General features: G+C 45.7%; 3 protein-coding genes, 1 long non-coding RNA gene and 2 other non-coding genes across 28 annotated transcripts; 5 read left to right on the top strand and 1 right to left on the bottom strand.

Moving 5' to 3' along the window:
• The first annotated feature begins 39,131 nt into the window (after positions 1-39,131).
• Positions 39,132-44,526, top strand: LOC118663243 (zinc finger protein 33B-like). The gene is given in 3 exon segments (XM_036322688.1): positions 39,132-40,055; positions 40,057-40,105; positions 44,450-44,526. Coding segments are annotated over 3 exon segments (1,050 nt in total).
• Positions 44,527-50,197: 5,671 nt separating this feature from the next.
• On the top strand, positions 50,198-66,580 carry LOC118663376. 2 transcript variants are annotated; one of them, XR_004970024.1, is made up of 3 exons: positions 50,198-50,929; positions 63,604-63,701; positions 64,935-66,580. It is a non-coding gene; the product is annotated as an uncharacterized LOC118663376 (long non-coding RNA). The 2 variants fall into 2 exon arrangements; XR_004970023.1 differs by lacking the exon at positions 50,198-50,929 and adding an exon at positions 52,581-52,691.
• A 5,785-nt stretch (positions 66,581-72,365) lies between these two features.
• ELMO2 (engulfment and cell motility 2) lies at positions 72,366-108,196 on the top strand. 12 transcript variants are annotated; one of them, XM_036322341.1, is made up of 22 exons: positions 72,366-72,475; positions 82,942-83,069; positions 83,356-83,396; positions 83,852-83,924; positions 84,300-84,350; positions 87,422-87,603; positions 89,184-89,283; positions 90,579-90,730; positions 91,572-91,650; positions 92,798-92,833; positions 94,651-94,701; positions 98,957-99,079; positions 99,426-99,560; positions 100,140-100,244; positions 100,351-100,459; positions 100,817-100,953; positions 102,103-102,266; positions 102,371-102,483; positions 102,662-102,769; positions 103,515-103,597; positions 105,310-105,387; positions 106,700-108,196. In XM_036322341.1, exons 2-22 carry the CDS (start codon positions 82,992-82,994, stop codon positions 106,898-106,900), a joined length of 2,199 nt encoding a protein of 732 aa, XP_036178234.1. In that variant the 5' UTR covers positions 72,366-72,475; positions 82,942-82,991; the 3' UTR covers positions 106,901-108,196. The 12 variants fall into 12 exon arrangements, 10 of the variants coding, with proteins under 10 accessions (XP_036178234.1, XP_036178235.1, XP_036178237.1 ...); XM_036322342.1 differs by lacking the exon at positions 92,798-92,833; XM_036322344.1 differs by lacking the exon at positions 103,515-103,597 and having other exon boundaries at positions 106,700-106,837.
• Positions 104,147-104,253, bottom strand: LOC118663943. Its single transcript, XR_004970224.1, has one exon. It is a non-coding gene; the product is annotated as a U6 spliceosomal RNA (small nuclear RNA).
• Positions 106,376-106,507, top strand: LOC118663898. The gene has a single exon (XR_004970197.1). It is a non-coding gene; the product is annotated as a small nucleolar RNA SNORA51 (small nucleolar RNA).
• A 3,361-nt stretch (positions 108,197-111,557) lies between the features above and the next one.
• On the top strand, positions 111,558-124,550 carry SLC35C2 (solute carrier family 35 member C2). Of its 11 annotated transcripts, none has more exons than XR_004969997.1 (10): positions 111,558-111,644; positions 116,534-116,898; positions 117,476-117,626; positions 118,447-118,510; positions 119,208-119,324; positions 119,825-119,993; positions 120,068-120,151; positions 122,344-122,519; positions 123,570-123,699; positions 123,982-124,124. XR_004969997.1 is itself a non-coding variant. In XM_036322589.1 (10 exons), exons 2-10 carry the CDS (start codon positions 116,779-116,781, stop codon positions 124,110-124,112), a joined length of 1,098 nt encoding a protein of 365 aa, XP_036178482.1. In that variant the 5' UTR covers positions 111,558-111,644; positions 116,534-116,778; the 3' UTR covers positions 124,113-124,550. The 11 variants fall into 11 exon arrangements, 10 of the variants coding, with proteins under 10 accessions (XP_036178482.1, XP_036178484.1, XP_036178480.1 ...); XM_036322589.1 differs by having other exon boundaries at positions 119,208-119,280; positions 123,982-124,550; XM_036322591.1 differs by having other exon boundaries at positions 120,076-120,151; positions 122,344-122,405; positions 123,982-124,550.
• Positions 124,551-126,596: the final 2,046 nt, after the last annotated feature.

Below are 126,596 nucleotides of genomic sequence, written 5' to 3'. Positions count from 1 at the left end.
ACAATATGAGATAAGTCTTACCTAGGCTATTAGTATGGTTTTCCTGTCATTTAAATGTGAACAGTTTTCTTAGACAATCTTTGAATTAGTGACACAGAGGCCATTCTTGCCAAAAACAGCTATGAAAGAAAGGCAATGGGTTTCCTGTGACTTTTACACCGAGGCAAAGCTCAGGACAGTGATCAAAACCAGGGTATTAGCATTGATACTATTACCTGTCTTATTTAAATTTTTCCAGTTATCCCACTAATGTCTTTTTCAGGTCAGGGATCCAACCTAGGATCCCACATTGCATTTGGTTATGTCTGCTTAGCCTCCTGCAATATAGAACAGTCTTTAACCTTGGCACTACTGGTCACTTATTTTATGGAATTCATCCTAGCCTTTCCTTTTCCTTATTTGTAACTGCTCTAATAGGGAGAACCTGGCTCTTATCATCTACATTATATTTACTTATTTGCCCATGAGGTAGTTTAAGAATCACTGATCCAGCTCTAGCTGGTTTAGCTCAGTGGATAGAGCACCGGCCTGCAGACCAAAGGGTCCCAGGTTTGATTCTGGTCAAGGCCCTGTATCTTGGTTGCAGGCTCCTCCCTGGCCTGGACCCTGGTCAGGGCTCATGCAATGTGTTTCTCTCACATCGAGGTTTCTCTGTCTTTTCCTCTCTCTTCGACTCTCCCTAAAAATCAATGGAAAAATATCCTCTGGCGAGGATTAACAAAACAAACAAGAAATCGCTGATCCACACCCCATGTGAAAACAAATTCCTTAACTAGAGTATCTTTGTGTGCAGTTCTCATCTTTAGACTTACAGAATGTAGTCAAATACTCTTTTCCAAAAATATTTTAGTTCTTATACATCGCCTTCACTGCAGTTATGTTATTTAATTTTAGTACACAGCAGGTCCTTGAATAACATTTTGTTCAACATGGTTTCATTATAATATTGATGAGATGCTATAGGAACTTCTTTTAAAAATATATTTTTATTGATTTCAAAGAGGAAAGGAGAGGGTGAGAGAGAAACATCAATGATGAGAGAATCATTGATCGGCTGCCTCATGCACGCCCCCTACTGAGGGTCGAGCCTTCAACCCAGGCATGTGCCCTTGACTAGAATCAAACCTGGGACCCTTCAGTCCACAGGCTGATGCTCTATCCACTGAGCCAAACCAGCTAAGGCATAGGAACTTAATTCTTATTTATATGAATTAGCCTATAGTGACATTGGTTTTGTTATGGGTTGTTTCACCTAAATCACAGAACCTATCAATGGCAACTGTACTTATGCTCATTTGTTACTGTTTATATACTATCTGGGGTTTCCCTTCCACATCCTGGTTGATTTTAATTATTTTGGGGGTATGTGACATTACCTTAATTCTAAGAATCAGGACTGCAAAGAAAGATACACATAGAGAAGGGTCATTTCCTCCTCATCCCTTCTACCCCATTTCTATTCCTCCATTCTTTCCATCTATTCCCACCCATCCCTAAAGGTAATCTTTATTGGTTTCTGGTTTATCCGTTCTGTAATTCTTTTTGTAGATATGTGCAATTACATCTATATTTTCTTTTATCCCCTTCTTTCTTACATAAAAGGTAGCACATTATTATAGAGAGTCCTTTGCACTTTGCTTTTCCCACTTATCAGTGTAGCCTGGAAATCTCTCCATATCAGCTCATAGAGATCCCTCATTATTTATACCTTCAGATATTGTTTTTGATCACTACTCTCTCTTCTCTGTCCTCTGAGCGCCAGAACCAAATATCCAACTGCCCACTGGGCCTCGCTAATTGTATACTCCCCAGTCACCCCAAGCACAGCATCCTGAACAGCAATGCATTTGCTTCCTCTGCTCAAGTCTTTCCCCCCTTAATTTCGGCATGACATTAGCACCTGCCTACCCAGCTGATCTTGCAATATAGACTGGACATTACATCTGTCACTACACAACCTATTAGTGGTCAGCTCTTCCTGCTCCTCCTCATGTAGGATTGATCTCCTCCTTCCCACTCCCACTGGAACTACCCCTGATCATGTCTCACAGTGGTATCCTAGTTTTCTTCCCCTCTAATTTGACCTTTAAGCCATTTCCCATTTTTCTAGAGTAGGAGACAACAAACATTTACCTTAAGGACCAGAAAATAACTTCTTTTGGCTTTGTTCGTCACAGGATCTCTGTCAAATCTACTCAACACAGCTATGATAGCATAAGCAGCCATAGATAATGTGTGAACAAATGGGCCTTGCTGCAGTTGTCTGTCAGTGGGTTGGACTTGGCAAACCCTTATGCTCTAGCATTGCTTCTAAAATACAGATTTGATCACAAGACTCCAGTCCTTGCTAACATAGATCTCTTCATGGATTTACATTATTCACAACAGTGGTCTCCAAAGTGGATGATAGGGAACACCCCAAGGATCCACTGGGCTTCTTGTTCACATTGGTATTTTGGCTAAAAGAATCAGAAAAGAAGCTATATTGATATTAACATATATATCTTAAAACAACTCAGATATATTATAATTTCCAGATAAAAGTATGTTAGTTGTATGTGCACACATTTTACTGATGTTGTACCTCCAAAATATGTGGACTTTAATTCCAGAAAAAGTCCCTCTTTTCTCTGCCCTCTGTCCAGCTCCTAATCATCCATTCATACTGAGATGTTTATAGTCTCTGAACTTCCCATATTTTATGCCTGCATATATGTCTTAGTGATCATATCCCTATAAAACACACTATGTTTCATTAATAAAATTACTATCCCCTCCAAGAAGCCTGATAATACAAAATAGAGCATGCTTTCTCCTTTTGTGATCACCCTTTATCTTTTACACATGTCCGTCTTTGTTCTTTACTGAAGATGTGTTTTCTATTTATTCCACCCTCTCAGAATGTACACTCCTTGAGGGTTATATATTATGTGAGTTAGTAACTGAGGAATTAGAATAGCTTTAGCTACATCTAAGAATGGTGCGAACTCTTCAGGGAGGCCGGGTGTCTCAGAATTATATCCATTTAGACAAGGCAGCTGAAACCACCTGATCACCCGCCAACCGATGCTCTCGTGTCTACCCTCTTAACTCTTTATACTGTAGTTCCTTGAACCACAATCATCTTTTTGTTCTGTCATCATTCACTGGCAAAATTTCTTCTTTTCTCATAGTTTTAATTCCTCATTCCAAAGAGATGGCTTTTCTTTTTCTTACTTAAGCTTACTAGTAGATTTGGGTTGCATCCTCCCCCTACAAAAGTTTACAACTTTAGAGAGCTACCTCCATTAAAAATATTTTATTCATCTAGTAAAAATAGATTATGAACAGACAGCAAAATGAACTTTTCGGTGAGAAGGTCTTGAATAGCCTAAATTTTGTATAATGGCTATCCTTTGATCCCATTGTATGTAATTGGAGACTTATGGCTTAGAACTAGTGGTAGTTCCTAGGAAACGTGGTATATTAGGGATATTTTATTGGGATGTAGTTTTCTATTGAGTCTGCTGGTGGCAACTTTGGAATTCTAGACTGTTCAGAACAATCTATTGTAGCCTGACCTATTAAGCTTCTTTCTTTCCTCTTTTCCTCATAATATAGACTTTAGTATGAGCAGTTTGGACCCGATAGGTGCCATGGTGGAAAGTCTTAATACATTTGAAATACACAAAATAGTTTCCTTTAAACTTTACCTTAATCTAGTATTTTAAGGACCAAAATTAGGAGTTCGTCTCATGCACAATTTTTTTCTTTGTATCCCAATAACCATTCAGTTTCCATGGTTGTATTGGTTACATATTTTTGTACTCATTTTAAAACTTATTTCAGTTACGTTTTAACTTACATAATTTGAAATCTATAATGTGCCTGTTATTTACAAAGAGTGAGCCACATATACACCTTTCCAGTTGAGCAGCCCTGAGCAGTGTTGCTCAATGATTAGAGCATTGACTTGTGCACCCCAGGGTTGAGGGTTCAATCCCCAGCCGCAGTTGGGGTGCATGTGGGAGGCAACATCCAATGTTTCTCTCTCTCCGCCCCTTCTTCCCTCCTTTCCACACTCTCTAGAAAAATCAATGGGGAAAAAAATGTCCTTGGTGAGGATTAACAAAGAAAAAAAAAGATGAAAGCAGACAAGGAGGGACCATGCCTGGGGGTTACACAACAGTTTAGCTCTGTGGCAGACACTGTAATATCTGAGGAAGCAGAAGATTCAGGAATGACCCCCGAAGAAGAAACTGAACGTCAGTTTCCTATCACTTGCTATGGACGGAGGCCAGTCCTAAAGAAACTGGTAAGACTGTGCCCATCCTTCTTGACTGAACAGGGCTAAGTGGCCACCAGTGATTATGGGAACAGATGCAGGAAACTGTAATTAGATTTCTGACACGGGGCCAGAAATATATTCAACATTACACACCAGTGTTATCATATACCGGGAAACTCAGTATTTATTAAAACATACAGGAAGTCGACTTATTGCAAATAAAACAACACTACAAGTAATAGAGTCTCCACGTCCTGAATCGAAGTCCTAGAATTGCAGTTTCTCCATCTCCTCTTCGTTCTCTAGCTACATCTAAGAATGGCGCGAACTCTTCAGGGAGGCTGGGTGTCTCAGGAGTATATCCATTTGGACAAGGCAGCAGAAACCATCTTATCACCTGCCCACCGATGACCTTTGGATTTCTCGTGTCTACCGTCTTACCCCTTTATACTTCAGTTCTTTGAACCACGATTATCTTTTTGTTTGTCATTCACTGGCAAAGTTTCTTCTTCTGTCATAATTTTAATTCCTGATTCTAAAGAGATGGCTTTTCTTTTCCTGACTTAAGCTTAGATGGGGGTTGTATCCTCCCCCTACAAAAGTTAACAGCTTTAGAGAGCTACCTCCATTAAAAGTATGATTGTATTCATCCAGTAAAAATAGATTATGAACAAACGGCAGAATTAACTTGTTATTGTCACTATATCCTCCAGCTGCCCCTTGACTCACTTCTCACAATAGGAACTGCCTTAACCAATTTCAAGTCGGGGTTGAATATTCGCTCAAAGAGCCAAGTCAATGCAATGTAGAAAGTACATTTCTGATCACATATCCCTGTCTCTTCAACATATATGTATTTACATTTCTAAAATATTTCATACAGGATGAAAAATTGGGTTTTGATCTCTTAGGTTTAAATTTCAAATTCCTGGTAACAGGCGATTTTTTAAATGCTTTTTTGTGTCTTCTATGTTTAAAGTTTCTTTTTATCATGAATTTTCTGATGTCGAGCAAGTTTTGAGTTTATGCTAAAAGCTTTTCCACATTGATTACATACACAGGGTTTCTCTCCAGTATGGATTTTCATGTGTCTATTAAGATTTGAAAGGTCATTAAAACCCTTTTGACATTCACTACATGGATAGGGTTTCTTTTTAGTATGAGATTTTTTATGTTGCTTAAGCTGTGAGCTATAGCGATAGTCCTTTTCACATTCATCACATTTGAAGGGCTTCTCTTCAGAATGAAGTTTTCGATGTTTAATGAGGTTTGAATGGTGTCCAAAGGTTTTTTCACAAACATTGCATTGGTAGGGTCTTTCTCCAGTATGAGTTCTTTGGTGTCGAGTTAGATCCGAGAAACGGACGAAGGTCTTTTTACAATTACTGCATATGTAAAGTTTCTCTCCAGTATGGAGTTGTTGATGGCGATTAAGATCTGAGAGCTGGTGAAAGGTTTTTTTACATTCATTACACGGAAAGGACTTCTCTCCGGTATGAATTCTTTTATGTAAATTAAGATTTGAGATGGTTTTAAAGGACTTCTCACAACTATCACATTTGTAGGGTCTCTCTTCAGTATGAACTCTTAGATGTATGATGAATTTTGAGTATGGATTGAAGTCCTTTTTGCAGTAATTACATGTATAGTATTTCTTTTTAATATGAATTTTTTGGTGTTGACTTCTTTCTGAGAAACTGGGAAAGGTCTTTTCACAAGATTTACAGGCAAAGACGTTCTTTTGAGTATGCATTTTTTTATGCCGAGTCAAGTTGGGTTTCTTGCCACCATGAAACTTTTGATGTGTATTAAAGGATGCGAGAAACCTAAAGGCCTTCTGGCATACATCACATTTGTATGGCTTCAGTTCAGTGTGCATGTTCTGATGTTGAATAAACTTTGAAGCTCTGTTAAAGGTTTTGCCACATTGTTTACATTCAAAGTGTTGATCTAGAATATACATTCTTTGCAGTGTTGTAAATGATGCTTGGTGCCTAAAGACATTTTCACCGTATCTGCGGGCTTTCACTACCTTGTGAATCCTCTGATGTCCAATAAGTTGAGAGACGTGGCTGAAAGCTATGCTGCAGTCATCACATTCATAACGCTGGACAGAAGTACAAGGTTTTTGATCCTCAACATGGTGAGAGCTTTGTCTGAAGGTCTTCACAGATTCTTTAAGGGCATGATAATTCACCATTGCCGGCTGACATGCTATTAGGAAAACAGTGAGAAAACTAAAATTAAACCTGGAAAGCATAACAAACATCAAGATAATTAGTAAGCGGGGTGAAGGGAGGAAAGAGTTCAGTGACAGGGGACTTTAGAGGGGTAGGAGTGTGTGGGGTGAGGAATGAGAGACGTTCTCCAAATAGTGTACAAGAATAATTAAATGATCAACATGTAGCCACTGAAATTTTTCTTTGAATTTGAAATACTTATATTTGTGACTGTAAAAAATGACTTGTTGAAATTTTAATTACCAAAACAAAAAAGCGTAAAGAATTTAAAATTAATCACATGAAAGTCCCAGTATCAGTTAAAATCTCATTTTCATTAAGGTCTTTTAAAATATCTCTGTATAGATATGACAGTTTGTGAAGGTGATTATGTTTTAACTATTTTCCTTTAAATGGCAAAATTGGGGAAATTTATATTGGTAAATATAAATCTGGTGTAGCAATTTAACTGATATTTGATATTTTAGTGGATGACAGGCTCATTATTGATCAGGCCACTCATCTGTTTGGATATTTGAATATTTGTTTTTGTTATTGCTGAGAACACTCAGAATAACCTTTATATACATCTTTGTTAATTTGTTGAAATACACTCTAGTCATAGATTGTTAAAATACAGTGAAGTCCCAGTATGTGTGTGTGTGTGTGTGTGTGTGTGTGTGTGTGTACACACACACACATATACTGGGTAAGCACACACAGGTAAGTTCTTATATTGCATGAGCATATCATTATTTTTTGGTATCTTGATAACCCCAGACTCTATCAAACTTATGACTCCCATAGTTTTACCAAAAGATAACTTCTAGCATTAATTTTGGTAATAAGTAAATCTAAATCAAAATTGGTTAATCACAACTGGGCAACTGGAATCTCTGAAACAGGATAAAGGGAGAAGGTAAGATCAGAAAAAATATTTAAGGAAATAACAGCGCAAATTTTCTCAACCACAATGAAAACTATTAACTCACAGATTCAGAAGCCCAACAACAGAATACACATTCTTCTCCAGTGCACAAAGAACATTTCCCAGGATGGACCACATTTTCGCCATAAAACAACAAACTTAAAAGGATTCAAGTCACAGAGTATGTTTTCAGACCACAATAGTATTAAATTAAAACTTAGAAAAATCCCTGGAAAATCCCCAAATACTTTCAAACCAAATAAACTTAACCAATCAGATCAAACAAAAAATGAAGAGAGAAATTAGGAAGTTATTTGAACTGGATGCAAACCCAATACGTAAGAATTTGTGGAATGTACATGGTAAAATTCAGAGCACTAAAGGCCTATACTATATAATAAAAACCTAATATGCTAAGTGTCCCATCGTCCAGTTGGCTGTTCAACCAATCAAAGCATAATATGCTAATGATATGCTAAGGCTGCTCAAGTGCTCTCTATGACATGCACTGACACCAGGGGGCAGACAGTCAACCAGTTGACCAGTCACTATCACCTGCACTGACCACCAGGGGGAAGATGCTCTGACCAGTAGGTGAGCTTGCTGCTGGAGTCTGGCCGATCATGACTGAGTAAGATGGGCCGGACATGCTCTGGAGCCCTTCCACGATCCCTCCCCGGCTGGCCAACCTCTCATGTTCCTCCCTGGCCCTGATCATGCACTGGTAGTGTCCCTCAGCCTGGCCTGTGCCCTCTAGCAATCCGGGGCCCCTCATCCAGGAATGTCGGAGCCAGTTTCAGCCCGATCCCGCAGGCCAGGCCGAGGGACCCCACCGGTCCATGAATTCGTGCACTGGGCCTCTAGTATATTATAAAGAAGAAAGGTCTCAAATCAATGACCTCAGCTTTTACCTCAAGATTTAAAGAGAGAAATTAAATCAAAGTAAGCAAAATAAAGGAAATAAAAATCAAAGCAGAAATCAATGAAATAGAAAACAAATCAATACAGGAAAAAATGCAATTAAACAAAAAGCTGGTTCTTTACAAAGATCCATAAAATTGATAAGCCTTGCCAGACTGATCAAGAAAAAAGAGAAGACACAAATGACCAATGTTAGGAATGAAATAGGTTATGTAACTACAGATTCATAGCCATTAAAAGAGTAAGGGAATATTATGAACACATTTAGACAACTGATTTTTTTACATAGGTGCAAAGGCAATGGGAATGTTTTGTGAAACAATTTATAATATGTCCTGTGACCCAGAGAAATTATTACACAGATTCTCAAGGGAACATTTGAGAATTTGGTCAGAAAGAGTTGTGAAGATTTAGACATTGTTGGGGAGAAAGATTCCAAAGTTAAATGCGGTGGACACATAGAATACAATGTTGTACTAAAAAGTAAGACTATATATATATATATATATATATATATATATATATGATCTCAGAACTAGAGATAAATGGAAAGAAATGAGATTTTTACAGTATACCATTTAAATTAAAATGCATTTGTATATGTAAAACAGTATATTTGATCATTGATCATTTGATTATTGACATGTGCATATTTAACAACATAGAAAAGATATTACACTGGCTGTCATAGGGCAGGGAGAAGAATGAGATCATGGGATCCAGATTAAGGGAATATAAAATAATGATGGAGTCTTAAATAGAACAGTGATAATTGGCTAGCAGCTGAACAATATGATTGACTGAGTTCTCTGTACCCATTTCCAGCCCTCTCACCATCACATTGCCAGCCATAAACAGTCTAATTTGTTTTATTTGAATAGATGTATATTTATGTATGAAACACAAAACAGGGCAGAAAGCAAACAGATTTGTTTTCTGAAACCACAAGGCAGTGGAGAGAGTAGGAAAATATAGTAAATATAAAAGTGATCACAACTTGATAGAAAATATGCAGAAGTTCACAAAGAATGAAAGGCTAAGGAAAAGAGACAAACACACTAATGGAATAAAAGTTCAGAAGATGACTCATCTGTATAGACTAGTGGCCCAGTGCACAGATTCGTGCACATTGAAAGGAAATTAATTAGAAGAAATATTTTAATATCTCTATTTGCCCTTTCTCTATAATAGAAGTGTCAACCAAATTCACAATCAACAATGACAGATTGAAGCACACACATGCGATGGTGCCAGTGAGAGCTTTATATGTATCGTGCATGCGCAGTCAACTTGGCCTTTTATATATAGAGAATAGACTTGCTTAATTAGACCTGCTTTCTGATTTAGCTAAACTCTTTCTAGCCCAAACTTCTCTTTCAGGTGATTGTCAGCAACACAGCAATAAATATCAACACAAAGCATATTATTATTATAGATCATATAGGGAGAACAAAGGGTAAAATATTTAACTGCAGTAGTGTTTGACTATATTCTGCGCAGTGAGAAAACCTGAAGTCATTTTCAAGGTCCACCATTTCTTACTTCTTTTCAGTTGGGTCAAGTTTCTAAGCTTTCTAAATCTCCATTTTCTGGCTAATGAAAACAAAATAGGATTCTACTGAGTCTCCTATCTACCTACTCCAGGACTTCTGTGAGAATCAAATGAGATGAGTCATGGGAAAATGCTTCACAAATATTTGGTTAAACTATAAAATATTTGTACCTGGCTATAAAGCAAGTCGTGTTCCTGGGCTGAAGAAACTGCAAGGAGGCTAGTTGCTAGGTAATGGAAGCTGGGTGTTGCTACATGACGTCATTACCCAGCACCCACAGCGACCCTTTCCGGACTGGGCTGGGCTGTGGCCATATTTTGTGTCATGGGGTCTTGACAGTGTTGGCTGTGATTTGGTGGGGTGTCGTTCCGGGGTGGTGGTGGGGCCTGTGTCCCACTTGGGGGAAGCCAAGTGTTGCTTTGTGGGCACCAGGTCCGTGATGCCATTTCTCTGTAAATGGCAAGTGCACATCGGGGCAGCTCCTGCATTGAGCGTCTGCCCCCTGGTGGTCAGTGCATATCATAGCTACCAGTCAGACGTGGGAGGGACACTTAGCATATTAGCCTTTTATAGAGAGAGATGAATTAGCCAGGTGGGAGAGGAGTTTGGGCTAGCTTAAGTTTTTAAATAGTAAGCCCAGCTGTGATGGTTTAGTGGTTGAGTGTCAATCTATGAACCAGAATGTCTCAATTCGATTCCCAGTCAGGGTGCATGCTCAGGTTGTGGGCTCGATCCCTAGTGTGGGGCATGCAGGAGGCATCCAATAAATGATTCTCTCTCATTATTGATGTTGCTATCTTTCTCTCCCTCTCCCTTCCTCTCTGAAGTCAATAAAAATATTAAAAAAAAAAATAAAAGAATAAGAAGGCTCAGGTTTACTTGGAATTCTTGTGAACAATTCTGATAAAACCTTTGAATTTCTTTCTGGATTCCAGGACTACTTCCCAACATGCCTACAGCATTTTATTCTACTCTTCAGATCTAATAATGACCCAAACTAAAAATCGTCTTTTCATCCCTTGACTTTCAGGAGTCTGTTAATAAGCTGTCTTCTTAATTGTGCACTGAAACATAAGTTTCTATGAAATCCCTAGATGATCATTGCAATTCTACTTTCTGTTAATGATGGGCATATCATCTTTCTCTAATTAGATAGTAAATTTTATTGCTTTTCTGGTTGGTTGGTTGATTTGTTGTTAAAATTCACAGGATTCGAGGATATTTTTCCCATTAGATTATTTAGAGTGAATAGAAGGGAAGGGGAGAGACACACAGAGAGAAACATCAGTGTGAGAGAGACACATTACTTGGTTGCCTCCAGCATGCACCCTGACCCAGGTCGGGGATTGAGCCTGCAACCGGGGTACCTGCTCTTGACCGGAATCAAACCCACAACCCTTCAGTCAGCGGGCCCACACTCTAACCGCTGAGCAACTGGCTAGGGCCTGGTTTGTTATTTTATCTCTAACATACCTATTATCTAATCTAGATTTTTAAAATCCCTCTCTATAACTCTTTTGGAAAGAAAAAAGCAAGGTATTTCATGACACTTTTCTAGCTAACCCACTCATCCACTCTAATCTCTGATAAATTATTTGACCAGCTATTCATATTTCTGTCCCTTCATGTGGTAATATAAATTTTAAAATTTTACCAGCACAATATTTAGTGTCCTGAGATGGGAGGTATAACAAAAGGGGCACAGGGAAGAGTGGTGAATACGGGGTAAAAATAAGATTTTTCTGGAGGCCTATGGGGAGGGCTCCTCTCCTGTTACCTTGGGGGTCCAGGTTGCTCTGACCAGCTGGGGTGTGAGCTGTGATGGATTCCACCTGCTTATTGTTTGTCAATTACCTGGGCATGGAGGACCTGTCACCTCTTTCTCCAACATCCTGGGCAGTTCCCCTTGCTTCAAAGAGGATATCACTTCTGCCTTGTAAGACCAGTGTCCTAAGAAAAACAAGCGACTTTGAGCATGCTGCGTTATTACAGAACTTAGACCCACACTTTCGGCGATGATGAATCTCACCTCAAAATCTCCCAGGAACTTCTAAAGCACTGTTTTTGTTTAAAATGGAAAAAAAAAAAATAAAAGATCATCTACATTCTAACAGTTCCCCGCCTGTTTCGTAGGCACACAATGGCCTTAAAAGTACAGCTGTGAAGGGGGTTGTGATGGTTTGGGAGGCAGCGGAGAATAAAAAACTTGAGTCCTCGCAAGATGGAAACGCCCTTTCCTAATATCACACAGCCCCAATACTTTTCCCAGAAATGTTGAGTTGAAGTGCAGTCAGGCATTTTCAGGGGCTTTGCAGGTAATTCACACAGAAGGAAAAACATCATGGGTAGTTCCAAACTAACAAGGGAAGCTCTCCTTACCCAGCGACACGAGGTAATCACAGTTATCCAGCATCACATCCGTATACAGTTTTCTCTCTTCGGGGCTCAGACCAGCCCACTGGTCCGGAGAAAAGACCACAGCCACATCTCCAAGGTTCGCCGACTCCTGAAATAGCATTTTATACTTTATATGTGTACATGCTTCCACGTGGCCCTGAGATATCTTTCAACTTGGGCATAATTGGGAGGGAAACATCATGTTAGAAAGTGTGGTCAGAAACTATAATGGAAAGTGGAAACTGTAAAAACTATACTTTCTCCTTAGAGTTTGGGAAGGCAACATTGCCTATCCTCTTTTTATTTTTTAAGCCATAGCTAAAGAAACATACATTTGTTGTACGTGCTTGGCTGAGGAGCCAATGGGTGAAGCTGCGTCTGTGGGATGAACCTGGAAGTTGGGATCCCACCCAGGTGAACCCAGGAGGGCGCGCCCCCTGCCTGGCTGCTGGGCTGGGACCTCAGCTGTTCCTGCCTTCAGGCGGGAAATGAAGCATCACCCTTCTCGAGTCCCACGCCTGCCAGACTTCAGGGTGGAGCTGACACCCTTGGCCCTCAGGCTGTCAGACTTGGACTAGAACTACACCCCCCTCTCTCCTGGGCCTCTGGCTTGTTGCCTGCAGACCTGGGAGTTCTCAGCCCCCGTCATTATGTGAGTCAATTCCTTATAACAAATCGTGTGTGCGTCCTGTTGGTGTGCCGTTTCTCTGGAGAACCCCAATTAATACCACTTGTTAGCTTCCCTACAGTGTAGATTGATAAGGGTGATACAGGCTGAGGCATCAGGAGATGCCTTTAAAAACAAAGTACATTTGAGCTGCACATTAAACGCAAGGACAGCCACTTCTGGTTCCAGCGATAATGGAGTGGTTGCTCCGAGTTACCCGCTCCCTGTGAAGAACTTAAGAAGCTAGGTAAGCATACAAATCACCATCTCTATGCCCTGGAAAGCAATCTGTGCGGGGCTGTGACCCTTGATGTAATAAAAGCGCCCATGAGCCTGGAATTGTCTTTGATGGCATCTCTAGAGGCAGTGCAGGGACATGGAACCCCTGCAGAGAGCAGGATCTTCCCGGACGGAGGGGGAGGATATGAGGGTTTGGAGTTTCCTCCAGCACAGCTGCGGCTTGGCGAGCAGGGTGCTACCAAAGAGCCCTAACCACCTGTGTGAGCTGACACAGACTGCCTGCAGAGAGCCACACGTGGGGGGACAGCTGTTGGGCTACTGAGTCAAACAGAAGCTTTTGGAGGTCACACAGTGCTAGTAAGAAAGCAGGATTGAGGCCAGAGGGGAGAAGGGGGAGGCCGGGCAGTTTTAGTTGAGGCCACACATTGAGTTCTATACTCAGTGCAGAAGTCCTTTGAAAAGGCAGGCAGAGCCGGGCCGGTGTGGCTCAGTGGTAGAGCGTTGAACCATGAACCAGGAGGTCATAGTTTGATTCCCAGTCAGGGCACATACCCGGGTTTTCAGCTCGATCCCCAGTAGGGAACATGCAGGAGGCAGCTGATCGGTGCTTCTCTCTCATGATTGTTGTTTCTATCTTCCCCCACCCCGCCCCCTTCCTCTGTCTGAAATAATATATACTATATATAAAGGAAGGCAGAGTTAAATTTATCCACTCAGACTTGAAAACACTGAATGACTAGTGACGTCTCTCTTCCAGAAGAAATAACAGTCTTTGATAAACCTGTATCGGTCTGTATGGATTCATAACAGCCCCCGAAAAGGGTACATTGAAATCCTAACCCCCAGTACGTCAGAATGTGACACTACTTGAATTTTTATTTTTTTTTACAAAAGTAACCAAGTTAAAAGGAGCTTATTAGGGCGAGTCCTACGCCTCCAGGACTTCTAAAGGGGAGATTTGGACACAGAGGCAGACATGCACAGAGGCACAGCTATGTGAAGAGACACGGGAGGAAGGCCAGGTGAAGATGAAGCAGAGATGGGGCAACGCGTCCTCCAGCCAAGGAGTGGCAACGGGTGCCAGCAAACCCCAGGAGCTGGGATAGAGGCCTGGATCACATTCTCCCACAGCCCCAAAGAGGAAACCATTTTCAGGCCCTCCAAATCGGTATTTTAGGAGGAAAATCATAAGCAAGCAACTCACCTGCGATATCACCCTTAGAAATGAAAGAGCCATGTTCTCCTCCTGCTGCTGCTTCTGTTCTCAGAGGAAAGCAGAGTTCCGAGAAGTCTCACCTTAAAATTGAGGGCAGAGGTGGGTGAGGTCCATCGCCCCAACCTCCCACCCCACCCCACATCACTACCACCTCAAGCACACACAGGAGTGCCAGCCGCCGCTGAGCCTTGGCCCCAGGCTCCCCTTTCCTCCTGAGCCCCACCAGGAGCCCACAGGGATGCTGCTGCAGCTGGGATTTCAGTTACACGGGGCCTCTCCCCACAGGCCGAAGTTCGTGACTCGACTTCCCAGATCTGCCCTGAAAAACGTTCCCTCCGCTACCCAGTGGGACAGAGCACGGACTCACCCTCTCATCCAGGTCAGCCCAACGTGGCCAACAAGCCGGCAAGCAGCTGAGCCTGCTTATGTTGGAGCCCAGATCATCAGAGGCAGGACCTTCTCATTTCCTCATCAAGGCCAGCCACTGCCTGCAGCTCTAGCCCAGTGGTTCTCAACCTTGGCTGCACATTAGAATCACCTGGGAATCTTGTTAAAATCCTGATTTCTGGGCCTCATCCTCCGGAAATTCTGTTTCTTTGTTACTAATGTTGTGGCCCCACCCCATAACAAAGAAACAGAATTTCCGGGGGATGAGGCCCAGAAATCAGGATTTTAACAAGATTCCCAGGTGATTCTAATGTGCAGCCAAGGTTGAGAACCACTGGACTAGGGATGCAGGATTGTCTGGTCAAGGATTCGAGTGCTCTTTATTCACGCCTACTGTTCGCCCCATCGTGAGGTCATATGACACACACCCCAGAGGGGCTTGTGTACTTATTGCACACTTGAATCTTGGAAATGAGGGTTCTCACGTGGTGCCCTTCACCCACAAGAGGCAGCTGCAAGGAGGAGGTGAGGCAGTTTGGCGCTTGGGGCAGGGAGATGGTGTGAAATAGCACCTCTACTTTCCATGCCCATCGGTGACAGGGGGAATCCAGCATGTGCCGATTGCCCTAGGTGGGTTGGGAATGACAGAAGTGTGGGGTAGGTGAAATAATGACTCCCCCAAAGAGGTCCGTGTCCTAATTACCAGAACCTGTGAATCTGTTACTTCCCATGACCAAAGGGCCTTTGCAGGTTTGAGGTAAGGATCCCGAGATGGGGGATTAGCCTGAATTGTCCAGGTGGGCCTGATGGAGTCAAAGGGGCCCTTCTAAGAGGGAGGCAAGGACTTCCCGTGACAAAAGGGGGCCAAAAGCGAAGGAGTGGACGCTGGAGATGGCCAGGACACAGGTTCTCCGAGGAACCTCCGGAAGGCACACAGCCCTGCCACTGATTTGTAGCCCCATAAAACCCATTTCAGAATTCTTCCCTCCAGAACTGTACGGTTGTGAACTTGTGTTGTTTAAGTCACTCAGTTTGTGGGGATGTGTTACAGAGGCAAAGGGGAACCGACCCAGAGGCTGAGAACGGCCTGGGTGAGGATGAGGTGGGCACAGAGCATGGATGCCCCGACCAGAGGCCACGATGAAGGAGGGCTGTCAGGTCCCGATGCTCATTTGTGCCCCAAGGCCAGGGGGACCGAACGCTGTAGCAGGACGGAAGCCCCAGCCCACGCAGGGTGGGACGCCCCGGGCAGTGGCCAGCCAGGCCCAGGGGACAGCACCCAGGCCTGAGTCATCTTTCCTTGTTCTTTCATTTCTTGTTCAGCCCTCATGAAGGGAACACTTAATTCTGAGGCAAAATAGGAGGAAAGGGAGAGGGCTTTTGAGAGGAGAGAACGTGCCGGAGAGCTCATGGTTGAAATTTGGAATCTGGGAATTTAATTTCTCAACCAACTGACAACTTTAGGAGTCTGTTTGAAACAAGCACTTACTGAATCGGATGGAGTTCCCCTGGAAGTGATCGGATTGCATTTTATTACAGTAGGAAAATGAGAGCTCATGTCGGAAGTGTATGGGAAATAAAGCCACGTTCCTCACATCTACGTTTATCAGTATGAGACTTTTACATATTCCAGTAGAAAACAAGAGGGAAAGTCTTTCTCCAACGGCAGAGTTAAAAATAAAGCCGTTAAGATGGAGATGAGGTTGAAAATGGGGGGTCGAAGGTCAAATTGTGTGGGGCTGCCTGAGTTTACCATCTGAATTTCTGTGAAAGCGAAAGCTTCGCAGGTGAAAGCAGTGTGTGAAACCTGGTAAAGGTTGCAACAGTTTTTAAAGGGAATGGAAAGGGGAACTGGAGAGAATGAAATAAAGGAACTGCTCAGATAAAGTTTGAAGTCTGTGATTCTTACAAATATCCAAGCCATAGATGGCAGGGTAGGGACTAGGGCAGAGGCAGCAAGAATGGAGGTGAGCAAGCAAATATTGTAAACTCTGACGTAAGAAGTTACAGTGAGAGATCAATGTTACTTTTAGATGAAATGTTGGAACATACAGGTTAGGTGACATGGTGTAGGTCCCCAATTCTTAGTAATGAAACTAGAATCTGAAATCCATACTCCTAAAATCTCAGGCCAACTTTTCCCACTAGGGCAATTTTATTGGATAATAGCTTAATAGCACCTCAAAAAGGTGGCCATGGATTTCTAGTATGAAGGATTTAATGACAAAAAATTGAAAGAAAACTAGACATTTGTATAATACTGTAATATTCAGATATGCCAAGATAAATATGTAAAATCATTCATGACTATAACTTTTATTGCTTTGAAAACACTGTGCTATTAGATGTAAGTTATTTATAATGGGATATATTAAAAATTGGAAAAATTAAACATAAAATGATTTTACCTGGAGTTCTTTGATCAAGATGTCTTTGAACAACCAAAAATTCATAATGGATGCCTTTTTTGTTTCTTTACTTCTTAAACAGTTAAATGCAAAACTTAATTCACAGGCTGAGATTGACTCACAGTTAGTGAAAGGCCTGAGTAAACATGGCAATATGTAGGGACAGAAGAAGATTAGTTTTGGCTTTTTAAAAATGAGGGACCAATTACTCTACCAAGTCTAATGATGACTTATTTGCAATACCAGCTTTTCAGAACAAGTTCCTTTAGTCTTATATTCAGGAGTTGGTTTTTGTCTCCTTTCCTGTCGTTTGAATTCTAACAGCCCTATGTTGCAATAAGTCAACATCATCATTTTTCTCTAAGTATATCTAAGGAGATTAATGATAATTCTATGAGACCAGATGTCACAGATGTTACCGCCATGCAGACAAAAAAGTAGAAGCATTCTGTCACCCTGAACATTTTCATTTATATTGCTGATGTCAATACCCATCACCAATCACTCTGTAAGTTTCAGTTTCAAAATTAAGAAGCAAATTAGTCACCTTTTTTTTGTCTCTGCATACAGGAATTTTCTTCAATTGTTTAAATCCCAGAGAGATAGAGTTCACATTACTTATTTATGTCTAATTGTATTGGGTGTACAATTTTCCTCACAAAATCTTTTTGTCATTTAACATGTTGCCTTTATTTGTTTTAAAAAGTTTATTCGTGATCTAACTTATTATTTATTTCAATAAATAAGTAATCTAAATAAAATTAAGTGTTTTAATTTCATTATTCTTCTTAGCCTGCTTTCAATATAGGGAATATGATAAAAGCAATGCCTTGGCTTATTTCAAATCCTAGACTGAATATTCTCAGTCATTTTTCTGGTGGATAGTTCCAAGAATCACGGACATACACAAAGTAAAGTAGACTATACACCTGTAGTCATATAATGCTGTTTCCTTGACAAGTATGTTCTTAAATTGTACATGCTCATTTTATTTTTAAATTTTCATATAGTATGAAATTTGATGAAGGATGGTTGACTATTATAATCACTATGGGAAGATATTTAGCTATGGACAGGAACTCTCTGGATGAATTCTCTGGTGTAAAGAAGATGTGATGCCTGGAGACCTATTCATTATTAACATAGCTTTAGAAATTCTATTTCTTTGGGTTTTCTGATGTCAAACAAAGTCTGACCTTCTTTTAAAAGTTTTTTTTACACTGATTACAAGAGTTTTACTTGTGAGTAGGTCCTTTTATGACAGCTAAGATTAGATGCATTTCTGAAGGTTTTTGTCACACTAGCTACATCCATATGGCTTTTCTCCAGTATGAGTTCTTTCATGCTGGATAAAAATCAGTTACTGCTAAAATCATGTCCACACATACGACACTGAAAAACTTTCTCTCCAGTGTTAATTTTTAAGGCTATTTCAGGACTTCTTCTTGGCTAAAGTCTTTTCCACATAAGTCATATTTGAAGGATTTCTCTTCAATATGAGTTCTCTGGTGTTTACTAAATTGTGAGTATAACCTAAAGCATTTTTCACCAAATTTGTATACTGTTGGTTCAGTATAAGTTTTCCAGTGTTCAATAAGCTTTGAAATGTTGTCAAAGGTATTGTTTTCCTGGAGTATTAATTCTGCTGTGTCATTTCAGGATTGCCTGTTGGCTAAAGGCATTTCCACATTCATCACACTGAACATGTTTCTCTCTAGTGTGAATTCTTTGCTGTCTAGTAAGGAATGAGTACAATCTAAGGCCTTGTCACATGCATCACACGTGTGTAGTTATGGTCCTGTGTGCTTTTTCTGCTGTTGCATAAACTTTGAAGCTCTGGTCAAAGTATTTCCACAATCATTACATCCAAAGAGTTACTCTAATGCCTGAGTGTTTTGGAGAGTAGTGAACAGTGAAGGATGCCTCGAAGCTTTTGCATACACATCATATTTGTATGTTCTCTTCTGTATGAATTTTCTTATGTCAAGTAATGTGTGAGATGTGACTGAATGCCATTCTACAGCCATCACATGGCTTTGCATTACAGTGTAAAGTCTTTGCTGTACATTCAAGTGTGAGCTCTGTCTAAAGGCACTAATGGATTCATTAAGGTCAGGAGGAAAAAATCCACATGGTTGGCATATTAATGGGGAGACAATAAGATAAAATTAGACTGTGACACCACACTATAAATCACAATGAATTATTATATATGTGTGTGAGTGTGTGAACAATACAAGGATACATGGCTATAGGTTGGGGAGGTGGCAGCATGTCATTGAGAAGTGGCAGTGTATGGTGGGAAAGAGTGCAGCTATGCATTTTAAAGGTATCATTTAAAAGTAACATCAATGTTTTTATAAATAATAAGAAGGCACTGACATAATTCTTTCTTTGAACTAAAAATAATCTTTTCTGTAAGAATTACCTATTAAAAATTTTACACTTAAAACAATGTTATGCTTAATAAACAAAGTGTTAATTGGGATTTTACTTTAATTTTGCTTTTAACCACAGATTTTAATGAGTTACTATGAGGTTAAATATCAATATAGTACATTGACATTAATACTACTTAAAAACTAATAATTAGAGTGCCATACCAGACTTACCCATTGATTTATTACATAGAATTTCAATTGTGTCCATTTGTTGATTTAAAGAATGATTCACTAACTTCTGTATAGATTTTTATGAATTTAAAGTCTTAGAATTTGGCTTTTTCAAAGAGAAATCACAATTACATATTTGCCACATTTTAAAGCACAAAACTCAAGTAAGTTCTTATTGATTTGTATTCTAAACTCTCATATGTGCATGGTATATCATTACTATCATAATTTCTACAACCATAGGTTCTACATTCTACCTATATTTTATATTTTTGTTAATCTGATACTAAGTTTTATCATTTATATTTTTATTTGGATTTATTCAGTGGCTAAAAAAAATATGTTTGGTTTGTGTTTTATGAGATAAAACAAAGTAAATTACAAAAAAAAATTAAGAAGTAAATGTAAGACTCTCCACCACCAATAAAAAAATGTAATTAGCATAGTATCCTGTTACTAGGCCTGCATCCTAACCATGGATAATGTTACTCTAGTCTCAAATGGATGGATGAGATATTGCTAACATAAAACACAATCAGGAAGTAACTTTAAAAATAAAGTAGAACTACCAAGTATGAATACAGTAGGTGGCATAAATAGAAGTATAATACAGGCAATGACAAGTAGTAAAATGGGGAGTCTCTGAATAATTTAGAAAACTCCAGATTGGATTTAAAAGAATATTAAGTTTAAGAGAAATGTAAAATAAAAGTACTGCTCTTTACTAACTATAAGCCTAAGAATAAAAGAAAAAATTTAAATTCAAGGAAGAAAATTTTCTAGAATGCCTGAATACTTCCCAGAAATAATAGGTAAGTCTTGGCCAAAAGACTTTTTCTTTCAGCATTCTGAAAGTATAATTCTATTACTTCTGTACTCCATTGTTTTTGAATAATCAGCTGCAAATTATATTGTTCTTATATGTGATAGGCCATTTTTCTCTTTTGCTGATTTCAATATTTTCTCTGTCTTTGGCTTTCAAAATTTTGATCATGTCTATAGGTGTGGAATTCTCTATATTTTTTTTCCATGTGCAATTTGTTCCAGCCAATCTACTGTTGAGCCCTTCAGGGGAAATATTCACTTCAGTTAAGGTACTTTTCAACTTCAGTATTTTTAGTTTTTGTAACTTCTACCTCTATTGATATTCTAGAAATGCAGAATCTTAGGCCCCACCCACATTAGCTGAATAAAAATCTGCATTTTAACAAGGTTCCCAGGTAATTCTGTGCACTTTGCCTAGTAATCCAATCACTGTTAGTATTGCTATCACACGCCTCTTTGTTTAAGTAGCTCAGCTTTTTTTTTTTTTTTAAATATATTTTATTGATTTTTTACAGAGAGGAAAGGAGAGAGATAGAGAGTTAGAAACATCGATGAGAGAGAAACATCGATCAGCTGCCTCCTGCACATCTACTACTGGGGATGTGCCTGCCACCCAGGTACATGCCCTTGACCGGAATCGAACCCGGGACCCTTCAGTCTGCAGGCCGACGCTCTATCCACTGAGCCAAACCAGTTTCGGCAAGTATCTCAGCTTTGATAAGCTATGAAGTTAGGGCTTAAATACTTATTTTAATAAATAACTTAAAGGAAGTCTCATAGATGTGACGTGAAAGTCATATAGCTAGTGGATAAAATTACTGAGATTCAAACAGATATTTTACTCCAAATTTTATCTGTTTAATATATGCTTATGCCTAAAATAATGAAAACATGTCTGCATCATTTTATCCTTAGTATAGCTGTAACCCCATGCCAAATCATTGTGGAGAAAATATTGAATTAATCTTTCTTCTCTAGCCCCGCTCTGTGCTCAGTAGCTTTTTAGAATTTGTAGCTCAGACTAAGGTTTAGTTTGTGGACCAAGTTAGAGGTTCTAGATCAAGTTTATCTGACCCCCCAGGCCCAGGTCCAAGATTCACTGGAACACGAGTTCAAGAGAAGGAAGGAGATCGCTCTTTGTACCTTGCAGAGCACCCTCCTAACCTGAGACCTTTGAGGGCAGAGTAAAAGAATCCCTAGAAGAATTAGGTCCTAGATAGCTGGGCCTGAAAAGCAGTTATTGATTCTCCTGCTTATAGTGAACTAAGCTAGGATAATATCACCACATCCATGGGCCATCAAATACTATGTGACAGTAGAAGCTGTAGGCAAACCTTGGGAGGGGAGAGGTAAGCCAGGGCAAAGGGGGACAGGTTCTATAGGGAAATATACTTTACTACAGGCCTGGTGCACAAAATTCGTACACTCAGGAGAGTCCCTCAGCCTAGCCTGCACCCTCTCGCAGTCCGGTAGCCCTCGGCGGATGTCCAACTGTCAGTATAGGCCTGCTCCCCACTAAGCCAGCAGTCGGACATCCTTAGCGCTGCCGTGGAGGTGGGGGAGGCTCCCACCACTGCCCCCCCACTGCCACTGTACTCACCAGCCATGAGCTCGTACATTGAGTGTCTGCCCCCTGGTGGTCAGTGCACATCACAGTGCCGGTCATTCCACCATTCGGTCAATTTGCATATTAGCCTTTTATTATATAGGATTGTAGGATGTTTGAAAATTTGGTCTTGGAATAATAGCTCACTAACTTCACCAACTCCTCCCTAAATACACGCCAACTCTATTTTCTTTTTCCCAGATTCTAGGCTGGTCCCATACCATAAATATTACCAGACCTGACTGATATTTTCCCCTTAATTATGGCCAATAGGAAGAAAAAGGTTTCCTCTTAGCTACAGAAGAACTGAAAGGTAGCACTGGAGTGAACTTTGCAAGTTGCCTAAATCTTACTCCTTGCTTAAAATAACAATAAAATTAGGGGAGAATGAGTACATGACTTGTCTAGGACCACATATATTGTTAGTGTCTACACGTGTGTTTTTTTATTTCAAAAATTGTAAGGAACCACATAACTTACAGCAGTAACGCACACTAAATGTGAACTGTGTGTTATTGAGGTTTGACTGTATCACCTTAGCAAATGAGCTAAAATGTACACATTTAGTAGTCAAGCCCAGGATCATTAGTGTTCTTGATTAAGCACACTGTTACTAATGCTTTAGAATATTTTTTGAATGATTTTGTAACTTTGACAGGTATTTTAACATTCCCTGTTATTAACATTTAATATATTTTAATTACTATACTAGTCTCATCAAAACATTCATTAAATAGTAGGACTTTTTAAGGGGGTCTTACGAATTCACGAAGACGAATTATGTTGAAATGGAAATTAGATGTTATAATATACTACAAAGACACATAAACAAACACCATAATGCACTGTGCAGTTAATTTAGTGAAGAACTCAAAACAACATCAGAGCTAATGCTGAGAACATTAAAAAGGCAGTATTAGAGCAGATATATCCCACAATAGATGTAAATTTATGCTCTCTGAGAACATACCTTTCCTCTTATATGTCTATTCCTATGTGGATATTAGAATTGAATGATGCAGGTTTTGAATTCTTGCTGGTCTTTATAAAAAAAATCTTTGCATAGACTGCTCTACTGTTAATGTATGAGAATAAAATATTTTTTAAATTTGTTTTGGTTCAATTTTGTTCTTGCATTTGGTTTTTATATTTGTTTTTATACCCTTAGGACACATGTATGGTTTTTACCTGCAAAAAATAAGTAAATGCCTTATATTCTTGTGTAAAGAGTATTTTATTTGAAAATATATTTTAAACTCTCCACCATATTAATTAATATATCTCTGCATTATAATTTTTAATGGTTACCTGATGCCCCATCTTACAGATTCCTACAAGCTATTCTTTTTTTCTTTACATTTATATTTTTGACAGTGTGTTGCTGTTAACATAAGTTATAAGAAATGTACTTATACATGTATCTTTGGACAATTATTTTCTTAGGTCATATTTCTAATAACAGAATTGCTACATTGCAGTGCATGCTCCTTTTAAGTCTTGGTAGAATGGCCTCTAAATTGTTTTATAAATTATTTTCCAAATAGAAATTTATGAGACTGAATTCTTCCCAAACTTATGCTCACCCTGGATATCATTTTTCTTTATAATCTTTGCCAATGGTAAAGCCAAAAAACATTTGCATTTTTTATTCGTAGTTTATGAGTTGCTTTCATATATTTATTCCTCATTTGCATTTTTTCTTTTATTACTTTCCCCTTTGTATCCATAGATCATTTTTATGGTAGTGTGATCTTCTTATAAATGTGTAAGAGATAATTAAATGAAGTCAATAAACCATTTCTTTCACATACTTAACAAATATATTTTCCAAGTGATTTTCACTTGATTTTTTCCCCGCTGGAAGTAAGGTTTTAAATTTTTCTAGAGTAAAATCTGGTAGTCATTTCTTTTATGATTCGACAGCTTGCTATCCCTACCCAGAGACTAAATAAAAAAATTATTTTATGTTTTCTCTAGGTTCTTGGTGGTTTAGATGTTAAATCAAGAATCCACATGAAATTTGTGATAGCGTGTATGACTGAGAGGCGTGCTCGTCCCCTCTCCACCCATTGCCTAGTTTCCTAACATGGTTTCCTGCTCACCTCATTCTCCCCTCCCCCCACTTGGAAATTCCCCGGTCATCATACTCTAAATTCTTATGAACTCTTGGGTTTGTGTCTGTACTTCTAAGGAGCTAGAGGCAGTCTTTTGAATTTTATATTAATATTATACATATTCATGTATTATAGAAAATACTGATTTTTTTTTTTAGACCTGGCTATTATTCTGTGGTTTGTTGTTGCTGTTGTTCTCCTTCTTCTCCTTCCAGATGAAATTTAGATGTGTTCTGTTAAATAAAGTAAAATAAAACAAAAAATAAAGAAGTCACATCACTCAGCTTACTAAAGTTTTGATCAGATTTTGTTGAAGAATGTTGTGTCTTGCTATTTAGGAAAATAGTACATGTCTCCATTCACATCACTTCTTTTATGTAAGTTCTGCCCAATTTTTGTTAATCTAGCCCTAAACTCTGAATGCTACTGTGAATGGAACTTATTTCTTATTACTATCATTGGCATAAGAGGAACAGTTGATTAAGTGACATCATGAGAATGAAACTGATCTGGTGTGATTTACTGAAAACATAACGGCCCTTATATTATGCCAAGAAATGTGTAACCTGAATTTAGTTGGAGGAAAAGAAAGAGAGAGAGAGAGAGAGAGAGAGAGAGAGAGAGAGCAAAAGTAGCAAAATATTAACAACTGTGAATCTAAATAAACAGTTTATTCCAGTGTTTTATTCAAAATGAATCATCCTGTAACTTTTCTCTACATTTGAAAATTTTCAAAATGAAAAGGTAAAAGGGGTAAGAAAATGATTAACCACATGTTTAAGGTAAAGATTAAAGCAATACATTGAACTTTTAGGATCCCAGTTTAATAAAAGTATCACCTAACGTAGTCATTCCTGGGAGAGGAACTTGTGTTTGCCTTTGATCTGATCTTCCTTTGAGTTTTGTGTACATGGCCTTTTACCTAGTTTTAGAGTATCACTTTTGAAATCCAGTTTGGAGATGTTGCTTGCATTCCTTGGGGAAAACTTGCTGGTAGTGGGTATTAATCTTTCACTATATGGCAGGCCTGTATTTTTTAGTAATTTAGTTAAATATTTATGTTTTCATACGTGCAGCTGACATACATCTGTCTTTCTCAAGGCAGCTTTGAATCTAAAGTGACACTGGTTGTAGGTGGAGCCAGTTTCAGATCCTGAAGGTTTAGGGGGAGCCAGGGCTCCCAGGAAAAGTAGAGATGATTTTGGACAACCATCACCCAATTCACCAAATAAGGCGGGACTTCTAAATACTGTCCCTAAGGAGAGGGGCTCGGAGACTTATGGTAACGGAGTCCTGAATTGGATGGATTCCTGGGAGGAGGCGCAGAGAACTGGTCCTCGCAGCTCCCTCTGCGCATGTGCAGTTCTTCCTCATTGTTCGCCAGCTCCCTAGTTTCCAGCTTCGCGCGCGGGCAGATCACCAGATAACGACGGAGCCTCCCGGCGTACGCGTCGCTCACTGCCCGGGTCCTGCACGGAGGATGTGCACTGCAGGTGAGAACCTCGTTTGGAGGGTTGCTTGGCCAGGTCTGTGCGCACGCCTGGTGGAAGCCGAAACCTGCGCGAGTGGCGTGCAGACTGACACGCTCCAGCTCTAGTTCCCGGGTCTGCTCTGCCTTTGCCCCTAGAGGAAGCCAAGTGACAGAGCAGCTTGGCTGCGACCCTGCGGGTTCCAGGAAGGGGATATGGACATGGGTGTCCTGGTCAGAATAAAGTGCGCTGAGAAAAGGCATCCACGTGTTCAAGGGCTGTTTCCAGGAGCTCCTCGAATTTGCATGTGCCCCGGCAGCCATTGATTAGGGAGTGAAATCCACCACACCGGAGATGCTGCTCATCCTGGTACAGGTAGCTGTGCCTGCCGGCTAAGGGCAGGTGGTGGGTCTGCGGTCTCGCCGGCTGACTGAGGAGTTCGAGTTGGAACTACAGGTGGTGCAGATTCTAGCCTTGCCACCGAGTCTCCATGGGCAAAATGCTGAGCCTCTAAGATTCAGTCTCTCCATCAGCAGAATGAAGTCATTCCTAAAACCTGTCTCCAGGTTGATCTGAGGAGCGAGCAAGGGAGCACCTGTCAAGCACTCAGCGCAGGTCCTGACAGTCACGAAGCACCTGGGAAATGTTACTGCCCTTTTCACTGTTCTTTCCATGAAGTGTATTATTTGTTCTCAAAGACCCCCTGTAAAATCGGGGTTAGTCACCCCGTTTTAACCAAGCAGTAAGCCAAGCCTGGAGGTGACGTTTCATGGCCAGTAATGGAAGGAGCTGGGGTGGGATCCTCAAAGGGCTTGATTTCCGCGTCCCAGGCAGGGTTTGCCGGCAGCATGTCCTTCACAGCGCTCAGCCGAGTGGAACTTCCCTGGAGCCGCAAGGAAGGACCTGGAGTGTGTGAGGACTGAGTCTTCCCTACAGGCTCTTGAGGATTCTTGGTGTCTGCACAGAACCCTCGGGTTACTGCACAATTGAGCCTTCTAGACTCTTCCTTCATTGTCTGTCTGCCCTGTGCCCTCAGCAGTTTACAGACCCCTCAGTCACACTTTCTGGCAGTGGTTCCCAGCATGCATCAGAATCACCTGGAGGCCTTGTTAAAACCCAACAGCGGCCTGGTCCCACCCCCAGAGTTTCTGGGTCAGTAAGTCTAGGGAGGGACCCAAGAATTTGCATGTCTACCAAGTTCCCAGGTGCTGCTGCTGGTGCTGCTGGTCTGGGACCACACCGTGAGAGCTGTTATAGCGGGTGGTGAACTCCAAGAGACAGTGGGCCAGGGCTGAAGATTCCAGTTCATTGAATTTACCCCTTCCGGCCAGGTCCAAATTTCGCTGATCACTCAGCTCTTGGGAGGAAAGAGGGTGGGAACAGGAGCAGGACTCCCACCAGGGGGATCCCCACCCTCCCCAGATGGGCACCAGGGCAGAGATCCGAGGAACAAGCAGGGTCTGTATTCGCTTGCTCAGAAGCAGTTCCCCATCCTTCTGCCCTGAGGTTGTCAAGGCGCAGAGAACTGGTCCTGTGGTTTGTTGTTGTTGTCTGTCAGTGAAAGCAAGGGCCAAATTTCCAAAGAGAGAGGTCAGCGGGGCTGAGGATGGGGGCAACAGGCAGGCTTCATGGGAAGGGAAACCCTGTGGACAGGATGATGAGGACATGGTCTGGGAGGGAGGCCAGGGAGACACTATCTCTACTCCTCCCAGAAAACCCTCCTGCATCAATTTTCTCATCCCTCTCCCGGGACCCTGCCCAGCCCTTAAACCATGCACATCGCCACATCTGGAATTTAGGGCTATGCCACCCACCTGCCATGCCTGCCTTCATAGCAGCACAGGAAGGGTTTTCAAGGGTTCTATAATCCTGCCTCATTTTAAAAGTGAACAATATGGGGCCTGAGGGAGTCATTGGCATAGGGTTAAGTCTAAGGTTTCTGGAGCCAGACTGCCAGGGTTCAGAGCCTGGCTCTACCATATTACTTTAATGTTCTCCCCCTCAATTTCCTCTGTAAAGTTGGAGTAAGAAGAGTATCTGCATCTCGCTTTATTTTAAGGAATAAATGGGGTAACATCTATAAAGTACTTAGAACAATGCTGTTACATGGTGAGCAATATGCAATTATTGTCAGTATCATTAATGTTCTTACACCTGCATTATTATCTCCATTTACATTGTTCATTAGTGGCAGAACTAAAAGGAGCACCAAGGTCCCCTGCCTGAAATCCCAAGCCACGGTTTTGAATTAACGTCAAAATGCCCCCCTGAATTCAGCATTCAGTGGGGCATTCACCATTCAGTCTCAGTTAAATCAAAGCAAGTTTCTTAATAAAAAGTCCTTTGGAGATACTGCAAACCAAGGAGAACAAATCTCCTTTCCAAAAAAAAAAAAAAAGGTTTTCTTGAAGCACACCCATTCCTGTTGTCAGAGGTTCCGATGAATTCTTTAACCACAAGGAGTTAAAAACATATGTATAAAAGTACATGAGCAGATTTCTATCAGGTTTTTATTGTTGTGTCATCTTCTACATTTTTTAATGGAAATATTTAAAACATACAAAATAAAACTATATAATGACTCCCATATACTTGTCATAGCTTCAGCAATTTTCAAAATATGGGCCATTTTATTTCATCTATCTGTACTCCCCCAACAGACAAACACACATGCACACACACACACACTCCCCACCTTCCTCTACTGGATTATTTTAAAGTAAATCCCAAATATCAAAATAATTCAGAATGCCACATGTTTCATAATGGACCAAAGGGGTGACATGTTGTCCTTCCTATGCTACGATTTGTGTAACCAGGTCTTTCTTAGTTGGACTTTGCCTTGTTGTATATTTGTCGGCTATTGAATCGAGGGAGGTTATACCTTGTAAGATACCAATAAGAAACAATATGTACTCTCCCCAGCGGGAGGCCTGCCTCTCTGAGCTCCTCCTGGTTAGCCCAGGGTTGCCAGAGGCCCCTCGACATACCTGCCCTGCCTGAGGGTCAGGGACATTCCCCCGCTGTGCTCTGTGGCACTCATCCGTGTGGATTTCTGGACAGCGCCATGAGGACTTCAAGGTAGACCATAGTTCCCATGATACCTTTTCTCCTTCCCTTTCTCCAGCTCTGCCTTCCCGGTTCTCCACACTCTTCCAGGGGCAGAAGAAAATGAACACATCCGAGGTGAGTTGTTTACTTATTACCAATTTTTTTCCTGTGAAATCTAAGCGTTCCTTTGCATTTTCAGTAAACACATTTTCTTATCAACTGTTTTTCTTCATTTTTATCATGTCCTGCATTATTATTTTCCTTTCCTTTCTTAATCTTCAAGTAGTTGCCAAGGTCTACATTTTCTTTTTATTCTACTATTGATTACCTTTGATGTGTTTAACACAGATGTAAACATATGTGTCTCTCCACATCAGGAATGGTTTTTATAGTACCATCCAAATAGGATAGACTCCTCCCTTATCTCAAGCTTTGTGGAAATAATCTAATGCTTTTCTTTTCTTCTCTCTTTTTTAAATATAATAAATATTATTTGGGAGTTTTTAGTTAACAGTCGCATCACACCTTTTTACTACTTGGATAATAATTATTTAAACTTTAGCATCCATTTTCTGATTATTTTTGCAGTCCCAAGGTTGGAGGCAAAGTGACAAAATAATAATAATTGGTCAGTTCAGTTATAGTCTTACCTACAATTTAGGGCTGCTTATTATGTTCTAGTCACTGTTAATTTTCTTACCTGGATTAGCTCAGATAATGCTGATGTTATGAGACAGGTACTTTTTTTTTTTACTTTCGTTTCATCTATTTTGTTTAGGTGGGTACTTTAATATGCCTCTTTTGGGAGGATATAAGTAACAGGTTTAAGTAACTTTTTAAGAGGTTGGCTGGAGTCGTTCTAAGGATACATCGTTAGACATTTGGCCAGAAAGACATTTGAGGCCACATTCACTGCAAGCTTCCCACGCACTGTTGGCTGTAAGTTATCATCTGCTTATGGTTCAACTTGCTCAAGAGCTTGGGAGATATCTTAGGTGTAGGGTTGCCAGAGAAGACACAGGGTATATAAAACAAAGTATATCCTGCATGGGACACGCATATACTAAAAACTTACTTGTTTCTTATCTGAAGTTCAAATTTAACTGGCAACCCTACTTCTATGGAAGGGTTTCAGGCACCTGTGCTGACCAATGGAGCTGGCGGTCCTAGCTCAACCAGGGCCCTCACCTTCCCTGTCTTCTATGGCGGATTGCAGTACCCCACCCCAGAGGGCCTGTCGTTGAACCGACGAGGCCACTGTAGCATCACCGTCAATCCCTGTAGCAGCTCCTCTTCCAAAGTTTCAGGAATTCTCAGGCGTGGTTCCCACAGCTTTGTCAAAAACTATAAAACTTTGCCCACATACCCTTTATAAATAGCTTTTAAAAAATGTTTCCTGTTCAGTTAGCCCCATGCCCCCTTCCTTTTCACACCTGAAAGCCACCCACGGTCAGTCCTTTCTGATCTACCGGAACCAGTTCTTCAGCCCTTCTCTCTTCCACCATCATTCCTGGAAGCCAGGTCTTCTTCCTCAGCTTCTGCTGAGTTTTGATAGAGACCCCTGGAGGGTTGCACAGAATGACTGTGTGGTTACATGCCTTCTGAGGCTAGGTATCTGAAAGTGCCTTTATTCTGCCCCGTTACATGAATGGTTGATTGCTTACAGGATTTGGGTTTGAAATCCTTTTCCTTCAGAGCATTAGGAGAAAAGATCATCTCCATGGTCTCCGGGCATTTGGAAAGACCTGCGGCAGTTTATTCTCGTGTGTGTGTGTGTGTGTGTGTGTGTGTGTGTGTGTGTGTAGGTAACCTGTTTTGTTTTTCTTTCTTGCAAGTTTGTCTTTACCCTCGGGTTTCAGATGTTTCACCAGGCAGTGCCTGGTTATTTGTTCTTTTTTCAGGCTGCCTGCTCGGTAATTGGATGGTCCTGTTAGGATGAAGACTCATGCGTTCCGGGATGTTTTCCGTTACTTCTCAGATGGTTTCTCCTTCCCTCCAGCTCTTTGTTCTTGTCGCCCAGAAATCCCATTAGACTGTCAGTGCCTCTCCCAACCGGCGTCTGTGATTTCTTACTTTTCTTTCATCATATTCGTTTTTCTGTGTTTTTTGTTCTATGTGTTGAGAGATTTGCTCATTTTTGTCACCTGTATGATTTGGTTTTCCAGCCTTCTCTCGAGAGTTTTGTTTTTCTGTTTTCATAAGTCAGCAATAAAATATTTAGGGTCTGTGGACTTCGTTTTTCACACTTCACTTTTCTCATTTCATAGAAGATTCTTTCATCAATTTGGGAACTTCTATTGGAATTCTTAAAAGTTATTCTCGCCGAAACCGGTTTGGCTCAGTGGATAGAGCGTCGGCCTGCGGACTGAAAGGTCCCAGGTTCGATTCCGGTCAAGGGCATGTACCTGGGTTGCGGGCACATCCCCAGTGGGAGATGTGCAGGAGGCAGCTGATCGATGTTTCTCTCTCATCGATGTTTCTAACTCTCTCTATCTCTCTCCCTTTCTCTCTGTAAAAAAATCAATAAAATATATTTTAAAAAAAAAAAAAAGTTATTCTCTTTGATAGGGGAATTAAACTTGTTTTCATAGTCTTCAGTCTGTTCTCGGTATTTACCTTTCAGGCTGCTGATTTTTATTGACAGGAGATTTGTTTAACAGTCTTCAAGTCTGTTCTTGAGGCTTCTTTTTCAGATGGTTGTTTTTCCTCCTACATTGAGCCCTTTTTTGTCTTCTGTGTGAAAAGAAAGGTAAAACCCTCATTATATCAATTTGGTAGCTGATGTGTGTTACTTGGCAACCAGAGGCCTGTTTCCTTGGCAAGCTTTTCACTGGAATGAAAGGATGATTCGGGGTCTCCCACATGAATAGTTGGGACATGTGTACAGACAGGCTTCTCTTTAGTCTGTACAGAGGGGGACAAAGCTCGAGGGGACTCCGTTTCCCCTGCCAAATGGGGCAGTGCCTTACCTGAGCCTATTAGTCTGTTTCCTAGAGTTGCCTTAAAAGAAAAACTGTGACCATATGTGACCGTATCAGGGTGCTAAGCACAGTACTCTGATTGTCTCTTGGGTTGCAAAGTTCATGCAAACACATGGAGGCAGTTCCCTGCCTTTTATAGAGACCTGGCCTTCTGAATGTTGACCTGCAGCTATCCCCTGAGCAGGGAAGGAACCACCTGAGGAGGGGGCGGTCCTTCTGTTACTCCTGCTCCCTCTTCTGCGGCCCCACCCACGTCCACTAAAGTTTCCTGAGCTGGGAGGTCTCACCAGGCTTTGCGCAAACCTGAGACTTTGCCACACTCTGTATTAAGGGGTGAGCACAGTGCTGCCACTATCTCCCTCCTCCTCTACATCTTCCAGAAGCCAGTCAGCGTTTCTCACTTGCTGCCATCCTCTTTCCCAACACGCTTCTGTTCTGGTACACATATTAGTGTTTTTATATCTCTCCTTGCTGTAGTTTCAGAGACAGAGGAGATGTGTGTGTGTGTGTGTGTGTGTGTGTGTGTGTGTGTGTGTGTGTGTCCAGCCCATTGCATCGAGTTAGGAGAGCACTTATTCTTGAAATTGTCACCACCAGACTGCATTGATTTGACGGCTGCTTTTGGGGCACCACGGTGGACCAGACCAGGACTGTTCTAGATGCCCTAGATACAGCTGCTAACTCCTGGTTCCTGTTCCTTCGTCGTCACCAGGCCCGCTGGCCTTGCCCTGCTGCTCCCAGGCCCTGTCCCCTTGGTCTCCACGCTCTTTGTGAGCAAGGTCCCTGTTTGGATGGCGTCTGCTACCACTGAGATGTTCCTGGTTTCTAAAAATACATCCTAACCCTACACCTCTCTCCTGAGCCCCAGCTGTCACCTCAACATCTCCACGCGTGGGTGCCACGGACGCCTTCAGTATAACATGTCCAAGAGTCAGCTCTCTCTCCTCCTGCCCAATCTGCTCCCTCTCCTATTTTGCCAATCTCAGTACCTGGCATCAGCATTGACCCAGCTGCTCTGGCACTTACCTGGGACTACTGCTCCTCCCCCCCCCCCCCTCATTCCATAAACAATTACTGACTAATTCCATTTAGAATCAGCTCCCACTTCTGAGTCCTTTTGCTGCTACGTTAAAGGAGGCGGTCATCTCCTTTCATAGTCTATTACCTTCCTCTCTGACTTCTCTTGGAAACAGGCTTTCTTAACCTTCAACACTATCAATGTTTTGGGACAGATAATTATTTTTTAAAAAAACAATAACATGTTTTTATGGATTTTTAGAGAGAGAGAGGAAAGGAGAGGGATAAAGAGATAGAAACATTAATGAGAGAGAAACATCACCCATCAGCTGCCTCCTGTACACCCTGCAACCTGGGCATGTGCCCTGACCAGGGATTGAACCAGTGACCTCTTGGTTACTGGGTCGATGCTCAACCACTGAACCACACCAGCCAGACCAGATAAGTCCTTGCTGTAGAGGCTGGCCTATGCATTGTAGGATATTTAGTAGTATCTCTGGACTCTACCCACCATATACCAATAGCACCCTTTCCTCAGTTGTGACAACCAGACATGTCTCCAGACATTGCCAAATCCCCCATGAGTGGCAAAATTATGTCTGATTGAGAACCGCAGCTTCGAAACACCTTGCACTCGGCTTCTAGAACACTACTTTCAATTTATAATTCTGATGTGTTACTTGTTTACATGGCCCCATCGTCCTCAGAAGCAATCTCTAAAACCGGCATGTTGGCCCCAGAGAACTGCACAATCAGGTCTTATGCGGCCTGTAAATAAAGTTCGAGAATGCACTTTTATGTTTCTTTTGTATCTAAAAAGCTCAGGAAAGGTAAGCTTTACTTTTGATGTATGGCTGGAGAGTCATAGACATCTAGTATAATTTATAAGAAATACCCAGTAACTTTTTAAAAAAATATATTTTTGATTGATTTCAGAGAGGAAGGGAGAGGGAGAGTGAGCGATGGAAACATCAATGATGAGAGAGAATCATTGACTGGCTGCCTTCTGCATGCCCCCCACTAGGGATCGAGCCTGCAAACCTGGAGAAAGACCCAGTAACTCTTACTGATGGGGTGACCAAGTATTTGGAGGCCACTGCTCTATATAGGAAAGTCCAAAATTTCTCCATGTCTGACCACTAAATACCTCCTACCATTCTATGTCTCATCAAAGCCTCCCACCTTATTCTATCACGCTGTACTACTTGCAATTCCCTTAACCGAATGTGCATTTTTAGTGTGTCTATATCTTTGCTTATACTGTTGTCTCTTATTCACACAAAACTCACTGTGGGCGTGCAACCACATCTTTATCTCCTCAATGCAGCATAACCTGAGAAAACACGCAAAGAAATATAACCCTCTCTCCCCTTTGTGACCTCACTTTGTCCACACAGGTTTTCATGGCTCCCATAATTCACTATTGCACATGTCTATTTCTGTAGAAATTCGCCTCATCAGTCTGTAAATGCCTTAAGACCAGGACCAGTGTCTTATTCTCCTTGGTGTCCTCCAAAACCAGAACAGTTCTAGGCAGGCAGAGGAACCCAGATTGCTTTATGAATTAATAAACAAGCATGGCAGCAGAGTATTTCTGTTATGATTTCTGTCTTTCCCACAAGTACATAGACATCCCTTGTAATATTGCCTGGTAAACTTTTAACAGTGAGCACAGTAGGATTCGTTCCCAGATGTCTTTCTCATGCCCTCTGATCTTGAGCACTTCAGACTGAGCAGCATTGGGCTATTACAGGGGTCAGTGTCGTTCGAGAATATATCTGTGGCCTTCACCCGGGATGAGTGGCAGCTGCTGGACTCTGCTCAGAGGCACCTGTACAGGGACGTGATGCTGGAGAACTACAGGCACCTGTTGTCCCTGGGTAAGCACAGCCCCAGGCAACTCCCAACAGCATGCACTTCCATTCTTAGGAACCACATCAATGTAGAATATTATGAGTTTTCGGCTTGAGAATTCGGATTAAAAGATCCTTTTAAGGAACATGAAAGAATACTGTGTTCTCACCTCCCCAGGGAAAGAGCCTTTTTCGACGAGGGCTCCATCATTGTTCAGCTTCTAAAGCTTCTCCCGTCTGATTCCTCAAAGGGCCTGAACCCTAAGAAACGTTGCCAAGTCCCCTGTCATTTCCCATAACAGGGCACTGTGTCACCAAACCTGAGCTGATATTCAAGTTGGAGCAAGGAGAAGAACCATGGGTAGTAAAGGGAGAGTTCCCGAGTCAGAGCCATCCAGGTGAGTTAATGAAGTCAGGTCAAGGCAACTGGTAGAAACTGAATCCTAAGAGTCCAGGTCAAGGGTTGGTATCTTTGAAATATGTTTCAGAAATCTCTTATAGAGGCTCCACTTTTAGACATGACTAAAGACAAATAAGTACCATACCTTAGCTATGAAACCTCCAATTTCACTTTCATATACAATTTTTAAATTTTCTGTTTGACATGTATAGAGAGAGATTTGCTTGGTTTTTGTGGTATCCATTTGCTGCCTCCCTCATCTTAGACCAGGGGTGGGCAAACTTTTTGACTCGAGGGCCACAATGGGTTCTTAAACTGGACCGGAGGGCCGGAACAAAAGCATTGATGGAGTGTTTGTGTGAACTAATATAAATTCAAAGTAAACATCATTACATAAAAGGGTACGGTCTTTCGGTCTTTTTTTTCAATAGTTTTATTCATTTCAAACGGGCTGGATCCGGCCAGCGGGCAGTAGTTTGCCCACGGCTGTCTTAGACCTTTATTTCTCTGTTTTCCTCTCTGTTCAACAAATGGCCATTGTTCACCTTCCCACCAGTGCTACACACTCTATAGCAGGGGTCCTCAAACTACCGCCCGCGGGCCACATGCAAATACAAATATTGTATTTGTTCCCGTTTTGTTTTTTTACTTCAAAATAAGATATGTGCAGTGTGCATAGGAATTTGTTCATAGTTTTTTTTAAAACTATAGTCCTGCCCTCCAACGGTCTGAGGGACAGTGAACTGGCCCCCTGTTTAAAAAGTTTGAGGACCCCTGTTCTATAGAGATGCATTTATTGATACATTCTTTTATTCAACAAATATTTAGTTATTTAATGCCTGCTGTGCACCAGTCACGTTCCAAGAACAGGGATACAAAAGCAAAGTCTCTAGTCCAATCAGTAGACCTGGTGAGCAGAGAAATATGCAGTATGCCTGGTGGTAATTAGCACCCTGAAAGTTAAAGTCAGGTGAAGGGGATAGAGATTGGCAGGGAAGTCAGGAATGGCCTCTTTTAGGAGGAAGAAAAGTGGAGTGGAGGGGGAAAAAAATAAAAATAAAAAATAAAAGTGGAGTGGAGGGAGACATGGGTTACCTGAGAGATTTCCAGATGGAGGGAGCAGCCGGTGCCAAGCCTCTGAGACAGGAGTGCACTTGGCGTAATCAGGGAACAGCAAGGAAGTCAGAGAGGGTTTATTGAGGAGAAATTAGCAAGTGATGGCAGAGAGTTACCTGGGGGCAAAACTTTACAGGCCTGGTAAAGACTGAATTCTACTGTGAGGGAGACAATGGGTAAGAGAAGAAGTCAAGAACTATGCCCTTAAGCACTACATTTGCAAGTCAGGAAGACTAGGGATTCTAGCAAGAGAGACTGAGAGGGAGCACCCACTCTATAGGGGGAGAGTCAGGAGAGAGGGGTGTTCAGAAGCCACATAAATAGTGTTTTTTGAAGGAAGGAGTGGATTCCAATATACAGATGCAAGTGTAAAGTCAGCCTTGTCTCTTCTTTTCCTGAAAATTACCCAGAGGCCACAAGGAGAAAAGTCAACTCTATATTTGTTGTAGGTGAGAGGCAGCTGAAATCTCAAACATAATAATAACAAATTTTAAAGGTGGAAAACTGCCAAAAGCAATGGAAATCAGGAAGTAGATCATGGAAGTAGAAGTGCTTAGGAAATAATGTGAGAGCATATTGTACAGATAGTATTTACTTGTAATATTTATCACAAATGGAATTTAAAAGAGAGGATATATATATGTAAAACATACTTTATTGATTTTTTACAGAGAGGAAGGGAGAGGGATAGAGAGTTAGAAACATCAATCAGCTGCCTTCTGCACACCCCCTACTGAGGACCTGCCCACAGCCAAGGTACATGCCCTTGTTGGGAATTGAACCTGGGACCCTTCAGTCCGCAGGCCAACACTCAATCCACTGAGCCAAACTGGTTAGGGCAGAGGATATATATTTTTTAAACAACGGAAAGTAGCATTGCCCTGAAGGATGCCTGGATTCCGAGAAGAGCTAAGGATGGAATGTGTGCTAACTCAGTGAAGAACATGAAAGTGGGTTTGTGTTTGGAAATGCGCAATATATGGGATTAAATATCCTGATTTTGTAGAAGCTAACAATATTGTAGACTTGTGGGATGACCATTTGAACATGATTGTGAATTTAGGCATATGAAACTAGTATCAACTCTTAAGTATAAACATTCAACATCAAATTTTCCTCTATGTGCTACAGAAAAGTCATAAGCTTTTAAGCACACAGTTGATGTTATTGAATAAAATGAGAATAGCAGAGGATAACAATAATTACCCAAAGCCAAAAATTTTTAAGATGAAAATTAGTATTGGTCCTAGGATCAAATTGAATAGCTAGGTACTTGAGCTCCCACAGACAAGGAGAAATCAGAGAGGAAGAAAACATGACATAAACGTGGAAATAAATATTAGTATTGTGACTGCAGACTGAAAGTGGAAAAAGTAGAGTGTCGATCAGGACAGATTATATTGATTAACTCTGATAGATCAAATGATAGCACCAGCAATCAAAACACAGAGGGGAGTTGGATCCTGTTGTAAGCATGGCTTGTCCTCTCATATATTTTAACATTCTCTTTGGACATTGTTTTTCCATATCACAGCTATATGGAGAGATGGAGCCAGAACTATAGGACTGACCAGAGGAAATGAGTGATTTTATAAATATATGTGTGAGTTGGTATACAGAATGGGAAAGAAGAGAAAGCGATTAGAAGCATGTAGACTGTAAGAAGGATCCTGCTGCATTAGTTAAAGCATAAGGAGAGGAAGATAAGGTTCTAGTCTTTAATCTGCCCCCAAACTTAATCTTTGCTCTGATACGTCCCTTGGTCACCCTTTAGTCTTCCTTGCCTCCCTACTCAGTGTCCCTTATATTTGCCCCATTCTTTGACTAACCTCCATCCTTGGATCAATTATTTTCCTGACATCCTTTGTTCTCAGTTCACCATTCCTTCTGCTTTATTTCAAACTCTCTACCTGTTTTAATGTTACATTGTAACAAGCCAAATCTACTTGATTAATTTTCAGCTTTCTCTCTCTTTTTCTACTATGGTATATGTTTTTGTCTTTGTTTTCATGTTACCAAACAAAAGAGTTAAATATTTGCTTAAGAGTTCTTTTGTCCCAGAAGACTATGTCTAAAACCTAAAAATCAACTCAATATAGGGCACTTGTATACAACCCCATTGCTTTAAGAATATGTTAAGATTTATAATGTATGTTAATTTTTAATATTTATAGAAGTCCAGAAAGTCAATAACATGAAAGAGAGAAGCCAAGAAAATGAAGATATATATCCAAAGCAAGTTTTATTCAGCAACAACAAAACAATGACTAAGGAGAGAAGTAAAACCTTAGGAGAAGAATTTAATATGGCCACAAACCCAGTGTCTTCAAGAAAAATATCTCATAAATGTGACTCATTTGGAACAAACTTGAAAAGTGTTTCAGAATTAATTCTTAGTAATAGAATCCATGCAATAAAAAAGCCCAATGATTTCAATGGATGTGTATTCCTTGACACTATGCATGAGAAAACTCATACAATGAGCAAGCCCTGTGACAATGATCAAAAGAATTCCCACAGTCATAATGATTACTTTAGTCAACATCAGAAGAATTCAGCTTCAGAGCAACTTCTTACATACAATAATTGTGGGAAAGCCTTTCACAGAAAAACAGCCTTTGTTACATATAAGGGAGTTCCCACAGGAGAGAACCCCTCTGAAGGTAAAAAACATAGAACAACCTTCAAGCAAAAGTTAAAGTTCAGTGCTTATCTGAGAACCCCGAGGGAAAGGAAGCCACACGAATCCAGTAAAAATGGGAAATCTTCATGGGTAAAGTCGAAACGTGCACATCAGAGAACTCACATAGGGGAGAAACATGCCGAATGTAATAAATTGGAGAAATCCTGTAGCAAGAAGTCAAACCTTACTCAACATCAGAGAATGCACACAGGAGGAAAACCTGATGAGTATAATGAAAGTGAGGAGGCCTTGCAGAAGTCATGCCATGCTCAAGATGAGATAACTCACAGAGGAGAGAAAATCTATGACTGTAATAAATGTGGGAAATCCTTCCATGAAAAGTCATGCCTTACTCAACATCAGAAAATTCATACAACAGAAAAACACAGTGAATGTAATGAAAGTGAGAAAGCCATAAAGAAGTCATGCCTCACTCAAAACCAGAGAATTAACACAGGAGAGAAAAGCTTTGAAGATAACAAGTGTGAGAAATTCTGCAAGAAGTTGAAACTTGGTCAACATCAGAGAACACACTTGAGGAAAATAACCAATAAATGTAATGAAAGTGGGAGGGCTTTAAGTTATAAGTCAGACCTCACTCAAAATCAGAGTGTTCACAAAGGAAAGAAAACCTATGACTGTAATAATTGTGGAAAAGTCTTCCATAAAAAAACAGACCTTACTCAACATCAGAGAACACACATAGGGAAAAAACCCTATGAATGTAATGAATGTGGAAAGTCCTTCTTTGTGAAGTCCAACCTCACTGAACATCAGAGAACTCACACAGGAGAAAAACCATATGAATGTAATGAATGTGGAAAATCCTTCTGCCAGAAGTCAGCCCTCACAGTGCACCAGAGAACTCACACAGGAGAGAAACCGTATCGATGTAATGAATGTGGGAAAACCTTTTGTGTGAAATCAAACCTTACTCAACATCAAAGGACCCACACAGGAGAGAAGCCCTATAAATGTGATGAATGCTGGAGGTCTTTCTGTGTGAAGTCCAACCTTGTTGTACATCAGAGAACTCATACAGGAGAGAAACCCTACAAATGTCCAGAATGTGGGAAAACTTTCTATGAAAAGTCAGCACTCACAAAACATCAGAGAATTCACACAGGGGAAAAACCCTATGAATGTAATGAATGTAGCAAAACCTTCAGCCAGAGGTCAGCCCTCACCAAACATCAAAGAAGAACACACAAGAAGAAAACTCCTGTCAACACTCTCCATGGGAGGGAGCCTGCATGTACAAGTCAAACTTATTGAACATCAGCAAGTTGCAGGACAGAAATGCTAAGATGTCAGTACATAGGGAAGTCTTTATCAATAGGTTACAGCTAATTGAAATGAGAGGATTAATATAGGAGTGTAACCCTTTGTATACTTGGAGTGCATGAAAGCTTTCAACAAGTACTCAAAGATGTTGAGGAGAAATGTGTCATTTTAAGGAATATGAATTAAAATGTTATTGTAGACATATTGTTTAACTAGAGATCATATTTCAGATGTAACACCAAACTTGTTACAGAAAAGATAACAGAAAATATTCAGTTTTAAATGGAATGTGAAATGTGGAGCTTTTGTATCCAATTTTTAACTGACTAGAAGCCCAGTGCACAAATTCATGCACAGGTGGGGTCCTGCTGGCCCAGCCCAATTGGGGTGTTGGGAGCCGATTGGGGGCCAGGCCAGCTGGGGAGTGCTGATCAGGGCCCAGATCAGGCTGGTTGGCTGCCACAGTGCATGTCATAGCCACTGGTCATTCCAGTCATTCTGATCGTTCTGCTATTCCAGTTGCTGGGCTTATATATTATATAGATATGTGAATTCAACTTGTACATATTTTTTGTGGTAACTTATTACTTTTTATTTTTATTTATGTTTACTTTGATTTTGTTTCTCTTTCACTTTCATCACTTTTTATATTTTGGTCAAGGTTCATATTATTTCTAAAAATACTAGGGAACAAAGAAAAATAATACAATCAAGAAGATCAAGAAGGCTAGGCCCAAATGATGAGTGGTGGAGATACTTGAAAAAGGTTTTGAATGCAGAAAAATAAATGAAAGGAAAAAAATCTTAACTATGATCCTTACACCAAAACATCACTTTTGCTAACATTCTAATGCAACCATTTCAAGCCTGTTTCTTGAAAATTAGTTTATAAAAAGTAATTTATATGTATATACATATATACAAAGATAATAAAAGCAATACTTATATATTCATGACCCATTATAAAGTTTACTCTCTCTAAATGTAAGCCCCTTCTTTTTCTTTTCCTTATTTTATTTTTTAATATATATTTATTGATTTCAGAGAGAGAGAGAGAGAGAGAGAGAGAGAGAGAGAGAGAGAGAGAAACATCAATGATGAGAGAGAATCGTGGATTGGCTGCCTCCTGCAAGTCCTCCATCGGGGATCCAGCCCACAACCCGGATATGTGCCCTTGACCAGAATCAAGCCCAGACCCTCAGTCCACAGGCTAACACTCTATCCACTGAGCCAAACCGGCCAGGGCAGCCCCTTCTTTTTCCACAGATGTAATTGCTATCCTAGATTTTCTGTTAACCGTCCACTTATTTTTCTTTGTAGTTTTACTTCTTATATGTGTATCCCTGCTGAATTCTGTTTTTGAACCTTATATAACTTGGTATCTATATTTTTCCATTTTTTATTCAACATTGTTTTCAGATACAACATTCTTGATGTGTTTAACTGAGATAAATTCATTTTTATTGGTGTATATTTCTCCCCAGTGTATCACCATACCAACATTTATTTATCTAGCCTATCATGAATAGATTTGTTGCTTTCTGGTTGTTTTTTTTTAATTTTATAAAAATTATGCAATATTGCAATGAAAATGTTTGTGACGCATGTGGTTGCAGATGTACACGTTTCTCTGGGACAGTGTTTTTCTGCAATGGAGCTCCTGGCCTTCCAGATGAGCCTCTTCTTCCTATCCTTTCGCTGACACATTGCAGGGTGTTTAGCACCTGTGGCCCTTCCACCCACAAATGCCTGAAGCACCCTCAGTCATAGTGTCAACCAAACCACCCAAATATTTCCAAACACCTTTTAGGATGCCCAGATGAAAACTATTGTTTTAAGGTACTAATATGTACCTAGAAGTGGAATTGTTGGGGCATGTGACTGCTGGATTTTCACTTAAGATGTGCAGGGTTTCTAATTAGATAGGGGAAGACTTTTTTAGGTATATTGGGCTATGTCTAGGTACATAGTACAGGAGTGTGCTATATAGTGTACCTATACGTATTGAAATCCACACTGTCTCTGAATCTCAACAATATAGTCTACAGGGTGTGGCAAAGTATATTTACAGTTATGAATACATGAAACACAGAGTTTATTCTTGTATTATTATTTATTATTGTATTCTCCATACTAACAAATCTCAACCTACTTTTGCCTCGCCCTGGTAACCAATATCTGTCTCTGATGGCACCCACGGCCCCTGGAATCTCAAGCCTAGCTTCTGGTAAACTCTAACCAGGGCCACTAAACACAAAAACAGGCTGGAGAGTCCATGAGCCATCCGGAAGCTGCAGGAATGCAGCTTGGCCTCAAACTCCAGAAAAACACCAAGAAGTCTCAGGACTAGAAGGCAGGAGTCAATTTTAATTCAAAATTTATTTCCTGAGGTCATAAAGGGCATTTCATTGGGCTGAAAACTCTGAAGAATTGAAAGTTGATTAATGTAGACATCTAGGTTCTAGATAATGTGATATATTGGAAAAGGATGAAATAATGAAGGGAAGCAGTTCTTGGATTTAGTCCCAGCACTTACACCGGATACTTTTTGATCTTGCAGGACTTACTTCATTTTTCTGAGCATCGATATTCTTACTTTTATTTATTAAATTTTTTTATTTTTAAAATAAGGATGGCAATGCTAACCTTGCAGTAAATTTTAGGGTTCATTGAGATGTTTAATTAAAAGAACCTAACAAAATGCCTTCTGTAGCAGCAGTTGTTATAATTGTTGCTATTATTGTAATGGCTCCTAATAGGACTTTGTTATACTGCAAGCAATGAAGCAGGGTGTATATGCCAGATCATGTTTACTCTTTAATAGGCCTATGAGGTAAGTTCTCTTTCCATGCCGATTTTAAAGATGAGGAAAACGAGGCATTTAGATGTTCCTTGAGATTACTACAGTGATAAGGAAGCCAACTAGCAGACCCTGTCATTGAGCCCAGGTCTCTCTAGCTCCAACATTCGTTCTGCAGAGGTCCTTTTAAAACTACTTTTCTTTATGTTTCACTACTGCTTTCTTTTTATTTATTTTTTCCCCATCATATCTTTTTCCATTCTTTTACTTTTAACCTGCCTATATAATTTTATTTAAAATGAGTTTCTTTTTGACAATATACAGTGGAATCATATTTTTAAATACCTTTGTCAATCTATCTTTTTATTTAGACCATTTATATTTAATGTAATCACTGCCATGTTAGATTTTAAGTCTGCCATTCTATTTTCTGTTTGATATAATTTTTAATTTCTGTTTTCTTTATTCTGCTTTCTTGAGGATTAGTTGAACATTTTTAGAATTCCACTTTTACTTATTTATAGTGTTTTTAATGTATCTTTTTGTATTCCTTTTTAAGTGTTGTATTTTCAAAACTTACCACGCTCTACTAATTTAAAACTCCCAAAGAGGAAATCTCCAGGCCCAGCTTTCACTGTAGAATTCTAACAAGTGTGCAAAGGAAAAATAACACCAATTCTATATACTTTCTTCCAGAAAACCAAGAAGGCAAACAAAAACACTTATCAATTCATTTATAAAGCTAGTATTCACTGACACCAAAACCAAAAACATTTTAAAATACAGTATAAAAAAAGAAAAATACAGACCAATATTCTTCATGAAAATAGACATACAAATCCTTAACAAATTATTAGCAAATAGAATTATTTATTAATTATATGAAAAGGCATGCATATATAAAGTGAATTATATACCATAGAGTTCATTGCAAAAATACAAGGCTGGTTCAATACTTGAAATAAATCAATGTAATCACCATATTAACAAACTAAAGAATAAATTATCTTTGGTGGCTATCACATGATGATATCAACCAATGAAGAAAAATCAAATTGACCAAGGTATTTGAAAGTCATGACAAAAACTCTCAGAAAAATAGGAATAGAGGGGAACTTGATAAACAACATTAAAAAAAAAACCTACAGCTGCCCTAACCGGTTTGGCTCAGTGGATAGAGTGTCAGCCTGCAGACTGAAAGGTCCCAGGTTCAATTCCGGTCAAGGGCATGTACCTTGGTTGCTGGCACATCCCCAATAGGGGGTGTGCAGGAGGCAGCTGATCAATGTTTCTCTCTCATTGATGTTTCTAACTCACTATCCCTCTCCCTTCCTCTCTGTAAAAAAAAAATCAATAAAATATTTATTGATTTTTTAATCAGTTTTCCATTCTCCCCCTCTCCCTCCTCTTCCCCCAACGCCCCCCCCCCCCGAAGAGATCAATGTAGAGATCTATAATTTCAAGATTCTGAAGTTCATAGTCGAAGGGAAAAGGGTTAATGACAGCAAGTAGCATTACAATGTAAATTTCTAACACAGAATTAGGGTAAGTAAATTGATACATCTTATTAAAATATCTAGAGACAATTAGAGCTACTGAATTTATGCAAACCCTAGGATAAACCTTAAAAGACTTGAGCAATTTATTAATAAATGTTTTTAAATTGGCATATAAAATTGTGTCTGTTAAGCCATGGATGTTGGTTGGTACCTATATATGTTTGCCTCAACAAGGGAATGAAATTTGTAACTACACAGCTTGTCTTAAAAGTATTAAGGATAAAAATGAAACTTTCTTCTAACTCTCCACTATAAATTCTGTTAAAAATGCCTCAATAAGCTAATTCTTGTGGGGTTTTTTTTTCTCTCTGAAAAGGGGGTAATGCTATATTGCCCTCCCAACTTTCAAGGCTTAGTTTAAAAAATAGAACAGTCTTATAGGGGATCTGAGGACCGTGAACAGCACGTGAAATCAACCAACAACTTATATTTTCCTTGCCTTTTGGTACCCACCCACTGGCCTTTCACTTCAGTTTTACTTCAGACACCCAAAGGTAGTTTAAATATAAAAAGTATTGTAATACACATGTATGTATAGGCTTGCAGCTTTTTAGCCCTCACAGTACTTCCATGGATAGATGCCATGAGACAAATGAAACAGAGGCACATAGCACTTAGCTCAGTGGTTCAGCTGGCAGGCAGGGAGTGGGGCTCCGGAGCACACACCCAGCGCTCACCATGCTGGCGTCCTCAGCATGAGTCCGTGAGTCCTCAGAGCCAACCATTTGGAGTGTCATCCATAGTCTTCACTGAGTTAAAACTCGCTCTTTAAGAAAATTTTATTTGGGAAGAGTTCTTTAGAATAGCATTATTGTTTTGTGCACATTCAATAACTACGCACTCATATTGGCATTATACTAGTTTCCTAGAGCTGCGGTAAGAGACTTGGTGGCCTTGAAACAACAGAAATGCCTTCTGTCACAGTTCTGGAGGCCAGAGGTCCAAAGTCACGGTGTCAGCAGGGCCATGTGCCCCCTGAAGGAGAGACTAGAGAGAGAGAGGAGAATTCTTTACCTCTTCCAGCTTCGGGGGGCTTCCGGTGTTGCTTGGCTTGTATTTGCATCCCTCTGATCTCTGCCTTGGCTTCACATGGCCTTCTCCCTGAGTCTCCCCTCTTCTCAACCTTTCTCTCTTTATAAGGATTTGAGTCACTGGATTTAGAGCCCACCCCAAATCCAGGACAACTTCATCTTGAGACCCTTAACTTGATTGCATCTACAAAGATTCTATTTTCCTACCTATCAGATTCACAAATACAGGAAGGTTGGTATCAAGTGCCTAAAACTGCATGTATTAGTGATGGCCCCTATCGGAGAGTACTTAGTATTTTTGTTAGTACTGCTAATTTACATTAGTATGTAATAGTCATTTGACTATGATGTAGCATGTCATATTTCTCTTGTAGCTAGATTTAATACAATTCATTTGTTTTGCAGCATGTAATAGAACTTCTGATAGTCAATATGATGCCTTAATTACAAGTAATTTGGTCCCTATGTATGAAGCATTCCAAAGTAAGTATATGTTTAGATTATTAATTTAAAAATACCGAAGTGACACTTTAACGTTACAAACTAAACACATCTTTTATTGAAATTTGTTCCTGATACTGAGTCATCTCATTTTAATGTTTTAAATATAGGAACAAGAGGCTCTCTGACATAATTTCTTTTTAACTTACTTCACCTTTAGGTGACTTGTTAGAATTTTGATAAGTTTTTTTAAAAAATATTTTTATTGATTTCAAAGAGGAAGGGAGAGGGAGAGAGAGATAGAAACATCAATGATGAGAGAGAACCATTGATTGGCTGCCTCCTGCACTCCCCGCACTGGGGATCCAGCCTGCAACCCTGGCATGTGCCCTTGATCAGAATCAAACCTGGGACCCTTCAGTCCACAGGCCAATGCTCTATCCACTGAGCCAAACCAGTCCGGGCTCTTTAGAAGGAAGATAAAACAACCTCAAAAATTTTCAAGTGAGGAGTTATTTTAAAGCAAATAGATGAACCTGTGATGGCTCCCTGGCTGGTGATTCGCAAAGTTAGGGATGATTTGGGGGCTTTTAAGTCCGGTGCCATGTCACACTTTGAGGTTTGATTTTTGTGGAGGTCACAGAAGGTAGATCTTTTCAAGAAGGGACATTTTATAAAGGGTGTGTGACAGTGGAGGCTCCCAAGCAGGCAGCCATGGACGGCTCAAGGCAAGAAACTGAGGCAAGCCCTAGCTGGTTTGGCTCCGTGGATAGAGCGTCAGTCGTCGGACTTAAGGGTCCCAGATTCAATTACGGTCAAGGGCATATACCTTGGTTGCAGGCTCCTCCCGGTCTGGGCCCTGACTTTAAACGCCAGCTTTGCCATTTATCACTGTGTGGTTTTGACTCCGTTATTAAACCTTGCTGAGCCTCACACCCAAGCCTAGTGCTCCTCCATGGCTTATTACAGATGCTGGAGAAATCAATGAACGGGCTATTTAACTTACTGAGGCAGTTTCCCAAAATGGCCAGCAGAGGGCTGTAGTTGCACATGAAAGGCTTCACCATTTCTCTGCTCTGAAAGGCGCCCGCCTTCCAAACCACCTTCTCATTTCAGCCACCCATCTTCATTAACCCATATTAATGCATAGTGCTGGGGGGACGTTTTTCACAGTTATGTGTGTTACTACGTTTCCAAAGAGTCAGATCAGGTTATTTTAATTAATTATAATACCACTACTTCCTTGCCTGCTTCAATTTTTGTGTTGTTTTTTTTCTTATGCAATAGGCATGCATTCTCAATAGGGGCAATATTGAACCTAAGGTGGTGAAAATTAGTACTTGCTCCCCCACCTCTACCCCCCCCAAAAAAAATTCTTAGATATTACAGTGGTTTGTGGCCCTCAAAACGCCACAGTACATAAACAGGTATATGGTATATCTATGGTATCAAATGTTTATGCCGAGGACACAATTAGTCAAAAATATCTTAAAAGTATCCTTGCAGGTGGGGTTTGCTATAACTTAAACTTGAACTCAAGTGTTCCATTCTAATCATCCCCACAAGTTTCCCCGTGTGTCTGCCTTACTCCCTCCTGCCCATTTCCCGCCCCTGCATCCCCCCAAGCAACCACGGATCTGCTCTGTGTCACTAAAGATTCGTTTGCTTTTTTAAGAAACTGTTATATAAATGGAATCAAACACTATGTACTCTCTGACTTCTTTCACTCAGTGCAATTATTGTGAGATTCATCCATGTTGTTGGATGTATTAACAGTCCATTCCTTTTATTGCTGAATAGTATTCCATTGTAAGGATATACCACGATTTGTTCATCCATTCACTTGTTAATGGCTATTTGGGTTGTATTCAGTTTGAGGCTATCATGAATAAAGCTGCTATGTGTACTCATGTACAAGTCTTTGAATGGATATATGCTTCCATTTCTCTTGAGTTAATACCTAGGAGTGAAATTACTGGGTTGTATGTTGCTCTTTATAAGGGGCTGGTTAGAGTCCCATTCCCCAGGCTATCGGGCCCCTTCCCCATGCCACTGGGAGAGGCCACCTTGATTCAGGAGTCTTTCCAGGGGAGACTTCTTAAGTGATGCAGATATCCACACCCACCCTTTGGAGAGTTGGCAGCCACTTCCAACTGTGCCAAGATGAGTTATGCCACCTCTCTCCAGAGAAGAGAACACACACACACACACACACACACACACACACACACACACACACAATTTCTGGCATGGCAGAGTGCACCTGGTATGGTACCAAAGTGTGGACAACTCAGGAAAGTACCACGAAGAATATGAAAACCGTCCACAATCCGCCATACTGACCACCGAGAGGTGAGGAAGGCTAAGTCTGGGGTGTTTCTTCTGGTCGTTTCCCATGCATATCACACACAGAAGTGTGTGGTGTGTCTCTTCCACACGAGTACACGTTTTCACAACCTAACTTTCCTGGCCAGGTGGTTGGCCACTCCTCAAGAGTCACAATCTCTTACTCAGCTTCCAGATCTGAGCCAGTTTTAGGATTCCAGACACACTGAATGAAGGGGAGGCTGGCAGCCCAGCCAGTGTGGCTCAGTGCTTGAGTGTTGACCTATGAACCAGGAGGTCACGGTTCAATTCCTGGTCAGGGCACATGCCCGGATTGTGGGCTTGACCCCCGGTAGGGGACATGCAGGAGGCAGCCTAATCAATGATTCTCTCCCATCATTGATGTTTCTGTCTCTCTGTTTCCCCCTTTCGCTCTGAAATCAATAAAACATATTTAAAGAAGAAGAAAGAGAAGAAGGAAAAGAAAAAGAAGCAGCAGTGGCAGCTGTCCTCCTAGACAGTGGTCGGCAAACCGCGGCTCACGAGCCACATGTGGCTCTTTGGTCCCTTGAGTGTGGCTCTTCCACAAAATACCATGTGCGGGCGCACACGTACAGTGCGATTGAAACTTCGTGGCCCATGCGCAGAAGTTGGTATTTTGTGGAAGAGCCACACTCAAGGGGCCAAAGAGCTGCATGTGGCTCGCGAGCCGCGGTTTGCCGACCACTGCCCTAGAACTCTGAAAGCCCGTGACAGATAACCATATCTGGGGATAGGAAAATACGCAAACATCTTAAGAGCTATTGGCACAGGATCCAAGTTGGCCACAGAGAAGGAAGCACTGTGCTGGGCAGACCTCTTTGGATTCTGGGGGCAGCATGTCCAAACCTGGGAGTACCACACAGGCCTGAGTGCTGGGTGGAATGAAGGCTTCCATCATAGAGAGAGGCCCGGGGCAGGAGAGAGCCCGCAGCAGGTCTAGGCTGCAATGCACTAGCCCCCAAGCTTGGCCCATCTGACCTAGCAGGTCCTATGGGTTAGAGGTAAGATGCTGAGTGAGCCGAAACCGGTTTGGCTCAGTGGATGGACCGTCGGCCTGCGGACTGAGGGGTCCCGGGTTCGATTCCGGTCAAGGGCATGTGCCTGGGTTGCGGGCACATCCCCAGTGGGAGATGTGCAGGAGGTGGCTGGTCGATGTTTCTCTCTCATCGATGTTTCTAGCTCTCTGTCTCTCTCCCTTCCTCTCTGTGGGGAATCGATAAAATATATTAAAAAAAAAAAAAGATGCTGAGTGGAGTTTTGGTCGCGTCTTGTGGGGAAACCACAACTCAGATCCCTCGCTTCCGGAGCCAGGCCACATCATCTGCAGCGGACGCCCACGCCTTTCTGTAAGATGCTATGCTGCTTGCCGGGGCAGGGATGGGCCCCGGACCATGGGAGAGATATGACTGTGCAGCCAGAACTATCCACAGGAGCTGGATTCTGTCAAATCGGTCAACTCATAAGATCGGTGGACGCGGCAGCATGCCTGGAGGGTGTCCCCAGCACATCCAGGACTGAGCAGAGGAGGACCAGGTGGCAGGAGGGAGCTGCCTGAGCAAGCAACCAGACCCCATTTCACCCACCTGTTGCCTCTCCCTCCGGCGAGGGAGTGCGCCGGTGTGACCGAGTTACCTTACCGAGCTGGGGCTGCGGGCCAGCTCCCTGTGTCTCCCTACCTGTGGGGACAAGACAGATCCCTCCCCGATGCTGCCGCTGCCACACCCACCTCGGGGTGCAGCACCTGCTCCCAGCCCAGCCCAGTGCCTCCGGCCTGCGGACGGTGCGCTCATCAGCTGGGGGAGAAATGGTGTGTTCGTTTCAGTTGCATTCCTGTTGTTGGGAACGACGAAGAGCCACTGGACTGTGTGTTCCTGGAAGAATGATCCGGACCTCTAGGACCTCTCGTCCAACATCCAGCCGAACACCCAGCACCGGCGTTGGGAGGCGCCTGGTGAGACCGCACCGCGCACCGCCTCCCCTCCCCTCCCCGTCGCCTCGGCGGCTCCCTCTGGCTGAGGAGGAAGCGCACAGCCCGGGAGACCCACCGAGGCCGGCTTCCTGCTCCTGTTTGGTGTCTGGTGCGGTGGCCCCGGGGGCTTGGCCGACGCCAGCGAGAGCGAGTCAGGCCTAGCCAGGGCGCTCCTAGGGCGCCATCTCCGCACCCGGGCCCCTCCCCGCCTGGCCGGCGTCCCTCTCCTCTGAGCGGGTCCCGTGGGCGGCCTGCCAGGCCGTGAAGACCCCGGAGCCTTCGTGTGGCCCCAACCTCAGCCCCTGTGCGCACAACCACCTTTGTCGCAGCCACAGGCCCCTGGTCTCCTGGGGTGACCTCGCCCAGGGCGCAGGCTGCCTCCGCTGGCGGAAGCCGGTTGCTGAGGGTTGGAATTGCACAGACTAATCACACCCCGCCGGGGAGCCTTTGCGGGCCGGTGACTGGGATGAGATGAGGGTCCCTCATGACCAGTGCACAGAGCAGGACGAAGCCTCCGCTTGGTAAATGGATGTGTTGCCGATTTGATGGTAAGTGGACATGCGCGTCCATCACGGCCTGGGACCAGGGAGGGCTCAGATCCCGGAGGAATGAGCTGAGGTCACACCACCAAGTAAGCTACCGCGACCAGCACAGGCGCCAAGGGTGAGGGGAATCCAGAAAGGACAGTGGAGAGGGGAGCTTTTCTGAGCGGCTGCCCCAGCTCAGTACCACCTGCCTACCTACCTACCTACCTACCTCTTGCTGCAAAGGAAAAATGAATTCCTTGTGTGTAAACCACTGTGACTCAGGTTTCAGACGCATGCAATTCTTACTAATACAGTATTCCTGACAATAGCACTTGCCCAGGTTTTGTTCTTTAATCTTATTTAGCAGACTTTGGGTTTTAATGGGACAATTCAGCTCATTTGAGATTAGTATAAAATGGATATACTTTATTTTATTCCTTCCACTTTAATCCAGGTTTACTATTTACTTTTCTTTGTTATCGCTCTCTTCTTTTTTCTTGTTTTTAATTTGCTGGCTTGACAACATAGCCACTTATTATCTTTTCTCCTTTCTTTCCGATGTTGGTATTCTATAGAATAGCAGTTACTTTTCCTTTTTAAGGAAGGCACATTGGTATTTTCCTTTGCTGGCTCACTGGGGTGCACGTTCAGAATAAAATACATAATCACGCGTATATGATCTTCCATTATATAAAAATGCCACCTATTTCTCCACAGTAAGATGGCCCATTTACCATACGTTTACATCTCTGTGTTCCCAACCCCCAAAGAAATGGAAATGCTTTTATTCTCCATCTCTCCAAATACCAGATTGAGACCCTTTAGTACTTAGAGTCTCATATTAATAGTCTTTCCCTCAGGATTTTTTCCCCCCTCAGAAGTCAGTAGGTATTATTACATCATTATTTGCTTCCAGTGGCAGATGAAAAATCATTGTTTGCTCCCAGAATTTCAGATAAGAAGTCCAATACTAGCCTCATTGTCTGTCTTTGTAAGTTACCTACCCTCCCTCGCTGAAAGCTGGAAAGCTTTCTCTTTAGACGCTGAGCTCAGTCCTTTCCCCAGGACATGCCTAAAGGGGAGTATCATATTTCATCACTTCTGTTTGGGATTCAGGGAACTCTTCAAATCTTCAGGTCAAGTCTTTATTGGAAAATTTTCCTCCACTATTTTGTTTAGTTATTGCTTGTCTTCCATGTCCTTCATTTCATGAATTTCCAACGTTCCAATAATAATAATGATAATAATAATAATTCCAACACTGAATAACTTAAATATACAAGTATTTGGTCACCTGCATCATTCCTTGAACCTCTTTTATTTCACCTCCCAGAATTCCCATCTCTGTGGATTTCTGATTTGTGCGTTTTATTTTTCCATTTGGTGTTCCAGGTCAGGCTCCAACAGTGACCCTCCTGTCCCTTGAGAATTTTAGTCTGAAGTCTGAACATGAGATTTCCCCTCAATCCAGAACGGGGTGTGTGTGTGTGTGTGTGTGTGTGTGTGTGTGTGTGTGTGTTAGTGAGCGTGAGTGTGTGCACACTGCACCTACAACTCCTTAGGTGTTGTTTTCATCGTCGGTTGCTATTGAGGGTGTCCTCGCTCTCCTCCAGGAGGTTGTACTCGCTGCTCTCTGAGACGTGCCCGTTCTTTCTCCTCTCACTCTGAGGTCCCCGTTGGCATCTTCCTCTGCGGGCTCACTGGGGATCGGTGGCAGAATCAGTTCCCCGAGTAATGGACAGCACAGCAGTCTTTGCGCTCTGGGTCTGCGGCGCCCCAGCTGGTAAGTTGTTGGTCCCAGAAGGACTCCCTCTGCACTCTTTCCCCTCAACTGGCATTTTCTCAGGGAAGAAAGGCTTGGACAGATTTGTTTACTGAGCGCCACAGCTTTCTGAGCGCCTGAGCAGTGAGCCCCAAGAACAGCATGTGGGCAGGTGCGGCTTCTCCCTCAGGAGCTCCTTAGATTTTCCTAAGTCCAGTATTCCCAGATCTGACCACCGCTCCTGGGCCTGGGCCTCTGGTCCCTGAGCACTCTCGGACCTGGAGGGGGAACGTTGCTCTGCCAACTCCCTCCTTCTGGACCTGGGAGATGCACTAGGCCTTGCTTTTGCCCTAAACCTCAGAGCTGCTTGCTCAACAAAGGCTCAGGAGCTGGTTTTAAATGGAAGGATGTACTCAACCATCTCCCCAGAATTCTTAGAGGAAATTTTGCTATATTCCAAAAGGCAAAACATACCACAAGCCATTTCACAGACCACAATGCAAGAGAACTGGAATTCATCAACCTGAAAAGCCAAATAATCAAACCAAAAACCTCACCTCCAACAAAACTCCTATAGACACAAATATACAAAATCTACTCTTTTAACTATCTCCTCTCGGGCCAAAGAGAAAATCCAAATTATAAATTATTTCTAATGACTAGCAATGAGAACACAAAATATAAAAATCTATGAGATGAGACCAGAGGAGAATTCAAAGGGAGGCATGCAGATTTAAATAACTGTCTTAGAAAAACAAACAAAAAGATTTAAAATAATGACATGCTCCCAGGTAAAGATAGCAGATTGGACATTCAAGTTTAATTTTGCTCACACTGAGACACCTATTAAAAATAGAATACAGGGATTTTATTTCCACCTTTGTATTTTGTAACATTTTAAATCCCCAAATAAGGCAGAAGAATTTTACAATCAACATTTCTATATAAACCATCTAGATTCATCTGTTGTTATGATTCTCTTTATCTCCATATCCCTTTGTACGTGGTACATATTTTTTTCTGAATCATTTAAAAATAAGTTACCAATATTATGACGCTTCACTCTTAAGCATGCATCTCGTTATCATAAACACAATCTCCTATTGTCAGAGTTGGCTTCCTTAGAAGAAACACTCTGAAACAAAGATGCGTGTGTGAAGGACCCTGGGGATCCACATCTATGAAAGGGAAGGAAGGCTTGGGCAGAGGGAGGAAGTGGGCTGAGATACAGAGTCAATAAGAGCATCAGCCCGATCTTTGAGAGGCTCTGAAGCTATGATGGCACTGCAGAGTTGTGCCAAGTTGGCATGAGGGGGGCTGGGCCTTTACAGTCCCAAGTGACCTGGTAATTGGACATGGGCTGCCCTGGGAAAGGCCTCGACCTTAGGTGAGGCAAGTCTTTTCAGCCTAGGCACACCCTGAAGACTGCTGACAACTGAGGACTATTTGCTGGCAGTGACTCCAACAACCATGGGAAGAAGCCCTCACTCTTGATGGTCGATGTGGGCAAGGGCATCCAGTATCAGCTACAGACCACCCCTCTGCCGTTCAGTGCCACCTCCTCCATTTCAGTTCTAGGAGATACTCCTCAGAATTCCAATGGGCACCCTCCCTGAAGGAAACTTGTAAGAGGAAGGCTGCCACCCCAATGCATCTGGTCTCAGGGCCACAATGATACGCTTGCTCTCTCCATGTGTTTGGGATTCAAAAATTGGCTTTGACCAGGGAGCAAACAGAAAAGCAGGAGGAGCACTACTCACATCAGACAAGTTGGACTTCAAGATAAAAATTCCAAAGTGAATAAAGAAGGCATTATTACTACACAGTTTATGAAGAGCGTGTAATGAGCATAAAACCTTCAGCCCCAAGCCACCTAGCAGGCAAATACAGAAAGTAAAGATTATTAGAAATAAAAAGAGAAGCTCATGAAAACACAGCTTTAGTAAGAGCTTCAATATATCTCTTTTAAAAATAGTTGCTCTGATAGGGAAAAATCGATACATCAAAGAATTAAAAATATAATCTACAAACTCAAACAAATAAATATTTATTCAAATACAGAGTATACATTTTATACATATTCAAGCATTTACCAAAATTTATCATCTGCTTGGTCATAAGGAAACTCTTGGAAAATTCAATAAATTATATATTTCATAAGCTATCTTCTGTGCTCGTCATTTGATAAAGAAGTAAATAATTTAAAAGGTTGCCAAAATGTGCCAATTACTTGGAAACTCAGTATAGGAAACACACTATTTGGTAACTCCTGGATCAAAGGAGAGCAAAAGTGAAATTCCAAATTATCTAGCAAACATTGAGATTTTTTTAAAAATTAAATCTTATTGTTCAGATTATTACATTGGTTCCTCTTTTCCCCCCCATAATTCCCCTCCGCCCTCACTCCCCACCCACTGTCCTCATCCATAGGTGCACGATTATTGTCCAGTCTCTTCCCGAACCCCCCACACCCCTCCCCCCCCAAGAATAGTCAGTCCATTCCCTTTCTATGTCCCTGATTCTATTATAATCACCAGTTCATTCTGTTCATCAGATTATTTATTCACTTGATTCTTAGATTCACTTGTTGATAGATGTGTATTTGTTGTTCATAATTTGTATCTTTACCTTTTTCTTCCTCTTCTTAAAGGATACCTTTCAGCATTTCATATAATCCTGGTTTGGTGGTGATGACTCCTTTAGCTTTTTCTTATCTGTGAAGCTCTTTATCTGACCTTCAGTTCTGAATGAGAGCTTTGCTGGATAAAGTAATCTTGGTTGTAGGTTCTTGCTATTGATCACTTTGAATATTTCTTGCCACTCCCTTCTGGCCTGCAAAGTTTCTGTTGAGAAATCAGCTGACAGTCGTATGGGTATTCCCTTGTAGGTAACTGACTTTCTTTCTCTTGCTGCTTTTAGGATTCTCTCTTTGTCTTTTGCTCTTGGCATTTTAATTATGATGTGTCTTGGTGTGGTCCTCTTTGGATTCCTTTTGTTTGGGGTTCTGTGCGCTTCCTGGACTTGTAAGTCTATTTCTTTCACCAGGTAGGGGAAGTTTTCTGTCATTATTTCTTCAAATAGGTTTTCAATATCTTGCTCTCTCTCTTCTTCTGGCACCCCTATAATTCTGATGTTGGTACACTTGAAGCTGTCCCAGAGGCTCCTTACACTATCTTCGTATTTTTGGATTCTTTTTTCATTTTGCTTTTCCGGTTGGGTGTTTTTTGCTTCTTCATATTTCAAATCTTTGACTTGATTCTTGCAATCCTCTGGTCTGCTGTTGGGAGTCTGTATAATATTCTTTATTTCAGTCAGTGTATGCTTAATTTCTAGTTGGTCCTTTATCACAACATCGAGGGTCTCACTAGATTTCTTGAGGGTCTCATTAAGTTTATCAGTGGCTTCTAGACAGTTCTTGAGAGAACTTAAAGGTGTGATTTTGAACTCTATATCCAGTAGTTTGCTTTGCTCCATTTCTGTCATTTGTGTCCTGTTTCTTTGTCTCAGCATTTTTTATGCTTCCCTGTGTTGGTAGAGTGGCTTTGTGTGCTAGGTGTCCTATAGGGCCCAGTGGCTCAGCCTCCCCAATTACCTGAGGTAGACATTCTTGGTACACCCCCTTGTGGGCTTTGTGCACAGTCTTGTTGTAGTTAAGCCTTGATTGTTGTAGGTAACACTGGGAGGATTTGACCTCCAGGCCAATTGGCTATGAGAATCAGCTGTGTCTATGGTGGGAGAACTTCAGTGCTGAAGACACCCTTATGGGGCAAGACTTGCTTCAGTGGGGCTTTGGTGCTCACTGAGTCTGCCCCCTGTGTGTGTCCCTTATGGATCTGAGGAGTTGTAATTGGATGGTCCCACTCTAACCACTGGGTACACTGGCTCTTGGATCTAAGGAGGTGCTAATCTAGCCTCTGCCTGAGGCTACCCAGCAGAAGCCAGCTGTAAAGCAATGCAAGTTACCCTGGGGCCTTGGGGCAGCTGCAGTTTGTTAAGTAATTTCCAGATTACAAAGGGCCGGGCCTTTCATATGCAAAAGCCTCTGTGCACGGTTTGGGCAGGGCGGGTCCCAGGGGATCAACAGGGCGGGCGGAGCGAGCAGTGTGGCTGCTCTCAGTCCTGCCTTCAGAGGTCCTGGCAATCGCTGTGATTGCCTCTGAGAGAAAGCTGCCCTCGAGTTCCGACCGATGCCAGACAGTCCCGTTTCTCCCATAAGAGTCTGGGTCCCCAGAGACTTGCCCAGAACTGGAGCTCAGAGCTTGAGACTCCCTCCCGATTGAAAAAGACAATCGTGTCCTCAGCCGCCAGCCCTCTCCGCATGCACCTCCGCACCTTTGTATTTTACTTGTGCACTGCGCCTCCTCTGGGTCTTGGTATGCTTTTCTCTTTCCTTCTAGTTGTAGAATTTCCACTCAGCCAGCCTTCTGGTGGTTCTGGATGATGTCCATTCTGTCTTTTAGTTGTATTTTTGAAGTGGTTGTGTGAGGCAGCAATCTCCGGTGTTTACCTATGCCGCCATCTTGGTTTCTCCAAGAGACTTTTTGAAAAAATGTATGGGGGGGTGCAAAAAGCTATACTCAAAGGAAATTTTATAGCCTTAAGTAACTGCCAATAATGCAAAGAACCGAATACTTGTGCCTGAGTCAGTTTGAGCACTGCTCTGAATTTGTAGCCACACCCTACAGCCCACTCTTCTTCCCACCTCTGTTACTCCTTATGCACTCTGTCTTCACACATATTGCCATAGAAGTTGATTCTAATGATTAAGCAGAAAACAAGTTTATTTCTCTTGCTGCTTTTAAGATTCTCTCTTTATCTTTTGCTCTTGGCATTTTAATTATGATGTGTCTTGGTGTGGTCCTCTTTGGATTCCTTTTGTTTGGGGTTCTCCGCGCTTCTTGGACCTGTAAGTCCATTTCTTTCACCAGGTGGGGGAAGTTTTCTGTCATTATTTCTTCAAATAGGTTTTCAATATCTTGCTCTCTCTCATCTTCTGGCACCCCTATAATTCTGATGTTGGTATGCTTGAAGCTGTCCCAGAGGCTCCTTACACTATCCTCGCATTTTTGGATTCTTTTTTCATTTTGCTTTTCCGGTTGGGTGTTTTTTGCTTCCTCGCTTTTGAAATCTTTGCCTTGATTCTTGCGCTCCTCTGGTCTGCTGTCGGGAGTCTGTATAATATTCGTTATTTCAGTCCGTGTATGCTTAATTTCTAGTTGGTTCCCCAATATAAGATCGAGGGTCTCATTAGTTTTCTTGTAGATCTCATTAAGTTTATCGGTGGCTTCTAAACAGTTCTTGAGAGACCTTAAAAGTGTGGTTCTGAACTCTATATCTTCCATTGACAATTTTGTCCTGTTTCTTTGTCTCCGCATTTTGTTATGCTTCCTTGGTGCACCCCCTAGTGGTCTTTGTGCGCAGTCTTATAGTTAAACCTTGATTGTTGTAGCTAATACCAGGGAGGGTTTGACCTCCAGGCCAAGTGGCTATGAGAATCAGCTGTGTCTGCAGTGAGAGAACTTCTGTCCTCTAGGGAGGTGCTAATCTAGCCTTTGCCTGAGGCTATCCGGCAAATGCCTCTGTGCAGGGCTTGGGCGGGGCGGGTCGCACAGGATCAACAGGGTGGGCCGGAGAGAGCAGTTATGGCGGCTCTCAGTCCTGTCCCCAGGGGCTCTGCCTCTCTGAGTCCCAGCAACCGCTGCAAACCTCGGAGAGAAAGCTGCACTCGCTCTGACCGAAGCCAGACAGTCCCGCTTCTCCCGTTTGAGTCTGGGTTCCTAAAGACTCGCCCGGATCTGGAGCTCAGAGTCTGCGACTCCCTCCCGATTGAAAACGTCAACCGCGCCCTCCGCCGCCAGCCCGCTCCGCGCACTCCGCACCTCAGAATTTGACTTCAGCACTGCGCCTCCTCTGAGTGTCCGTATGCATTTCTCTTTCCTCCTAGTTGTAGGACTTCCACTCAGCCAGCGTTCCTGTGGTTCTGGGTGATGTCCGTTCCGTTTTTTAGTTTCACTTTTGAAGTAGTTGTTCAAGGCAGCAAACTCCGGCGTTCACCTATGCCGCCATCTTGGTTCTCCTCTACCATACTTCTCGAAAACAAGTTTATTAAAGAGATATTGAGTAGCTCACAAAATTGCTGTGAGGGCTAAACAGCCAGACTCGAGGTTCATCAGTGCCCTAACCAGTGGTCGGCAAACTGCGGCTCGTGAGCCACATGCGGCTCTTTGGCCCCTTGAGTGTGTCTCTTCCACAAAATACTGACTTCTGTGCATGGGCCACAAAATTTCAATCGCACTGTACATGCACACCCACACCGGGTATTATGTGGAAGAGCCACACTCAAGGGGCCAAAGAGCCACATGTGGCTCGCGAGCCGTGGTTTGCAGACCACTGCCCTAAACCATACCCAGTGCTGCCTGATGAAGGAGCTGCCCACTGCTGTCACCATCCCCCCAATGCCAGGACCTTGACCTTGAAACCACTGCTGGGACTGCCACCATCAAAGCTCATTGCCTGAGCCACCTGGGCCTATGGAAATGGAAACTCCATGCAGGACTCGATTCCCCATGTAGTTTCCTTCCCATTCATTCTACGAAGGTCAAATCCACAATCTTAATAGTGAGGGAAGCTGGGAATTCGTGTTCTGATTAATTTCTCCAAACACAAAAGAGCTACTCAAAAGAAGATGGGAAGTGATGAATAAGACAGAAGTCTATTTCAAGCAATAAAATAGATATACCCCTCGTGAGGCAGATAAAAGATAAGTGCAAGAGAACAAAATGTGTAGGAAATAGTTCTGGCATAACTGATTACCTGGAATAGTGCCGTTCGATAGAAACATAATGCAAGCTGTGTACATAATTAACATTTTCCTGGTAGCTACATTAAAAAGGAGTAAAGAAAGAAATATGTGAATTTCATTTTAATGTTTTATTTAATCCAGTATATTCAAAACATTCTGATTTTACATGTAATCAATATGAAAGGTATTAATAAGACATTTTACTTTTTTTTTGTCTTGGAAATCGGTGTATGTTTTAAACTTACAGCCCATTTCAATTCAGAGCAGTCACATTTCAAGTGCCCACTAGCCACATATGGCTAGAGCAAGGGTTGGCAAACTTTTTGACTCGAGGGCCACAATGGGTTCTTAAACTGGACCAGAGGGCCGGAACAAAAGCATGGATGGAGTGTTTGTGTGAACTAATATAAATTCAAAGTAAACATCATTACATAAAAGGGTACGGTCTTTTTTTTCAATAGTTTTATTCATTTCAAACGGGCCGGATTCGGCCCGCGGGCCGTAGTTTGCCCACGGCTGGGCTAGAGGCTACCACATTGGAGAGTGTAGAGAGAGAAGAAATAAAATCGGACCCGGTTTCATGTCATTTACACAAAAATAAATTCCAGCTGAATCAAAGACTTAAATCTAAAAAATAAAGCCACGAAGATCTTAGAAGTAAACATACCACACTACTTCTACCGAGCACTCAATGAGATCTTTCTGTCCATCTACAACACAGATGGCAGGTACAGGGTTAACATCTGTATATACAAAGAGCCTTTGCAAATTCATATCAGAATCAGAATAGTCAGAAGCTATCACTAGACTATTTTTTTAAAAATCCAAACGCAGAATAAACCTAAAAAGATGTTCAGCTTCCCTAGGAGCCCAGGAAATACAAATTAAAAAACAATGAAATATCACTTCATTCACATCAGACTAGCAATTTGGGAGCATGGTAACACCTGCCAGAGGCAGGGCAGGGACTGTCTTCCTCACATCACAGTAGTTAGGACCTTGTTGGAGAGCAATCTGGCAACATTTATCAAAATAAAGCAACTCCATGTATTCTTTGAGCCAGCAATCCGTCGCCCGAGAATCCAGCCCATAGAAATAAAAGCACTGCAATGTATGTAGATCATAGCAACAGTGATCACGGTGGCAATAAGACCCTAAAACCCAAGTGCTATGCCCACAGGTAGAATGATTGAATAAATTGTGGCACATTTATATCAGGGCGTGTTGTAACACCATTCACAAAGAATGTCTTAAAAAGCTATGTACTGACTTGGAGGAGCTCCCATCTTCCATCTCTGCGAGATGCAAAGAAATGGCGCATCCGGCGTGGCTCAGTGGTTGAGCGTCAACCTATGAACCAGAAGGTCACGGTTCGATTCCCGGTCAGGGCACATGCCCCGGTTGTGGGCTTGATCCCCAGGGTGGGGCATGCAAGCAGCAGCCAATCAATGATTCTTTGTCATCATTGATGTTTCTATCCCTCTCCTTTCCTCTCTGAAATAAATTAAAAGGTGTTTTTAAAAAGATGCAAAGAAATGTACAAACTGTGATTCCATTGTTGTAAGAGACAGGGAGAGAAATCGACTTCGGTATGTATATATGTACATCTTATTTCATGAGCATAAAGGAAGATAAGAAGGATATAGTCACTCTGCAGGCAAGATTTCCTGGGGGGGAGGAGGAGAAGCAGGTGGTACAGATAGAAAAATGGGAAGGGGAGGAAAGAAAAATATGAGACCAAGAGAAAAGCAAAAAGGGGGAAAGGTTAAAAGAAATAGCTATTATTTCAAGTAAGGATGATTTTGCAAAGTTATCATGTGTGTTTGAAAAGGGCAAACATATTGCTCCATGTTAATCTATTCAATAAAGCTTGTTAATCATGCTATTCAAATCCTCCCAGTTCCTTACTGGATTTTCTTGACTCCTAGTTCTGTAGATTCCTATATATTAAAGGTTCCCACAAAGCTGTGGATTGGTTGTTTTCTCCTGAAATTCTATCAGTTTTCCCATCACAGATCTCAATCCTACATTACTAGGCACAGACAAGCATAAAGGCTAAATTTATTGGTAGGTTGAATATCTTATCAATATATATTTTTGTCTTTTCAAATAATACTGATTATTTTTGCCTTGAAATCCATTTTGCCTATTGCTACGATTGCTTAACCACTTGCTCCCCCTTTGCTGGCATTTGCCTGGTGTATCTTTTTCTATTTCAATATTTTGTCAGTCTTTATTACTCTGTTTTTGCTGTCTCATAAAACAGCATACACTTTGACAATTTTACTAAATGCAAGTCTCTATTTTTTAACAGTGAATTTAACATATTCACATGTATTATTATTATTATTGCCATATTCACACATTTCTTCCCATTTACCATGCATTTTTCTACTAGATATGCTGTTTTTGTGTTTCTTTTTCATCCCTCCTTTTTGAAGAGTTGATAGCATTTTATTTGTTCCCAATTAATTTGTCTTCTAATGACATGAAATATATATATTCTTTCTCTTCCTATTATATGTATATTTTTGAAACACATAGTTAAGCATATTCTCAATCAATCTAGAGTTAAATAATATCTATATTTTCCTACTAAATAGAATGGAGACTTTAGCATGCTATTACTTCTCTCTCCTTCCTCCTTTCCAAACTGCAAGCCTCTCCATCCCATTTGATCATCTCAATTTTAGTCATTATAAGAAAAGATATTTATTTTAGACTTATAAATAAACTTTGCTGGTTTCCTTACTTACCTCTACTTCTTATGCCCCACGTTTTCTTCCTGGATTCATTTGTTCTTCTACACCAGTGGGTTCTCAACCAGAGGCTATACCACACCCCTTTCTAATGTGGGGTGTTTTATGCTGTCACACTGAACAAGGAAGGATGCTGCTGGCATTTACTGGATTGCATCAGTCTTACACAATAAAGAACTGTCCACCCAAAATGCCACCAGTACCCTGTTGGGAAATGCTATTCTACATGGACTGTGAGTTTAAATGTTTGAAGTCCACTTGTGTCTTAAAATGTCTTTAAGATGCTCTCACATTTGCTTGGTAGCTTGGCTGGGTAAAGAATCCTAAATTCACAAGTATTTCACCAGAGAACTTTGAAGATAGCGTTCTGTCGCCTTGCTTACAAAGTTGTAAATGAGAAGAAAGATTGAGGTCAATCTTATTCTCATTCCATCCTTGACCACCTCTTTTTCCACTCTGGAAGCTTTCAGGATTTCTTTTTTATTCTTCGTGTCCTGAAATTTCATCACCATGTACTTAGATGTAGGTTGTTTTACATCCTTTCTGTCACTTACAGGAATTACTTCCTAGGTCCTCTCACTATAAGAGCTTTGGATTATATTGAATTGTAATAGCAGTCAGCTATCAGACCCAGCAGGGGTTACCTGAGCCTCCTGTGAGACCAACTCTCTGCCTCTAATAGAAGGAGAAGAAAAATGACTAAGTTCCAAATAAATTTCTTGAATTACTGCCTCTCCTTCCTCTGTTTTCTTCTCTCAGTCTGTAACTCACATTAAGGGACAGTGGAACTTTTGTATCTGTCCTTCACGTCTCAACACTTTGTTCAGACTTTCCATTTATTTGTTCTTTTTGCACTGAATTCTGGGAGAATTCCTTAGTTTGTTCTTCTAGCTCACTGATTAACTGTTCAGTCCATTTTGCTATCTGACCCATCTATTGAGATTTTTTATTTTAAAAATAATTATTTTTCTTTTAAAAAGAATCAAACTTGGCAGTTTATAAAACCTGTAGGTGCTTTAAAAAATTTGATGCAATAGACTCTTTCATTTGTCCATGATATGAATGATGCCTGTTCTATGGTCTGGTTCTATTTGCTCTCTTAACTCAGGTTCATCATCTGTTAAACAGGAATAATAATACCTACCGCTCAGTGTCCTGTGATGATTGGAGTTAACATAACATGATACCTGGCACACAGTGCCCTGAAATACCTATTTAATGAAAAGACAAAGCAAAATCAAATATATAGAATGCCTGGCACACACATAGTCAGCGCTCACTAACTGGAATCATATTGCTATTATTATCATTATCCTCATTATCATTATTCACTGAGACAATGGCATTCAAGGATTTGACATTCTTGTTTCAGTATGAGATCACCACCAGCCTTCCCACCCCCAGATCCATGACATGGACTGCTTTGTGACTTAGCAGAGACACGAATTTGAACTACAAGTTCCTCGGCTGGTGAGTAGGAGTGTGAATGTGCCCAGCATCTGTCTCCAAAAGTGGCTGTATGATTCTGTTTAATCCATGAAGCCCTCACCACCCACCCTGAAAGGCAGACGTCATTACCCACTTTCATAGGAGGATAAACGTGAAGAAATGACAAGCTCTAGTCACAAGGCTGTGGGCTAGGCAGTCAGACAGATGGAGTTTTCTGACTCAAGAAATGAATTCTCTGAGCCTCGGTTTCTCCTTCTGTATAATGGGCCTTATAGTTGCCCTTTTTTGTCAATTCCTTTGAAGTGCTACCTATCACTCTTCTCTCAATGCCAGTACAAATGCACTGTGGCCTTTTCCAAGGGTTAGAGCCATTCAGGGTGAACTCTCACCACATTTCACTACTTTCTCGTCCCTTCTTTCACCAAAGGCACCAGGCTTTGCTGGGAAATCAGCTCATTGTGTGTGCCTCCACCCCCACTACCAGATAGGGAGCGACTTGAGTGAAACACAGGAGGCGACAATAAGATGACTTCCCAAAAATCTTAGATGTAGGCTGCCCTCTGATAATTAAATGATAAAACAAAATGGGATGGAAGCAGAGATTTAGAATGTCACCCGTGTGGTTATTAAGCTGTGGTCTCTCCGCTCCAAACCCACCTTGCCATCCCCTGCTTTGTGATGCTGGAGCTGGGCTTCCGAGAACGGCTGTGTGGCTTTCCAGCAGCTCCCTCCCCGTCTCTGCTAATGTGGGTCCTCGTGGGCAGCTGCAAGCCTGGAGGAGGAAACGGACTTGCTCCTTCCTGTTCCCGTGGGGGTCCTATGAGCATCACCCCAGCATCACTTATTCCCCGTGGCAGGTGAACCCAGCTCCGTTCTCCCCACACGTGCAGAGAGCCTCCTCATGCCCCTGCAGACACCAGCACAGGCTGAGCCGCAGCCCCGCCTCGGCTGAGCCCCTCACAGGTCCTCCTCTGAGCTCAGAGCCCCCGCACTAGCTGGCCAGTGACCCCCTCGGAGGCTGAGTTTCAGGAACCTCAGGACTGTCTCTAAGTTTTAAGAATTCCAATGTCTTTCCTTTGTTCCTTCGGACTCAGAGACGGTGGGTATGATGCTTCCTGCAGTCACTAAATCTGTGAAACCAGAGTCCTTTTAATCCTTTTTAGATCCCTACTTAACAACGTGATCCTAATTGACAATTCTTTTTATTGATTTCTCTCTTTCAAATACCTGGTGTCGTTTCTATCTCCTGGCCAGACCCTACTCAACACATCCCCTTAAAGGAGTAGACCATCCCCCAGGACAAGAAGAGACTGTCCACCTGAATGCAGGCATAAAACCTCCAAAGGAGAAGGTGTCCTTCAAAAGGGGTTAGTGGGCCATTGAAGCCTAGATCCATGAGAGTCAGCAGCACAAACCCAGCAGGACATCCTCAGCAGTGACAGAGGGCAAACACCATCATCTCTAGCCCTGATCACAGCCACCAAGAGAGATTTTTTTTTCAGAATTTAAATCAAATCGTGTTATTGCCCTGCTTACAACTCTATTGGATTCCCAGTGCACAGAGAACAAAAGTGAAACTCTTCACAGCAGAGCTGACAAGAGGCCTTGCATTAGCTGGCTTCTTCCTCACTTCCTCTTCCCTTCGCTTTTATGACCCAACCACCCCGTTCAAGCCAGGATCTCTCTTACCTCCAGATCTCCCCACATTGTTGGAACACCCTACCCTTCATCTGCAAAACTCCTATTCATCTGTCAAGTCTCCACATCATCATCACCTCCTCAGAGAGGACCTCCATGATCATGCAATCCTTCTGCTTTAGCTGCCAGAATGTAGAGAAGCGAACCTAGTCATTTTCCCATATCACAGTGTGTAATGACATATCTGATTTGTTTGGTTTTTGTTTGCTGTCTCTCTCCCCTGTGGGGCTGTGAATGCTCTGAGGACAGGAACTACATTTGTATTGCTCACCACTGTATAACCAGTGGCTGGCTTACACTGAGCACTCAGCAAATGTTTATGAAAAGAACAGATAAACTTTTGGGGGTCAGGCGGTCTTCTACAATAAACAGGAGCTTCTCCAGATGGTCTCCTCCCCCAGCCAGACCTCCAAGCCTTCTGGCAAGAGTGGGCCTTCACTTCTTCCATGATGGCTGCCTCAGCTTCTCAACAGATAGGCAGGTGCTCTGGCCAAACCAGTTCAATAAAACTCATGTAGGTGCCTATAGGAGCAAAGAAACCCCCAGCTGCCACCCAGGCTCTGATCTCTTGGGCCAGGCTTACAGTGAGAGGGATGTAGGCAAGGGATGGTGAGACAGAGGGGCCCTGCGTTAGCAAGGTTCCCTCCTCCTGCTCCCTCCCCTCTCCCCCTCTGGCCCCCAGACACATAAGCACACGAACACTCAGAGGCTCAAGTAACCCCTGCTGGGTCTGATAGCTGACTGCTCACCATGGTCTCCAGTCCCTGCCCCCTACTTCCATCTCTCTCCAGGCCTCTACTCGCACAAACATATGATAAGCCCCAGTTCCTGGAAGAACGATCTTCGTAAATTAAGTTATCATGAGTTATGTGAACCCCCCAACCTGCAAGAGCCCATGCTAGACTGGCTGTCTGCCTCCTGCCCTTTGCTTCTCACTTAAAGAGCCAAGTCACCATGAATTTTCTTAATGATACTTTATGCGCCTGTGTTAGTCATTTTTCTTCTCTTTCTAGCAGAGGCAGGGAGTTGTCTTAAGGGAAACAGCACAATGTTACAGAAAAGACCCAGGCCTTGAAATTAGACAGAACTGGATTTGAATATTGGCTTTGCCACCCCACCAAATAGACCTGGGGAAGTGTCTCAACCTTTCTGTGCCTGTTTCCTCATCCTATATAATAAAAGCCTAAGATGCAAATTGACCAAACGGCAGAACGACCGGTCACTATGATGCTCACTGACCACCAGGGGGCAGATGCTCAACCCAGGAGCTGCCCCAGCCTGCAGGCCCCAGGCCAGCCAAGGTGGGTGCCGCAAAGGGAGGCGACTGGTGGCGGCAGTGGGGGGAGGTGGGGAGGAGGCGCGTGGGGCTGGTGAGCAGGCAGTGCCAGGCCAGCCAAGGCAGGTGCCAGTGAGGGACCCCCCAATTGTCCTGCCGGTCACCACACAGATCAGCCCTGATCACCGGCCAGGCCTAGAGAACCTACCTGTGTGTGAATTTCATGCACCGGGTCTCTAGTTTGTATAATAAAGGCAATAAGACTATGTACCAAATAGGAACATGAGGATCAAATGAGATAAATCATGTAAAGACTTTAGCACAAAGTATCATATAGCCAGCCTTCATAAGTGTTTTAAAACAAGAACAATGTGAAGAATGAACTACCCAGGTATATGGTTTTTCAGTGAGTAGAATAAAGAAAAGGACACATACTTTGGAGTCAGCCTCCTTATACTTTGGGTACCAGCCAGGCTGTGTGACCTTAGCAAGCATCTTTGCATTTCTAAACCTCAATCTTCCTCATGCTCTATAGGAAGTTGACAGTTTTAAATGAGTTGATATATTTAACAGTCCCCAGCACGACTCATTAGATACTGGTTCCTTTTCTTTCAGCACATAAACACAGGTTTTGACATTTATGAGCAACCATATCAGAAATCCTTCTTGTAATTTGCTTATTCAATGATGCAATAAATAGGATACTGATCACATATTATGTACTAGATATGCTCTACAACTACATGCTGGGATACAGTTAGGAACAAGACAGTCACCATTCCTGCTGCTGCCGAGTTTACAACAAATGTGGAAGTCAGAAAACAGAACACTAATATGACATCAAGTGCTGTGAAGAAGACTAGAGCCAGCTCAGGGAACCGAGTGGGGTTAGAGGGGCTGGACTAGAGAAAATAAAGTACTCAGGGGAGACTTCTCTGAGGAGGTATTAGAGCGTGACCTACACAAAGTGAAGACGTAAGCCATGGAGTGATCAGGGGAAGAGCATCCCAGGAGAGGGAATAGCAAGTGCAAAGTCACAGAGGTAGGCAGAAACTCTGTTTGAGGAATTAGAAATTAGACCCAGAAGATTCCAGCAGAGTGAGCTAGGGAGAGAACATGAATAGATTAAGACAAAGTAGTCAAGTGCCAGCTGAGCTAAGGTCTTGCAGACCATGGTGAAGGTTTCGTCTTTCTGAGCCCCCGTTATTCTACAGACGGGCCATATTACAGCCGAGGTGGTGCTGATGGGAATGACAGAAGCACTGAGGTGATAGGAGCAAAGGGGTAACTGCAAGAGCAAAACCTCTGAGTGGGTGAGATGGAGTCCAGGGGACCCCTGCAGAGTTGCCCTTACAGAGGATCAGAGAAGGCACATTTATGGTAACAGGAGAGAAGGCGGAGCACTCGGGTACGGGATGCAGGTAGATCGGTGGAGTTGGCAATGAGAAGAGGAGATGGTTTTCTCCTTATTGTTTTTTGTTTTGTATTGTTTTTGTCAAAGAGATAAGAGAAGGTCATTAACTAAGAGTGAAGAGTCGAAGGCAGAAGAGAGGAGACGATGTGAGACAGGCTCTGGGTGAGTGGAAAGTAAACTGACCATGGGAATGGGTACTGTAGGATTATCGCAGGGTGGGAGGGCCCACTGGAGCCAGAAAGGTTCTCTGTTTTTCTCTGGCCCTAGTCCACGGCTGTGCACATGTGTGGAACAGGCAGTGAGTAGGGGCTACGCACTGTTGCGACTTTCCAGGTGAGTAGATGGAGAGAGAAGAGGGCATGGGGTTCAGGGTGAACACATTGAGTGACTATAGTGAAGACCAGGGCTCTAAGCTGGGGAAGGAGGGAAGTGAGGCCACAAAGGGAATGATGAGCTATACAAATGTGGAAGGTCAGTGGCTTAGAGAACTGGGAGGGGCGTTTCAATACACTCCAGTTCCAGATGTGATTTTAGAGGAACTCAAAATACTACAGATAATTCACTCACACAGTAAGTACTTATTGAAGACCTGTTATAATTTTTAAAAACGGCTACAATTTATTGAGCACTTATTATGTGCCAGACATTGTGCTAAGTATACCTTTACTGGAACAAGTCCAATTGGTTGAGCTCAGATAACATGTCCTCCCCTTAGCTAAAGAGGGTGGGCACTTTGATTGACAGCTCTATCAAGGCTGCACACAACGGAAGAATTCCAGATCCCTCTACTTCCACTCCCAGCTTCTACCCCTGAACAGCTGAGGCCAGGTGCCCTGTTTTCAGGCTGGGCTCAAGTAGGAGAATTACCTCAATCTGATTGACAGGCACTTTGATTTACAGCTCTATCAAGGCTGCACACAAGGGAAGATACCTTTACTGTATCTCATTTAATTTTTACTATGCATTAAAGTTGGTACTGTTATCATGCCCATTGTACAGATGAGGAGACTGAGGTTCAGAGAAATGTAGTAACTTCCACAAGAATGCACAGCTGGTAAGTAGCAGAGAGCTCTGTATGGTTACAAGGCCAAAGGATCTTAACTACTGTTTTCTATTATGTGCCAGACACTGTGCTGGGTTCATGTAATCATGACATTCAGATTGAGGTAATTCTCCTACTTGAGCCCAGCCTGAAAACAGGGCACCTGGCCTCAGCTGTTCAGGGGTAAAGCTGGGAGTGGAGGTGGAGGGATCTGGAATTCTTCCCTTGTGTGCAGCCTTGATAGAGCTGTCAATCAAAGTGCCCACCCTCTTTAGCTAAGGGGAGGACATGTTATCTGAGCTCAACCAATTGGACTTGTTCCAGAGACTTCGACATTGATCAAAGAAAGATCAATAAAGGGGAGAAAAAGATGGAACTGATCCATGTTGGCCATCTAAGCACCCAAAGTGTCTCCAGTCTCTGTTCTTTTCTAAGCCTAGTTCTCAGCTCATGCCGCCTCTGTGACTTCGCCACTGGCCTGCCAATGAACTCCTCTCCTGCTGCGGTCAGCCAGCATTGGTTCCTGACTTGCAATGAAAGACTCTGCACTGGCATATCAGAAAAAAAGACAAAGTATTGTAAAGCTAAAGTGAATCATTCATTCCTTGGATAAAACATGCACTGAGCAGGGTCAGAACTGAGGTAAGGCAAGTGAGGCACCATGAGCACAAAACTTAGGGGGCGTTCACTCTCAGGGTTGTGTAAGGCAGGGCTGGCCTAACAAGCAGGTGTTTCTCGCCCCCCCCCCCCCCCCGGCCAAAAAAAAGGTTAGTGACTTAAAGAACAGATTATTTCTCTTTCACAGAAGAGTATGAAGTACTTCATGCGATCGTTCTGGGCCACTGGCACCTTCTATGATGTGGCTCTGCCACCCCCCAGCACATCCTCATCATAAGGTTAAGGCTGGGCCCAGCCAGGGAGAAGGCGAAAGAGCAGGGAGGAGGCAGGGCCTCTGACTAAAGGCCTTGCCTGAGTTTCACACATCGTGTCCACTGGCAAGGACTTAGTTACTCACTGCAAGGAAGGCTAGGAATTGAAATTAGCTGGACAGCCATGTGACTGTAAAAGGCATTGGGAAGGGGTTTCAGTGGACAGCTGGCAGGTGCCACTGCAGTCACTATGCACAGGGAACCTATTTTCCAGCAGCTTCTATTCTCAGTAACATCAAAGGCTGCTGGGTAGAAGCACCATGGTGGCTCAGGGAGGGAGAGGTGTTCATGGGCTGGTGTAACAGGGGAGAATGGACCTGAGGAGGAGTAACCCCTGGGGTTGATAACGGTAAAATGAATGCAGCCTGCCGAAACCAGTTTGGTTCAGTGGATAGAGCTTCGGCCTGCGGACTGAGGGGTCCCGGCTTCGATTCCGGTCAAAGGCATGTGCCTTGGTTGCAGGCATATCCCCAGTGGGGGATGTGCAGGAGGCGGCGGATCGATGTTTCTCTCTCATCAATGTTTCTAACTCTCTATCTCTCTCCCTTCCTCTCTGTAAAAAAAAATAAAATAAAATAAATGAATGCAGCCAGTCTCCTTCCATGGGACAGGCAGGAAATCTGCTACCAGTGGTTCTCAACCTTCCGAATGCCGTGACCCTTTAATACAGTTCCTCATGTTGTGGTGACCCCCAACCATAAAATGATTTTTGTTGCTACTTCATAACTGTAATTTTGCTACTGTTATGAATCATAATGTAAATATCTGATATACAGGATATATTTTCATTGTTCGCGACCCACAGGTTGAGAACCGCTGTACCAAGGGGGAGCTCTCATGTCCCTCTCACAACACACTGTGGGAGACAGAGGATGCGGGGTGAGGGGAGCTGGATCTGACTTCCGGTTCCTGCATTAACCTCAGGCCAGTCTTTAATGTTGACACACCTTAGATTGCTCCTTTTGAAATGATAAGGCTGATAACAGCATCATTAACAATAATAATACATCAATAATAATGAATGGTAGTATGAATGATAACAATGTGGATGTGAGGATCCCACAAAGCAATAGTCTATGAAAGGCTTTGGTATCCAGCAAAGTGTAGACCAGGGGTGGGCAAACTACTGCCATAGGCCACCACCGATTTTGTAAATAAAGTTGCAATAGAACGCAGACACAATCACTTGCTCATATGTTGTCAGTGGCTGCGTTCACGCTAAAACGCAAAATTGAGTGGCCGTGATGGTGATCGCGTGGCCAAAAGCATTTCCTATCTGGACCTCTGTGGAAAGTTTGCTGATGACCTCTGCAAGGACTGCAGCCTCAAACTTCCTTGAGCATCATTTTATTCGCCAGTAAACCAGGACTAATAAGAATCACCGTCATTTCTGAGATGTTTTGAGGATCAAATGAAACAACATATGTAAAACTGCTTTGCCGGCTGGTAAGTGCCATGTAAACGGCAGTCGTTATTTAGTCCCCTTGCTGAGTATCAATCCGTTTCATTATTTAGTCTCCACTGAGCATCTGTAAAACGAACAACTAAATACCTGCCTCCCGGAGTGGTTGTACGGACCCGTGAAATAAAATGGTGAAAGCGTAAACTTTGGAATCAAACAGGCACAAGCTGGTGTCTTACTCTGCCCGTTACCATCTGTGTGATCTGGTTCCCTCGGAAGACCCGTGTCCTGGTCTGTAACCAGGGGCCCAGCATTGCTCCTCCCTCGGAGGTGCTGCGAGTGTAAAGGGAGATGGCAGGAGCGAGGCCTTGGCGCCCTGCCGGCCTTGTTCCCATCGCAGTGGCGGTGACAAATGCCACCGCCCACGGGTCTCTATCAACAGCACCGCTGAGCTGCACCCTCTGCCTCGGCTCAGCGCCCACGGTCAGCCCTGGGTGCCGGTATAATTAGCTCCGTCTCGGTGGCGAGCGTGCTCACAGCCTCTGACACCGCTGTCACCTCCCGCTCGGTTATCCCCACTCCGGGCACGGGTCTGAGTGCCACAGAGGACAAGCTGGCACTCGAAGCCTCTGACTCCTCACAAGGAATCGAAGCCTCTTCCTTCACTCCCGGGGTGTGCCAAAAGACGAGTTTGAAGGGAAAAAAATGGTGCCTCTTGCATTTGCTGAGAAATCCGTTCCTCCAGATCCCATAACCCACGGAGGGGGAAAAGGCAGCCTGTTTCTTTAAGAGGCCTCAGCTAGCCGGGCGGAGACCCCTGGCGTTTCCCGCGACAGCTGGGCCCGCCCTTTCTTGAGTGACAGGCCAACAAACGAATTGAAGGAAGAGAGTTCAGCGTGACGGCGAAAGGGAGCAATAGAAGCCCGGGTCGGCCTGCGCGGGGCGGGGCCCTGGGAAGGCGGGGCGGGCGTAGGCCGGAGGAGCGGCGGCAGCGGGACCCCAGTGCGGGGAGCGGGGCCTAGGTCCGCGCCCAGGTGAGTGCGGGGCGCGCCGGGGGCCGGGTCGTGGCGGGCTGCGGAGAAGGGCCTGGCTCTAAGGACGCGGCGAGGAGAAGCGCGTTCCGGCTGGGAAGGGGCCGGGGGCTGCTGCCCTGGGGGCTGAGGGGCTGGAGCGGGCGGGCCTGGGCTGCACCGGGCGGGCTCGCAGCTCCTAAGGGGTCGTGGCCCAGCCGGTCCGCTCGGCTCGCGGGGATGCCGAGTCCCTGACTAGGAGGGGGTGTCGGGTGGGAAGAGGGCGGGCCAGGCGGTGAGGAGCGGGGGCTGGGTCGGAGGGAGGCGGGGGAAGGAGGGTGGAGCCGGGGGCGCGACGGGAGCTGGGGGGCGAGGAGATGGGAGAGGGACGGGATGGGAGAGGGTCAGTAGGAGAGTGTCCAGGGCTGGGTGGCACGTGTTCGTACCCGGGAGCCCTTGACATCGCCGCCCCGCTGCACACTCAGACACTGGTCACCACCCCGCCCGCCGACCGGCTCGGTAGCCGCGTTCCATTCACTTCCCATCGCCCCGCGCCCTCGCGGCTCAGGCCTCTCTCGCCTCTGGCCTGTCCCGCTGTCCCACTGACCCGCCCACATGCCGTCGGCCCTCGCCCCTCTCCCGTGGGCCTCGCACCGTCGCCAGAGGCATCTTTTCAAAATGCAGATCAGACCCGGACACTGGGCTTCTGAAAGCTGGCGGGCTTCCCGGCTCCCGAAGGGTCAGCCCCGGCCCTCAGCCCCAATCCCGGAGATCTGGCCCTCCGGCCTCTCCTTCCTCCCAGGCTGCGAATCCCTCAGGCTCAACACTCTCCTCCCCCCGGACGCCCTCAGCCCCCAGGGTCTTGATGCTTGGATTTCCTGCTCCCTGGGCCTCTCTTCCCGCCTGACCTAGTCCAGTCTTCATCCTTCAAAGCGCCATTCAAGTATCGCTTCCCCTCGGCATCCGCGGCCCGACGCCCCCACCCAGTGAATTCCCCACTTTCGTCACCCCGTGCACTTCTCCTTCCCGCACTTGCACAGCTGCAGAGGCACTGATTTAGGAAAGCACTCCTGTCTCTCTAGCCCGCCAGCTACAAGGTTCACCAGGAAGAATGCAGTGCCTGCTTTTGCTCCTTGTGCCTCCAGCATCGTGCACAGGGCTGGGCACTGGATATATTTATTTTAAAAGTGAATGGAGGACTTGGCTTTGGCAGGAGGAAGGGTGTGGTCCCTTATGTCCTACCAGTGGGGGCAGGAAACCAACACGGGGATATTCTTTGTGTGCCGGGCTCTGTGCTGCAGCAGTGCGGTCCAAGAGAAATACCATGCAGTACGTATAATTTAAAAATGTTCAGTCGCCGCATTGAGAAGAAACAGGTGAAATGAATTCTTGTAATGTAATATATTAATCTCTTAATATATTCCAAAATATTATTTGGACATGTAATCGATATAAAAACATTATGAATTAGATAGTTCACGTTTTTGTGTGTATACCGAGTCTTTGAGATCTGGTGTGTGTTTTGCACTCACAGCCCATCTCAGTTCTTGGTGACCGTATTTCAAGTGCTCAGTAGCCACATGTGCTAGGGGGCTGCTGTGTTGGGCTGGGCGGTGCTAGGAGCTTTATATACCTGTGACATTGTGTCCCTTTTTGAGTCTAGAGGCGGATAAAATGCCACAGGTATATAAAGTATTATCTGCACTTGACTAGCAAAAATGATGAAGCTCCTAAAAGTTACTTTGCCTGCCGGCAGTCATCCTAGAATGATGAGAATGAGGACTCCCATCTGTTAATATGTCAATACCCTATGCTGCCTCTAGGAGGTGCCAAGGAGGTTTGAGGGCACAGGAAGTGGGGACTAAACTTATTGGAAACAGTAGTATTTCGGGTATATTGGGTATTCTAACTTGTTCCATGCAGAGATAATGTGTCTGAATGCATATTTGATGCAGTTGAAGGAAAAATCTGGCAAGTCCTTCTTTCACCCAGTCACCAGACCTGCACCCACTCAGCCTGCACCCACTCAGCCTGGGCCCAGGATCTGGACAGAACAATGTGCACCCCTGCAGCATCTCAAAGGTGCTGGGAGTGCTAGGCTTGAGTTAACAGTCAGGCTGTTCAGTTTCATAATTGCTCGCCGAGTGAGGTCCTCACCACGGTGAGGCCGGCACTGTTCTAGGCCATTTAGGATGACCAAGAGTATAAGTCACAGCCTTCATCTTTAGGATGCTTATCGTGTAGTTGCAAAAACAGTGATCACAGAATGATTAGATGATGTGCAAGACACCGTGGTGATGAAGAACCAGGATCAGTGATGTGCAGAGACTGCAAAGTGGCTCTTTCTAAGCGAAACAGTGCAATGCGCATGAAAGTGTTTAATTTGAACTTCTTTATGCAGGGCAGGTACTTTGCAGTTTGCCACCATCCCTACATAGATGCCACTTGACTTATTTACTTACTTAGCTGGCTGCTTAAGGTATCTAGGGGTTTGGATGTTTTTTGGGGTGTGTCTTTTGTTAATCCTCACCCCCCAAGGATATTTTTTTCTAGAGAGAGTGGAAGGGATGGGGAGAGACACAGAGAGAAACATCGATGTGAGAGAGACGCATCGATTGGTTGCCTCCCACATGGGCCCGACCAGGGCCGGGGATAGAGCCTGTAACTAAGGTATGTGCCCTTGACCAGAATCAAACCTGGGACCCTGCCGTCTGCAAGCTGACGCTCTAACCACTGAGCAACTGGCTAGGGCATGCTTAAGGCATATGAATTTGTAACCCCATTAGACATGCTGGTTTTAGAAGAGAGCTACTGGAAGGGATTTGTTGAGCACCTATTATGTCCCATTGTATTGGACACAGCTCTGGAACTGGCTGTAAAACTCCCCAAGATTATTCTGCTAGAAGAAAATGATAATAATAATAATAATAGAACAACACAACCAGCAGTGCTTTGCCTTTTATATTGATTTTCCTCCTTTTCACATATGTTCCCTCATTTTATCATCATTATACTTCAGCCTAGCAAGTAGGGCCCTTTTATGCTGGTGAAACATGGCTACAGTGTTTTTGCAACTTCTTCAAGTTCATAGTTGGAATTCTGCTTACTCTGTGTCAGGTATTATGCTTAAATGGTTTACATATATTATCCCATTTATGTTTCCAACAACTTTATAGAGTAGGATTGATGCTAATCCCCATTTTATAGCTAAGGAAATTTTATAAGTAACGAAATCCACTCCAGAACACATGCTCCTGATAAGCTACACTGTCTCACTAGAAGGTCAAGGTTGGAAGAGACCTCAAAAACATCTTGTCCAACCCCCTCAGTAGATCAGGACCTGAAGTCTAGAGAGGCTTGTGCTTGTAGGCAGTGAGGTCTCCTGTGCTCCAGGGGGGAAGACTAGCCCAAAAATGAGGGCCCACGCCTTCTTTTGTTCCTAACTGGTGGTGTGGCCTTGCCAACTTCTTCGGACCTCTGTTCCCTTATTTGTAAAATGGGAGGGCTTGGCCTGATTTTACAAAAACAATGCTGTGCTGTTATGGTTGATATTGAAGGAGTCAGGCCCACAGCCCAGATTTCAGGCCTAACCCAGGACTCTTAGCTCCCCACACTCCTTCCCTTACACAGCTCTGCCTCCCAGTTGCAACCATGGTGGTCTGTTGAAGGAAAACTGTCTCTTAAAGTTCATCTGTATTTTCCATCTCAGTTTCTGTTCCTTTGATTGCCAAAGACTGAAGCAAGTGGTCTGTAAACACTGACCCCTTCTAAATCCGTTTTCTCTGTTATAGTAAGGGGTTCACAAGTTCTAGGCAATGAATAATCCTCTGTCATTAGTGTTTATATTCTATTTTAAAGGCAGTTAGGTGAGAGCCATCCTGAAGGGTATTTTTGGTGTGGAATTCTGTGGGCACAACTGTGTACTGGGCATTGTGCTATGAATTTTGGGGAATAGGCACAGGCTTGATCCTCACATTGCTGTGGCTTTTGACCCAGGCCAACCATTAGAATCACCTGGGAGAGTAGTTCCATGACTGTGGGGTGGGCATTGATGCACAACTAGAGTTGAGAACCACTGGTCTAGAGCTGCTTCTCAGACTTTGAGGTATACATGAACCCCCTGGATGGACCTTTTTGAAGGCAGATTCTGACTCAGTGGGTGATTTGTATTCCTGCAGCTCCCAGGCAAGGCCAGTGCTGCCAGTGTGCAGATCACACTTAGAGTAGCAAGAGCAGACACTGCTCATAGGGAAGTCACAGTCATTGGGATTGTGAAGATATGTCTAAAAGACGAGGAGAGCAGATGAGGGCACGGGGTGCAGGACTAGGAAATCCACTTGAGAGAGTGATTGTCTGAGCTGGGCCTTGAAGGATGAGTAGGAGTTTATCAGCTGAGCATGGTGAAGGCAACAAAAGTCCAGACTTAGGAAATCCACTTGAGAGAGTGATTGTCTGAGCTGGGCCTTGAAGGATGAGTAGGAGTTTATCAGCTGAGCATGGTGAAGGCAACAAAAGTCCAGACTTGGAGGATGTTCGAAGGAACAAAGTGACCTGATGTGAGGGATGTAGCATCTACAAGGGAGTCTGAAAGCCACAGGAACTGGAGTAAGGGCATGCTCTGTTCAGGAGTGTCAGCTCCCGTATGTGTGTCCAGGAACATGGCAGGAGGTTTCTAAGCAGGATAAGAGGAGACCTAGGTGATCCTTAGGGTGGGTGTTAAGCGGAAGAAGCCCAGTGACCCTGTTTCCACACCCTTCCTCACCACACTTGGGCTCTATCTAACTTAGTGGTTTTTAACCACATGTTTGAATAAGTCTTGTGTCCAACAAATTTCAACAAAAAGGAGAAATCTCAGCTGCCTTTGGTATGATGGTCCTTCGCAGCGTTTCTAGCAGTAAATGTCAGAACATGAATCTCTGCCCCCCCCCCCCCCCCCGAATTCCCCTCTTCTCTACCTCAGAGCCTCCACGTCACTTGGTGGTCAGCACTAAGGGAAGTTGAGTCACTTCTCAGATGAGAAGATCTCAGGGAGCAGCCTCTATTGAGATTGTGTTCTTGATTAGAATGATGGTGTGACCTCTAGTTGCCTTGCTGGTGTGGCTATTCTGCTGCAGGAAACATAAACCAAACTTAACCCCTGCCTCCCCCACTGAGTTGAAAGCAGAACAGAACAAAGAGCAATAGGCAATCTTACCCTAAAAAGAAAGGGGGGCGGGAGAAGGAGGGAGCTGGAAACCTCTGGCATTCTTCATTCTGAATTCCTCACTAATCGGAAAGGATCATCTTTCACTTCCTTTCTTAAGATGGGCTGTCCACCCCCTGTCAGAATCCAGCTCCACAAAAGAGTCACTGCATAGGTGATTGATGGGAAAGCTCCAAGGTACTGATTTGATCAGCACACCTTCCAGAAGCCACTGAGAGAGAGAATGCTTCATTGGAGACACCGATGCTGCTATTTTTCTCTTGTTGCCCCAGCGTTGCCTTTGAAAACCTGGGCTTTCAATCCTTATAGAATTATCTTCCTCAAATCAGTGTGTACCTCGCTCCTGTTCTTGGGCATTTTGAGTTTTCCATGTCATCTTTATAGCCTTAATGGTTCCAAGGGGATGGGAGGGCAAGGGATGGAGAGCTATGTAATCAATCGGAAGGGGCATTTTCCTTCTCTGCCCTCTGGGCCTGGATGTAGAGCTGTAGCTCCCTTATCCTGACTGTTAGTGAGCTCTATAGAATTGCTGAGTGGCGGAGGAAGGCTATTTATAAACCCGAGAATTTTGCAATGTTACTGAATTGCTTCCACCTAATTTCCACTTCCTTTCTAAAATGAAAATGAAAAGAGTAAGCAAACAAGTGCTGGATGAGCTCCCCACAAGGAGATCCTTTATCCTGGGAAAATGGTCTGGAGAATGTTATTACTTCCATTCTCCTATTTCCCGATGTTTCTATAGGGAGAAAAGCAGAGGGATAGTTCCCCCTTCCTTTTAACTAGAGTCAGGGTACTAAATCTGGTTTTCAAGTGAAATCCACTCTACTGTTAGATACAAAAAAAAACAACTTCAAATAATGGAAATACTGTGTAGTTGGGAGACATGACAGACACATCAGGCAACTAAGACAATTCATGCCAGTCCCTTTCCATTTAGAACCAGCCAGTGCATAGGTGTTGAAGTCAGGGCTGGTGAATGTAAGCAGACATGGCTGCTCACTGAACCACAACTGTATGCCTGGTGAGACCACAGGGGTGTACCTGCCCTGGAGGAGGAGCTAGTGAAAAGAGAGGTGTTTTTGCTAAGGAACCGTAAGGAAAGCTAAGAATGGTACAAAGAGGAAGTGACATTTGAGCTGGGCTTTGAAGCTTGAATAGGAGTTCATTTGACAGTCAAGGAAGGAAGAGAATGTGAAAAGGTACAGAAGAAATGAAGGAACATGACCTACCTCCTAAAAATAGCACGTAGACCAGGGAGATCTGGCTGGATTGTGCAGGACTGAATAGTTTAGATGGTGGAGTACCATTATCTGTTAAAATAGCGAGTTGTTGTTTTGTGGGTCTCTTAGCGTCAGTGTATTCTAGCTTTAAGTACAGCAAACTAGAATTCTCCCCTGAGCACTTGCTATGGGCCAGTCACAGTGTTCCTGTGTTCACATGGCTTTCAGACAACACCAGTCTGCCTGGGATCAAATTCTGGCCGCACCACTTCCTTGCTGTGACACTGAGAATGGAACTTAATTTTTCTGTGCCTCCCATTTTTTTTTATCGGTAAATAAGGGTAATAATGTACCACACAGGGTTGCTGTGTGGATTAAATGAGTTATTAATATTTGCAAAGCCCTTAGAACAGTACCATAGCACTATGTAATTGTTAGCTAATATCATCATCAAAGGAATTCTTATATAGAGGGAAGAGAATGAATTTTGAAGTCCTAAGACCTAGCCTTGTGACCCAGTTCTGTGGTGGAGGCGTATGGAAGACAAGTTTCTCAACTCGTCCGAACTTCAATTGCCTCACCTATAAAATGGGGGTGATTTCAGGGTTTTTGTGAGCATCAGCTATAAAAATGCTGTAGAGTGAGCGATTAACTATAAAGAGGCATCTACACATAACTGTTAAGTACAGATGATTGCTATAAAGTCACCATATAACTGCTCTGTTTTAAACAAACCAGACTTCTTCTCTAAGTGGTTTCTACTCTTCATTAGTTCAGCCAGTGTTAATTAAGGGCCTTCTTGATGCATCATCTTATGCGTGTTATGCTGTGGTCTGTTCATACCTCCATATTAGAGTTGCTTCAAAGCTTGCGTCAATCTTAGTCTTAGGCTCTATAGCTGCAATGAACAGAAATGCAGGCTAGTTTAATTTCAAGTGTTATTGGCATGATACAAGGGAATTTCCGGTACCGCAAGCGTAGGGGGTGTAGCCATGGAATCTCAAAAGTCCTCAGGCAGTGGCCTCTTCCATCTCTTTTGGGGACTTTGTGGCTTCTGGTTTCTGGCTTCCAATCACCTGCAAATTTCTGGATTCTTTCTGCAGAGCAGCTCCCTCTGCAGGGCTCTTGGGGTTTGCTTCTCTGTACCTTTGGCTTACGAATGGCCTGGGCTTGCCATGATACCTCTTCTAAAGCTGACTGTGACCTTTCTGTTCCAGGGCCATTGCCACCCAACTCCCTTTTAGCCTGTGTCTGTAAGTTCAAGAGGAAGAATTGGACTAGTCCAGCTAAAGTTGAGTGTTCACCGTGGTGCCATCAGCTATGGCATAATTGGGAAGAGGTCATTCAACACACTGGGCTGCCTGGGTTTTGTGGGAAAGGGCAGAGTTGCTGAGAATGGGGGTTTATAGTATCTCTGGAGTAGTCTTGGTGGTTGCAAATCTCCAAGCTTTAAAATGGATATAAATTCTTGGAACAGTTGGAAATCACTCAGGGCTAACTTTAACAAGGAAAGGGACAGTCGATCTAGGAAATGCCATATGGGGTCAAAGTCAAGTGGAACTATAAATTAATGAGCTTTAGCTTGTTTATCTCTAACAATAGTACCTAGAAAAGAGTTCCCCAAAACACTATTTGTTTCTTAGCAGCACCATCGAAATAAGGGTGTAGCTTCTTTCGGTAAGGACTTTGAAATGGGCAATCTGCATTCAAAGTTTTAAGTTCTACTTTAGAATCATGGACTTTTAGACTTAGAAGGCATCTTACACATGCTTTAGATTAACACTCACATCTCACAGTAGAAAACAAACTGAGACTTGGGTAAATGAGACATGTGCATATCACCCAGACGCTTAGTGATGGAACTGGGACTAGGCCCTGAGTCCTTGGCTCTAAATCCAGTTGCTACTTCATCAGGGAAAGTCACCCCAGCAAGCTGCTCTTCCTGTTGTACCTATGCTGTCTACTTATTTTCAAAACAAGGAAAAATGAACTAAATAACAAATGTTCTAAGAAGGCATACTGTTCAGTTCCATGTATATAAAGTACAAAAACAGGCAAAGTGATAGAAGTCAGAAAGAAGTTGTCTCTCAGAAGGCTGGGAGGTAGGGGATTGACTGGAATGATGGAGGGAATTTTCTGGGGTAATGAAAATGTTCAAAGTCTTGTTTTAGATTAGAGAGATGTGGGTATTTCCATTATATATATAATATACTTACATTATAGAAACATATACATAATAGAAATACATATAATAGAACTATATATAGAAGCTCTGTGCATTTTATTGTATGTAAATGACATCTCAATTTTCTCAAATGATCTCACAACTGACAGTCACACCCCTAATTAGGGCAGATTTACCGATAAGGGTAGGATGCCTGTCCTAGCACCCAGATATTTGTGGTACCGCCCCTGCTTTGCTATGTCACTGGAGCAGAGCATTTCAACCACGAGTTAATCTCATGGGGCCAGTTTCTATTCAGAGGTTTGCTGTGTGTCTAGGCACATAAAAATTACACGTGAAAAATTCTGCTCGGAGCTGCCAAAGTTGTAGAAGCTTTAGGGGCCATGAGGCCAGCCTCCTTAAGTCCCTTTAGGCTTGATTTAGTTGCAGTGAACAGAAATTCAGGCTAGCTTGGGGTGGGGGGAGGGAGTACTGGCTAAAGTTAGCTCCAGCTTCTGTCCCCTTGACTACTTATTAGCTGGGAGAACTCGGGCAACTTAACCCGAGCTTCATTTTGTCATCTTCACAGGGAGGTAATAATTCTACTCTGCCTACTTCATACGGCTGCTGGGAGGACTCAACAACTAAGTGAAAGCACCTTGAAACCATCTCTTTTACATTGTCATGTTCTGGAAATGCTTGTATTTGTGACCATTCACTTCTGAAGCGCCCATCCTAGTCAGGAAATGGTCATGAAAACTTCCCTCCTGTGAGGCCTCTGCTTTGAAGGGGACGGGATTCTTAACCCTTTCGCTCACAAGGTTGGGAGAACTGAGCTTTGTGTTTGGGCTGGAAAATGGACAGCATACAGGAACTACAGCTCAGCAGCAGCTCTGCGGCACGTTCCAGGGGAGGCAGGGGGTCTCCATCAATGCAGAGTGAATTACGGGTGAGGGGCTAAACCTGGGGGGCAGGAGGAAGGTCTTTTTCATTAAGAGAAAGGCCTCTCCTGAACTTGTAGGCGAGGAGTGTAAATACACACGAAACTATCCATTAGTCTAGCGACTTCCCTCTGTCAGACCTTGGAGAGAGAATGCTTTAGCTGCTGCTTGGAATACCACTAAGCTAGCAGAGTTGCCTAGGATATCAGTCACATGGGCGCATCTTCCAGACTTGTTCAAAATGATTTATTTTCCTTTGTTTTGGAGAGAAGTGGGGGAAGGGGTCAGAGGTACTTCAAAACCTTGTCCTTCTCTAGAGGGCTCTGTGTGAGGGTATCCTCAGCTCCCTACACTGGGAGCATTTCCTGTCTTCTTTCTCTTCCCCATATTCTGAACTCTGCATCATCCCACACAGAGGAGGCTCCACATTGTGTCCTTTGAGGGGGAAGGAGTGGCAGCAATAACTAGGGAGGAGGCAAGAGAGCATGTGCCAGGCCCTGCTGACGCTGGGATTTTCCTGGATTGACTGCACAACACAAGTGGGCTGGCTCCTTCAGCTGACTGCCCAAGCAAGAGAAGGCGGCGTCTGTTCTTACCCATCTCAGAGCATATGCTTCTCCCTCTTAAGGTCCCAAGACAGGAATTTGCAGTAAATGTGTTCTTCTGCCACAGAGCACTCCTTACCCTTAAACTGAAGTGCCACGTTGGCAGATCTTTCTACTGGCTGATCTGCAGTTGATAGACAGGATTGTCCTGTTTCTACTTGCTGATTTAATCCAAAGAGACAAAAAGCCCAAGGAGAGATTGTGGTGTGATCTAGAAAAATTCAAACTAAGTAGTTCCATGTGTAGTAGTTCGGCCGTTGGACAATGTCTGTCTTCTAGTTTTCCAAAATATCTTACAAGAGTGAAAAGTGAAAGCAAACTCTGACTTTTTCCTTCTTTCTGATTCTTTCTCCCCAGGCAGCCGTATCTGTGTGTGCATCTTAGAGAAGTAGGGCCCATTGGGAACAATGCCACCACCATCAGATATTGTCAAAGTGGCCATTGAATGGCCAGGTGCTAATGCCCAGCTCCTTGAAATCGACCAGGTAAGCTCCTGAAATGACAAACAGTGATGCGAACAGAGGGATCTGGGAAGAGGATGTCTTAGGGATGAGGACCACTGGTATCAGGAGTAAGAACCAGCCAGAGAGAAGCTGAGGCCTGTCCCCCCCTACGGAAGCTTGGTCCCCATGGCTTGGGAGAGGCTGCCTCTCAATCCAAGCTATCAAGGGAGAAGCCCATGCTCAGACCCCAGGTTAATCCTGCTTGGCAGCCCCTGGTCAGAACCATGGCACGAGGAGATGTGGTTGAAGGACTCTCTCTTTCTTTCAGAAACGGCCCCTGGCATCCATCATCAAGGAAGTTTGTGATGGGTAAGTTGAAACTCCCTTGTTTTGGATGATGGCAAGCTAGAGACTAAAGGAGCACTACCAGCTCTTGACAGGACTTCTGCTGAAGGGTCTCCAGTTAGTCAGATCCCCAGTATGGGCTTTTGTGCATCGTTGCCTTACGCAGGAAGTATAGCTAATGAGGATGACCCTTAGACCTCTTATCAATCTTTAGTTTTTCCTTTACGTCCAGGAATGCCCTGCCTGAGGTCTACGATGAATTGTATGTACCTCCTTTTGTGCTGTCAATCTTACAAGGTTATTTGTAACCTTGAGGAGGTTATTTTTCAACATCTCAACCTAAAGCTTTAATTTTTGTCCCAGTCCTTTAAACATGCCACCTGCTCCCTTGAGCAACTCTGCTGAAATTATTTATTTGCAGCTTCTAGATAGGTCCAGAGGCATAGCCAAACGAGCTGTACTATTTTTCTCTTACACAGGTGGTCATTGCCAAACCCGGAGTATTACACCCTGCGTTATGCAGACGGGCCCCAGCTCTACATCACTGAACAGGTCAGTACTGGGAGAAGCAAATCAATATAGGCCTTGCCTTGCAGTGTGCCACCCAAGGAGACCATGCCGTTCACCTTACTCACATCAGGGTAGCTTCCACTCACTGGGGAGAGCTACTTCCTGGCTGGAACAAGGTGCGCCAGCCCTTTTTCTCCACTACTGGCTGGAACACCATGGTTTCACTTCCTGAGAGCCCAGGGCTTGAAGAGGACCTTAGAAGTTCTGTGTCAAGAAATAAGCAGCAGGAGAAGAGGGCCAGACTGAAGAGTCTCTATTCCAACTCCTTTAGAAAAGACAGAAAGTTCTTACTGACTCAACAGCTTGTACAATTTTAATATTTTATTTTAGTTACTCTTTTTTCTCTTTGCTCCCCAGACTCGCAGTGACATTAAGAATGGGACAATCTTACAGCTGGCCATCTCCCCGGTAGGTACTCTGCTTTCCTTAGGAATTAATTTATTTAACAAACATATATGAGCATCTATTCTGGGCCAGACTCTGTTCTAGAAATTAAGACTGTGGAGATTAACAAATCAGTCTTTGCCCTCACAGTCTGCTTGAGATTAAACCAATAAATACAATATATGGCCTTTCTCAAGGGTCTTGATGGAAAGTTGTTTAGGGAGTTGTAAGAACTCAGAAAAGGGACCACCTGACTCAACCTGAGGCTTCCCAGAGAAGGGAACACATAGCCCAAATGTCGAAGAATGTGCAAGAATAGCTGAAGAAAGAAGAAAATGAAGTGTCCCAAGCAGAGAGATGTACTTTGTCTGGGGAAGGCGGGATGCAGGATGGCTAGGGTCTGTGGGCATCAGTGAGAAGCCAGATACTGAAGTCCCTGATGGTCTGCTTATGGGTTTGGATTCTGTCTAGAAGGGAAGGTGGGAACACTGAAAGAGCAGGAAGTTATATTACATTTAGATTTATATTTTAGAAAGATCACTTTAGTGATAGGGTGGAAGATGGGCCAAGAAAAGGAAGATAGGCGGCAGGCAGAATCTCTAAGAAACTAATGAGGAATGTTAACAGCCCCTGAAGGCAAATGGCAATGGACACGAAAGGATGGTCATAAAAATATTTAGAGGCAAACTGGATGAACATGGTAACATACTGGATGTGGAAGGACAGGGAGCCTTCAGGATGACCCTTGTTTTCTGCAAGAGCAGCCTTTAAGGGTAACTAAGGGAGCAACCAGAGGGCAGGAAAAAACCAGGAGCATGAAATGGCTCAGGAGCCGAGGGCAGCAGAGTGTCAGGACAGAGGGAGGTGTCCACAAGAAGCAGAGGGATAAAGTCAACAGAGCAGAAAGGCTGGCTGTTGGCCTGTTACGTCAGTCAGTCACTGGTGAGCTTCCTGCACACTGTTTTGGTGGTGACATCCAGATTGTCATGGGTTGATAAAAAGAAGTGAAAAAGTGAGAACCTCCAGTTTACCACATTATCAAGAAGCTTGGTTATAAAAGGAAATAGGTAGAGACAGTAGTAACTCAGAAATGTAGAGTGCAAAAGATGTGCTCTTTAGAAAGGTAAAACATTCAAGTGTTTAAAAAATCAAATTTTCACAAAGATACAATGAAAGGTCTCCCCCCTACTACCCTCCCACATCTACCCAGTTCCCCACTTCCTCCAACCCTTCAGAGTTGTTAACTAATGTTGCACCTTTTTATGTGTCCTTGAAAATCTTAAGATGGACAAGAGGAAGCTGACAGTGCAGAAAAGAGGGGGCAATGAATGGAACAGGACCCTCCTGGGTCAGAACAGGAGGAATCCAAAGCCCAGGTGGAGGGATGTGCCGTGGCTGCTCGGCCCAGGAGGAGGACAGTATATTTGTGGAAGGGCCACCAGAAAATTGAGGGCACCTGTTTTCTTGACAAAGAGAGAGACTTGTTTGCGAGGAAGGGAGGCTCAAAGTAATAACTGCCAACATTTCTTGAACACCCATATTTTGCTAAATACTTTGCATAGGTTATATCCTTTAATCCTGACAAACACCCAATGAGATGGGCACTCTTAACAGCCTCATTTGGCAGACAAAGAAACTAAGCTTAGAGAGGTTAACTTGCCACTTGTCACAATGCTACAGGTCTGTTAGACTCTAGGCCAGTATTCTTACCATCCCATTCTTCTGCTTCCCTCTCTTTTCCTGAACTCAGCTTAAGGACTTCGTTAATCCCCCCTCAGCTCTGCTAATTTAATATGACAGTCTTGGAGTTAATCACTTTTATAGACTCACGAAGCATCCTACAGACCTCTCTCACGGAGCAGTTGACTTTCCCAGGAGCACACCTCTCTGGAGCAGGAGGCAGCCGCCCAGACAACTGTCTCAAGAGGGAAATTAACATTTGGAGTTGGAAGTTTCTAAGTGTGATGTAGACCAGTGCTTTTCAAATTGTTCTCTCCTGTGACCTTTTCTCCTGGGGGACGTTTTCCCTGCTGTGGAGATCTTGAAGGATTTCTGTATCATTGAGAGCAGTGTGCTGTTAAAGGGCCATCTATAATAGTCAAAGAGGAGAGGCAGAAGGGAGGGAGATGAACAGGCCTGACTCTTTGGCCGGCAAGAAGACTGGGCTTCAGTCACTTGCTTAGCAACTATAAAAAACAGTAAAGACTACAGAAGCATTATTGCTCTTGAGATTCTTCCATTCCAACTGAGAACATTAAATGAACACACCAGAAATAGAGAAAGATGAAACGGTAAATTGTGAGGCATTGACTATAAAGTTAATAAGTTCAGCAAAAGGAAAGATCAGTGAACACGAGAGCAGGGATTGTAGCTGTAGCTTGCAGAGTGGAGACAAGCATTCTGCCAGGAAAAGTTCCCACGCTGGGAGGCTTTGTCACCAGTCTTCATCTTCAAAAAGCTATTTTGAAATTAGTTACTTCCCGCTCCTTGATATTCTTAAAGTTTCCCCAGGACTATCACTTTGAGGAACAATGATGTGGACTTGAAGAGAAAGTTTTAAAAAAATTGTGAGGCTTCCCCCATTTTCAGATTGAAAGGGATCTTCAGGGTCATCAGATTAAATTCTCCACCCAGGCATCCCTTCTATAGCATCTTTGATAGATGGTTGTCCAGATTCTCCTTGATTGCGTCTAGTGACTAAGAGCTTATTACTTCAAGAGACAACCACTTCCATTGTCTAATGGCTTTAATTAATAGAAAACTGCCCTATGTGGAACCAGTATCTGTTTCTCTATGACTTGCTAGAGTTAGTGGGCTGTCATCTACCAGATATCTCTTGTATTCCCTGGGTGGGAATTCCTTTAATCCATAGACCAGAGTGGCGCACAAAGGATACAGATACTACAGAATTGGTCTGGGCATATTGGTAATTCCCCGATTTATCCAGTGAACATTTATTTAACAGCTTCTAAGCAGTGAAAAAAAACTAGTTCTGCCTCAGGCGTGAATGTTCACAGAAGGGCCTCAGAGCTATCCACAGAGCAGTCACCTGCCATAAGGAACAGATGGCAAATATCTTGTTCCTGCTCTCACAGTCCCGGGCCGCACGCCAGCTGATGGAGAGGACCCAGTCATCCAGCATGGAGACCCGGCTTGATGCCATGAAGGAGCTGGCCAAGCTCTCTGCCGACGTGACCTTCGCCACCGAGTTCATCAACATGGATGGCATTGTTGTGCTGACGCGGCTCGTGGAAAGTGGAACCAAGCTCTTGTCCCAGTGAGTATTATTGAGGTCTTGTCTGGGGCTTTCGGAGGTCTGTTCCTCTCCACAGGGCATCCTATTCTCATTTCCATTGAGTCAAATGAGGTTTTTGAAAACTGCATAAAGAGCAGTGTGCCAAGCACAAGAGTCCACACAGAGGGATATAATTCACTATCGTGGTACTAAATCTTATAGTCTGCTTGGGCTCTCACAAAACGGTACTGTGCCAAGTGAGTAGTAAAAATAGGGGTTGCTGAACTCAGGAAGAGGGAGGTCAGCTCAAGACAGACCTGTACCTTTATGGAAAACGATTTGTCTGATGAAGGTTAGTATGCAAACTATCCACTATGGACTAGAACAGGTGTCTGTCTATTCTTAACCACCCCCTGCCTCCCTCCCTGTCCAGTCACCTCCCCTCTCCACACACACACACACACACACACACACACACACACACACACACACCTTTCTCTGTGTTTATCATAGGTTACCCCCTACCTGTGTGCCATCTCCCTGCCACCCATTTTCACAGGGCGGAGAAGGTCCAGAACTTTGATATACACCATGAACATCTTTATGCTACTCCAGCGCCAAGATGAATGTGGTGGGAAACTGTCTTGTCGTGATCCACAGTGAATAACATGTTTAGTTTGCCTTCTGAGCCTGTGGAGCCTAAGCTGGCAGAGAGGGAGTCAGAAATCTTTCAGCCGGCAGATCAGCTATTGAAATTTTCAGCCAAACCAAGCAACTAATCATGGGTATTTGTTTAAGTCTTAGAAAATCCTAAAGCTTTCGCTGTCATCAGCATTGACCCCTCAAGAGTGCTGCAGTCTCCCAGGAGTAGAGGATTAGAAGGGCCTTGGTTTCTTCCTCTCTAAAAGGGGGATAATGCCCCAGTATTGTCATGAGGAGCATTGTAAATGAGAATGGATCTGAGCAGGCTTTGTCCATGGGAGTATAGTTTGTTAATTGCAAAGCACTCTACAGAAGTATAAAGGATTTAATGTATAAACAGGAGAGACAAAGGGAAGAAAACATTTTCACCCTTATTTTCCATCAGCACAATGCTAAGGGCTTTGCATTTATTGTCATCTTGCCCCCACCACAATCCAGTGAGATTGACATGATTTTACAGAGGAAGAAATTAAAGTTAGAAAATATAGAATTTGCACAGTTAGCAAACAGCTGAACAGGAATTGAACCCATGTCCAAAGTTGGTACTCTCTGCTCCTCCAGGCCTAAAGGTGAACATGGTACATAAGCTTCCTTAGGTACTCCCACAGGTATTGGGGTTTGACAAAGGTCTGCTCTGGTTTTGTTCTTGGGAAATGGATAAGTGATTCTGTTTCCCTGAGATAGGGTGACATGGAGAAGGAAAGCCTAATCCCCAACAGCCTTTATGTTTTCAGTGATGGATACCTGGACAGATCTGCTCCATGTCTGTGTAGGTGTGCATGCGGGCGCTGACTCAGAGTTGCATCGACTGATTGCTCATGTAGTGCCTACACTGAAATCCTTCCATTGTGGCTGCCTTCACACCTGTTCCTGGTTTTGAACCTTTGTATTGTTGTGTGTGTGTTTTGCACATGTCTCAGCTACAGTGAGATGCTGGCATTCACCCTGACTGCCTTCTTAGAGCTCATGGATCACGGCATTGTCTCCTGGGACATGGTTTCCATCACCTTCATTAAGCAGGTGAGGCCTCCAGCATTCTGTCTTTCTCTCCTTCCTCAGTCACCCATTGTTCTCCAGGCTAAGGTGGGCATGCAGTCAATACAGCATTCTGGTATGGGTCGGCTTTCTATCCCTGAGGCCAGACTTTCATCCTGGAGCTCTGCTCTTCCTGTGGTCCTGCAAGACTTACCCTGCTGTACTCTCAAGACCTGCATGGAGATGAACTGGGCTCTCTGAGTGAATCTGCCCAAAGTGGCCCTGGATTATTAGTGAGACTTGGGAGAACACCAGCATCAGCCAGTGCCATCCTTGAGTCTTCTGACCTGCTTCCTGACTTTCCCTTCTCTTTGATAAAAAGTGTTCATTTCATTTGCCTTATATTTATAAGTCTGCCTTCTGTTTACAAATCTGCCAGGTAGCCTGTTTGGACTGTCAGATTGACCTCAGTCGGTAGGAGTGGAGACTTCTAGTTTTGCCCTCCTTTCTTTTACAAGAAGGGACAGCATCAACTCGGAAAACTGAACTAAAACCAGTGAATAATATGTCCTGACCTGCCATTGTCTTGGGACTATGGGAACCTCCCAGTGCTAAAGCTATTTTGGCAAAAGTGACCTGGCCATGTGTTAAGGATATTATAATAGGGATTGAGGAGGATTAGATGACAAGACTTTGAGATCCTGTCTACCTCTCTAAGTCTCTCTGTTCTATGTGTGTATAGGGACACAGTGCATGTCAGGAGAAGTGTACCTGGAAATAAAATAATATCCTAGTATAGGGGTGGGCAAACTTTTTGACTCGAGGGCCACAATGGGTTCTTAAACTGGACCGGAGGGCCGGAACAAAAGCATGGATGGAGTGTTTGTGTGAACTAATATAAAATTCAAAGTAAACATCATTAAAGGGTACGGTCTTTTTTTTTTTTTTTGGTTTTATTCATTTCAAACAGGCCGGATCCGGCCCACGGGCCGTAGTTTGCCCACGGCTGTCCTAGTATCAGTAAGATCCTCTGCTTTCTATAGTCAGCTTTTTCACACTCGAGTCCTTATTTTGAAAATGAAGTATTAAGCCCTTAGATTTTGAGGACACACAGTTGACTGGATTACTGTAATTTGAAATTGAGTTTTCCATGCCTAGAGAATCCCTGGCATTGGCCCTGGTAGCCATAAAGAGATAGCACTCTCCAGCTCGGGACACCTGCCCCAATGTGGTCAACACACCTGAGAGGAGAGAGCCTGTGGGCTAGCAGCAGAAGCCTAAGCCGTCCGGCTCCCATGGGCCCTGAGCTTCCTCTCTGATTTGTCCCTCTCTGCCTTTAGATTGCAGGGTACGTGAGCCAGCCCATGGTGGACGTGTCCATCCTTCAGCGGTCCCTGGCCATCCTGGAGAGCATGGTCCTGAATAGCCAGAGTTTGTACCAGAAGATAGCAGAGGAAATCACTGTGGGACAGCTCATCTCTCACCTCCAGGTGTGAGTAAGAGACTCTGCCTGCCTCCCTGCCCTGTCGCTTCTCTTCTCCCCTCTCCGTCTGCGTAAATCTTCCCGTCCTCTCCTGCTTTGCTTGGATTCCAAGCTGCTGGTCTGCTTGTTCATCCATTCATCGCCTCTTCTACATGACTGCCAGGTTCCTTCCATAACTCAGACCTGATCATGTCATCTCCTGTGTAAAACCCTCTGTAACTCTCTTGCCCCTTCGGATGAAGTGGATTTCCCCAATCTCCCTGTACCACTGTGGTACCAAACAAAATGAGATGCTTTCTTCTCTATGGGCCGAACAATCTGTTTGTACCTATGGCAATTATATTTACATAAAATACTCTAATTTTTATTATCTGTCTCCCATTTTATACATTTTTTAAATATATTTTTATTGATTTCAGAGAGGAAGGGAGAGGGAGAGAGAGAAACATCAGTAATGAGAGAGAATCATTGATTAGCTGCCTCCTGCACGCCCCCTACTGGGGACCGAGCCCGCAACCCCAGGCATATGTCCTTAACTGGAATCAGTCCTGGGACCCTTTGGTCTGTAGGCCAACACTCTATCCACTAAGCCAAACCAACTAGAGCTCTGTCTCCCATTTTAAACTGAGCTATCTGGGAACAGGGACCAATCATTTTTGTATCCTCTGCTTGGATTTAAGCAAGAGCCCAATTAGCATTTGTTGAACAAATACTTTTAAAAATGCTTTTGAGGCTTAGCCCCCTGTTATTATTTGATTACAATCTGTGAGTGATTTCATGAACCATGTCTAAGTGTCATCTTGCTGGTCATTCTTCTAATCTCCTCTGCCTTCTTTCTTCATTGACACAGCTCCAACCAGGAAATTCAGACCTACGCCATTGCCCTGATTAATGCACTTTTTCTGAAGGCTCCTGAGGACAAGCGACAGGTCTGTGGCTGCCTTTCCAAGCTTTTCATCTGGGCTTTTCCAAGAGAAGAATTCTCACCCACTCACCCTTTGCAGACAGCAGAAACCCAGCCATTTTCCCAAGAGTCCTTCCTCCTGTCCCTCTGTGATCAGAGCCCATTGAGTGGCTTTGCTAAGGAAGACCCAGGGGAGAACGAGCTGGGAAACCAGCTGGGGTCTTAGGTCAGAGCAGGGGCCTGCAAACTTGTTCCTCTAAAGGGCCAGAGGGTAAATACGTTTGCTTTGTGGGCTATATTGTCCGTGTGGCAACTATCCACCCTTTCTGTTGTAGCCAAAAGCCAGCCATTTCAGACAGTAGGTGAACGAATGATGTGGCTGTCTCGCAATAAGACCTTATTTACACAAATAGTTGACAAGCCTAATTTGGCTTTGGTTTGCCAGCCCCTAGGTTAGAGAATCAAGAAGGGAGAGGAGATTGAAACAAATGAGAGCCTTACTTAAGGAAGCAAGAGTGGAGGCACTTAGCACGAAGTCTCGTGTGTAAGCTCTGATCCAGGTTCTAAACTTCCTTCTTCTCCTATGAATTATCTGTGTGACATTGTGCAAACAGCTCTACCTCTCTGAACCCCAGTTTCCTCACCTGTAACATGGGAGCTACCACATCTGCCCCGTTTACTTCATAAGGATGTCATGAGGCAAACCAGACCCCCGATTTACAAGTGAGGAGACCAGGAATTGGATGGGCAGGGGAACAAGCTCTGACCTAAGCGTCCAGGGCCTGCCACTGGCCGGACACATGCTTTAACCTCTTTGGGTCTCAGTTTCTCTTTCTGTCAAATGAAAGGGCCAGATTAAAAGACCCCTAGGGGCCCTTCCAACACACTTTCTAGATTTCTCTGGTAAAAGCCCAAGTGGTGCACAAAAGAAAGACTTTTTAGTTGTCTGTCAGTACCCTGGGCTCAGGAGGTTGAAATTCATGTGGGATCAGGTGTAACAAGCCCTTGGTGGATGCCAGTGGGAGACCAGGAGCATCTGTGTTTCTGTCTGTCCTGTCTTTCTTGGATGGCTTTGCTCTGTTAAGCTCTTCCTTCCTGGTCCTGTTCTGATTGTAAACTGAAAGCTCATTCTTCCATCTGCTTCTCTCTGTGCTTTTGCTTTCTGCCGGCAGGACAAGCACCTTAATCCTCTAGACCTGCCTGCCACTGTAAGTAGCACCGCTCTGTGGAAAGGGCCCCGCTCTCATCCAAGTGGGGAGGTCACAGCTGGGCAAGAATCTCACCTCTGATCTAAGATGTTCAGGGAGCTCCAGAACCAGGAAAGGTTGTGTGCTGTAAACCTCATTTGTCAGGACACTTGAGGACTTCCTGCAGAGTAGAGCCACATGCAGGATTAAGGCGATGCTTGTCCCAGGGAATGTGGCCCAGTCTTTCCTTTGTAACTCGCCTTTACGTGGGTCTGTGGTTCAGCCAGCGAAGTTCAGATTCAGAAATAGCCTGTGGCTTTCATCTAGATGATACCATGGCGCATCACCTCCCAACTTGATATAGCAAAGTGTAAAGGTCAATCCATGTTTACCTAGACCGTGGGCATTTGAAAAGGTTTGGACAGTTGACAAGAGGGGATTTAGATGCTCATTTTTCCTAAGAGGGAGCTTAGGGAGGTCAGCTCTACAAGGATCTGGAAGAGGATGAGTGCTTCCCCCCACAGAGAAGCTTTTAGTCTAAGGTCTTAATGTTCTAGCAGTAGACCACTGCCTGTTTCCCACTGTTAGTTGTCCACAGAGAGATCTAATCTCAAGCTGACCTCCTATAGCTATCAAGAAGTTTCAAGGCCGCCTTCCTCCTCCTCCAGGTGGTGTGTATGCTCAGGGCAAGCATAGTAAAACTTAATGTTCCTGGCAGCACCAGCCACTTGGAATATGGCCAGAAATCCAGGCGTGAGAGAAAGCCCTTTGGGCTCTGAGGACACTGCTCCATGGGAGAAGTGTGACAGCTCCCTCAGGCCGATGGACTTAGAATTCTCTGTAAAATTAAACTAAGGCAGCAGTTTAGAAAGTGAAGTCATACCAGTTAACATTATAAGAAGTGATGGCTGACATTGGAAGGCAGAGACAAAAGAATTCTAAAAAGCTGTCAGAGAAATGAAAAGCATGGTAATCCGAGACCATTTTGTTTAGGAGAAAATAGCTTCACATCTCAATAGCTCCTTGAGGGTATTAGTGTCACAACCCAGAAAAATAAATGATGGTCTTTATAAAGCCAAGTCCTCGGCAATGATTAAATTATAATCATTGCAGTCTCTTCTGACATAGACATGTATTTTTTAAAGATTTGCATAAGAATGGTCAAAGTAATGGTTCTGAGAGGACCCTTAAAGCTTCGCTCCCTGGAAGATTCACTTTAGGAGGATACTAAATACATAAAGTGTTCCTGTTAAATCAGAAAGTAACCCTATTATGAAAATTACCCCAAAGCACTCAACACGTTCTCTCCACCAGTCGGAAGTGAATGGGAACTACTCACTGTTTCAGGGGGTCCCCACCCAGCTCCCTCTGCTGGTGAGCCACAGGAGCAGCGCGGGGCCAAAGCCCTTTCCTGGGTTTGGAGTCCCTTCCAGCCTAGGCAGTGGGTGCCTGCCTGGAACAGTGAACAGTGCCTGTGGCTTGGGGACCATCATGCTGCTCTGTGCTCCGTTTCCGTCGTCCATCGCCCAACGTCCTTGTAATACCATGTCTTGTCCTGAGGTGTCTTCGTCCCTCTTTGGAGATGGTGTGGTGGATTGTGCCATTGGGACCAGAAACCCTATTTGTTCATTTGCACTCACAAAGGAAAAATGTGAGGGAATTTGTTAGAGTATAAGATACAGGCGATGGTTCGTGGATTTTTTTCTATTTGCCCACTTTTCATTTGAAAGGAAAAAAATTGTGAAAGAAAAAGCCCCAGAGCTGTGACATCACCTTCCTCTATGGTTGTCACAGCTGTGTCCTGCCACCGTGCCTCATGCCCCTTATTTTCTCACTAGGACATGGCCAATGCATTTGCACAGAAGCACCTTCGATCCATAATCCTAAATGTAAGTTTCCGAAACAAGCTGTATTTTGTTACTGTTGTTTTGTTACTATTAATAACAATTATTACCATTATTATAGTTGTATTATTGTTGAAATTACCATTGAGTGGGTTGGGCACTCAGAGAGAACTTACCAATAGGAACTAAACACTCAAGGTGAAAAGCTTTTTTGTAATCCTCTATAGGCAGAGTTGTCTCTAGGAGGCTGCTGGCCCACCAGGGATTGATTGCAAAGCCTCACAGGAGACACTGAGGCCAGCTGTACTGTTTGTTGTCTGGCAGATCCAAACTTGTTTATCTAGAGGGAATGTGTTAAAATGAGCACAAAAAAGGAAGGTAACTCGTTGAGTTAACACGGGTCATAAACCTGAGTGTGTGGGGCACCAGCAGGGATGAATAAGACAGTGTGTTTGCTCTCGAAGAACTTCCAGTCCAGTAGGAAAGATGAGTGGTCATGGCACCTGTGGTCAGGTTCCGTAGAGATGCGTGTCTGGGAGACTTCAGAGGAGGGCAGTCAGTCCTGTGTTGGAGGAGAGGTGTCAGGTAGCCTCTAGAGGACTGTCTTCAGGGGAGGCTGAGGGCAAGCAAGCAGACCAGAGAGAAAAGGAGTGGGGGGTGGGGGCTCGGAGCCAGACGGAGTGTGTGATGGGTAGAGGGTGAAGCAAGGAGCAGATCTGTGGTGAGACTGCAGATAGCAAAGACCACATCAAGTAGGGTCTTAGTCTTTTTCCTAAGGGCAGTTGAGGGGATTTAACCAGGATCATGAAGTAACCAGACTAGCATTTTAGAAAGATCATGCTCCAAAATCTCTGTGTTTCCCAAGGGGTGTGTTAGCAAGGAAAGTAGAGTAGGAGGTGGTGGGGAGGGGGAGGCATCTGGAAAGAGGTCTAATTCCTTGTTACCAGGGTGGTGAAGTGGGGTGGGAGGGAACCGAGGTGGGAAATGGGGACAGTGGGAGCGGGAAAGAACCAAGGATCTAAATTAAAAGACGGCCATTTTATCAGTTGTCAAAAACAAGGGAGAACTGGGAGAGCACAGTGAAGAAATTCGGAGTCAAGTGTGAAAGACTTACTAATTCTGAACATGAACTTGGGAATCACCAGCACCCACTCTGCCATTAGCCAAATCTTTGATCTTGAGTAATTCACTTAACTTCTGTGGGCTTCGATGTGCTCCTCTGGATGTGAGAACAAAATGAGCTAATATATATACAGTGCTTAGCAGGGTGCCTGGCATGTGGTAAGTGCTGTGCTTACATTGGCAGTTTCTTTGTGAACAAGATAGAACAGCTGAAAGAATTCAAGAAGTAAGCTCCGAGTACTTGTGAAGTCCAGTGATCAGCTGATCTAAACACGAGGAGCCTGTCAGACTTCACTGTGCAGAACTAGCTCTTGCCTACTGGCCATTCCCTGGTCACAGCCCAAGGGCAGCCCACAGGAGGGACCTGAGCGAATGCTCAAGCACTCTGCCTGCAAGTGATGGAGAGCACAGTGCCCACGCCTTCTCGTCCACGCTCCTCTTCGCGTGTGGGAGCAACGATGCCCTTGTGAGGGAAACTTAATGAATTTTGAGACTTTTTATTTACTTGGATGAGGTTATGACAAGCTAAGATTCCACTACAGAAGACAGTTCAGTGTCAGGGACTTGGCTAGTCTGCTAGGAAATGGTATGCATGCTCACTTAAGTCCAGGAGGTTAACTGAGTCCAGCCAAAGAACATAGGCCTGGAAGTATCTGACAGCAAATAGGATGTAGGTAAAACTCACCCAACTGGAGCTGTACTTCTTTAAGCCATTGATGGCTAGAGTATTACCTTCCCACAATGATGTGTCTGAGTTTGAGAAAGGGGGTTAAATGAATGAAAACCAACATCACATTAACTTTAACCTCTCTTTAAAGTGGTTTATGAGTTCTGGAGAGGTGAGGCGGAAGGAGTAGGGATAGACAGGTGGTGAGAAATTGGAGTGGTAGAGTGGGGGAATATAGAGAAAGGAAGAGGCTCAGAGTGAGGGGCAAAGAAGAGGTGTCAGTGGGACAGTAGAGCAGTGACAGAGAAAGAGCCTGGGCAAAGAGTCTGGGGGGAGAGAGGGAAGGGAAGCTTACGGGGAGAGCAGAGAATGAAAAAGTAAGCTTGGGGAGATGGAGACAGACAGAGACTGCGCTGAAAGGAGAGACAGAGAGGGAGCACATGGGACAGAGGGAGGGATGAGGGCGTTAGCACACCCTCTAGCAAGAGAGCGGGGCAGCTTTGTCCAGTAGAAATTTCTGCAGCTGTGGAAGTGCTGTCCCAAATGGTAGCCACTAGCCACACGTGGCTGTTGAGCTCTTTAAATGTATCCAGTCTGACTGGGGAACTTAATTTGTCATTTTTTAAAATTTAATTGAAATTGAAATGTGGCTTGTGGTTACTGTTTGGGCTGTACAGAGCTAGAGAGAGAAAGAGACAGGAAGGGAAAGCACTCTGGCATCTCACGGTGGGGAGATGAGGCCTAGCAGTGCCATCCTATGAAAATATAGGGACTACTTATTTTATTTGATACTAGAAGCCCAATGCACAAAATTGGTGCAAGGGGCTCGGCCCTCGCAGCCCTGGCTTCGTCCGTCTGGAAGGTCGTCTGGACAGTCATTCTGCTGTTGCACCATTTGGTCGATTTGCATATTATGCTTTTCTTATTATACATGTTCTAGCAGCAATGTTGAAAAAGGAATAGAGGAAATTAATTTCAGTAACATTTCATTTAACCCAGTCTATCTAAAACACTGTGATTCCAACATATAATCAATAGGAAAATCATTAATGAGATACTGTACATTTTGTTTTTACATACAAAGGTTCTGAGGTCTGGTGTGCCTTCATTGACAGCATGTCTCAGTCTGGACTAGCCACATTGCCAATGTTCAACAGCCACATATGGCTAGAGGCTACCAGAGTCGACTTCACGGGTCTAATAAGTTTGCTCTCCAGCCGAGCAGGCCCCAGAGAGCTGATCTGAAGTTAGAGGGAGCTCGAAAAAGATACTGATGTAGAGTTAGAAGCTCTGTAGAACTGTCTGATAGAACTTTCTGTGATAATGGAAATGTTCCATTTCTGCCCTACCATCTGGTGGCAGCCACTAGCCACATGTGCCTGGTGAGCTGAAAATGTGTCTAGTGCTACTAAGGACCTGAATTTTCAACTTAAATTCATTGTAAGTGACTTAAATGCAAGTAGCCCCATATGGCCAGGGGCTGTCCCATTGGACAGCACAGGCCCCTAGAGACACAACTAGACTGAGTAAGAGAACACAAAGGATCCAGGGAAACTGGGCAAGAGTCTCATTTGGCCGAGAAAAGAGCAAGAGTGACAGGATTCAAGATGGTCGTGAGATAAAGTGGGGAAGCGAGAAATACAGGAAGCAAGCAGGAAAGAGCAGGCTCTTGTGGGAGTGAGAACAGGACAGCTTGAGACAGGAACATAACCAGCATTGCTCAGCCCGGAGCGTATGGGGAAAGACAGAGCGAGCATGAGAATAGGAGAGGGGTAGGCATCAGAGGAACAGAGGGAGGAGGTGATGAGCTGAGGGGGGACCAGGGCCATGGAAAGAGAGCAGGGAGAACAAGTTAGAGGAGGGAGAGGGACATGGTGGGAACACAACACAGGGAGGAGAGAGAAAAGAAGGACAGTTGTAGGAGACGAAGGAGGGAGGGGCGAGTGAGGAGGGTTGGACAGGAGCATTAGATGCCCCCCTTTTATATAGGTGTCTCCATGTCATTTAAAGAAAAGGATCTTTTCTAAAGCCTCTCTTTACCAAAACATTTTATTTTTCTAAGAGAAAACAAAGAACCATACTGTCCAATTCCACAAGCAAGTCTTTCTCTGTGCCCACTAGCTATCGTCTTGGATTGTCTTGGATCTCTTTAGACCTGCAGTTCAATTTGGTAGCCACTAGCCACAGGTGGCTGTTGAACACTTGAAATGTGTCTAGTCCAAATTAAAACTAGTAATTACTTACCTGATTGAAATAAGGTCCAGCCGCTGAGCTCCCATATCATAGTCTTAGTGGGGTAAGAGAAGAGGATGGTGCCCTCTGGCCTGCAGTGAATCCTCTCTGCCTGAATCAAGCCTATTCATGCTCCATCCCCTTCGAGAACACGAAGTCCTTGTGTGTGGGAGGAAAGCCCTGTTCCTTGCCCAGTCTACTTTTTCACCAGCATGGATGTGACTCTTTAGTAAAAGAAAATCAGTTCAGCCCCTTGCTCCCTGCCTGTGCTTTTTCCAGCATGTGATCCGAGGGAACCGCCCAATCAAAACTGAGATGGCCCATCAACTGTATGTCCTACAAGTCCTGACCTTTAACCTTCTGGAAGAAAGGATGATGACCAAGATGGACCCCAATGACCAGGTAGGCGCTAAGTGGGGCAGAGCTTCACTGGCTTAAGCTGTGTGCTGTTGGATGTACTGCACTCCACCCTCAGGCTGTGTACTGAGCACCTGCTGTGTGCCAGGGACCTTGCTTAGATGTGTCTGCACAAACGGTTTGGTCTGCTCTGAGAAATCCAGCTGTGTGCTTCCCATGTCCTCTTCCTGCTGGTGACCCTCTGCGCCAAGCCCACCTCTGTTCTGCTAAGGAAGAGGTGATGCCTCTTCAGAGATCCATCGGGGCCAGAGTTCTGCCCAAGCCCCACCCACTCTTTTCCTTGCTTCCCTTGGTTAGCTGATTCACCTGCTGGCTGTCTGTTTCACCTCAGGCTCAAAGAGACATTATATTCGAACTGAGGAGGATTGCATTTGATGCAGAGTCTGACCCGAGCAATGTCCCCGGGAGTGGGACTGAAAAACGCAAAGCCATGTATACCAAGGACTACAAAATGCTGGGATTTACTGTAAGTTTCCCAAAGCACAGACCTGCGCAGGCCTTCTGCTCTGACAGGAAGTCAGAGGGCCCACCCAAGTGAGTCCTGGGCACCCCTTCATAACAGTGGCCCTGGAGTAGATGACACTGAGAAGCTGGAGGGCCTTGATGCTCAGTTTGCTTATGCAATGGCAGAGTCACAAGTTTATGTGCAACATTTGGCCCTGTGAAAAAAGCCATCTGTAAGCAGGTCCGGGAGGTCAGCCATATGGATGGAGAGGAGGCCTCTCACCACAGCAGTGAGGTTCTTTGAAAAGTAGGCGTGGGTATTTTGTGATAGGATACAGCTTGAGGATGGAGTTAATTCAATTAAGTATTTATTATGTACCTACTCAGTGCCCAGCAGTGTGCTGTATGCTGGGGTTACAAGGTGAGTCAGCCCAGTGGTCAAGGGCTCACAGTCTCATAGTAGCGACGGGCACGGAAAGAGTACAATAGATGTAGGTCTGCAGCGCTAGCAGCATTCAGATGAGGGGCAAGGGCTTCCCCTCAGGTGACACTGCACACAGAAAGACCGCCAAGTCGAAAATCAGGTTTCTTCTTCCTGCAGAACCATATCAACCCAGCAATGGACTTTACGCAGACTCCTCCTGGAATGCTGGCCTTGGACAACATGCTGTACTTGGCTAAAGTCCATCAGGACACCTACATCCGGGTAAAGGCTGGGGCCAGCTTTCTCAGCCCTGGTACCATATCTCTGGCCTCCCCCCTCTCCCTCCCTAGTCCTCTCCTCTCTCACCTCCTTTTCCTCTCCTCCCCAGATTGTCCTGGAGAACAGCAGCCGCGAAGACAAACATGAATGCCCCTTCGGCCGCAGTGCAATTGAGCTTACCAAAATGCTCTGTGAAATCCTCCAGGTTGGGGAACTACGTAAGTCTGTACAGCAGCCCTGTAATTGGGAGCTGAGTGAGCTGTGATCAGCTTATCCTTGTTAATGGGAGTCTTGGGTATTGCTTTGTTCAAGCTGGCAGTTTGAACATGTTCAAAAGCTATGCCACCATCCACTCCCAGGTGCAAGGACTGGCTGAGTCTGTCACAGGGCAGAGGTGGACCAAGAGCAAGTGCCCTGGAGAAAAAGGCTCAGGAATTGGGAACGGCCCCTCCTACACTCATCACTAGCCCTGGTCCTCGTCATGGTTTTGTTCTTCAGGACTTTGGTGCAGAGGATCCAAAGTTTCTGGACATGAGCACCCAGCTCATCCCTTTCCTGCCTCTTTTCTCCCATAGCAAACGAAGGACGCAATGACTATCACCCGATGTTCTTTACCCACGACCGAGCCTTTGAAGAGCTCTTTGGAATCTGCATCCAGCTGCTGAACAAGACCTGGAAGGAGATGAGGGCAACAGCTGAGGACTTCAACAAGGTCAGTGTCACAGAGCTCTGAGGTCCAATGGGCTGAGACCATCACCTGACAGCCTGTGACAGCTGGCCAGAGCCGGGGAAATGCCTGAACTGGAAAACCAGCCTGATGTGCAGCAATACGTCACAAGACTGAGGCATTGTCCCCTCTGGTTGTGCTTCCTCTGTCACCTTGAGCAGATGTCTTCCCCTTGGTGCCCTGGGCCCCTCATTTGCCCCTGGAGCCAGACTCACCCCTCCTGTCTTCCTTAGGGGCCAGGAGGATAAGCACAGTAATAGCTGTGGTTGCTGAGCACTTACTGTGTGCAGGCACTGTTGCTGTTTTGTGCACTGGAAGCATCAGGGAGAGGTTGGAGTGGATTGGCATGATATGCAAGTCATGGATACCTACTCAGAAGTCATTCCTCCATGCTTTCTGAGTACCCATCTCGGTGAAGCACACAGGGCCCTCAAAAGCTGGTACTCTAGACTTGAGTGTTTTGAAGCTGATCATCTCATTGTAAAAAGTTTGGGAAGAACTTTTAAGCATATTCAGTATAAGGAAGAAAAAGTTTGCTAGAATTTCACCACAGTGATGACCATTTTTTATGTGTTTCCCTGTAGTCCTTTTTTCCTGTAGATTTTTCCTTCATTGATGGAGAGCTGACCGGATGTGCAGTGTGATATTCTGTTTTTCCTTTAACTGTTGTTTTAGGGGAAGTAACACATTTTTTTGAACATATCACAGTGTGCCAGGCACTGTGCCTCCATATAGCATCTCATAATCCTTCAGGCAGCACGTATCAGAAGATGTGTCTTTCTCTCTCCCTTTAAACTGTAGGGGGAGAGTGCTAAGTGACTTATTCAAGGAACAGGTGAAGGGACAGAGTCAAGATCTAAATCCATTCCTCTCTGACTCCAAAAACCTATGCTTATTCCACACCGTTGACTAATTGAAATGTATGAGAAATAAGGCATTTGTCACCATCAGTCATTTGTCCTAATAACCACCCGAGGAGGTGTTCCTTAGCATGTCGGTGCTCTGTTCCCCAGCACACATCTGTAGTCCTGCTGTGCTCAAGACCCGGGCACAGGCCAAGCCTTGGTGCCCAGAGGCAGCCTGTCTGTGTGGCAGAGCAGGGGCGAGCGGGCTGCCTTCTTCCTTCCCTCTTAGGTTATGCAGGTCGTCCGAGAGCAGATCACTCGTGCTCTGCCCTCCAAACCCAACTCTTTGGATCAGTTCAAGAGCAAACTGCGCAGCCTGAGCTACTCTGAGATTCTGAGGCTGCGCCAGTCCGAAAGGATGAGCCAGGATGACTTCCAGTCCCCGCCGATTGTGTAAGTACCATCCCGTAGGGGGCAAGGTGGGGGAACCCAGCCCCACTCTGTCTTCCTTCCAAAGCTTCACTGTGACCTCCTTCCCCGGTACATGGCCACCTCAGGGAGCTGAGGGAGAAGATCCAGCCCGAGATCCTGGAGCTGATCAAGCAGCAGCGTCTGAACCGGCTCTGTGAGGGCAGCAGCTTCCGGAAGATTGGGAATCGCCGAAGGCAAGGTGACAGGGGCCTGGGGCACATGCGGTCCTACTGCCCAGAGCCACTCCACGGGGAGGGAGCCTGCCTTGGTGGGCCCTGCAGGGAGCAGGCAGGGAACACAGCATCCTCTGCCTGTGTGTGCCCAGGCCTTTCCCAGAACTGTCCTTGCTCACCTGTTTGGCTTCCCTTGTGTTCCAGAACGTTTCTGGTACTGCCGCTTGGCACTGAACCACAAGGTCCTGCACTATGGTGACTTGGACGACAACCCTCAAGGGGAGGTGACATTTGAATCCCTGCAGGAGAAAAGTAGGTTCATTTCTCTATTGCTGTGACTTGGTAGCTGGACTCGATGTCAGGAGAGTTCTAGTCCTGGCTGTTTCAAGCTGATTGTCTGGTCTTGGGCCAGATGTCTCTCTGGACCCATTTCCTCATCTGTCAGAGGTCATCTCTATTTGCCTCCCTCACAGGGCTATTTGGAGAATTCGGTGAGATCACAGAGGGGTATGGGCTTTGCAGATTGTAAAGGGTGATACAAAACAGAGTTGAAAGGTGGTGGTTAAGAGCAGACTGCTTGGATTCAAATCCTGGCTTTGCCACTAATTCTAATTAATTCTGATTAATTCTAATTAATTTCGAGTTCATTCTCCTCTCTGCCTTTTTTCTTCTGTCAGAATAATAACCATATCTCCCTCATAAGAGGATTGAATGCCTAGTCTATGTAAAGCACTCAGAACCAGTAGCAGGTGAAACTGTTAGCTGCCGCCACTGCTGTTTGCTGTGGTGTTGTTGTCACTGTCATTACTGTGACGTGAAAGTGAGGTGTCAGAGGCCCGTGCCTTGGGGAAACGATCCAAAAGCCCAGTCAGATTTGACACAGCCCTGCAGGCCATGGTTCATGGCCAGTGACCCCAGAGGGGGAACAATACAAAGCCACACACCCTGAGCTGATACAGCTCTTTGAGTCTGGGGGCTGAGGCTTCCCTTCGAGCACCCGAGCAAGGACCAACTTGCACCATGAAGCTCCCAGAAACTAATTCCCTTCATTGATCAGTTCCTGTTGCAGACATCAAGGCCATTGTCACTGGGAAAGATTGTCCCCACATGAAAGAGAAAAGCGCTCTGAAACAGAACAAGGTGAGTGCAGAGGCAGTCCTGAGTCTGAGCTGCTGTCACAGGGATTCCTGGGTACAGGCGGTGGTGGCCGTCTTTTAGGTGCATGCTCTCGCTCGCATCCTGTCTCTCTCTAATGCCTGAATGTTTTATTAAGAATAATTTTGAAGATACAGAAAAATAGGTAGCACCCCCGTATATGCATCATCCAGCCTCAACAGCCATGGCAAAGTACGTGTCTACCTTCCTCCCTTTGTTACTTTGGAGAAAACCCTGAGTGCTACATCATTCCATCTGTCAGTATGTAGAATGTGTCTCCAGATTATGAGGACTCCTTTAACATAATCACAACAGCATCATCACATCTAAAAAGAAATGAAAATTGTTATTTAATGTCAACTATTCCATTGATGTTTGAACTTCCACAATTGTTTTTTAAACAGCATAATTTCTCTGTATAAATATGCAAATGCGATACGTATAGACATACAAACACTCAGCCCCGTTTTGTTTGTTAAGTCAGCATCCAAAGAGAGGCTACCCTTTGTGATTAGTCTTTTAAGTTTGTTTTTTTAAAATGTGGAACACTTCATGAATTTGCATGTCATCCTTGCACAGGGGCCATGCTAATCTTCTCTGTATCGTTCCAGTTTTAGTATATGTGCTGCCAAAGCGAGCACCTTTTAAATTTCTTAATTCATAAGTTCCCCCTCCATCTTTTCCACCTTTATTTCTCTTTGCAGTTTATTAGTTGAAGGAACCAAGTTGCTTGTTTGGTAGTTTCCCAGAGTCTGAAATTTGCTGATTGTCTCCCCACAGTGCAGTTTAACTTGCTCCTCTGTCCCAGATCTGTACACTGAGGGAGAGCTCGAGAGGCTTGATCCAGTTCAGGTGTGACCTTTTTTTTTTTTTTTTTTAATAAGACTACTTCCTAAAGGTCTCATGTTCTATCAGAGACACATACCATGTGGCTGTCTCTCTTTTTGTGGTGTCAGTTCCCCGAATGCTCAATGCCTCGTTCCGCTAGTAAATTGAGGCTTGATAGCTAGTGATATTCTAATGCAGCCCGTCCTTTTCATTTATTAGCTGAACTACTTCTCTAAAGAGAAACTTGCTGTCACCTACTGTTGGTTTCCCAGTGGTACAGTTTATGTAAGAAAGGAGGGTAAATGCTTGATTCTTTCCTAGTGTGTACCTAGAGTTAGTTCCCTGATATCATCCAACAGTGACCAATTATGTGTATGTGTCTTGTTTTATTTTCCAGTATGATTATGAACTCAGGGTTTAAGCAAATTCTATTTTTTTCAACCCATTATAGTTATGTTGTTGATGCTCACATTTCCCTATCTTTGGTCACAATTTGTTTTCATTGTTGTGGTTTTAAACTGTTAACACCTTTCAGTTTAATTACCAAGATACATATTTGAGGTAATACACAATCATGGACTCTGACATTCTGAAGCTTCTGAGTATTGAGTAATAACTTCTCTCCAATCTTAAAAGTATCACCACATCATAGGCGTGACTTGGGTGGGGAGGGGTGAGTTCAGGTTGATCAGTCACCACTGGGCCCCATCTCCAGCCACTTGTGTGCACGTGCCCTGGGGCTGGATGGCATCACATATGAATCAGCATATTTGGTGATGGTGCCAACTCACCAGGACTTTGGCCAAGATCTTGGTGTGCAGGGCCCAGGCCAGTCGATTGCTCCACTAACGGAAACCTTTCTCCTTCAGGAGGTGTTGGAATTGGCGTTCTCCATCCTCTATGACCCCGATGAGACCTTAAACTTCATTGCACCTAATAAGTATGAGGTGAGCGGTGTGACGCTGCCTTGCACAGCCCAGCCCTCTCTGCGATTCTTCAGCCAGAGGGCAGAAACGGGCACAACGGGAACGTCCTGTCCCCCTAAAGCAGGAGGCCATAGCCTGTCATGGAGGCTGTTTGACACAGGGTCTGCCACCCAGGGTCCTTTTCCCCAGAGCCGGGCCCTCCAGGTCACTCTTCAGCAGTAGCTGTAGGTTGTCATTAGCAAGACAGGGCCAACTAGGGCTAACTTATTTGCTGGGACTAGGAAAAGTTTCCTCTTTTCAGTTTCTGTGGCCACCTACCTAGGGAACCTAACAGATGCCCCTCCGCAGGGCTCCTGGCCATATGTAGTAGATCTGGCCTGGGCTTTGAAGCCAGATGGCCCTGGTCCTGCTGACACTGGCTCGCAGTTTCAATTGCAGCCCTGGAAGATACCAGATGTTACCCGAGTCACTGCGGTTGAGACCACACGTGTCTGGGGAGCTCTGAGCCATCAGAGGAAACTGGAGGCGGGGCTTCTGGAAGAGGAGACCGTTAGGAGGGGCCTGAGCTGCCAGCAGAGCTTTATTGGGAGGAAGTGAAGAACTAGCAGGTGGGGAGGGAGACGGAGCAAAGGCACAGAGAAAGATGGAGCAGGAGGCCAGGGAGGGCTGAGAGGTCCCTGTCATTCCCTCTCATCATGAGGCCTTCCAATTCAGTTTCTCTAGTACTTAATTTTGACATTTATTGACTGGGTGGGGTTTTTGTTGTTGTTTTTGTTTACTTTTTTAAAAACAAAAGTGAGTCCCACAGTGGTTCTTTTTGTGTCCTGTTCTTTTCACCTAATTTGTATTCTCCCCTCCCCATTACTAATTTCAGGGGCAATTTCAGGTAGTTGATGCCTCAGTTCTCAGGTCTGGTTTTGCTGTGTTCTTTAATTGTATTTTTTAAAATCATATTTTATATTATCTTAGGGAGTTTAAATGTCAATCTCCCATAAAAGCCAAAAGGTCAGGCCTCCTGGTACTTACCACAGGCTGTGTTCTTACACTGACTGTACAGAAATAGGAGGCAGAGTAAACCCACCCCATATACACCTCAGCTCAGGCTCCTTGCCTGGTCTGTATTGTGAATGGGGAGACATTGAGAAAAACAACAACACAAAACCCAAAAGGTCTTTTAAGAAAGTGAGCAATTTACCTTTGCTATTATCCCAAGCCAGTTTTGCCTACACTGAGTAGTTCCAAAAGAGACCAGAGTGAATCCTAGGAAAAGGACCTTGGCAGGACCTCCTGCTGTCCATGGCCCCTGCTGATGTTCTGCAACTTGCTCCCCCAGTACTGCATCTGGATTGACGGCCTCAGTGCCCTTCTGGGGAAGGACATGTCCAGCGAGCTGACCAAGAGTGACCTGGACACCCTGCTGAGCATGGAGATGAAGCTGCGGCTCCTGGACCTGGAGAACGTCCAGATCCCGGAAGCGCCCCCACCGGTGCCCAAGGAGCCCAGCAGCTATGACTTTGTGTATCACTATGGCTGAGCCTGAGCCAGAGGCGACGGCACCCAGGAAGGCATTTGGGACCCAGGAGAAACACTCACAGTCTGGTGCCTTGTCTTTTACTTGTACAGAATCCGTAGGGACCATGGTGGCCAGTAAATGCCAACCATTCCTTCAGGCCACCTCTGACCACCCAGAGCTTCCTCTTGGTCCCCATCCACTATGAGTCATGAAGGCAGGTGCTCTGCCCTCCCTGGCTTCAGGCCATGAGGAATGAACAGCAAATGCCCTTGCTCTTCAGGCCAAGAGACTGCTTTTTGAGCTGGATTTAACAACAGCCACTCACCTTTTCTTCCTGAGCCTGCTCCCCAGTGGTCAGCTGGCTCCCATGTGGGCAAGAGCTGGCCCAGGAAAGGCTGCCTGCAGAGGACAGGGCTGGGCATGTTGAGAGCCTTGCAGAGACTGCCTTTGGGTGACCCCGTGCCTGTGTCTCAGATCTAAGTAGAGGCCTTGCCCTTGCTTTTGTCATCTTTGTGAGGGCTCACTCCGGCCTCAAACAGCGCCAACATGTGGCTGCTGCTGAGGTTCGGCACTAACATCTCGTCTCGGGATCCACCAGGTCTCTCTTGCCCACGCAGTTGTCTGGGCAGATGGAAATGTCTCCCTACAAGCTCACAATCTCCCATCCTGGCAAGTCAGAGACATGAAGGCTGAGTCCCACCCTCTTAGTCTCCAGACTCTGCAGGGAGAGCCAGGGTGAGCCTGGGCCTAGCCTGTGGTGAGGTCACTAGAGTCACCTCCCCTCCCCTCACTTACATGTTTCCCTTCCTCCGGGAGAGACCTCCCACCTAACCTGCAGTGCAGCCTCCAGGTGGCTTTCCTTTGGCCTTCCAGACCTTGGGAAGTTTGGCTTCCCTTCCTTCCCATCCCAGTGCTGTGGTTCCTGCCATTGGCCATGATTTCAGGGAGCTGGCTGGAGGCCACAGCTGTGCCAATGGCCTTTCCTGGTGCTGTCGCACTTGTAGACCACATGCACAGCCTCTCTCCTTGGACATATGTGAACACAGTGGCATTCAGTTTTGGTAGCTGGCATGGTAGGTACTACCCAATGAAGAGTGTACTATATATTTTCTTTACTATAGGCCATACTTATACAGACATGTATATATATTTATATAAGATCTACCTATCCTAGGATGGAATGTTTGAGGGATTATAAAATTGGAAGCAAAAAAAAAAAAGTAACACTTCCAGTTGTGAGCCAAGATTGTAACGTGAGAGCAGCCAGGAGCTTCCTGTCAGTAACATGTTTTCAATAAATACTCTTTCATGTACAAACTGATTCCTACTTCCTACTAACAGCTCTTTCTCTGTTACTGGCTTCCTGCCCAAGGGAACTTTCACCTTGACAAGCCTTCATTTCATTGTGTCTGGGAGACTTGAGAGAGCGCCAACCGGAGTCCTCAGCCACCTTCCAAGGGCCCCTTTCTCCTCTTCAACCACCCTGCCTCTCCCCCACACACACCTGCTGGGTAAAGATGCTCACAGATTGTCACATCAGGACAAAGTGTTTTCTGCTCGGGCCTGCTGAGTGCATCAGGGAAAGACACTGTACACCCCCATGAACACATCCTCCCTCTTCTTCCTGCCAGGGACACAGCCAGGGAACAGTTTGAGTGCTTGTACCTTACAAAGAACACACCTTCTTCACCCCGTGTGTCGCCATGCTTAGTGCCCAGCCTTCCAGGTGACGTTGTAGGCTGTTGCTCCAAGCCTCAGCCTTGGTAGTAGGGAGGCCTGAATGAGGGCCGTGGTGAAAATACTTCTGTCTTGCCTCTGAGAGAGAAGGGGGCAAGGACAAGCTCTTTCAAACTGCATAGAAAGTGCATGCAGTACAGGCCTTGAGGACTGAATAGACAGACCTTGGGAGCGATGGGTGCCATTGTAAGTGATTAAGCGCAGAACGAACTCATGCCTGTGAAATGCCAGCTGCTGGTGGTGAGGGCAGCAGTGGTTTGCATGATAAACCGCTGACACTCTGGCCTTGAACCTTCTGTTCAGAGCAGCCAGGGAACCCAGCTGAGTCACTTGTAAGGATCCATGTTTGCAGCCAGTCTTAGAGCCAAAGCCCAGGAGGGGATTGGAGTCAGAGGGGGACACAAAGCCCCAAAGTGGGCCTCAGTCTTCAACCCTACCCTGCTCCGTCCTAATGGATCTCCCTGTCTGCTCTGATGGCTCTGCCCCTTTCAGTCCATCCTGCGAGATGAGTAAGATCTACACTCCGCCGCTGGCATTTTGGGACCACTGCGTCCTGTGCCTTGGCTACTTTTCCCACCACAGTTTTGGTCCTTATCTTTCTCCTCCTCTCCTGTTTCCCGTCTCCCTTTACTCAACCTATTGAACTGGAGATCATTCTTATAAAGTTTCAGGCACACAGAAAATGGTTCACAAACGTTTATTATTTACTATCTTCCATGGACCTTCTAAATCCTAAAGCAGTGGTTCTCAACCTGTGGGTCGCGACCCCTTTGGGGGTCAAACGACCCTTTAACAGGGGTCGCCTAAGACCATCGGAAAACACATATGTAATTACATATTGTTTTTTTTTGTTTGTTTGTTTTTGTTTTTGTTTTTTTTTTTTTATTGCTTAAAGTATTACAAAGGGTATTACATATGTGTCCATTTTATCCCCCCGCCCTAGACAATCCCCTAGCCTCCCCTATCCCCCAATGTCTTATGTCCACTGGTTATGCTTCTATGCATGCATACAAGTCCTTTAGTTGATCTCTTACCCCCCTACCTCCTGCCCCGCAACCCTCCCCGGCCTTCCTGCTGCAGTTTGACAATCTGTTTGAGGCAGCTCTGCCTCTGTATCTATTATTGTTCAAAAGTTTATAATGGTCTCTATTATCCATGAATGAGTGAGATCATGTGGTATTTTTCCTTCATTGACTGGCTTATTTCACTTAGCATAATGCTCTCCAGTTCCATCCATGACGTTGCAAATGGTAAGAGTTCCTTCCTTTTTAGAGCAGCATAGTATTCCATCGTGTAGATGTACCACAGTTTTCTAATCCATTCATCTACTGATGGGCACTTAGGCTGTTTCCAGATCTTAGCTATGGTGAATTGTGCTGCTATGAACATAGGGGTGCATATATCCTTTCTGATTGGTGTTTCTGGTTTCTTGGGATATATTCCTAGAAGTGGGATCACAGGGTCAAATGGGAGTTCCATTTTCAGTTTTTTAAGGAAACTCCATACTGTCTTCCATAGTGGCTGCACCAGTCTGCATTCCCACCAGCAGTGCACAAGTGTTCCTTTTTCTCCACATCCTCTCCAGCACTTGTCGTTTGTTGATTTGTTGATGATAGCCAGTCTGACAGGTGTGAGATGGTACCTGATTGTTGTTTTGATTTGCATCTCTCGGATGATTAGTGACTTTGAGCATGTTTTCATATGTCTCTTGGCTTTCTGAATGTCCTCTTTTGAAAGGTGTCTATTTAGGTCCTTTGCCCATTTTTTGATTGGATTGTTTATCTTCCTTTTGTTAAGTTGTATGAGTTCCCTATAAATTTTGGAGATTAGGCCCTTATCGGATATGACATTGGCAAATATGTTTTCCCACACAGTGGGTTTTCTCGTTGTTTTGTTGATGGTTTCTTTTGCTGTGCAGAAGCTTTTTATTTTGATGTAGTCCCATTTGTTCATTTTCTCTTTAGTTTCAAGTGCCCTAGGAGCTGTATCAGTGAAGAAATTGCTTCGGCATATGTCTGAGATTTTGTTGCCTTTGGATTCTTCTAGAATTTTTATAGTTTCCTGTCGTACATTTAAGTCCTTTATCCATTTTGAGTTTATTTTTGTGTATGGTGTAAGTTGGTGGTCTAGTTTCATTTTCTTGCATATATCTGTCCAATTTTCCCAGCACCATTTATTGAAGAGACTATCTTGGCTCCATTGTATGTTCTTGCCTCCTTTGTCAAATATTAGTTGAGCATATTGGTTCGGGCTGATTTCTGGGCTCTCTATTCTATTCCATTGATCTATATGCCTATTCTTGTGCCAGTACCAGGCAGTTTTGAGAACAGTGGCTTTGTAATACATCTTGATATCTGGTATTGAGATCCCACCTACTTTGGTCTTTTTCAGGATTGCTTAAACGACCCTTTAACAGGGGTCGCCTAAGACCATCGGAAAACACATATGTAATTACATATTGTTTTTGTGATTAATCACTATGCTTTAATTATGTTTAATTTGTAACAATGAAATTGGGGGTCACCACAACATGAGGAACTGTATTAAAGGGTCGCGGCATTAGGAAGGTTGAGAACCACTGTAAAATGTAGTGCTCTGACGCAGCACTCCCCAGCTGGCTTGTGCAACCAGAAGAAAAAGCCCGTGAGGGTGATCTCTGCAGTTCCTTCCATGATTGCCCAGCACGGGCTTGGAACAAGGTTAACAACTGGTTCAATAGAAGTAAATACGTGACACTTTTCTGGGTGCCCCGACTCTGCAGCCAGCAGGTACGGAGGCTCCAGAGCGAGGCCCCGGTGATCACAGCACGAGGGGGTGCCGGGCGCCGGGCTGCGGAAGGAGTGGCGGGGAGGACACGCCACGCGGGGTCACGGCGGACTGGGAGAGAGAACCCAGCTCCCAGGCCCGCCCCGCCCCCGCGGCAGGCGCCCCGCCCCCCAGTGGCTTCGGCGGAAATGCTCCTGCGACCACGCAACGCCGGCCTCGCACTTCCGGCAGGAGGATCGCGGCCGGGAGCGCCCGGGCCGAGGTGAGTGGGCGCGCCGCCGGCCTCCGCGCGCTCCCGGGGGCGGGAGGGGGAGCCGGTCCGGCCGGGCTCTGCGGGGCGCGCCTGGGAGCCTGCCCCGCGCGGAGGGGACCGAGCCTCGCGCGCCCTCGCGGGCCGCCCTTCGCGCGCGCTGTCCTGGGCATTTCCCGGGCCCCGCGAAGCTGGCCTGGAGCCCGCGCGGCTCTGCCCGGGCCGAGGCTGCACCCGCTGGGGTGGGAGTGAGGGCCCGCGGAAAGCTCGTGGGCAAACCGGGAAGCGTCAGGTGGTGGGCGGTGCTGTGCGGACGCGGAGGGCCTGGAGGAGAGCTCAGCGCGCAGGGGGGTGTGGAACAGTGTTTCTGGCAGAGGGAACAGCAGGCGCAAAGGACGCAGCTGCCGTGCGTGACCCACCGCCGGGGCCAGCGTGCTGGGCGCCGAGGTGGCGGTGGGAGTGAGGTTGCAGCCGTCTTCCGAGGCCAGATGGTGGGAGGCGTTTTCGGGGACCTTCTGTGGAGTTGGGGTTCGCCCGAGGGCTGCTGAGCTGCTTTCTGTGCCCAAGCCCTCTCTCCAGGCGGCGGGCTGGGGGGGCGGGGGGGGGGCTGGGGGGGCGGAGGTGCGGGGACTGGAGACGTTGCAGTCAGCAGTGAAAGGTAATTGTGGTTAGACTCGATGGTGGAGTAGAGAAGCACAGAAGGTGGAGAAGTGTATTGGAGACGGAACTGACAGGACAGGGTTGGGGAAAGGGTAGCTTCTGCCGTGGATTTGGGGGGTTAGGCGTGAGGAATCAGCTGTGCTATGCTGGCATTTACTAGTGATGTTGGGGGCATGACTCAAGGACTCGGCTGGGGGCACCGTGAGTGTTAGGTGTCTTGAGTGGAGCCCAAGTTAGATGGACTGGCCTGGAGCCAGTAGGAAAGGGTGGGGCTCATGTAGGGAACTTAGAAATGGTTGGCATGTGGCTCAATGGGATGACATTACGCAAGATGCGAACAAGATAGAAAACAGAAGCCAGGTTCCAGCGGCAGGCTCCCGTTTGTAGAGGTTGGGTTGACCAAGAAGGAGTCCAGAGAAGCAGAGGAAACTCTGCCGAGTGTGGTGTGATATCCAAGAGGCTGTCCCGGGAGGAGGATATGGTCAGTCGTGTAAGATGCTGGTGAGACTAGAGACTTGGCCCTTGAAGGGACAAGTGACTCGGTGGGGCCGTGGGGACAGGCTGGGGACGGTTCACGGACCGGGAGGGGGTAAGCCCCTACCGCGAGCCAGCACCCCGCGCTGTACCTGATGCCACTGACTCCCCTCCCAGGAGGCTCATGATTTTATCCTCCTTTACAGTTGGGGAAACTGAGGTCCAGAAGTCAGTAACTTGGGTCATGAAATAGTAAGGAGGGGCCAGGATTGGATCCCAGGTCTTTCTCACTCCAGGCCCACACTTCTGAGCCCTCAGCTGCGCTGCCCATGTTCTAGTTGGGAACATGCTATGGTGATACACCAACTGATGTGGCGACTGCTCCGAGCTACGCTGCCCCTGAGGAAAGAAAGGCAGAATATGGGATTCCTTTCCTGGGCAAGTGAGATTTGAAAGAGCATTTGCTCCTTTAAGCCTGGTTTCCCTTATTGCAGAATAAGGGTGGGGACCTTATCGGTTACAGATTTCTGACCCCAGTGCTTGGTATACAGGAGTGCTCAATAAATGCACACTGAGTAAGTGGCTAGGTGATTTCCAAGAGCCCTACTAGCCGAGGTCTGCTGTGTTTGGGGTTAGGTGACCTTCTGGAAAGTAGTCGGAGAAGGAGTGCTGTTAACTTTGGGACAGTGCTCCCTGTGAGCCTGGGCAGTCATGGGGACTTCCTAGCGGTGGGGGACTTGCACCAGCTCTTTGAAGGAAGCAGGGCGGGTGGAGGGTGTTCGTGTTGGAGCAGGAACTGCAGCAAAGGCAGGAGGTAGGAGAAGTTGATTCACAGAAGGGTACAGACTGCCCTAGCTCGGAAGCCGTGGGTAGGACCACGGGGAGGGAGTGCTAGAAGATAGATGTCTTGGTGCCAGCTGCCCTGTGGTCACCTGTGTGGTGTAAGCAGTGCTTCTCATCAGGGAGCAGTTTTGCCCCCAGGAGACGCTCAGCAGTGTCCGGAGACTTTCCTGTTTGTCATTACTTGGGATGAGGGGCCGGGATGCCACAGGCATCTAGTGGTTAGAGATCGAATGCTGCTAAATGCCCTACAGTGCACAGGACAGGCCTTCTCTAATTGTCATTAATGCCAAGTGGAGAAACCCTGGTCTAGAGGAAGGAGTGTGAGCCTTGAGATCTGTTGGACCCCACTGCCTAGCTGTGTTAGCAGAATTTTCACTGTGGGAGGTGCAGGGAGAAGAAGAGAGAGAATCAGACAGGAAACTAATGTATCGGGTGGGGGAGAAAGGGAATGGTGGCTGGCTGGTAGTGGTGGAGGTCAGGAAATGTGACCATATTTGGGATATTTTTTAAGACAGGTCTGACAGTACCTGTTGATTGAATGTGGGCTGAGGGAAAGAGGAATCAAGGATGAGAACAAGGTTTCCGGCCTGAGCAGTTAGCAGCTAGTGACTGGTGGTGCCACCTCAGGGTGGGAAGAGGAGCAGGTTTTGACGGAGGGTGGAGAACTCCTGGAGAACAGAAGTCCATTCTGGACAGGCTGGGTGTGAGGCGCCTGGTGTTAGACATCCAAGCGAAGAGGACAAGGAGGCAGTTGGGTATCCTGCGTTAGCCGGGGAGGTGAGAGGGGGCGATGCGCATTGGGCCATGCCGGCTTACAGAGGCATTTCAAGGAATGGGCCCGCGTTAGGCAAAATAGCACAGTGGCTCTCAACCTCGTGGATGCTACGCCCTCTTTTTAATGACAAATATTTTGGTGATAACTACCCTCCCCCCCTTATTATCTTAAAATGAAACTTATGGTTCAAAAAACTACAACACAATTTTTTAAATTGGCAATGCCCTACCCATAATGTAAAAGAAATAAAAGGAAAGTAGTTGGTAATAAAATGTTTCAATATGTGAGTTCCTGAGCACAAGCTACTAGAAGCTACAATGACGCAGCCCCTGCCAGCACCACTCCTGTGGAACCTGCAGGTGGTGATGGCCACAGGGCAGCCTGCCACAGCCCGTGGGCAGCTCCAAGCCGGTGCCTGCGTGGCTGCAGGTGGCTTTTCCAGACTGGGAGCTGTGGTACCCTTTTATCAAAAACAGTTCAGCCTCCCCTCAGTGTACATAGTACCTAAAACTTAGGAGAACCTTGGAAAAACTGCTCTGTTGCCTGGAAAACAGAGTTGGGTTCTTTATAAGCAGATCTTTAACCTACAGGAATCTCAGAGCCATGCAGGCTGCAGAACAGTTCTCAGTTATGTGCACTGCCCCCTTCAGAGCCCCACTCACTAAAAGGTAGGAGTGTCCCTGCTGAACAGCACCATGGGTTCCCAGAGTCCTATGGGACATGTCCTATGGGACATGAGCCTGTGCCAGCTCCCAGTGTGCCTTGGGGGAGGGGAAATGACACCTCAGGTTCCAGAGTACAGAAACAATGTTGATACTCCCTGCTGAGAGGACTGGTAGGGGAAGTTGGGGTGCCTCTGATCAGACGGTTCTAGGAAGGCTTCAAGGCAGTGGCATTTCTGTCGGGTGTGGGGTGGGAACGTATCAAAGGAGAAGACAGGAGGAAGGACACAGATGAAGCAGCCGGTGGGATAATGCTGGACTCGGGGGGGGGGAGGGGCGGGTCTGCCTGGTCTCCCCAGGGCCTGGCATGCTCTGGGCACTCACTGGGGTTGGCTGGGTGATAGGCAGCAGGGAGTGGTTTAGTTGGGTCAGACCCTGTGGCAGGCTCCATGTCTGTGACACTGGCTGTTCGAGTCTACGGCAAGGTCGGTGTTGGTTTCCTGGTCCATTTTACTGATTATTATTATTATTATTATTATTAGAGAGAGAGGAAGGGAGAGGGAGAAACATCAGTGAGAGAGAACATCGATTGGCTGCCTCTTGCACGCCCCTCACCAGGGATCGAGCCTGTAACCCAGGCATGTGCCCTGACCGGTGGCCTCTTGGTACATGAGTCAGTGCTCAACCACTGAGCCACACCGACTGGGCTCTTGGTCCATTTTAACACCTTAATGACCAGATTGGTCCCCTGAAACCACAGGCCCACTCTCTTGCAATGAGTCATCACCGTATGGAGAACTTACAGTGTGCCAGGTGGGGCTGTAAGGCCAGCATGGACCTGGCGGGCCCTGTCTTCATGGAGCTATCCGCCTCCCAGGGACACAGATCATCATGCCCTGCACAGGTCCGATGGAGGAATCATGGGGGACCTATGAAAGCAGCCTGTGTGTCAGGGGCACCCATCACATTGGGGGGGGGGGGGGGGCGTTCCTGAGGAAGCAACATTTGAGCTGAAGATGAGTAGATCCACTGAGAAAGTATGGAGGGAGGACAGAGCGCCGGCTTCTCCAGGCGCAGGACGGAGCCTGGTTGCTCAGGGAGCTGAAGGTGGCTGGCCGGTGGGACTGGGGCACGAGGGCCGCAGCTGAGCTGAGGCCGGCAGGGGCCCGATCCGGCCTTTTTAGCCTAAAGAAGGGTTTTGATCTTTATCTTAAGAGCACTGGAAGCTGCAGAAGGGATTTAAGCAGTGGTCTGACATGATCAGATTTATGTTTTAAAAAGGTCACTTTGGTAGTAATTCATGGAGAACAGCTTGAGATGACAAGAGAGTGGATATGATCGGGAGCTCGGCTGCCAGCGCCCCTGCTGGGGGTGGGCTCCCTCCTGCTCCTGTCTGCCCCGTCTCCCTGCAGGACAGGCCTGGGTGGGTGGGGTCAGATGGCCCTCACTCTGCCCAAGCCACCAGCACTGCCTTTTCATCCTTCTAGCCTCAGACCTGGACCGTGAGCCCTGCACCCGGTGACCATGGAGAGGATGGGCTCGGCCCACCAGCCCCTTAGGTGAGGACTCCGCCCAGGCTCCGATAACCATCCTGATCATGGAGTGAAGAGAACTCCTAACCAGGCCACGTTCTTGCTGAAAGTCGTGGCGCAGGTCCAGCGGCTCTTCCTGCCCGTCTTCAGGAGAGGTGCCTGCCCCCGCCGACCCCAGCTGGGAGCAGCTGCTTCCACAGATGGGGAGGTGGGCCCTCGACGTGGCCTTTGTGTGGAGGGCAATGTTGACCCTGGGGCTGGTCCTTCTCTACTACTGCTTCTCCATCGGCATCACCTTCTACAACAAATGGCTGACAAAGGTGACTGGGAGGCCTGCACCGAGGGGCCGGGAGGGAGGTGGCGGGGCCACAGTGCCCCTAATACTTAACAGGAAGGCACGGGCTTTAGCCAGTCACGTTAGTGATGGGGCAGAACCCCACAGCCAGCACTGCCATGCCAAGGATTCTCCCAAATATTTGCATCGAGGGGAAATTAGGGGGCCACGGGGATGAGCTGGGGAGACTTGGGGAGCTTATGCAACAGCTGTGGACCAACAGGTAGAAAAGCAGTTCAATACTCTAATAGCTGGCACACCCACGCTGCTGTTCCTTGGGTGTGGGTCATGGGGAGGGGCTGGAGCAGGTAGCTAACAGGCTGTTGAAGGTGGAGACAACACTGAGCTACAGTTGAGCCCCATTTGTCCACCTGCTGCCTGTGTGACCTCCAAACTGGGACTAAGTCTCTGATGCCAAGTGATTGTACTGTGGGTGAAAACCCCTGCAGAGCCCTCAGCACGCACCGAATTAGGGCCCCTGCCACCACGGGGGGGGGGGAGCCTGGTGAGGGCTGCTGTCTAACTGCGCCTCGCCGGCCGGCTGTGCTTTGGGCCCTGTACAGAGCTTCCACTTCCCCCTCTTCATGACCATGCTGCACCTGGCCGTGATCTTCCTGTTCTCCGCCCTGTCCAGGGCTCTGGTCCAGTGCTCCAGCCACAGGACCCGCGTGGTGCTGAGCTGGACCGACTACCTCAGAAGAGTAGCTCCGACAGGTGTGTTCCTGTGGGGAGGGCCCGGCCATAGGCCTAGAACGAAAGGATGTCTTCCTGGCCTAAAGCTCAGGCCCCTCTTTCCCTGACCCACCCATGTTTCCTCACTCCTCTCTGCCTGCCCTCCCCGCCCCCACATCTGCCCCATATGTACTCCATCTTCCCGCTTCCCCCACGCACACCACACAGAAGCCCCAGTGCAGCAGTAGCCTTGTAGTTCCCTTGACCTTGAACATGCACACTGAGCTGTGTTTCCAGGCCCGGAGGGAGTGGTGAGCAGAGCGTGTAGTCCCTGCCCTTGGTGCTAGGCAGGGAGGGCTCCCCAGAGCAAGGGCTGAGTGGGCTGAGACCTGGAGGGCGAGTGGGACCGGGCGGTCCGGGGCGGGGAGGGTTTAGTGCATGTGGGAGTCTGCAAGGGAACTGAAAGTGTCTTGGGGCGCTGAGGACTCAACGTTGGTGCGAGGAAGTGAGAGGGTGGAAGGGGTCAGATCCTGGAGGGCCCGGTCCTCCTCCGTGACCACTCTGAGTGACCACTCTGAAGCGTTTGCAGGATCAGATTGTATCTGTCAGCAGCGGGGTATGCAAAAAATCAAGCAAGTGGGAAGGACACAGGCCCCAGCCAGTCAGAATGCACTATAGTCTGAATGCTGGAGCAGACCCCCCCCACTTTGTTGAGTTAACCTTTTAGTTGCTGGGTAGAAAGGAAGGCCTAGAGGCCCCAGAGAAAGTGAGGGGACTCATGGGAGTGTTCTAATCACTGGTGCCCCCAAGCCACCTGCCCTTTCTCCCCGGCGTGTCCGGTGGGCGCCCTGTGTCTCCACAGCGCTGGCTACGGCACTTGACGTGGGCTTGTCCAACTGGAGCTTCCTCTACATCACCGTCTCACTGTGAGTACCGCCACCTCCCTCAGGCGCACGTTCTCTCTGTCCGTCCAGCTGGCTGTCTGCACCCCTGACCGACAAGCCAGCCACGGCACCACTCTCTGGGACCAGCCGTCCTCTCTGAGCTCCTCCCAGCAGCTTTCCAGAAACTCACCAGCCTCTTCCTTACGCTGGGCACAGTCGATGCTGGGCCTGCTGCCGGGCGGCCTGGGGAAGCCAGGGGCTCAAGCAGAACGGGCGGCCGTGGCCCGGGAGGAAGGCATGCCCGCGTGCAGTGCACGCAGCTGCAGAGGGGAGGCCGGCAGTGACTTCTTACCTCCGGGGTTGTGCCTCAGAGCACAGTCCCTGCCTCCTCTTTCTCTCCTCTCATCCTTTCTTCCTCGTCCTGGGCTCCGCTGAGAGCAGGTGATAATAGGCCTCGGTGAGCTCAGTGTCAGACCTGCAGCCTTTCCTCCCTGCTGATAATTACAGGCCTCGGAGATTCCTTCGATTAAAGGTCACAAATCGGCCAGATGACTCGGGCCACCTTCCTTTGGTCTTTTGAACCCAGATTGTCCTGCTGCCCTGAGCAGAGCCCGTGGCCCTCAGGGAGGTCAGGAAGCTCCCCCCTTTCCAGCCCACTGGCTGTACTGTGGGGTCCGTTCTGGATGGCGGGTCTGAGCCCCGGGTTCCAGCCGTGCACGGTGGTCATTTTCGCTTCCAGGTACACAATGACCAAATCCTCAGCCGTCCTCTTCATCTTGATCTTCTCTCTGATCTTCAAGCTGGAGGAGCTGGTGAGGCCCCAGCATCCCCTGAGTCCCTCCTACCCCCTCAGGTGGTAAGCATGAGAAGGGGTCTGAGCAGCGGCTTGTCACTGTGACAGAAGAGAGGAGCCCAGCCCAGGGGCAGAAGCTCCCGACAGAAGCTGAGGAAGGACTGAGCACTGGGCACTACCAAGAAGTTTAGAAAGCGGTGTGGCGAGGGGGGGTGGGGGGGTGGGGGTGGTAAAGGCCAAGGGAGGAAGGGTTCCAGTAGGAGGGGCCAGGTCAGGTCAAGCTGGGCCGAGGGGCCTGCTGTGCGAGGCAGCACCTTGGTTTCATATTGGGGAGGGGCCTAGGACAGCATAGGGAAGCACCTCAGTATGTGGGCAGGTAGGGGTGTTGGGGACGTCCAGCTGGATGCAGCCCTGCACACCTCCATGGGGAGGAGCTGGCCAGGGCCTCCCAGGGTGGTGGGTGGGGAGAGAAGGGCCAGCCAAAATGGCTGCCGACCCCCAAACTCCAGGTTGGATGAGCTGGAGACTCCCCAGTTAGCTGCCACCTGCTCCCCTCCTCATAGCGGGCGGCGCTGGTCCTGGTGGTCCTCCTCATCGCCGGGGGCCTCTTCATGTTCACCTACAAGTCCACGCAGTTCAACATGGAGGGCTTTGCCTTGGTGCTGGGGGCCTCGTTCATCGGTGGCATTCGCTGGACCCTCACGCAGATTCTCCTGCAGAAGGCGGATCTTGGTGAGAGCAGGCCCAGCACCAGGGGGTGGAGGCCGGTGGCCAGGCTGACGGCTCACCATGTCCCCGTTCTGTAGGGCTCCAGAACCCCATCGACACCATGTTCCACCTGCAGCCACTCATGTTTCTCGGGCTCTTCCCCCTCTTTGCCATATTTGAAGGTAGGTTGGGCCGTCCACCTCGGGGCACTTCAGTACAGCAGCCCCCCAACCCCCCTCTCTGAGCCCAGCTGCAGAGGACACAGAGATCAAGTGCGGCCTCCCCTGGCAGTGCCTGGTTTGTGTGTCTGAACAGACACTTAAACCAAATGGCTAGAATCCAGCATGATAAACGTTACACAGAAAATGTATGAAACATAGTAGACGATAATGACAGTGCACGTGTCCAGCCCCGGAGGTAGGCCAGGGCTGTTCTAACCGTTTTACATATATCACCTCTTTTAATACTCCCCAAAACCCCATGGGGCAGTACTATTAATATCCTCATCTTGCAGGTGAAAGAAACTGAGGCAGAGAGAAGTAGAGATAACCTTGCTTCGGGTCCCATGACTCCTAAACGAGCCTGAACTTGGATCCAGGAGCTGGCTCCAGAGCCCCTCCTCTTAACCATTCCGCTGTGTTCTGCCTCTTAGGAGGAGAGGTTCATGCGTTGTCTCAGGGTGGTAGGGTGGAAAGGCTTCCCAGACAGTGTATCTGGGAGGATGAATGGGACTTGGACAGGCTGATGGGGGGGAGGGGGGAGCATCCCAGGAAGTGGAAACAGGTTCAGAGGAATGGGGTGTGAGCTGGATTGCAGGAATGTTTATTGGGGGGCCAGCGGGTACAGGGAGTCTGGGCAGGTGAGCAGTTCCCTCCACTGTCATCTCCCAGAGAGAAGAGCGGGCAGCGTTGTCTAGCCTGGGAGGTGTACCACATCCTCCTTCCTCTGATGTTTTGGGATTAGGCTTTGTCCCCTGTCTGTGTATCCTTCCTCCCAGAGTCCCTTCTGTCCTCAGGGTCATTACAGAAAATCCTGTCCCGCATCCATTTAAGTTGCAAGCAGTGAGGCGTCTCGAACCTCTGAGAAAATTATTTGTGGCCCCGTTGTCCAGGAAACTTCTGTTCTGCAGCCTCATTTTCTCTCTTTTTACAATCTCTCCCCATTCCTTCATTGTGTCCCCGGTAAAAACGCCACATTCTCCCTCCCTCCCCGGGTGTTTACACTGCTCCCCATCTCTGCAAACCCTCCCCCGAAAGTCCCTGAAAGCCCCTGGCCGTAGTCACTTAGCAAAGCTGCATGGATTTAGCTCCTTTAATCTTTTCTGGTAAATTAATCCCCCAAGCGCCTTCATTACTTATGTTGCTTTCCCCGAGTCCCTTCCATTCGCCCATGCCTTTGCCGTACTGCTGAGCCCAGCACCAGGCAAGATGTCCTACATTGGAGGCTGTTTGCCTGGGGTTGGGGGGGTGGGGTGGGGTGGGGGGCTGTCACTGTGTTTCTATGGTGCTTCCCTCCAAAGATCTCAGGGTCCTTAGCCAGCCTCCTGCCCCCCCCCCCCCCGCCCCAGGTGTGTCCTTTGTGCCTAGACTGGGCTCACCTCACATCCTGTTAATACTCCCAGGGGCCTTTCCTGAAGGGAGGGACCCAAGGAATCATCCTCCCAGATGGACAGTGTTGGAGGGTCAAGAACCCTCTGAGACTAAGCAAGTTCACTGCCTGGATGCCTGTGTGGGTGTCTGGAGCGGGGGGCCGTGGCTTTTGTTGAGTATTTATATGCAGTGTGTGTTTTTTTGAGAACTGTTCATCAGATTATACCATCTGTTTGAGAAACATTGGTCTAGTCCCAACCGGTTCATTCTATTAGTGGGGAAACTGCTCCCAAAAGGGGGCGTGTCTCGGCCAATTCCCACTGCTATGTGGTAGTCAGGCCTGGATGAAAATGAGTTTTGCCCCTGTTTATAGGTGGCCCCCCTGAAATTGAGCACAGAGGACTCCCCCGCAGCCCTCCCCACCATTGCCCAGGGGCTGAAAGTCCTCACGTGATGCCTGCCCACCTCTCTTGGGCCCATTGGTTATCACAGCTGCCAAGGCCATAGGAAGTCCACCCTCACCATTCGGACCGCAGATGGGAGGGAAACACCATGGGGAAGAGCCGGGTGCTCCTGTGGGTTGTCTGTGTGGTGCCGTCCCCGTACTTAGCGCAGGGGCTCCGAAGCCCTCCTACCACTCCCTGGGCTCTGGCAGCCGTCCATCCTTGTTGTCTTAGGAAGTGTGCCCCGCGCCAGGGGCAGTTCTCACCCGGCTGCGGGAGGGTGAGGCCGCCCGGCAGGCACACCCAGGACATGGTCGCCCCTGTCTCCCCCGTTGCTTTCAGGTCTCCATTTGTCCACATCTGAGAAAATCTTCCGTTTCCAGGACACAGGGCTGCTCCTGCGGGTACTTGGGAGCCTCTTCCTTGGCGGGATTCTTGCCTTTGGTTTGGGTTTCTCCGAGTTCCTCCTGGTTTCCAGAACCTCCAGCCTTACTCTCTCCATTGCCGGCATTTTTAAGGTACAGACTCAGGTGACCCCCGTCCTGTCTCAGAGAGGAGCCCCTGAGGGTGCTTCTCACCAGCAGTTCCTGCACCCCAGGGCCTATAAGGAAGAGAGGGAAGTACCTCATTAGGGCGCTCAGTGCCATGCTCTCATCTGTACTCCCCCACCCCCTCACTGCAGCCCTGTGAGGTGGGGATGGTCATGAGACATGAGCTGCTCCTACCCAGGAAAACAGCTAATGGCTGAGCTGGGGTGCAGAGCCAGGTCCGCCTCCACTGGGCTTGGGACGCATTTACATTTACTAGGAATGCCAACTCGTCCTGTGGCAGCGGCAGGGAGCCATGGATTGAGAAACCCCCATTCAGACTCATCAGTAACAAGTTCTGTGATTGATTGGTGATGTCTGCCATGGGCACAGCCAGGGACAGTTAAGTCATTAGTGCCCTGTGCTTGCCTGGCCTGCCTTTACCTCTCCCTGGCAGCGTTCTTGCCTCTCCTCTTGTCACTTCCCTCTTCCCTCCACCACACGCTGTGGGGGAGTTTGCTCTTTGATCCTGGAGCAGTGCTGCCTAAAAGCAGAAACCTAGGGGCTCCCCAAGGGTCTTCTGGTTGCCAACCAAATGATGAGGCGGAAGCCATGGTTCTCAGAATGAGTCATTTCACAGTGCCATTTGCAGCCATTGTGTGTGAAGAACCCCGGGACCAGTGCATGTCCCACAAAGCCCTGTATGACGCTGCATTCTCCCCCGGCAGCTGAGGGCTCCCCGCCTGTACCTTCCGGAAGGGCTCTCCTGTATTCCTGTGGACACAGCTGCATTTGGTTGGTCTCCTTTTATCCTGCAGTTCTGTGAAAGCATCTCCTTTGTTTCATCTCAGTAACACAAAGGAGGAAAGCATTGCAGCAGGCCCCATGCAAGCTTCTCTGTGCCCTGCAGGCCAGCCGCCCTGGCCTGGGAGTTAGGGCGAGTCTGGCTCTCTCCTGTGGTTGTGCTTAGTGCCTGGCCCTCTTTACAAAGGGCCAACTCATCCCGCCGATCACTTCCCCTTCCTGCTTCTCTGCCCGCAGGAAGTCTGCACTTTGCTGTTGGCAGCTCATCTGCTGGGCGACCAGATCAGCCTCCTGAACTGGCTGGGCTTCGCCCTCTGCCTCTCGGGAATATCCCTGCATGTCGCCCTCAAAGCCTTGCACTCCAGAGGTAACCTGAGCCCCTTTCCTACGCCTGCATTCAGGACATCCTCCCCATGACTCAGCCCCTCTGATTTCCTCTCAACCCAGCCCTTCCGGGAAGAGGCAAGTGGCCCTCAGCTTCCCCAAGTAGTTCCAGTCTGCACGATTCAGTTGCCTCTGCAGGGGCTGCTGCTCTCCTCAGCATGCTGGAGTCATCTCTGAGGAACTGGGGAGGGGCCCCAGGTGACAGCACACACATCAGGGCACAAGACGCTGATTGGGGCTGTAACTGGTGTCTCTTCATCCCCAGGTGATGGCGACCCTAAACCTTCAAAGGGGCTGGGCTCCAACCCCGACCTGGAGCTGCTGCTCCGGAGCAGCCAGCCAGAGGAAGGGGATAATGAGGCGGCGGAGGAGGAGGACTTTGTGGCCCAGGGGTAGCAGCGACCAGCCTGGGGAGCAGCTTTGAAGCAGGCCGCTCCCAGTCTTCATGCTGATGGAGCTCAGGGACCAGGTGGTTTCTCACAGCAGCTGGGAGCAGCGGGCCAGCAGTGTCCACGCTGGGCCTCGGGTAGCACGGGACCCATGGTGGGGCCGAGTCGGAGAGTTGGCCAGAGGGGTGAGCACCAGGCCAGAACAGGCCTCACGCTGTGCTGGAGTTGCAGCGGAGGAACGGAGGGCTGTTCTCAACTGCTTGCCAGGCTCTGGCTGCCAAGATCATGATTTCAGAGGCATCACAGGTGTCTAAGGGGCCTGGGCCTGGACTGCAGAGCAGTTGGGAAGGGGAGATGGAGAGCTGGGGGCTTATCACCTGGACAGCTCTTTGCTCTGAGAGCAGATCTATTTATAGTTTGGAAATAAAGGGTTTACAGTCCACTAGTCACTTCATGTTGCCTGGAGGTGTGGGGGCAGGGAGGGGCAGTCGGCCTGGCCTCTCCTTCCTCTGCCTGGGGCCTCGCAGGTGACTGGCCAGACTCCAGCCTTCCCATCACGTGTACCCCTGCTTGAGCCCAGGACCCTCTCGGGAGCCCAGGCACACCTGCAGGCAGGAAAGTGAATATGCGCTGAGCACCATATTCTGGGGACCTTAAAGCTGTCACTTACCACCCATGACCTGAACCAAGTTCCTTCACCTCTCTGTGAAATGGGGGTAATAATTGTCTCAGAGTTGTTCTGAAGATTGGAAACAGTTTAGATATTATATTAGTGTTTATTTTGAAAATCCTTTCAACAACCATGGATCCAAGACCCTAAATGAGTGGCCGACCTACGGTTCACAGCACCAGTGTTTGTCCATGAAAACGTGGACGGGGAGATGGGCCTCCAGGCCTTCCCATCACCTGCCCTGGACGAGTCACACAGACTGCTGTCTTTATCAAGTGGGGAGGGAGGAGACAAGCACCCAGCTCTGCTGTGCTCTGGTTCTGAGGCCTGGCCTGCTCCTGGGAGCCGGTTCTCCTGGATTGGGAGGGACTGCTGGCCACGGGGTCACATCCTCCCAAGCACAAGTGCTTGTGGGCCTTCACAGCAGGTGGCGCCATCGCACCACAAGGTGACGCCAGCACCGGGAGAACTTCCACCACCACCCAAGGCCAGGCAGGAGGGTATGGGGGTCTGCGCGGGGCGGCCTGTTGGGAACTGTTCTGATAGATTGGAGCCATGAAAGCCCCTTTTAAGCCTAGGAGAACGTTAGTGTTTGAGGAATGGGACCGGCAAACTTTGGAAAGGGCCACATAGTAAATATTTCCCATTTGGGGACCATCTGGTCTCTTGCAGCCTCTCAAGTCTGCCAATGTAGCAGGACAGCCGCCACGGACAGATCCAGAAACAAACGGGCAGGCTGTGTTCCAATGGAACCTTATTTACAGGAATAGGACTCGGCGTGCTGGCTGCAGTTTGCCAACTCCTGCTGAAGAAGAAACCTTAAGAATTGTTGAGCCGCACCCACTCCCAGTCCACGGAGGCAGGGGGTAGATGCCGTGACCAGTCTGAGGTCCTCAGAGCCTCCCGGCTTGAGTTGAGCTTCACTGCAGACTTCTCCCGTTCGTGGAGGTGTGACGCGAAGGTGCCTTATCTGGTTCCTGCACCTCTGCTCCCCTGGATTGTGCAAGCTCAGGCCAGGATTAAAGGAAGCTCATGTTCCACGAGAGATGATGTGGGACGAGCTAGCAAAACGGAGGGGCCAGGACCCCTCCCTCCTGCCTCTGCTTGGGAGGCTGGTTGGGATGCAGGATGCTTGGGCTGCAGAGAGCCTGCCAGAATCCCCTGGCTTAGGTGGGTGAGAGCTTCCTGCCTGCCCCTCCCCACACCGTCCCCCTCTTCCCACACAGGGAGCAAAAGCTGCTGTCTGGTACAGTAATTACAGGGTGCAGAGCAGGGGCCGGTGCTGTGCCGCCTGCATGTTAGGTTCAATGACAGCCCCTCACTTAGCAGCAATTACCAGCTGATCCTAGAGGAGGACTCCCTCCTCTTGCCCCTCCCCCCTTCCTGCCAGCCCTATTGCCTGGCCTTCCAGGCCAGACCCTATTCACCTTCAGCTTGGAGCCCTAGAAGCACCCATGCTGTCTGCAGCCATTGCATCTCAGGGTTGCATCGTTGCCATGGTAACTCGGTGCTTGCACAGGTTTCGGGAAGCTCAGGCTGTGACTTGTCTCCAAGGCTGTGCTGTCTGTCCCCAGGAAGCCTACAGCTCCAGGGCTTCTGCAGAGGAGGGAGGAGGGAATGTGGGCTGACCTGCAGGTTCGAGTTTTAAGTGCTTACATGCCCACCGTCTCTCCCGGGAACCTACCACGGAACGAAGGTTATTGCCCCCAATATATGAGGATGTCTGTAGTTGAGGTCGTGGTGGGGATGAGCACGAGCTGGAGCTCGCCCGTGGGAGAAACCTGCGATGGCAGGCAGGGCCTGGTGTGCCTTCATCTTCAT

The sequence above is a fragment of the Myotis myotis genome, unplaced genomic scaffold, assembly GCF_014108235.1.
Source record: "Myotis myotis isolate mMyoMyo1 unplaced genomic scaffold, mMyoMyo1.p scaffold_m19_p_9, whole genome shotgun sequence".
Lineage (NCBI taxonomy): Eukaryota > Metazoa > Chordata > Mammalia > Chiroptera > Vespertilionidae > Myotis > Myotis myotis.
The sequence above is the reverse complement of the archived record's forward strand: the minus strand, read 5'-3'. Positions and strand labels throughout refer to the sequence as shown.

What these genes read in the sequence shown, in the direction of transcription:
- ELMO2 (XM_036322341.1), top strand. Translation starts at nt 82,992, where the DNA reads ATGCCACCACCATCAGATATTGTCAAAGTGGCCATTGAATGGCCAGGT. An exon ending in GGAACCAAGCTCTTGTCCCA is followed by an intron (nt 87,604 to 89,183) that starts GTGAGTATTATT and finishes CACATGTCTCAG; the next exon opens with CTACAGTGAGATGCTGGCAT. An exon ending in AGATGGACCCCAATGACCAG is followed by an intron (nt 99,080 to 99,425) that starts GTAGGCGCTAAG and finishes GTTTCACCTCAG; the next exon opens with GCTCAAAGAGACATTATATT.
- SLC35C2 (XM_036322587.1), top strand. Translation starts at nt 116,779, where the DNA reads ATGGGGAGGTGGGCCCTCGACGTGGCCTTTGTGTGGAGGGCAATGTTG. An exon ending in ACAACAAATGGCTGACAAAG is followed by an intron (nt 116,899 to 117,475) that starts GTGACTGGGAGG and finishes GGCCCTGTACAG; the next exon opens with AGCTTCCACTTCCCCCTCTT. An exon ending in CCCTCCTACCCCCTCAGGTG is followed by an intron (nt 119,325 to 119,824) that starts GTAAGCATGAGA and finishes CCCTCCTCATAG; the next exon opens with CGGGCGGCGCTGGTCCTGGT.